This window comes from Panthera onca, chromosome B4 (assembly GCF_046562875.1).
Source record: "Panthera onca isolate mPanOnc1 chromosome B4, mPanOnc1 haplotype 2, whole genome shotgun sequence".
NCBI classification, from domain to species: domain Eukaryota; kingdom Metazoa; phylum Chordata; class Mammalia; order Carnivora; family Felidae; genus Panthera; species Panthera onca.
The window spans coordinates 74,064,532-74,186,427 of NC_138345.1; the positions used below are offsets into that span (position 1 = coordinate 74,064,532).

The 121,896-nt window shown below is 42.4% G+C and overlaps 2 protein-coding genes and 1 long non-coding RNA gene across 5 annotated transcripts; 1 reads left to right on the forward strand and 2 right to left on the reverse strand.

Moving 5' to 3' along the window:
- Positions 1-49,102: 49,102 nt before the first annotated feature.
- On the reverse strand, positions 49,103-89,393 carry RPAP3 (RNA polymerase II associated protein 3). The gene is made up of 17 exons (XM_060657848.3): positions 89,292-89,393; positions 86,225-86,408; positions 85,062-85,202; positions 81,414-81,536; positions 80,456-80,583; positions 73,318-73,439; positions 72,530-72,600; positions 71,266-71,391; positions 70,205-70,332; positions 66,251-66,372; positions 64,775-64,845; positions 64,556-64,657; positions 57,998-58,218; positions 56,553-56,739; positions 55,634-55,731; positions 54,828-54,928; positions 49,103-52,255 (listed from the first exon to the last, which is right to left on the reverse strand). Exons 2-17 carry the CDS (start codon positions 86,375-86,377, stop codon positions 52,170-52,172), a joined length of 1,980 nt encoding a protein of 659 aa, XP_060513831.3. The 5' UTR covers positions 86,378-86,408; positions 89,292-89,393; the 3' UTR covers positions 49,103-52,169.
- Positions 89,394-89,428: 35 nt separating this feature from the next.
- Positions 89,429-106,066, forward strand: LOC132694471 (uncharacterized). 3 transcript variants are annotated; one of them, XR_009617310.3, is made up of 5 exons: positions 89,433-89,681; positions 92,969-93,088; positions 93,838-93,921; positions 104,205-104,272; positions 104,701-106,066. It is a non-coding gene; the product is annotated as an uncharacterized LOC132694471 (long non-coding RNA). The 3 variants fall into 3 exon arrangements; XR_009617311.3 differs by having other exon boundaries at positions 104,850-106,066; XR_009617313.3 differs by lacking the exon at positions 93,838-93,921 and having other exon boundaries at positions 89,429-89,681.
- ENDOU (endonuclease, poly(U) specific) lies at positions 101,922-120,452 on the reverse strand. The gene is made up of 10 exons (XM_060657849.3): positions 117,395-120,452; positions 112,293-112,415; positions 109,924-109,992; positions 109,202-109,336; positions 108,556-108,727; positions 107,955-108,154; positions 104,861-104,974; positions 104,147-104,253; positions 103,267-103,409; positions 101,922-102,107 (listed from the first exon to the last, which is right to left on the reverse strand). Exons 1-10 carry the CDS (start codon positions 117,447-117,449, stop codon positions 101,987-101,989), a joined length of 1,239 nt encoding a protein of 412 aa, XP_060513832.1. The 5' UTR covers positions 117,450-120,452; the 3' UTR covers positions 101,922-101,986.
- Positions 120,453-121,896: the final 1,444 nt, after the last annotated feature.

Below are 121,896 nucleotides of genomic sequence, written 5' to 3' on the forward strand. Positions count from 1 at the left end.
GTCATTTTCCAGGTGACTCAAGCAAGCTTCTTTACATGGCAGTCTCAGAGCAATGATGCAAGAAAATGGGAGAAGTTGCAAGTATTCTTGAGGACTTGCTCGGAAATCACACTGTTTTTTCACCCACATTCTATTTGCCAAAGCTAGTTGCAAAGTACAGCCCAGCATAGCCCAGATTCAGGGAGTACCTTGAATCTCCATCTCCTGTGGGGAGGAATGGCATTTTAATCCTTACACCCATTAAAGTTCCTGTTTTCCTTCCTCCTGAGTCTGAGTTACATCTTCCCATAATCTTCCTCATTCATTCTTCTTTCCTTGAAATTCGAGGCACAGAATTTTCTTGGGTAGATAAGAACCAATAAAGATCACTTGTTCTGTGGTTTATAACCTTCTCCTCAAGGAAGAGAAAGAAACTAAATAAATTTCACTCTCAGAAGATAAGTAGACATGTCAGATCAAGGCAATGATAAAGTACAATTTACTGCTCCTATAAATGCAATGGAGAAGCATAATCTAGAAGATTGTAAACAGAATTCAGTTTTTTCTGTTTTCTGTTCAGAGCCTGGTATTTCTCTTAACTAATTACATTTACATGATTTGTTTGTTAATTGTTTCGAAGCAGCTGGTCCAAAATAAATAGAGACAATGATAGTAATTTGCATATGTTTTTTTATTATAATTAAAGTTCCAGACACAAGTTCAAGTCCTTTCAATGTAGAGCAGTTATGTAAGACTGTGTTTTGCAGAATGTGCCCGGGGAAAGTAAAGAATGTTGACACACTGGATTTATTCAATTGCCTAGAACCTTCAAGTTAACTGGAATTTTCAGCACTCCGTTGTGAAAATAGAGAAGGAAGTCATTAGAAAACATTGACAACTGACTTATTAAAAACAAAACAAAACTTCTTTCTGTAAGCAGTACACGTTCAGTTTCAATCTCTTGCAATTAAAGAGAGGCACTCAGGCCTGTAAATCAAAAGAAGGTTTAATTTTAATCAGCATAAGGGTGGATAAGGCATATTTAAAAGATTTGAACTTCAGAATGGAAACAAAGGACCCTCTGGCACGCAGTTAACCAGAGAGATCAAGTAATCTTGATAGCCTTGTCAGCCCAATAATGCAAGTGAGTTAGGATTTACTTTTGTTTATAGTAGAGCCAATTTTATTTTTATTGATAATAATAAGTACCACATATTGAACGTTATCACATGCTTTGGTATATTGTATAAATTATTTAATCCCCGTGACAACTCCGTGTATTAGTTTCCTAGGGCTGTTGTAACAAAGTATCACAGACTGGGGGGCACATAATAGAGATTTATTTTCCTACGGTTCTGGAAGCTGGAAGTCTGGAATCAAGGTGTGCACAGGGGTGGTTCCTTCTGAGGGCTGTGAGGGGAGGCGCTGCTCCAGGCCTCTCTCCTCGGCTGTAAATGGTCATTTTCTCTCCATTTCTTCACATCATCTTCCCTCTATATGTGTCTGGGTCCAAATTCCTTCTTCTTCCAGTCCTATTGAACTAGGGCCCACCCTAATGAGCTCATTTGAACTTAATCGTCGCTTTAAAGCCTGTCTCCAAATATGGTCACCTTCTGGAGACCCTGTCTCCAAATACAGTGCTGGAGGTTAGGACCTCAATATATGAATTTAGGAGGAGGACACGATTCAGCCAATAACAGATCTCTATTCCCCATTTTACAGCTGAGAAGATAGGCTCAGAAAGATTCCTATTTGTTCAAAGGCTCCAGCTAGTGGTAGTAGAATGGAGACAAACTCACATTTGTTGAATTCCAAAGCCTAGCTGTTAACCATGTCACTACACTACTGCCCTTAACAATGGTCATATGGGGGGCGCCTGGGTGGCTCAGTCGGTTAGGCGTCCGACTTCGGCTCGGGTCATGATCTCACAATTTGTGAGTTCAAGCCCCATGTCGAGGTCCGTGCTGACAGCTCGGAACCTGCAGCCTGCTTCGATCTCTGTGTTTCCCTCTCTCTCTGTCCCTTCCCCGCTCATACGCTGTCTCTGTCTCTCAAAAATAAATAAATATTAACAAAATTTAAAAAAAAATAGTAGTCAGATGGATCTTTTTCTCATCTGTGTCCCCCACCCAATTTCGGGCTCCCGTACCTCCAGGGGCTTCATTACCTTACACCAACTGCACCTCCCACACTAGCCTCCAGTTGTCCCCATTCTTACCTCCCCCAGGTCCTGTTGAGTGCTCTAGCCAGGACTTTCCCCCAAGACGGTCCCCGAGTGGCTCCCCTCCTTCCCAGCCTCCACCATCTCTGCTTCAATCCCTACTATTTCCACCTTCCAAGTACTATCAAGTGAGACACCCCCAGCTTTCTTTGAATCATATTTACACTTTATCTCATGAAGACTCCCTGGGCCTTCTAAGGCCCCATAAATTCAACCAAGATAATGAACTCAGGAGAGCGTTTAAGAGGTGCTTACTGCACACACGTGCCCGTCTCCTAACTTGTCTGTGTCACGAGCCTTTCCTGACTCTCACCCCCTTCCCCGGCAGAAGGGCTTACCCATCCCTTATGCCCCATGGGGCCAGAAAACGTTTTATCAGACACCAGCCATACCTTATTGTGACTATTTTCATATCTGCCTTTCCACCAGACTATGAGATAGAAAGTGTGTCTATTTATCTCTGAATCCTCAGGGCTTAGCATTTTGCCTGGTGTTTGGTGACTAAATGAATGAATGAAGTCTCTACCTTATATACATCAATGTACTTCTTCACCCAGCCAAATGATGCATAAAATTATAATACTAGATACGGTGAGATTTTCTTCTTTGGGTTTAAGCATTTGTATCTTGTTCAAGGAGGAAGACTTTTCGGTGGTCCAAGCCTCGGTGTGAGTGATTTCCTTATGGGAAGGTGTATGGGGTTATTGGGAGAAATGATGGCTTGAGGCGCCTAATAAGAGGCTGAAGAAAGGAGAAGCTACGGAAGGATAATCAGAAGACTAGAGAAGTTTTCCTCTTTAACAGCTTTTCTGAGGAGCAGCTCTGGTTGCCGTAGCAACAGCAGCACTTTGTGGTACTTCCTCCCGGCTTCCTACCTGCCAGTGAGGAGGAACTGAAAGCCACAACCTGTTAACCCAGCAGGACATTCTCTTGGCATCTCTCGAGAGGGGAGCTGGGGGGAAGGGGAGAGAGCAGCCTGCGCTAAACCAGCAAGGGTGGTGAAGGAAAGCAGCTAAGGGGAGCAGGACCACAGTGCTGCCGGGAGGTGAAGGCTAATGCGTGGGCACCAGTGACACGGGGGTAGGACGTAAGCTGCCACGGTCGCCAAATAATCGCAGCTGGGGCAACAGTTCTCAGGGCTGATTACCCAGGGATCCTCTGACTTAATTGATTTTATACGACCTCCTGACTGCAAAATTGGGAGCTTCAAACAATAAAGGCAATTTTCAAAGGACAGCTGCTTGCTCAAATGGACACCCCACCCAGAATTGTTTACTGGAGCTTCTAATGACTTATTCTTCTCAACGCGGCCAGAAAATGTTTCTCTAAACACCAAATGGGGAAAATGCTAGATCTATGAATAGAAGATTGTGCATGAGGGTGTTGCTACCGTGTGTAATTAGTAGTCTTCCTAGGGGCGCCTGGGTGGCGCAGTCGGTTAAGCGTCCGACTTCAGCCAGGTCACGATCTCGCGGTCCGCGAGTTCGAGCCCCGCGTCAGGCTCTGGGCTGATGGCTCGGAGCCTGGAGCCTGTTTCCAATTCTGTATCTCCCTCTCTCTCTGCCCCTCCCCCGTTCATGCTCTGTCTCTCTCTGTCCCAAAAATAAAAAAAAAAAAAAAAATTAAAAAAAAAAAAAATTAGTAGTCTTCCTAATCAAATCAGCAGCTTTATTGTAAGATTCGCCTATTTCTCCAGCAGAAATATGATTTGAAAATGCTAACAAAATGTCTTTCTAGGTTCATCTTTTTGCTCATTCTAAGTTTCGAGCATAACTCAAATCAACAGTAGTTTTTGCTTTGTTTTGTTTTGTTTTGCAAGGTATAAGGAAAGGGGAGAATTAGAGGTAATCATAAATTACATTTGATATATTTATTAATCAGTTTAATTCATTTATTGCTGTGTAACCAACAACCGAAAATGAACCCAAATGAATTCAGAAAAAAAAAAATTTGAAGCTCATCAAAGTTTTCCTTTAGAGAGAATTTTCTTTTCTCTCAACACCGAAGGGAAAACTTATCGAAACAATTCCTAGAGTGGATCACGGTTCATTGAGGAACAAAACGGCAGAAACATATAATTTCATGGCAACTCCCACCAAATGCAGCCTCTCATTACCAGCAACAAGCCAAATAATTTACTTAGCAACCCTTCTGCTGGCATTTAGCCTTTGTCTTTCTTACATCTGGTGCTCCAAGTATGATGCACTTAATAAACATGTTGATAAGCCGATAATTTATTTCTGGCACTCGGTTTGCTTCTTTTTACACCAAACTTCATTCACGGGGTGGAAACATCTTGATTGTCTCATTGTTCAGTGACCTTTCTTACTACGTTGATATGAGATTGTACAAAGCAGGCGGATGAGCCCAGTCTTAGAAATCATCAGCCTTGCATCAGCCGTAGGTTGACATTTTGTCCCACAGCCCGAGGTAAAGTGGCAAGCCAAGGCGCAGTGCGGGGGAAGCTCCACCTCAGAGCATTCCCAGAAGGCATCTCAGAGTCATAACAACATCAGGAATTGATGCATTCCGTGACCTCTAGATGACAATGCACAGTTTTGTTTTACGGCTACATGTTAAGTAGGAAAATCAAATAGAGCTAATGTGATTTGGTTTATGCAATTTTTATGTAAAAAACAGGCAGATGGAGATACCAGACAGTTACAGAACAACCAAAGACTGATATGTCTTCTAAGAGATTCATTCTACAAAATCTAAATGGCTCTTCTTTGCATGAGGATGTCACCTATGCATCCATGTGGCCGCCATTGACTCTGGGAGGAGATAGAATGAAGCAGCGGTTACCCTTCAGAGGACAGGAGCTCAGATCCTCAAGGGGAAGGCAGGTAGATAGATTCGGAAGTATCCTATGACAGAGAAACACCTAGACCAGGAATAAAAAGCAGCCTGAATCGACTCCTGGGTCTGCCACCAACAATCACGTAACCTAAATCTCTGAGCCTCTGTATCAATTAGCTATTGCCACATAGCAAACCACCCCAGAACGTAATGGCTAAAACCAGCAACCACTTATGATTTCTCACAGGTCTATGACTAGGTGGTTCTGCTGATCTGGGAGAGGCTCAAGGGAGCTCAACTGGGGTCCATGGACAGATGGAGGGGGCTGGCAGTTCTAGGATGGCTTCAGCTGTGACAAACTGGTTCTGCTTCATGAAGTTTATCTCAATTTCCATCAGGCTAGCCCAGGACTGTTCTTACAGTGGTAGAGGGATGAGGGAGAAAGAAACAGGGGAAGAGAGGAGAGAAGAAGGGGAGAGGAGAGGAGAGAAGGGAAGGGAAAAGATAGAGAGGAAGAGAGGGAAAGAGAGTGCATAAGAGAGAGACGGAGAGAGAAAAAGAGACAAAAAGACAGAGAGAGAACATGGTCTCTTGAAACGTAGGCTTGGAACTGGCTCTCCCCACCCTGTGGTTCTCTGGGTATCTTGGGGGAAAAGTGAAAGTTCCCTAAGCAAAGAGTTGACACATTTTGTTTTTGTTGTTCACTTTCACCAAATGGCCACACGTTGGAGTTCAGATGTGTCTCAGGGGATGTATGGCACGTAGGATCTGATTTCAACTAAACTACCTTTCACAAAATGGAGAGAATTAAAGATAAATCCCCCAAAAAATAAGAAGACGCAAAAAAAAGAGAGAAAGAAAGAAAGAAAAGAAAAGAAAATGGCATTGCATGCATTGCTGTGAATCTTAGAACATGCCAGCTTTTTTATCAGCCACATTATGAGGTAAAGCAAGGTTCTGATCTATCTGACCAAAAGTCAACCCCCAAATTTAAACTCAATAGAAAGCCTACTTAAAATATAGATTTACCTCCCGTCTCACTTGTTATGAACCTTGCCTTGAGTTTGTGTTGTGCCTGTTATTATTAGCTAATGGGAGCATGAAGTCATCAGGATCGGCAAGGCATTTTTAAAAGGAAGCAGCTAGAGCATTCATCATCATAATTGAGTGATACTGTTCTAGTAATGAATAAAATAAGAAAAAAGTCACTTATTGTTATCTTTATTGTTACCTTTTCAATTGCTCTTTTATGCATACCTTGTAATATAGGTAACATATGGATATAGTGGCATGGGTATATAATTTATAAATAAATCCATACGGATTGGAGAGCATGCTGATACACTTTTTGGTTAATGAGGAAGGTCATTAAAACAGTCGGGATATTGCTGCTTTAATTTAAAAATTAACTGGTTGAATGGAATTATTAAAGTTAGAATCACTACATTTGGAGCACATTCACATAATAATTATTGTCATTGTAAAATAGTTGATGGAAGACTAGCCAGACTGGCCTGGCATCGACCCAGTGTGGGTGATGGCCACTGCTTTCCTTGTGTCCACGTTGGCCACTCAGCTACTCCCGGCCAGGGAGGCTGCTATAAACATTGGGGTGCATGTGCCCCTTCAAATCAGTATTTTTGTATCTTTGGGGTAAATACCTAGTCATGCAATCCTTATCAAAATACCAGCAGCATTTTTCACAGAGCTAAAACAAACAACCCTAAAATTTGTATGGAAGCACAAAAGACCCCAAATAGCCAAAAGAATCTTGAAAAGCAAAGCAAAGCTGAGGCATCACAATTCCAGACCTCAAGGTATATTACAAAGCTGTAGTCATTAAGACAGGATGGCACTGGCACAAAAACAGACACACAAATCAATGGAACAGAATAGAAAACCCAAAAGTGGACCTACAGCTCTATGGTCAACTAATCTTCAACAGAGCAGGAAAAAATATCCCATGGAAAAAAGATAGTCTCTTAATTAAATGGTTCTGGGAAAACTAGACAGCAATATGAAGAAGAATGAAACTGGACCACTTTCTTACATGGTATACAAAAATTCAAAATCCATGGAAGAACTAAATGTGAGAAAGGAAACCACCAAAAGCCTGGAGGAGAACACAGACAGCACCGTCTTTGACCTTGGCAACATCAACTTCTTACTAGACATGTCACTGAAGGCAAGGGAAACAAAAGCAAAAATGAACTATTGGGACTTCATCAAGATAAAAAGTTCTGCACAGTGAAGGAAACAATCAGCAAAACTAAAAGGCAGACTACAGAATGGGAGAAGATATTTGCAAATGGCATATCTGATAAAGGATTAGTATCCAAAACCTGTAAGAAACTCATCAAACTCAACACCCAAAAAACAAATAATCTAGGTAAGAAATGGGAAGAAGACATGAATAGACACGTTTCCAAAGAAGACATCCAGACGGCTCACAGACACACGAGAAGATGCTCAACAAAACCACAATGAGATACCACCTCACACCTGTCAGAATGACTACAATTAACAACACAAGAAACAACCAATGTTGGCAAGGGTGTGGAGAAAAGGAAACCCTCTTGCACTGTTGGTGGGAATACAAACTGGTGCAGCCACTGTGGAAAACAGTATGGAGGTTCCTCAAAAAGTTAACAATAGAACTACTCTATGACCCAGCAATTGCACTACTAGGTATTTACCCAAAGGATGTAAGAAAGAAGAACTCTTAAAAACAATGAGTAGAATAGTGGTTACCAGGAACTGGAGGTAAGGGAATAGGAGAGATGCTGTTTAATGGCACAAACTTGCAACTAATAGATAAATAACCCCTGGAGATTTAATACACAGTGTGGTAATTATAGACAACAGTACCGCGTTATGAACATCAAACTTGCTAAGAGACCAGATCTTAATTTTTCCCACCACAAAAAAAGAAATGATAATTATGTGATATGATAGAAGTGCGAACAGTCACTACAATGGTAAACATGACTTAAATGAGTATCAATAACTTTGAATCCATATGGAACACATTCACCCTGAGCCAAAGATAGCTATTGTCATATAGTCGCATATTGAGGAAAGGTTAGTAAAATCTTGAAGGAGGCACAATGGCCATGAATGGACAAGCCAAGGCGAAGCTCATTTGCTCCTCATACAAAATGTTGGCCTGGAAACCCAGAACTACGGGATAGAGAGAAGATAGCTGTAACAATGAGGTGAAATGCTTCCAGTCCATTAAATGGTTGTTTAAAAAATGGGGTCCCATGTTCTTTGACTCTAACCAGATAGGACTGTGTCTATTGCTATGAATGTTTGTGCCCCTAAAACTCATATGTTGAATCCTTACCCACAAAGGGGGTAAGCGTTAGGAGATGGGGTCTTCGGGGTGATTAAGTCATTAACCAACCAGGAGCCCCTCTTTCTTCCCTTTTTTAAAAATTAGCAAAGCAGCCAATATCTACCAAAGAACACAATGTCTTTTTAAGCGTCAGAGTCTGGAGCACCTCGGGGTGGAAGCCATGTGTGATGTGCGTTGAAGCCTCGGTCTAATACAGAATCTGCCATAGAGTACACACTCCATAAATGGCTGTTGAATTATGAATGACATAAGGGCTAATATGTAGAATTTTTTAAGTTTGTTAATTTCAGACACTAACTTCCTTTACTCTTGTATTTAAAACAGGAAAGTAAACAAAGAATTAGCAGCAGCATTTTTCAGATGTGTAGTTCCTGATGACTGACTCTGACATTTTTCAGTCTGAGCTTCTAATAACCAGCCCTGCCTGGCTTCTACAGAATAATGGCTGTTCTATTCTTAATAATGAGCCTACAGCTCTGCAAAACTCTGAATCACTACAAGAACACAAATTATCTCCAGTAGAATCTTAGAGCCGCACGTTGCATTGTACCCAGCATATACTGGCAGTGAGTTTAACGCCTCACTGGAAATATCGAACCAAAGACTGAATGATGATTATAGGTGGGTAGAAGGGACTCTTAAAATTATAAGGGGAAGGGAAAGGCAGGCTGTATGGTGTTGTGATCTGCAAACAGCATATGCCATGGTCATGATGTATAATTTTTAAAAATTGGCAATAGAATACAGCAAGGTTTATATCAATAGGACACTGGGTAAATATATTCTGTTCTACCTACTGGAAAACCGCACAAGGAAGAAGATAGGGTTGTATATACTGACATGGAAAGAAGCCCATGATCTATTTTTTTGAAATATATTATGAAATCGATCATGATAACTTTTTTTTTTTAATTTTTTTTCAACGTTTTTTATTTATTTTTGGGACAGAGAGAGACAGAGCATGAACGGGGGAGGGGCAGAGAGAGAGGGAGACACAGAATCGGAAACAGGCTCCAGGCTCCGAGCCATCAGCCCAGAGCCTGACGCGGGGCTCGAACTCACTGACCGCGAGATCGTGACCTGGCTGAAGTCCGACGCTTAACCGACTGCGCCACCCAGGCGCCCCTGATCATAACTTTTAAAAAAATTTGTTATGAAAAAGCAAATAACAGGGGTGCCTGGGTGGCTCAGTCAGTTAAGCGTCCGACTCTTGATTTTGGCTCGGGGTTTGTGAGATCGAGCCCCTGTGCTGACAGTGCAGAGCTTACTTGGGATCCTCTGTCTCTCCCTACCTCTCTCTCTCTGCCCCTCCTCCACTTGCACGCTCTCTCAAAATAAATAAACAAACATTAAAAAAAGAAAAAAACAACAGAAGATTAGGTATATATAAACAATTTAATTTTCATTTAAAAGGTAAATTTTGTGTGTTTTGGGGAACAGAGAAGAGTTTTAAATGTGCATAGAAAAATCTGGATGGCTATAGACCAAGCTATTGGTGATGAGTTCTGGGAAGTGAGACCAGAAGGGACCAGGAAGAGGTGGGCTTTCATTCTTAGATACTTAATACGTATTCAGATTGTTTGAAATTTTTACAACTATGTACCATTATAAAAATATATATAACCAGTCACCCACGTGTGGGTAACCCACCACTCATGCGTGGCAACTTTCCATTAATCAGTATGTGAAGATCCTGTTTCTTACACAGGCGAGCTCACCACATTTGGAACAGAAACAATAGCCCTGTCAGAGTCAGGAGACCATATCTATTCTGCCTCTGCCCCAACCAGCTGTGTGTCCTTAGACAAGTCACTTCACCTTTTCGACCTCTATCAAGAGGATGGAAACATATTTCTTCACTTCTCCCTAAGCTCAAAATTCTTAAAGAGGAAAGAAACTTAACATAAGGGCCCACTTAAAAACTCGATTCAGCGGCAACTACCTAAATATAGTTTCTTTGCAAATCAAATAGTTCAAAACTTTGAAGAAAAAGGATGTGGTGGCAAATTAAAAAAAAAAAAAAAATCTGTTGGACTTTTACCCCGAGTGCTGATTCTCCAATAAATAACCATACTCATTTGCCCACAAGACAACTCTTCCCCATTCTCTGATACTGTGCATGGTCGCCCCAAAGTTACCAAGAGCTGCAAATTGCTTTTTCCCACAGCCTCCTGCTCCATGCATATTTATAACTTCTATCTTCTTTTGGAGAAAAAAATATACAGAGTTATAAAAGAGTTTGTTATGGGGATATCTAACCAAGCCATTAAGCCAAACAAACTTTATGCCGAAGAGTTACAAAGAAAGACAAAATGATTTATTTTGAGCCTAACTAAACATTCGCATATTAGAGTGGATAATATATCAATACCATGAGATTTCATGTAAACCCAAGAAACCAGGAAATTGGTTATATTTCAGCAATGTTTTAATAATAAATACATTTTGGTACAAGCCAGTCTAACAGATTGTGTTTATCAGTCAGACAGAGCGTAACTAATAAATAGGCCTAAATAAATGTCTTTTTAAATGATTTGACAACTGCATGAAGAAATATGGCCTGGAGCGTAAATACATTAAATTGTCAGCAGTAACGTTAACACAGCATTGCCATGAGTATCCATAAAGACGGTGGGTACAGTTCATCACAGAACGTTTGTGGATATTGGGACAGCTGGGCTGGGCTTGCACACAGCCGTGCCCAGCCAAGACCACCTTGCTTGAGGGAAGCCCAGATTTGATGGCCCCACTAGAAAAGTCTAGTCAAGAGTTGTGTTCCACAATCCCTGGCAGTTCTGAGCTTCGAAGTAAGAGAAGATGGGTTTAACTTTTTTTTTTTTTTAATGTTTATTTATTTTTGAGAGAGAGAGAGAGAAATAGAGCATGAACAGGGGAGGAGCAGAGAGAGGAAGACAGAATCCGAAGGAGGCTCCAGTCTCCTAGCTGTCAGCACAGAGCCCGATGTGGGGCTTGAACTCACACACCACGAGATCATGGCCCAAGCCAAAGTCAGACGCTTAACCAACTGAGCCAACCAGGCGCCCCGAGAAGACTGGCTTAAATTCACCTCCACCTCTTAGCCACGTAACCTTCCTGAGAGCAGGGATAATTCATACATAAAAACAAAGGAAGGTGGTCACCCACCATGAAAGAATACAGGTAAAATGGCTGATCACTGGTGCCCTGGTGGCTCAATAAATACTACTTTCCTTCCATCCAAGCAAAGATCCTCTTTCTAGAACCACTAGACCCCAGAGTGAACTCAGGACCTACTTTATACTCTTGGTCTGATGATTTTGCTGAGCCCAAATTGACCACTATGTGTCAAGTGAGCTGCGTAAGCCTCCCATCTATTTTCTCATCTGTAAGATTGGAGCAACGTCTCTTGGCCAGCCTGCTGCGTAGGGATGCCATGAAACCATGAGACCGTTCTATTTCTATAAGCAATGAAGCGTTCGTGCAAGTGTAAGCGGTAACATCATCATCACCATCCCTTTAGATGAAATTGCAGGTACCGCTTAAAACTCTCAGGTGAGAAAGAACGTTATAGAATGTGTAACCTCTCCCCTGGATTTTGCCATTGGAACAGAACACCTCCGGGTAGCCCCTCAACAGCGGGACTTCTGGGGATAATGGCCAGTGACAGAACTTTAGGCCAGCAGGCAAAGAAGATATTCAGGAGAGATGAGGGTCCCCAGAGCACACATCCCGCATTCAAAGGAGCACCGGGAAGAGATATAAAATGTAGGCAATAAACAACTTGAGAATATAGCCCAATGGCAAGGGCCTGGTACAGCAGGCCCTTTAAGACTTTCATCCTCCTTCTGTGAGAAGCCGCACTTCCCAGGGCCTCCGGGGGGCGGGCCTCAGGGACCAGGAAGCTCACTCTTTGACACCTCAGAGCCTATTGCTGGCATTTTGTTCCAATCTGGCTGTTTTTATTTAATGTCCAGCCCAAGACTGACAACATGATACACTTTTGGTTTTTTTTCCAGAAAGCAAACAAATATAAGGCTTTGCACAAGGGGGGAAAAAAAGGAGCCTAATGTGGCTATTATTCCTCATTAAAACTTAAAGTGTCAAGCTCTAAACCCCAAGGAAGTTGCTGAGAGGCACTAGCTGGGAGACATTTATTGACTAGAGAGAGGCAGTGATAGATAGAAAGAGAAAGGTAATAGGATTGTGTCTTCCCCATCTCTCTCCGATGTGTTCCAGGTCTTGCTGTGGGAAGCCTGGCCCCGAGCAGCAGTTCATGTCGCATACCGCAAGCCGCATTCGTCACCCTGTAGCCCCAGCTGCCGCTTCCACGACCAGGGTTTAGGCTTCATATCAAGAGGGGTGACATGGGGGTCCTCTCCCCACACAGGCAGCTGGGCCCCGGACTCAAGGCTTTGTGAAATGTTCCTGACTCACCACTCATAAAAACAAAAACCCATTCTCTCATCTAATCCTCACTGCAGCCCAGTGGAGAGGTACCCTTCTTATCTTCATTTTATACGTGAGGAAATTAAGGTTTCGAGAGAGTAAGTAATTCGAAAGAGATTAAAACTCTCTTAAATGAGGACTCAGGGTGCAATTGAGATGCCTCCTCTCCGAGAGGGTAGCAGTTGATATGGCAAATGCCACCTTTTAAAAATACATAGCTTCCTACGTTTTCTAGTGGCTCATGAGTAACACAGGGAGGGTAGAAACATGGAGAAAAATACAGGAGGCAGCAGGTGTGAGGGGGCACAGTGGGCCACAGTAAGCACTAAGTCATGGTAGGTGTCCCCATTAAAACTCACAGCATCCCAAACTGGTGCAGCCACTCTGGAAAACAGTATGAAGGGTCCTGAAACAAATTAAAAATAGAACTACCCTACAACCCAGCAATTGCACTACTAGGTATTTATCCAAGGGATACAAGTGTGCTGTTTCGGAGGGACGCATGCACCCCCATGTTTATAGCACATTATCAACTATAGCCAAAGTATGGAAAGAGCCCAACTGTCCATCGATGGATGAATGGATAAAGAAGATGTGGCATATATATATATATATATATATATATATATATATATACAATGAAGTATTACTCAGCGATCAAAAAGAATGAAATCTTGCCATTTGCAACTACGTGGATGGAACCGGAGGGTATTATGCTAAGTGAAATTGGTCAGTCAGAGAAAGCCAAATATCCTATGAATTCACTCATCTAAAAGACTTTAAGACACAGAACAGATGAACACAAGGGAAGGGAAGCAAAAAATAATATAAAAACAGGAAGGGGGACAAAACAGAAGAGACTCTTAAATACGGAGAACAGTATTACCGGAGGGGTTGTGGGAGGGGGATGGGCTAAATGGGTCAATCATTGTTGCACTATATGCCAACTCGGATGTAAATTTTAAAAAATAATAAAATAAAATAAAATAATTAAAAACATAAAAAAAAAACCCTCAGCATCCTTGTGAGAAATCTGCCCCCACTTACCCATGATGAGACTGAGGCTTCACCATGGATAGATGGGCCCACAGCCATGCGGGTAGGAAATGGAGTTGCTGGAAGGGGAACCCAGCTCCCACGCAGTCTGGAACCCTTCCCCTCCACCTCAGCTGCCCCCCAAGTTCTTCCTGGACTCCTGGGGGTACCCCGAGCTGCACCACGTGCTTATTTTATCCAGTGCACACAACAGCCTGGTGATGATGGTACATTATTGTGCATTTAAAATTACCTAGTATGGGGCACCTGGGTGGCTCAGTGGGTTAAGCATCTGATTCTTGATTTTGGTTCAGGTGAGTTCGAACTCCTCGTCCCCCACCCCACACCCCACACTGTCAGCACAGAGCCTGCTTGGGATTCTCTCCCTTGCTCTTTGCCCCTCCCTCACCAAAATAAATAAATAAGCTTTTAAAAAAAATGAAAAAATAAAATCCCCTAGTATGAGAGCTTTGAAACTTCCAAATGAAAGGCATGTATCTTTCCTTTTCAATCCTCGTGTTGTTACCGAGATTTGGGCATTCCGAGAACAGTCGGGCAGGGAACACATCACCCATCTTTATGATATTTCAGGTCTGAAACTGAAAGACTTAAATTAGGAAAGGAAAAAAAACTCAAATAAAATGTGGAGAAGATTAAAGTTCTCTGATTTTTTTTTTTTTTTAAAGAGAAAACCTTATTTCTCATTTGATTCAGCCAGCCCAGGTAACGAGCAATGCCTCAGGTCACCTTCTAACATCACTACAACATAATAACACTGCAGACAGTCTCTTGAGACCATAACTTCATTCATTTGAAGCTGGCGCTGAGGTTATTTGAAATAACATTTTAATTTCTTCATCCCACCGTGATAGAATTATGCTTTGCATCTGAAGATCCCTCATGACATTATGTTCTCAGAATTAGCTGTGACTCAGGAGTGAGTCTGCCCCAGAGCTGCTCCATTTACTTGATAAGATAAAGTGAAAATCACCTGTCTAATAATGCATGTCTGAATTTTACTGTTTGCTAAAACTTTGAGATTAACATCTTTTGAACCAAAGGAAAAAATGCAAAACCTCACTTTGGAGGAGTAGAGGATATTCAGAAGAATTCTAAGGGCAAGGTTCTGAACTTGGCCTTTAATCCTTATAATCTAACTTGCCTTTAATCCTTATAATCGCCTTCTAAAACCCACCCTTCTAAGAAGGAAGAGGGTTGTGACTTGGGGGTTGGGGGCGTGAAAGAGTCTGCGTGACTGGCAGGGTCCTGCATCCGGCAGGGGTGGTACTCTCCAACAAGTCATTAAGCTGCCCGTCTGTTTTCTGTGTTTGTGTTGTATTTAACAACTTTTAAAAGTTTGTTTGTTTTAAAGAGTTCCACTATGGAGAAGGCAAGACACTAAGCTCCATGGGTTTAACATCCCTTGTTTCTGTTTTGCTCACTGCGGAATCTTTAGGACCTATAAAAGTACGTGGCCTTCAGTAGGGACCTGATCAGTATTTGTTGAAGATTACACAAGTGAAAAGGACATTTGTTCATCCATTCCCTCACTGAGATAGCATATTTGATCAAATAAGATGCCAACTAGGGTTTAGCCTCATTCAGTAGGTCTGGATTGGAAACTAGGAATCAGAATTATTTTTAACTTTTTATTATGGATATTTTCAAGCATATAGAAAAATAGAGTATAATCACTCCCATATAGCTATTATTTAGACTGAGAGTTGTTCACATTGTTATATTTGACTCATCAATTTTTACTAAAGGATTTTAAATAAATGATAACATTTTTCTTGTCAAAGTCAACACCATTATATAGCTTTTAAAAATCATGATAATTCTTTGTTATTATCATCTAATATCTAATCCTTATTCAAATTTTATTAATTGCTCCAAAAATGTATGTTACACCCAGCTTAGAACTACAAAGATCCAATCTATGCTATGTTCGGTTTTTATATCCCTTAAGTCATTCGTAACTGAAAACAATGCTCCCCTTCCCCCTTTCTTCAGCATGACATTAACTTGGTAAAGAGACCAGGCCAGATGTCCCTCAGAATGGCCCACTTTCTGGATCTGTAGTGTCATGTAACTTATTCCTCTCATGCATGCATTCCCTGTAAACTAGAGTTTGGATCTGGAGCCTGGATTACATTCAGGTTAAACATTTTAGGCGAGATATCATTATTTATGCTGTTTGATATTGCAACACATCGTGAGGTATATCATATCTAATTGAACCATTATTGGTAAGCCAGAGATAGCTTCATCCCTCCATTGTGAAGTTCCATTTTCTTTTTAAACCATCAGATCATCTGTAGAGTAATACTTCAGCTGCACTAAAGTATCCAATTCTCCATCAATATATCGCCTAATGGCTTGATCACTCACTGATGATTCTTACCCTAATCAATTCCTTCATTAGGGGTTGAAAAAATGTGATTTTTTTTCTGTTTCTATCATTCATTCTATATTTATTAGCTGGCTATCTTTATGAGAGAGAGAGAGAGAGAGAGAGAGAGAGAGAGAGAGAAGAGAAAGAGATTTATTTCATCACGTGCTCCTCCTGGAAACACAAGGTAAATAATTATTTATCTTGAATTATCACTTTTCAGAGTAAGGAGTAGGTAACAAATGGTGTTTTGTTTGTTTCATTCTGTCTTTGATTTTCTCTTTTCTGAGTATCATTTTATAGACTTACAGATTCATATAGTCAGCATGTTTCATTCCATTGCAGTCACTCTTTTTGAAGCTCAAATTTTTCCATTTTTGTCCTGTAAGCCCCCTCTTCAAATTGGCTCCTTTTCTAGCAAGCAAGGTATTCCAGGCTCCCTTGCTCACCCAGGCCCAGAATCAACCATTTCTCTAAAGAGTCCTGGTTCCTTTCAGTGGGAATGGATAATTAGAAACCAAAATCTGGGTGCTAGGGGTACCCACTGCCATTGGATCATCAATGCTTTCAGGCCCTTCTATTGATAAAGGCAGGGGGAAATATACATATGTATATTTTTAAATCATATGTTCATATGGAAATTTCCAATTCAAAGTTAACAATACAGAGCTTTTACTTTAAGCAGATAGGAGATGGAAGATTGGTCACGTACAGGTGGATTGGGCAAATAAATGACTCTATTAAGGAAAATGGCAACCAAAGTTTCTCAGTGTCAGAGAAGGGAGTAACAAACAATAGGAAGGGAGAAAAGTAGAATGAATCCTGTGATATTAACTAGAAACTGGAGCTATCAAGCTGACCTCAGTTTTCAAAATATATTCATAGACATAGAAATAAATATAGATATAAATTTATACATACAAACATATATATGTATATATATGTGTGTATATATATATATATATATGTATATATATATATATATATATATGTATATATATATATATATATTCATTTGTCCACTGATTTGTCCTGAGAACAAACACTCCAATAATAACAAGTACAGCTAGCACATAAATCTTAGTTTGTAAATCTCCATCATTCTCCAGTAAAATGAACCAGGTATCCCTGGAGAAGTGGCTGATTCCAGGGCTGGGCAGGAAAAATCCAACATCAGAATACCATGTGCCAAAAAGCAAAGAAGTACTCCAAGAATAATGAAACCATCTCAAAAGGACCCAGAAGCCATCTTAAAGAGGCTCCTACTCATCAAATTTGGCACAGTTTGAGCCTCAAAATAATGATAGTAACAAATAATAATCCATGAATAAAATAGGAAACCATGATACAAATTAATTAATCAAAAGTTTGTTGAGGAACAGGATATTTACACACTTTCAAAGTCCCTGCCTACCCACTACACATTAATCACAAAGGGAAAAAGAGTAACTATAGTGGACCCCCTCAATCAAATGATCAAAGTTGACATCATCAGTCATGAGACAGCTCAAATTTATGTAACAAGAACACACATCATTTTTGTGATGAATGCACACCCTTGAACCTAATCATGAGGAAACATCAGACAACCCAAATCAAGGGATATTCTTCAACATAATGAGTATGCAATATTCAAAATCTTCAGAGGGTCTTGAAGTAAAGACTGAGGAACTGTTCCAGACTTTAAGAGACTAACGAACCTGACACTAAACATAGCATGTGATTCTCAGCAGGGATTCTTTGTTCTAAAGGACATTCAGAGACTGAATGGGGTCTAGGGATCCACACGTACATGTTTCTGTTTTAATGTCCTGATTTAATGATTGTACTATATTTCAGGGAAATGCACACTAAATTTTGGAGGGTGAAGGAAGCACTATTTCAGCAATGCACTCTAAATGATTATGAAAAAAACTTATTTGCCCCAGACTTGCAACTTTACTTTAACTTTGAGATTATTTTTGAAATAAAGAAGACTTTTCAAAAGTTTTAGATAGGTTACCATTTTTATTAGTTTCTGATTTAAACTTCCAATGGCTTGTGGAAAGAAAAATTAAGAAAAAAAATACGTAGGGGCGCCTGGGTGGCTCAGTCGGTTAAGCATACGACTTTGGCTCAAGTCATGATCTCGCGGTTTGTGGGTTCGAGCCCCGCGTCGGGCTCTGTGCTGACAGCTAGGAGCCTGGAGCCTGCTTCCGATTCTGTGTCTCCCTCTCTCTCTGCCCCTACCCCGCTCATGCTCTGTCTCTCTCTGTCTCAAAAATAAATAAAACATTTTAAAAAAAGAAAAAAATACATAAATTCTTATATCCTCCCTTCTTGAGCAAAAGTAGCATGGCACACAACAGGTCCTCATTCTGCTTTTTGTTTTTGACACTTAAAGTATTCTGGGTGGCACTTCACATCAGTAACATGGAGATCTTCCTCATTCCTTTCATGGCTGCATAGTGCTCCACTGAGTAGCCATATTATGACCTATCCTCCAGCCCTCTATTGATGCTCATTTGAGTTATCTCCAATACTTTTAAATTATAGGAAAGAAAGAAAGAAAGAAAGAAAGAAAGAAAGAAAGAAAGAAAGAAGAAAGAGAAAGAAAGAAAGAAAGAAAGAAAGAAAGAAAGAAAGAAAAAATCATGATGAATACCTTTTGCACATGTGTTATTTTGTACTTATGCAGGCATATGTTTAGGATACATTTTTAGGAGTGAAATTTCTGGAACAAAGAATAAATTCTTCCTTAATTTATTATTCTATAATGTATTGTCATCTTCCTCTGCTAAGTACCAGATTGCATTCCCACCACCAACACATGAAAGGATCTGTTTCCCCCATAAGCCTCACAAGCAAAATGGGTCTTATAGATTTTTACCAATCTGACAAATAATTTGCATTTATTTTATGGTGAGGGTGGTTGAAAGTCTTTTCATATGTTTAAACATCACAGAAATTTGGTTAAACTCCACAGGTGAATCTGATGGGTGTCAGGTTTGGAAACCACTTTCTTGTCCTTTTGTGATTTGGGTAGCTAAGAAGAAGCACTGAATTAGTAAATCTGTTCATGTTTATTGACTTTCACTGGAGTTTAGACAGACACGGGAAGATAAGTTTTATCTACTTAAATATCGTAGCCTCTACGAAAACTTCCCCAACTTCACTGAGCTGGTCTTAGCACTGTTTCCCCTGGCATTTTATATATACCTCTATTAGCACTTATCTTACCAAATTAAACCTATATGTTTAAATGACTTCCCGCTGGGTTTTTGAGCCTCGGAAGGTAAAACACTATACCTTATTCATCTTTAGATCCTTAGGATCAAATCTACTTTCTGGCACCTGGTAGACACTCAATAAGTGTGGTTTTGAATAAATAAATAAGCAACCAATAACACTGGTGTTAAATTCATAATCATATCTAGCACATAGTTTCTCAGTAAAAACACACAACAGAAAGGAAATGAGTTTTCTTTCTTGGACACCTTGAACTTTGAAGGACTGTTTATTTCAAGCTTCTGATCTCTGCCTAGCTTTGGTAGGCTTCACTAAGAAAACATGTCAGTCTCCAAAGTTCCTGCTTCCTTTCCTTTGCCAACATGCAGGTGTAGGAGCCCAACTCCTTTCACAGTGACATCTTCTGGTGCTTCCCAGAGGGAATGCTCCACAACCTGAACCCCTGCCTTAGCAATATCTGTCACATTTCCAGAACATTTGGCATGAGTACAGTTGTCATGGGATGCCCTTCTGATGCCTTTGCTCCCTCTCTCCATGCTCCAAGAAGTTGCACTTCTGGCAACTCATTTCATCTGTGAAATTTCACTACACTAAGGTTAGAGCCCAATCATTTGAATCCAGAAGATGACAAGCATAATGTTCTGCCTTGACTACTGTGGTTCCATTTTTCTACCTAAGGGGGGGAAAGTCTTAAACATAAAACAACTGCTACTAATGATATGCCTTAGGAGATGGAACTCTCTTTCTAACAGTCTTATTCCTAGTTAATGCTCATATTTTTTCTGAGAAATATTTTAAATCTCTTTTAGAAGACAGCCATGTTCCTATTGCAAAGCATTACTGTAACATTGCATACTAAAAATGCCAGGACCCATGGCTGCACACAACGTTGTAATCAGAGAATAGGCACATTTAATCACATCATTTGTAAGTTAATTTAAAAACATACGAAGATTGAAGCTCTGGTCTTTAGGAAAGCTGTTCTGTGTAGTCATAATTGCATTTGTTACTTCAATAGTCTTTTTCTTTCCTAGCCCCCAAATATATCTGTACACTTCTATTAGAATGGCAAATCAGTTCTAAACCACCCATTGCTATTTATTTATTTTCTTAATTTTAGTTCAAAATCAAAGATGTTAGCTGGGATTCCGTCTTGGCCATGAAGAATGTTGGACCATATCATTTGAAGGATGAAAGAAAGTGAAACGTGAAGAGGTGAAGAGAAAGGAACGCCCCAGGAGGGTGTTTCTGGCTCCAGCCTGGCTCAGAGATGGTGGGCAAGAAGGCTTTCCCTCTGCTGTTCTGTGCTAGTTCCCTGGTCAGGCAACTTTAAAGGCCACCTCCATCCAGGACAGGTGGAAGAAATGGAAATAGTTAAGCCAACTAACTGAAATGTATAAATCAAATAACATTAAGTTAATAATTTGTACCCACAACTATCTAATAAAAGAAAACAGGCAGGGTAGAAATTTTATTTTATTTTTTTTGGCTTTTTTTTCTGTGATGTTGTATAAATACATTTAAAAAAAATAAAAGTGTGCACAAACTAGAATGACTGGACCGAACTCTTTTCTGCCTGAGACCTGGGAGGGAGGGGAGAGGAGTTGAGGGGTCGTCCTGGAACCCTCCCTCTCCTTAGTCCCCATGATGTGACTGCCTGGTCCTATCCCTGTACCTCTGGCACAGCTCTCATTTCCATCCTCCCCACCTCGGCCTCATCACCTCACACTTACATCATGCCAGCAGCCTCACGATCAGCCTCCCTGCAGCCACACCTGAAGTCCATCCGCAGGCAGGTGGACTCTCCACAATTCAAAGCTGAGCCCAGCCCCTCTTCCTGATGCCCTTTCGTGCATGAAAGGCCCTTCTCTGGCTGGCCTTTCCTATCTCCTCTGGTCTCATCATTTCTCACGTCCTGCACCACCACCTTCAACATGCACCCTTAGCTCTAGTCCTACTTAAGAACATGCAGTTCTCCCCCATGTAACATGCTACTTGAGTTTTTGAGTTGTGGACTTTTTGCTGGTTTGCTGATGGCTTGTCTCCCTTCACTAGAGTACAGGGTAACAAGGGGGAAAAACTTGTCTATCTTATGTATGCATTCCCAGCATTTGGAAGGATTCCAGGCACCTTAAAGGCACTTTTATAAAGATTTGTTGGCTAGATGAATGAATACCCCAGTGCCTTTGCACATGCTGCATCTACTATTTAAACTGTCCCTTCCCCCTGCCCTTCTGACTTAAATCTTATTTCTCTCTAAAACTCAGCTTAAATATCAATTCTTCTGGGAAGCCATCCATTGCTATAATTTCCTTTCCCTCTCTGACCACACACATGGACAGACACACATACACACACACACACAGTTGGCTTTATTTCTCTTCTGAGCTCTCATTACACACTCATCCTCAGTGTGTAAGTCCCAAAAACAGTTGACTGTTTGCCAAAGACAAATACTCCCCTTCCCCTTCCATCATGTAGAATTGTTTCCAGTAAGTGGCTGTCCAGCCATGGCATTATGTGGAGGCAATGTGACTAAGCTCTGACAAATGGCCTGTGGTCACCACTTTCAAGCCTAGCCCAAAAATATCTTCCTGTGCAACACTCCAGTTTTCTCTTCCTTCCATCTGTTGACTGGATGCTGAGGACCCAGAAGAGAAACTCCAAGGCCATGGAGACTGTTGGAGCCATATGATGACTGCTTTTCAACCACTTGCATGACTCCATAATACAAGAGGGAAATAAACACCTACCGAGCTGAGTCATGGGCTGGGGGTTGTTTGTTACAGCAGCTAGCCCATCATAACCTTCCCAGCATGCCAGTACCATAGTGCAGAGTCCTGCCATTGCCCATGTGTCTGTCTCCTTCTCTGTAGTCTGTACACTTTGTGCCACATTGCCATGTTACCAGGGTCTAGTTCAGGTTCTGGCACCTGCATGAGGTTAATACTTCCGGCAGCTAGTTCACGACTCTAGAAAAAACAAACTGCGCCAACCCTTGGTTTTCTCCCTAACAAACTTCCCATGAATCCCTCTGCCATTTCCACTATAGAGAATTTCTCATATATATGTTTTGCCTTAAGCAGTACTTGGCCCCTCCTCTCTGCTAAGACACCTCACCCATCTAGAAGACCTCTGACCTCTGGGCTTTGTTACCAAAGTGTTCAGCTCTTGCCTCTACCCAAAGAGTTCAGCGAGGAGAATTTCTTTTGAAAAAGCGATCTATGCCTGTGATTCATTCCACCCTTCTGGGAATGTTCATTTGTTTTGTTTTTGTTTTAAATAGAACTTTTTTTCCTTTTAAAAAAATGAAATAAAATGTGCCTAATTTCTCTTCTCCTTTCCAATCCAAGCTGATCATTACCGCTTCTGACTTTGGTGAACTCATTCTTGTGAATCTTACATTTAATTGAGGTCCTAAAACACCACGGTGGGAGTTAATTCCATTTCTAACACGAAACATAAAATCTAAATGGATTCCAGAGTGTGAAACAGACTTTTCTGTTCCAAGCTCATGTATGGACTTACCACATCAAGTAAATCACTTACAGTAGGCGGGAGCATCATTTCAAATCATCGTTAATAACGACAAAAGGTACCATCTCGAGGCTCTATGCACCAGACACCATAGTAGACGCTTAAAATGTCATCCTTACCACAACAGGAAGTAAGAATTACTCCCTTTTGTAGGGTCACCATAGAATCTACTCAGGACGCTTGACATGTTGAATGGAGACGCTATGCATAAGTGTGCCAGGACACAAAGCATAAACCAAGATTGGCCCTGGCAAAGCGGGGCATATGGTACCCTCCTCGTGTTTCAGCTAAAGAAACCCTGACCCAGAGTACCAAGTAAGTGCCTTACCAGGTCCCACAGCTTACGAAGTGACAGGACGCAAAGGCAGGTCTGTGTGACTCCAAAATCCATGCTCTTTCTAGTGCCTTTGTCTTAAGTACTGGGCACAGTGGGAGGAGGTGGGAGGGCAGAGGGTAGAAGCAGAGGGCGTGAGGGTGTAACTGATCTGGTTACATCCACCTGCTTAACCAGGTCAGCCTCACTTCCACAGGCTGCCACCGTCACTGCTTATTCTGCAACTCCCCAAACTCCAGACCACACAGAGCCCATGATGGGACACAGTCAACCTGTGCTCTCTAATGATGGACTTTTCATGTAAGCTTTCTGGGGGGAAAGAAAGAGAAAATAAGAAAAGAGCAAACTGAAAGACGCTTGGGGATAACAAGGGAATCTAAAGAGAGTCACCAGAGAAACCAGACTAATGAACGCAGGAGGCTTCCCAGAGGACCCTGGGTTTTGCTGTCCAGGAACCACAAGTAAGAAAGGGGGCAATACATACTTTTAGCAGAAAGCATGATGATTTTTCAACCTGTGAGACGATTTCATAACCCAACCAACGGTTTCAAGGAATTATTCACCACTGCATATGCAGATGAATTTACATAATAAGGCTTCTCCATAGGCAAGTATTTACCATAAGATACGAAAATACATCTGACTTCCACAGGCTATGTTGTCTGAAAGCAGTTGTTTTTTAAAGAAATGTTTGCCTCATGCATTTTCACTAACATGCCTTGATTGCATCTAAAGAAATATGAAATGAAATGACAAGTACTTCAACTGGAAAAAAAAAAAAAAAAAAAACAAGCAAAAAAGCAGTCACTCCCAAGGGGCATCTTACATGTCAGCTCAGACTATGCAGCTTGTGATTGATGTAAATGTGTTCTTCACCCCATAAACAGATATTCACTTCACTCGACTCCATGGCCCAGCACCTCCATTCCGTGAGAGACATGATTATTTCAGCAATGAAACCTACCAAATGTTAAAAATGACTCACAAGGCAGCGAGCGGCATGGAGATTGGATTGTGAGAGCTTCAGGACGGAAAACGTCGGTAAAGAAAACAGTAGAAAGATTGGGAGAAAGGAGAGCGGCTGCAGAAACCTGCAGGTGGAGTCCGGGTGGGCTCAGGGCTTCGGAAAAGGGACTGGGGAGGAAGTGGTTTTCTGTTTGTCTGCCGGCTGCAGGTTCTGACGGTTAGGCACCTGCTTATCTGTCCCCTTCTCCAGTAAGTCTCTGAGGTCCCTGAAAAGCCAACACTGAGAGTGGAGAGGCAGCTACACAAATACTCCCAGTTTTTAAACAAGCTCAAAACTATTTAAAACCTGATGCTTCTGTTGCCACTACTCCCTAGCTTTCATTTCTGCCTTTTCGTGTGGTTACATCTTCATGTTTTCTTCTTTTGAAAGGTATCCGAGCCTCTCTCGAAACTGCTCTGATGAGCTCTGTTTGATGCATTTCTTTTCTCCCTCTGTGCTCAGGGAGGTAGAGCACCAGGCCAGGCTGGCTCACCATTCGCTAATGCTGTGACCCAGATTGCGTCTGTTTGGTTTAATAAACAGGCAGAGTTTTAGCCTCGGGGTGGTGATACATCTAAGGCTGCATCGAACCCCCAGTTTGTTTATGAGGGATGTTTTTGCCTGCGGTAAAATGTAGGCATCAGCTTTGGATTTCTTTGGAGTCCATTCAAGGTTCAGCAAAATTTTTTAGACTCTTCAAAAATATTCACAAAGGTGTTATCTCTGTCTCTTAACATACTTAGGAAGAGGTGTAAGTTGCTTCCTCTTTTAAACTTGCCAATTTCTGTCCCCTTCTGATTACTAACTGGAAGGAAAAGATAGTGCCCAGCAGCACTTAGTGCAGAGAGAGCACTCAGCAAGCCTTCCTGATTTAGCCTGATAATGTTGCAGCATATTTATGCACGTGCAGTAGTAACTAAGTATTATTTATTGAGCACTTACAACGTACCGTACCGTGCTCAGAGCTGAGCACTTCACATTCGTTAACTCATTTAAACTTCATAAGTACACTATGAGATAGATATCACTATTATCGCATATGATGGATATCCAAGAACACACATCTATTAAGTAGAATGAAAACTTGCATCTGCCCTACTCCACACAGACCAGAGTTATTCTAGGAGTGCATAAGACTATAGATTCTAGATCACTTTAACTATTGGAATGATGGGGTTCCAGACATGCTACCCTAAAATGTGGCACCTTGGCATATCCAACATTTTAAGCTGAAGGAGTTTGAGCAGGAAGGCCACCATGATCTTCCTTCCATCCTTCTGGAAACAGGTCATAAAATCCTCTTGTGGGAGGTGCCCTCCCCTGTCACTGGAGGCAAGGAGCACACTTATCTCTGAAGAAGGGACCTGGAGAGAAATCCTAACAAGCAAGCCTCCCTAGGTTTTCCCAGCTTCCTACACTTACCTCCTACACCTCACTCTAACATAGTCCTCCATAGCTGTTCACTCTTCATCACATCTAATGTAAAAATACTCAGATCTAGCCGATTCTTTGGGCCTTCCTCTCCTTACGAAGTCTCCCATGTCACGTGAGAGTTATCTTCAATAAATTTGTATGATTTTCCCCTTGTCAGTTCAAGTTTTGGACCCAGCCAGGGACCCTAAGAAGGCAGAGAAAAACTTCCCCCTGCTGCAGGGATCAGCACAGCACCATAAAGCAAAGCATTCTCTATCTTTCAGACAAAGAAACTGAAGCTCCAAGAGTTTAAATGACTTGCCCTAAGTAAGGGGGCCAGACATAAGGGGAGAAAAACACAGGATACCTAGTTCAATTTATTCCAGGTAATAACAAATAATGTTTTAGTATAAGTATGTCCCCAACATTATTCATTATCTGAAATTCACATTTTTTAAATATTGTTTTAATGTGTATTTATTTTTGAGAGAGAGACAGAGACAGAGACAGAATGTGAGCAGGGGAAGAGGAGAGAGAGAGGGAGACACAGAATCCAAAGCAGCTCCAGGCTCTGAGCTGGCAGCAGAGCCCGACATGGGGCTCGAGCCCACAAGCCATGAGATCATGACCTGAGCCGAAGTCAGACGCTTAACTGACTGAGCCACTCAGGTGCCCCTGAAATTCACATTTAATGGAATGTCCTGTATTTTTGTGGCAAACTTAGCCTACAGATGTGGTACTGATGTGAGGCAGTGTTGGACCGTAAGAGCCCCTAAGCCCAGGGCTCTTTCCATCACCCTGAGGAAAAGGGCCTCAAATCCTTACCAGATTTGCAAATCATCCTAGAAAACTGCCTCTATCAGCTACTCAAACAGCCATGTAAACTACTGTCTGTCATGATAGCTAAACTGACCTTGTATTAGGTATGAACCTCAGCCTATATACCCTGGTGTCAAAAATTATAACTTTATTTTTTATAACTCAACTTAGTTTCTATTCTATTTATTTTTTATTTTGTTTAATGTTTATTTATTTTTGGGAGAGAGAGACAGAGCGTGCGCAGGGGAGGGGCAGAAAGAGTGAGACACAGACTCTGAAGCAGGCCCCAGGCTCTGAGCCGTCAGCACAGAGCCCGACCGGGGCTCGAACCCACGAACCATGAGATCCTGACCTGAGCTGAATTCGGACGCTCAACCAGCTAAGCCACCCAGGCGCCCCACTTGGTTTCTGTTTTAAATTCTCCTTCTCCTGGGAAAGTGGAAGCACTGCTTTTTGATGCTTTCCCTGGGGTGTGCCGCTGTGAGATAATAGAAAATAGAAAATATTGGCCTCTGCCCCTGTTCTTGGCACAGAGCTCCTAAAACCCTCGTGGATACCTGAGTGATAAAAGCACTTTTGTTCTAATCGTTGGTCTTTGACCCCAGTTCCTAACACAGATGTCCTAAATTCCATGAAATTTTCTGAGCAATAGTGTCTTTTGTTCTAAACAGGTGACTTTTGGTGGACTCCCCGATGGCTCCTGGATGGGTCCAGTCCCCAGAAAGACCAAGCCATGATGAGAAGCTCGGAATTTTCAGCCCTCTCCCACCACCACCGCCCCCCCCCCCCATTTTCCAGAAAGGGGAGAGGGGCTGGATATGCAGTTAATAATTGATCGTGCTTACGCCCCAAGGTATGGAGTTAGGAGAGCTTCTAGGTGGGTGAACACATCCATGTCACTTACTAGGAGGGTGACACAGCCCAATCCACAGGAACAGAAGTTTCTGCGCTCAGGATTCTCCCAGACCTCACCCTAGGTGCCTCTTCATCTGGCTGTTCATCTGTGTGCTTTAGCACATCCATTATTATATAGTAAACAGGTAAACATAAGTAAGTGTTTTCTGGAGTGCTGTGAGCTGTTCTAGGAAACAATCAAATCCAAGGCGGAGGACGTCATGGGAACCTCTGATGTGTAGCCAAGTCAGACAGAAGGTGTGGGTCACCCGGAGACCTACTACGTGCAGTGCCGTCTGAAGTAGGGGCAGTCTCAGGCAACTGAGCCCTCAGCCCGTGAGATAGGGTGCTACCTGGAGGTAGATGGTGTCGGAGAATTGCTTGGTGCAGAAACCTGGCCGCACCTGGTGTCAGAAGTACTGTGAGTGTGACAGTCGCGTGAGAGAGGAGGAGACACGCGGGAGGACAAGTGCAGGCTTCCTGCTCAGCCACAGCTCTGGAATCTCACAGTGCCAGGCTGCCGTAGGACAGGGTTTCCTCTGGTGACCGAGTTGTCCGCTCGCAACAGGGTGCTGCCTACAAGACCCTTCGAGTCCCGTGGTCCTGGTGCTGCACTGACATGGGGCGCAGGCCTTTGGGACCAACTAATTGCCTAAATGTGAAAGAGTCAAAAGTGAATTCCAGGAGAAAAAACACACATATATCCATTAGCATCTTACGATATTCTCCTGCCTTACATTACAACATAAGGTCCGAGCTATGCTTTTGCAAATAAACTATTTACACGTTATGAATTCCTCATTCGATACACTGCTGTCTACAACTCTGTCATTAAAATTAATATAATCGGCTTAACACATTGCAGCCAGACTGCTTTCCTGAAGGCGGATTCATCAGATTAGTTCAGAGCTCAGATCCCTCCAAAGGTTCCCCTTTGTCTCTGGAACGTAGTCCGGGCTCCTGGGTTTGGCGCCGGAGAACGTTCACAACCTATTCCCTTCTGTTTTCATCTCTGGCTTCCACAATCTGACATGGCCGGTCACAAGCCCATCAGAGCACCACCCCCTGAAGTGTTGCCCTGCCCCCCTGCTGCCTCTCCACACCTGTCAAGCATAACTCTTGGGTTCATACCCTGAAAGGGCGGACCTACACCAGCCGACTCCATCTTGTTCTGTGTCCTCCACCTTGAGTGACTATGTCCCCAACATGCCCTCTTTCCAGGAAAATGGCAGAAACCTCAGACCATGCCTCCTCCCCTTGAGTAACCTCCCACTCACCCGTTCAAACTTCCCAATCAAAACACGCCCCACAACCTGCCTAACAGGACTCGGACCCTTCCCCAGCCAATCGGCTGAGGCCACGACCCTTCCCCAGCCAATCGGCTGAGGCCACAGCCATTACCTCACCAACTGCCCCTAGACCCCAATAAAACCTTTGTGCTTTTGAAACTCGCTCTCTCTCCCCGGCATCTCACTGCTGCGTCGGTGCAGGTAGGGGATTGAGCTCGAGCTAGCTCGAATAAAGGCTCTTTTGCTTTTGCATCGGACTTGGCTCCCTGGTGGTCTTTGGGGATCACGAATTCTGGGCATAACAACCCCACTACCCAAAATGACGCCAGCCTGTGCCGACCCATTGTGGCCCACATCAACCAGCTCTCCCTTCAGCCACCTCACTTGGTGTCCCCTTTAAAACCTCTGAGAAGGTCACCTTGGCGGAGGGGGGCCAGGGATCACATGTGTGGGCACACAGAGTTGTCAACTAACACATCCAAGTTTCCTTGCTTTGTACTGGAATTGCACCACCTCAAGATAGTAAGGTGATGTCATAAACGTGAATGGCTGACCAAGTCCTGGATCAAGAAAAAGTGAGACCATATGTTTTCACTCATATGTGGATCCTGAGAAACTTAACAGAAGACCAGGGGGGAGGGAAAGGGGTGGGGGGAAGTTACAGAGAGGGAAGGAGGCAAACCATAAGAGACTCTTAAATACTGAGAACAAACTGAGGGTTGATGGGGGATGGGAGGGAGGGGAAAGTGGGTGATGGGCATGGAGGAGGGCACCTGTTGGGATGAGCACTGGGTGTTGTATGGAAACCAATTTGACAATAAATTGTATAAAAAATAATAAAAATTAAAAAGACTATCTTTTCTTCATTGCAAAAAACAAAAAAAGAAAAGAAAAAGAAAAAGTGAGAAAGCAAGGTTTGGTAGAAAAGGCTAGGAAAAGAAGAGATTCACTCAGATATAAGAGGCACTGGGAAGACCATCCCACCCGTCCAGCACACCCTTCATCTCACAGTTGAGGAAATACCTTCTGCCAGCCCCTGCCCCCCAGAGACAAGGTTCTTCCTGCCCCATGAAAGGTGGAAAACCCACCTGCTGAGAAGCTTATCAAAACTCGTGGGCATAATTGGTGACAATCCAGAAACGTACCAAATGTGTGAATGGAGGACCCCAAAACAGACACTGTGGGAAAGGCATTGAGGAAGAGAGAGAGTCTGCCCAACTCTGGAAGGAAGTTTGTCCTTCCAGGCCTTCACTCTTCAGATCTCCCAGCGGAGCACCGTTTATCAGTGACTTCCTCCACAAAGCTGTAAGTGGAGGAACACTTTTAGTTATTATTTCCTCCCTTGGACATGTTAAGAACAAAACTGCTTTTTCTAAGCAGAGGTTTCACCTGAAATGCACCATCTTCCCAGGTGGCTGGAGAAAGACCCATCTTTGGACCAGAACCCAAAACTCAGTGGGAAGTCCCTACTGGACAGACAACATTAGCATTTTCCCTTGGCCTTGAACTTGAAGAACTGAAAGTGGTGAGGAGGCTAGGTGCTTACATCTGGGAAAGCAGATTGTGGCATCAGAGAAGAAGGCAGGTGCCCTCTGCATGGAGGCAGTCTGGCTGCTGGGACTAGGGGACTCCAGAAGGGACAGCAGAGTGCTGCAGGCTACCCAGATGTCACGACCCCCGGACTGTGCAAGCTGAACTTTGTCTGCCTCCAATATCTGCTTCATTTGTGTTCTATGTTTGCTCTTAGAATTTGGTAAAGTCAGGGGCGCCTGGGTGCCTCAGTCGGTTAAGTGGCCGACTTCGGCTCAGGTCATGATCTCGCAGTCCGTGAGTTCAAGCCCCGCGTCGGGTTCTGTGCTGACAGCTCGGAGCCTGGAGCCTGTTTCAGATTTTGTGTCTCCCTCTCTCTGACCCTCCCCCACTCATGCTCTGTCTCTCTCTGTCTCAAAAATAAATAAACGTTAGGGGCGCCTGGGTGGCTCAGTCGGTTGAGCGTCTGACTTCAGCTCAGGTCACGATCTCACGGACCGTGAGTTCAAGCCCCGCGTCGGGCTCTGGGCTGATGGCTCAGAGCCTGGAGCCTGCTTCCAGTTCTGTGTCTCCCTCTCTCTCTGCCCCTCCGCCGTTCATGCTCTGTCTCTCTCTGTCTCAAAAATAAATAAACGTTAAAAAAAAAAAAAATTTTTTTTTAAATAAATAAATAAATAAACGTTAAAAAAAAAAAAAAAGAATTTGGTAAAGCCCTCTTGAAAATGTCAGTATGCCCGAGATCTGCTGAGGGGAACCAAAGAAAGAAGTTTCTATCTGTTTGTGGACCTGAATTTTCAAGCTTAATCGCCCAACCCTGGGAGCCAGGCCCAGGGGTGGCCGTGGCCATCCTGGACAAGTACTCCAAGGGAAAGCCAAGTCACAGGCCCTTGGTCCTGCCACACACCCCCATCTGGCAGGTCCCTTCAGCCCTGGGAGGGAGACCTCCGCACACCTGGCCTACAGGAGCATCGCCCAGCCCCTAGCTCTACCCACAGGGGTTACTGAAAATAGCAACAGAGCTCAGCACTGTTAACAGCTGGCCTTCAGCAAGATTCTCAATCCAGTATGTAAATCTTTCAACACCCATTTCTTCCCCCTTACCCCTACAGATCTCTCGCTTGCTATTTATTACATGTCACTCTTTGTTGAGAGTCTATCTACTCATGCAAAAAAAAAAAAAAAAAAAAAAAAAAAGAGCCAGACGAGCATGAAAGGCAGAACTTCAGAGCTGTCCTTGGGACTCTGGCTTCAGAGCCTGTTGGGGACAGGGCCTGGAATTACTGGTGGACCAGGGCTTAGTTTCAAGACACCACTGGTGTCACCAGCTAAACAATAAATATCCCCGTGGCAAGAAAACGAGAAACACTAACCCTCAGACATGCAGAGCCTGGGGGAGCCCAGACCACAGCAGGAGCCCGAGAGCCTCCTTTTCTGGAGGAGTCTTCACTACTATTCCAAAAATAGGAGCCAGAAGCCAGAGGGCTCCCTAGCGGAGTGGAGATTTAATTTAGATAGCGCATGCAGAAGGAAGCATGAAATCGGAATTGACGGTAGATAAAGGGCTAGTATGTTTCTTCCTATACGTGACCCAGACTCTAAATGAGAGAAGGTGATCTCAGCCACATCAGATTTTTAAAGCCACTCACTGGCATCGCTAACCACCGTGAGCTTGCTGCTAGAGGGCTGTTGCCTCCCCTCTAAGAAGGAACAGGATTCCCGAGCTGCAGGGAAGTTAGACAAGAGGCTACTGGGGGCAAGGTGAACCCGAGTAAGGTCCTTCTGTTACCATGATGCCCGTGAGGACCGTCATCATGGATGCCTCTCCCTCCAATTGGTCTGTTGATTTGGGTCAGGGGCATAATCGCCGGATAGAGCTCCCCTGTCTGAAACGGGTCCCACACTAGACGTCATTGAGGCAGCCTGCCCTCCACCTCCGCCTCAGCCTGCACATTTTATTACCTTCTCATTAGATTCACTCCCGGTAATAATAAAATACAACACTTGTCGTCACTAAGTTGCAAACCCAATGCCAAGCCCTTCAGATGAATTACCTTCTTTAATCCTCCCATCCACTCTGTGAAGTACATGCTACTATTATCTTCTTGTTACAGATGAAGAATCTGAACTTCAGGGACTTTGGGTCATCAACCCCCTAGCTAGGATTCACACTCCCAGCTTCCTGACTCTCGAACTTAACTTCTGATGCTCCACTGCCTCTCTAGCCTATAAAGCACAGATGCAGGAACGGTATCGATCACTGATTCACGCACAAACACTTATGGAACAACTACCACAGACCGTCCTGGGATATTCTAAATACCAAGAGTACAGGAAACAGACAAGGTCCTTGTTTTCAAGAAGTTAACACACAGACAAGAAACAAAGAACTTATAGACAAGATCAGCCAGGCAGTGATGAATGCTAAGCTTGCAATAAAAGAAGCAAGCGGATATGCTGGTTAGAGAATGGCTAGAGCAGGTGTATGGCAGGGAGGAAGAGAAAACCCGAGGCTGAATGATGAGGGAAGACCTCTCTTAGGAGGCAACCCTTGAGCTGAGGCCCAGCAAGATGAGGCGGGAAGAGAGTTCCAGGCAAGGGCCTCAGGCATGTCTGAGCAACAGAAAGGGGGCTCAAGTGGCTGGAGTGAAACGAACAAGGAGATCCTACCCGATGCTGAAAGTGAGAGTTTATCGTCAGTGTAAGAAGGAGCCAACAACAACATCTCCTTGGCCACGCAGTCTACAGCACTGATGTGTTCAAGGTACATGTCACTGGAACTGAATAAAATGCTCGCTCCTTGAAGTAGTGAAAAGGGGGACGGGACCTAGCTTCCGGTTCTTAGGAAGACTTCACAACACGGTGTATCCAGAAGTGGACTGATGGCTGACATTGACCCAAGGTGCAGAGTCCTCTACCTCCCAGCCCCGCTGCATGCTGGGAGAGCCCAGCTGGGTGGGGCGGGCTAGACTCCCCAGAGGCAGTGCAGCATCACAGCTCACTCGTGTGTATACAATACAAGAAGGGGGAGATGGGCATGCACCCTGGAGGTGTGTGTGTGCGGGCACATGTGTGTGCACGCATGTGCGTGTGGCGCCCCTACCCACAAGCTGCACAATGGCTTCTTTGTGTGGCGGCGCGGCACAATCTCCTCTAATCTCCGGACGATGAACGTGCGTAACACCCCCAGGAGGCCATTTCCCTGTGGACTACAGTCCTCGCCTCCGGGTGACAGGTCCTGAAGAGTCCTGCTTCATGCTTTCAAGGGATGAGCAAGTTCAAGGGAACTTGGCAGAGAATCACACCGGCCTTCCCAAGGACGAGGGACAACGGGTTTAAGCCCGCCTGTACCTAACACTGTTTGCCTGATTCACACGTTGCCTTCTTTCACACTGTTCTTCTCATCTGTGATATGACATCTGATGGAAAAGGTTTTCTGATTATCTCCAAGCCGCAGATTCACTGTAGGGAGCAAGCACGCGGGCCGCTTTCAAGAGTTATCTGGTACAGTTTTATTTTGCCAAGAATTTTATTGGCTTATCCAGATAATGGCTCTGTGCCTCCAACTTCTCTAGACAGGTGGCACATCAGTGAGGTCAAAGAGACAACTCCTGGACTGGAGAAACAGTGCTATCCTTCCTCAGGGTCAGCCCAAAGTGTGACTGTGAACAGAGTGACCTGTGGCTTCCTGCTCTATGTCTTGGCCATTTTTTTTCCCACCATGCTCACTGTCACCACCACCACCCCCCCCCCACCCCCCCCACCCCCCCCCCCCCCCCCCGTGTGACCACACGCTACCTACTATAGAAGGCAGGTGCCGAGAGGCAATCCAGCTTTGGAAACAGACCTGGTTTTGAATTCCAGTTTTGTTACTGTTAGAAGTATGACCTCAGTCGAGCTACTCAACTTCCACGTGCCCCAGTGACCCAATCCGTAAAATTAGAACAGCGTTGAGGAACTTAAAATGCCAAAAGCACCAGAGCACCCAGCTCTGTGTATTTCTGGCATATATTTGGCATATTCTCCTTCTTGTCTTCCCTCTACAACCAAGTGCCCATTCCCTCGGTTCCCGAAGGACACTGGCTAGCACGGAAGGAAGAGGCTCACGGTTCACTCTCAGGATGATGTTAATGTTCATAACGGTTTTCTGTATTTCTCTTCCCAGTGATATTTGCGTCCCGCCCAGCAAGACTGAATCCACAGCCAAGAGTTCCTAGTTCGGGGATTTCATGCTATGTGGTCATACCAGCAGAGGGTAAGAAAGCCTTCCCTAACTACGGTCCACCACACCATGCCAAGCCTGTGGAAAAAGCAAGCGAGGGCGTTTGCGAATTTACCATGATCCTATCCCCACTTTCACGTGGTGCAACGACAGTTCATTCAAACAGAAGAGGCTGATTGAGGGAAAACCACAAACAACTTCGGAAGTAAAATCTTAGACAAAGCAAACGTTCGTTGACTCTTGGAGATAGATCAAATATTTATTAACTCAGAAAAGAATTAAAGTCTATTCATGCAGTTCTTGGGCCAGATTCACTTAATGCTGACTTTAATAAGTGTTGTGAAAGTCCAGCCTGCTCTCAAACAGCTCACTGGCCCCTCTGCTTTCACATCTCCTCTCCTCTTCTGTCTGGAAAAGCTCTTATCACCCCTTCTGCACCTGGCAAAATCCTATTCATCTTTGAAGGCCTAGCTCAAATGGCGTGTTCTCTGTAAAGCGTTTCAAAATCTTCATCCAACCGTCCAGCAGAATTAGTCACACAATTTCTTTATCTCTTAGTGTTTTGTTCCTACCTTGAGAATAAGGTTTACCACAGTTTATTCACACATCGCATTGTAGTATTGTTAGTGCTTTCTGCTCTGTCTCCCACACCAGACTGTGAGAAATTAGAGGGTAAGAGCCCTGCTTTGTTCATGTTTGTGTTCCTGGAGCCACGTATGTGTCTGGCATATAGTGGGCCCTCGGTAAATGACGGTAGAACTGAATTCACTAATGTTGGGAAAAGTGCTGAGTCTCCTCAAGCCTCAGTTTCCAGCTTTATAAAAGATGACCAAGATATCTAGAACAAAAGGCCAGTGGTCAGATTCTATATGTCCAATATGAAAAATTATCTTATACCCAACATAGACCTCTGTACATAACTAGCTCGCTAGGAGTTGATTGAATTCATCCAATTAGTAAAAATTATTTAGATACTGTGTCTCCAGTGCATCTCAGAAAATAAGATAGGCAATAACCCTGATCTCATGGAGTTTATATCTCATAGGGAGAAGAGAACTGATGACTAGTAAACAGATATACCAGAAAACATTAGGGATAGATGTTTTGAAGGAAATTAAATAGGGCATTGATATAGAAAGTTACTTAGGTAAGAGAGGGGGTAAGGAAAGCTTCTCCCAGAAGATGATGTTTTAGACAGAATCCACATACGCAAAAGAACCCTGTGAAGATCTGGGAAAAGAGCATTCTGGGCTCTGTAATAGCCCTGAGGCAAAGGCCCTGAGGCAGGTCCTAGAGAGAAGTACCGGGCAGGAAAAATGAGGTAAGTAAGATGGGATCATTTTGACTTAAAGGAGGGGTAGAAGAGATACAGATAGAGAGGTAGGCAAGGGGTAGATCATTTGGAGACTTAACAAAGTAGGATAAGGAGTTCGCATGCTATTCAAAATGCAATAAAAAAACCATTTAAAGGTACTGAATCAGGGTAGTGACATGAAGTGGTTTATATTTTTTAAAGTTTACTGTAATAATTGTAAGAGAATAGGTTGTAGGGGCAAGAATGGAAGCAGGGAAACCAGACTACTACTATCCGTAGTGGTCTAGGAAGGAGATCCTGACTTGACCTTGGCTAATGGAAGTGAACATGGAGAGAAGAGGATCTGAATATGTTTCAGAGATATAGCCAAGAGGACTTACCAATGGAAAATGAGGGAAAGTGAGGAACCAAACATGATGCAGAGATTCTGACTTAAGCTTCTGGAGGAGATTAAGTCTAAAAGTACAAAAAATATTTTAAAACTATTAGTAATAGGTGTACCTTTCCCTAGTTCTCCTGCTAAATACAAATAAAATCCCTAGACATTACTTATAAATCAAATATAAGAAGATTGAAAAGTAGAATGAGACAGATCAACTAGGGACTTTGGGACCCAAAGAAAACAGTAGTGAATACCTTGAGTTTTCTTTTTGCCTCACACATCCCAAACATGTTGCTGAAAAGATCAGCAATCCAGAAACACCAACGGGCACAGATCAAAATAAGGCCCCCAAAGTTTGCCAAGGACCAGGAAAGGAGCAGCCAAACAAAGCACCGACTTTTAGAGAACAGAGCTCTGCTCCAGACAAACACCACAGAAAAATCTGTGGCTCCACTCTCATCCATACCAGAAAAAGCCAAGTAGGGAGCCTAGGCTCACACCCTCACCAGACTCTAATGAGGAGCTCCAACACCCGAGAGGGCTAGTAGGAGAGGAGGACAAGTAGGGGGCCAGGAATTTTATCCCCACTGGCCAGTAACAAGCATGCCAACCCCTCGTGGTATCAAATGGAGACCACTGGGCAACTGGACTTCAACCCCCACCCAGCAATAAGGAGGTGCCCACTCCCCTTCCCAGATGGGATGGTGTCAGAGGAGGCCTAATGGAGTATCAGGACTTTGACTACCACTCAGCAATCAGGAGACTGCCCCATCACAGTGTCAGTGGAGACCACATGAGGAAATGACACTGCCATATCCACCCATCAGTATGAAGAATCCCCATCCTCATACAGAGGCTGAGTGGGGAACCCAGAATTCTACTTCCACCTGATAGTAACAGGGTGGTGGTGCCCCCACCCACATCTCTGCCAGAGAAGTGTCAAATGAAATCAGTTTAAAAAAGAAGGTTTAAGTAAGATCCAGATTCTCATACATGATATGAATATGCCCAGGTTTCAATTAAAAATCACTGGTTATACAAAGAAATAGGAAGTGCTCAAACTGAAAAGGACAACAAACTTCAACAAACAATTACAAACATGCTTAAAACAAATAAAAAATGGGAAACAGAGGATGTAAAGAGCGAAGTGGAAATTTGAGAACTGAAAAATACAATGACTGGAATAAAAATCTCAGTGGATGGGCTCAACAGCAGGAGGAAACATAGGAGAGAAACAATGAACTGAAAGATAGAACATTAGAAATTACAGAATAAATGAATTAATAGATTAGAAATATTGAAAGCAGCCAGAGAATAATGACAACTTAACTATAGGAAAATTACAATGACATTGGATTTCTCATCATAAACCACAGAGACCAAAAAGAACAGGCACAGTACTTTTCAGTGCTGAAAGAAGAGAACTATCAACCAAGAATCTAATAGGTTCACCAGATTCCAGTGAAGACATCTTTCAAGAATGATGTGGATATCAAAAAATTCTCACATGAAGGAAAACTAAGGTCTTATCAGGAGACCTGTCCAAAAAGATTGATTACAGAAAATTCTCTAAACAGAAAGAAAACAATAAAAGAAGAAACCCTGGAATATTAAAAACTAAATAAATACAATAGGCTTTCCTACATTATTTTCTTACATTTTTCCTATATAACATTATTTCCTACAGTAGGCTTTCTGAATTATATTTGAGGGTTGAAGCAGGAATTATAACATTGTCTGCTATGGTTCTAAATATATGTAGAAAAAATATACAAGACTGTTATGCTATAAATAGGGGAGTATGAAGAGACATAAAGAGAGGTAAGATTTCTATACTTCACTCAAATTGGTAACATGACAATACAAGTAGACTACAATAAGTTATGTGTATATATAATGCAGTACCTAAAGCAACCAATAAAATGCTTTATTAAAACATAAACTTTAAAAACGTACAGAAATAATCAAAATGGAATTTTAGAATATGTTCCAATAACACACAAGAAGGCAAGAAAAAGAGAACAGAAATGAAAAACAATAAGAATAAATGGAAAACAAAAAATAAAATGCCAAACTTATATCCTAATGTATCAATAATTACATTAAATATAAATGACCTAAACAGACAAATTTAAAGATAGGGATCAACAGATTGGATTACAAAACATGACCTAACCAAATTCTGATCACAAGAAACTCACTTCATAATGATATAAGAAATTTGAAAGTAAAAGGACAGAAGAAGGTATATCATGTAAACATTAATCAAAGGAAAGCAATCAAAGGAGTGCCTATATTAAGTAAAGAAGACTTCAGAACAAAGAAAACCACTAAAACAAGGAATGAGATTACTTAATGACAAAAGGATCAATCCACAAAGAAGACATAGCAATCTGAAATGTGTATGTACCAAACAGGACAGCTGCAAAGTATGTGAAGCAAGAACTAATAGAATTGAAATAAGAAATAGACAAATCCACCATTATGGTTGGAGATTTCAACACTCCTCTCTCTACAGTTTTTGAGGACTAGACAAAAAATCAGCAAGATATGGAAGAACTCAACACCGTCTACCAACAGGTTGGGAATTTATAAAATACTCCACCCAACAACAGCAGGATCCATAGCTTTCTCAAGTGCCCACAAATCATATACTATATCCTGGGCCATAAAACAAACCTTAAGAAATTTAACATAATTGAAATTACTTCAAGGATAATAAGAGAATACTATAAACAACTCTACACATACAAATCTGACAACTGACAAGAAATGAATCAAAACACAAACCACCGTTATCATTCAATATGAAATACTTTAGACTTATAGTATTAAGGAAATTTAATTTGTCATTTAAAAATCCCCCCAAAACAAATCTCCAGGCCCAGATAGTTTCACTGGAGAATCTGATCTAATGTTTGAGGAAGAATTAGCACCAATTCTACATAATCCCTTCCTAAAAATATAAGAGGAGAAAACATTTCTCTATTTGTTTTATAAAACTACTATTACCTTAGTTCCAAAACCAGACAAAGACAGTACAAAGAAAGAAACCAATAAGCCTCATGAATATGGATGTAAAAAAAAAAAATCCTTAACACAATACTAGCAAATGGAATTCAACATGATACAAAAAGAATTCTATACCATGAATGGGCTTTATTCCAGGGATGCAAGACCAGTTCAATATTCAAAAAATAATCAATGCAATCCACTATATAAAAAGGCTAATGTAAAAAAAAACTGAATGATCTTATCAATCAATAGAGAAAAAGCATTCAAAAAAATTTAACACCCCTTGTTGATTTTTTAAAAAACTTACAGAAATACAAATAGAGGATAGAGGGGACTTTCCTCAGCTTAATAGAGTATTTACATTTAAAAAAAAAAAAAAACCTGCATCTAGCATTATACTTAATGATGAAAGGCTGAATGCTTCCCCTCTAAAATCAGGATCAAGGCAGAATGTTCCCTCTTACCAGTCTTATACAGCATAATGCTGGAAGATCTGGTCTGTGCAATTAGCCAGTGAAATTTTCACAAAAACTTACCCGAGATGGATCATAGACCTAAATGTACAACACAAAACTTCTAAAACTGAAATGCAAAGAGAAAAAAGAGTGAAAAAGACAAAATAGAATATTTAAGAAACATGGGACAATTACAAAAGGTGTAAAATACACATAACAGGAATACCAGAAAGACAAGAAAGAAGCAGAAGAAATATTTGAAGCAATGGTGACTAAGAATTTCCCAAATTTAATGAAAGACACCTACCCTACCCTTTCCCTGTTTCAGAGTCTCTCAAGCATTCTGGAATGTATTCCGATTAGTTTGCTAGGGCTGCCATAACAAAGTACCACAGATAACGTGGCTCAAACAGCAGAAATTCATTTTCTCACAATTCCGGAGGCTAGAGGTCCAAGGTCAAGGTGTCAGTAGGGTTGGTTTCTTCCGAAGGACTCTCTCCTTGGCTTGTAGGGAGCTGTTTCTTCCATGTGTCTCCACGTGGTTGTCCTTCTTCCCTCTGTGTGCCCTAATCTTTTCTTTATAAGGACAACAATCACACTGGATTAAAATGACCACATTTTAACTTAGTTACCTCTTTAAAGACCCTGTCTCCAAAGACAGTCACATTGGGAGGTACCGGGGGCTAGGACTTCATCATATTCAGCCACAACACCTTCCATATGCTCCTTCATGCAAATTCTTTCTCTAACACCCTCCGCCTTCATCTTTCCAAAATTTGTTGATATCTCATTTCCTAACCCCCAATTGCTTTTCTTTTTGCTGTTTATGATTTATTCATTTGTAATTATTTACTACTATTTTTGTAAGATCTGAGGAGAGAGAGGAAGAAAACTAAATGTGCTTGAGACACCATCTTTATCCAAAAGTCCCTACCTATCCCTTTAATTACCACCTCTGAAAAGTCTTGCTGATGTCAGGCCACAGCAATCTCTCCTTCCTCTTAACTCCTAATTCATTTAATACATAACTATCTTCTGTTTTATTATTATTAGCCTTGTGACTCCACATCTAAGTTTTAAGCCTCTTAGTGCAATGATAGCTTTTTATATTTCTACTCTACCTGCTGAAAATCCGGCACAGGATTAAGCATGGACTATTTTCTTGATAAAAAAACAAAACAAAACAAAACAAAACAAACAAACAAACAAAAAACCCCCAAAACCCACCACATTAATTTTATGAATTTAAAATATAATCCCAGTCCTATAACTCAGACTCAATGTTGTATTATTGTTTTAATGTAGTGAACCAATGAACACATTACATCGTGGATTTCACAATGCCCCGCCCTATTATCCATTTCAGTTCATGGGAAAAAAGGAGGTAGAAGATTTCACATCCAAGTCGCAACACAAAAAGCACACTGCCATCTCCTGGATCAAAGTTAATAATGCAGTCCTTTAAAAAATGATAATCATACAGCTCCAGCTAAGAAAAGCAGATCTACAAAAAGTAATTATACATGCAAATGAGACTCTGCTTTCCTTCTAACAAATGTTAAGGACAATGTCATTAACATCAATATTGATCACAATAGTAATGAAAATCTTAATCCTGAATTCAGGTCATTTACAAGCCAGTCAATTTGGTCTATTAACATGAGCTTCCAAGTTCATCTAAGGACCCTCATTCCCCTAGATGCTTTATTCTTTTTCTGAATCTCTACCAGGTCTGGATTCACAGTTCTCTGGCGGTTAATGATGTTGTGCGTTCAGTTAGTGACAGCTTTGTTCTGCTTTGCTCTACCGAAAGCAATGACAAAATCAAGTGTGGCGCTGCAGCCTGACTTAGAAATATTTCAGACGGCAAAGGCTAAAGTTTGACAGATTATACACTCAGTTTGAACATTCTGACTTACTCTGATGACCCAAATCAGGCTTTCTTGGGTAGAAAAGAAGATGAAAAGGATGAGTAAAAAGGGCTAAGTCAAATCCCAAGTACCCAATGTAAGACACAAGGCTAAAATAAATAAATGAATGAATGAATTAATTAATTAAAGCCAACATTTGGGGAATCACAAGCATTCTCTGCACATTCTGTATTAACTGGACTTTGTTTTTCTCTTGGGAAGTTTTTCCTATTGCTCTGAGAAAGACAAGTTGCGTTTTGGTCAAGCAGATCTAAGGCTAAGTGCCTACCCACTCATCTTTCTGGGAAGTCCTGAAGATGGGAGTAATCCAGGGCCAGGAGCAGAGGCTACAGAATGAGAGGCCGAGCCTTCAAATGTAAAAGCTACCTTCACAAAATAATCCTCTGCACAGATTGTTAGAGGAGGGCACCTGGTTTTTGCTTTATCTGGCTTGGGCCAGCTGGAAGAGAATTCTGGACTTGAGGAGGGGCACCATGCAAGGAAGCAGTGGACTCCAGGAACGGGGATGCCTGGTTTCAGATTCTCTTTCTGGCCTGTAATGTTCTGATGGCATCCTCAAATGTTGGATGAAGTCTTGTTAAGCTTCGCCTTCTAGTATCCCCTGTGTTTGGGAGGCTAACAGAGAGGTCTGTGCCCACACTTTGGGTTGAGCAGGCTTTGGAAGGTGCAGAAGCCAGAAGAAGTCGTCACAGGGTGGCCACAGCCAGAAAGCCTGCATCAGCTGTCCATAGAAGCTGCTGACAAGGAGCAGTCAGGATGGATTTGTGCACGTGTAAACACTCCAGGGTGGGTGTTTCTGGGACCCAACGGAAGATGATGTCTTCCAGGGACACAAGTAGGAGGCTCAGGCTATGTCTGGGGAAAATCAAAGAAATGGATGACCCACTAGAGCTGGAGCCCTTGAGGTTCTCCTGGTGAGTTACAGAAATCTATTTGAATCTGGATTCTGCCGTGTGAGGGCTTCAGATGGCCTTGCTATTTGGTTTGCAATAGGGCTGAAGGTAGATGGGAGCCACTTACAGCATCCTACTGAAACTTCCCTCCCACCACCTTGCTCTAGTGTTTGCTGGGGTAACAATAACCAGAGTACCTAACACTGAACTGACCCAGGAGAACACTCACCCTGGAGACCCATGGATACTTACATCAAGGCTGTGAGCCTAGGACCTCAGTGTCTCCAGGCCCCACTCAGGCAAAACTTTGAGTCTGTGGGAGGTAGACAGGGTCCATTTGCCTTCCTGTTCTCCTTCTCCAGTTGCCCTAGTTAGGTCACTCCCTACACTTCTGGATTACTTGGAATCTCACCCTGGCTTTGGCCTCCCAAGTCTGCCTTTGGATCCTTTTAGCATCATCCTCTCCAAGGCCTGAGGGTGGTATGGATTTTATGAGATAAAATCATCTCTGTTAATGGGCCAATTAGCTCTTTCAAATTATAATGACCGGGCCAAGGTAAAATTGTTTGTCTCCAAGAGGTCTAGAATAGGTTTTTCAGGCACTGCAGCAAGCCAGTGGGGAGATGTACTTGGCAAGGGGCCCTCTGGCACTTCTCGGTGGCCGCCTAATCCAGGCCCAGGGCTGAGGACACGATTGAGTCTATAACCGAGCAGAGTTTCTACCACTGTTAGACTCTAGAGATAATACTGCCCTGGGCCTCAAATTACAGGCTTTTAGGGCTAAAATCAGGTCAGTAGCAACTTCAGCTGGAGAAACAGCCTGGCACATCACTTTATTGCTAGGCAATAAATGGATGAGTCCTTCCCTTTGGTCCTTTTGCCATCCTAATAAGCTAATTTCTGCCCAATGAGCAGTGACCAATCACAGAGAATTCAAGGATGTTTAGCACTCACAAAAGGCTTGGTCCAAAGAGTAGAAAAGAGGATTGAACATGGCATAATCTTCAGGATATCGAACCAATGACCACAAAACTATGACAACATCTTGTTCCCAACTTGGCTTTTTGCCATGACAAATGCACCAGTTTACCATAATCCTGGATCTGCCTTGACTTCATAGTTATCATAGTTTTTGCTCTGATGTTATGGAACATGCACATTGAAATTATCCCAGTGAGAAATACCCAAATCACCATATTTTATTACTTAAATGGACTCCGTAAAGCAAAAATCAAAACAATTTCTTGATGATGGAAAATAGGAAGCAAAGAAAGGAGAAGAGAAACAGATGGCCAGTAGCTAAAACAGACCTGAATATCATATACAGACCCTTAGCCATTTCCCACCGCACATACACACGCACACACACGCTCCTCTCTCCTCTGTCCCAAAGAAGGACAGACCATTTCTACACACTCATTTCTAACTGCATTTTGTGACCTCTTCAAAGTCCAGTCTATTTTTATTTTAGATCCCGGTCCCAGGTACTAAAGTACTGAAGGGAGGAAGAATACCCCCACGCACACCCTCCTCGTCCCTAGAAAGATCTTGTGACGCTGTAGAAAAAGGGATTCTGCTTGGCGTGGAAAGATGGAGCCTCTGATGTAGCCACAGCTGGGCACTGACTTTGATGTGGACATTTGCCCAGTGACCTCACAGCCTCCCAGTGTGAACACATCCAGGGATGTCAGATGACTTTGGCAAGACAGAGTGAATCCAATGGCTCATAACGGGGCTCAAACAAACACTAACAATACCCTTTCCTGTGTGCCAGCTCCCGAAGCCAACCACCCTGATGCCCGGCACAGAGGAGGTCTGCAGGACCTGTTAGTCAACAAGATGAACTGAAGAACTCACGCAGGACCAGACTTAAACTCTTGGCCACACTCTGTCCCTTCCCCATATCCTCCTCCCAGGTTTCAATACGAAACAACACCATCAAAGGTTAGACCTTCACGTTTGCTAAAAGTGCTAGGAGATTTCTACAGACGCTGAAGAGCCAACATCTTGCTGAGAAATTAAAATTCACTCTCATTTGGATTCCTATCAGCATGCTGTCTGTCATGCATGCGCTATTTTCTGAAGATGCAGTGGGTGGCAGTGATACCAAAGAAATGCCAGCTGCCAGCCTGTGTCTCCAGTCACCCTACTTCTGTGTTATTGGGGAGAGAGCTTGGCAGTGACTAAAGTGTGGAAGGAAGAGTATGAGTGTCTTAAGTCAGACTAACCTCTGTTCAACTCCCAGCTTCCCAGAACAACTTCTTTCTGAGCCTGTTCCTAGGACGGAGATAGTATGTGCAAAGCCCTGGGTACAGTGCCTACCGCACACACAACAGAATGCATATAAATGGCAGCTAACATTATCACTAAGCCTTTTGAATTGTTATGACCAATAAGAGAGGTCCACATGAGAAACAAAATTCCTATTCCCTCTCTGCATTCATTTAAAATTCAAAGAACATTGGGGGAGGGGTGAAGTTCTCTGAACACAATCCTGCAAAACAGAATTAAAATAAGCCTCATTGATGATGAAAGGTCTTTAATGTTCAGGCAAGTGCTTTGAGCCAATTAAAAGGCTATTCGCCTGGAGGCTTCATCTTATTCCATAGCGCTTAATTCATTCATTCAGTTATTCAGCAATATTAACTTCATTTTATGTGCCAAGTAATGTGCTTTGGAAACCATCCCTTGAAAGAAATCACATTACATGTCTATAATCCCACTGATATGCAGACTAACTCTAGTTCCCACTGAGCCACCACTCAATGGTTTGTGGTGCTACGAATTGAGTCGTAAGATCATTACTGGATTCCATGAGTGGGGACCTAATTGAAGTTTCTAGAACCACCACAGAGTTTTGAGTTATGTCGCAATTCACACGACTTTGGGCAAGTAATTTAACCTAACAGCTGCCCTATATATCTCACTGGATAGTTTCAAGGGTCACAAAGGAGCAACTGAATGCCATGCAGCACCAGAGCACATATGATACAAACTCTACCTTCAGGGCGCCTGGGTGGCTCAGTTAAGTGTCCGACTTCAGCTCATCATGATCTCACAGGGCATGAGTTCGAGCCCCACTATGTTGACAGCGCAGAGCCTGGAGCCGGCTTTGGATTTTGTGTCTCCCTCTCTCTGCCCCTCTCCTGCTCGCACTCTCTCTAACATACATTAAAAAAAACAAATAAATAAAATAAATAAATAACCCACTTTTTACTATGGCCCTGATTCTTTGAGACAGAGTTCCAGATGTATTCTGAATGGTACTGCAAATTCCATTCTGGTACCTGATCAATAGAATGAGTCATCTACCCTTGTGTGTTTCCACTACTCTGGCTATAGAATGGCTGCTTTTAGAATTCTCCTTTTGTAAGATCAAATTAATTTACAATCGCTTCCGCCTGGTGTTGGTGGACAGGACTCAGTGACAACTGTCTTGAGCTTTACTCATCTTTCAATCAGTGAAGTGTTAATCGAGTGCCTACTCTGCTCTGCTCTATGCAAGTCAGTCTCCATGCTGAGGGAGGAAGCAAGCTTGTGTGGTGAGAGACTCATTACTAAAAGAGAGGCAGACCAGGTCAGAAAAGCATTTGATAGATTTCAGTAACTTACTAGCAGCTGAGAATCTTCTATTATTGATGACATCTTTACATATTTTTCAATATTTCTTCCTGTCTCTACCCAATCTCTATTAATCTCATTTTATCCTGTTCTTCAGTCCCACATCTCCCAAAGGATGCCCTAGTTTTATGAAACTACTGTTCTCCCAACTCTCAGCCTCAGTGTCATCTTCAATGTGTTCATTGGCTTTGGTGATTTTAAATGTCAGTCGGCAAGGCAAGCAGTAAAGTAGATTGAAACAGAACTCAGACAGGACTTCCTCATTTATGCTATTCCCTGAAGAGATGATAAACCAAAAGAAGGATCCTAATGAGGCCTAAATTTGTAGTTCCATCCGCGCGGATTGCATGACTGTCTGTTTCCTTTGATTTTTTTTTTTCTCTGACTCCTCCGGCTGGTATTTGAAAAGTGTGAAGTTTAAATGCTACAATGTCATCATGTAAAAATACAAGAGCCTCCAGGAGACGCAACAGAGGACAACTCTACTACTCACGGAGGGAACAGGACTGGGCTTTGCTGCCCCATTCAGAAACTGTCACAGCGGTTTCCATGCTGCCACTTTGTTGTCCATCCGTAACCCCTGGCAGCTAGGGTCACCTCTCTCCTAGCGAACCAGATCCTCTATGCCCTTCCAGGCCGCTCGGACCTCCTCACACAGCCTTCCCTGCCTATCCCCGTTATCTCCAGCTCCAGAATCACCAGTCAAGTCCCTCCACTGCTGGGTCTTTCATGACACACAGTCCTGCTTGCTTTGCCGCCATCAACACAGCACCAGTCGCTGTAAAGGCACAGTACTGATTCCATAAATCGACGGTGTCCTACCTCCCACGTTGGACTGGCTGGTTGCAGTCAGAGAGATCAACAAAAACTCAGAGTATCTTCTTAGATCTGCTACCCATAGCCCCGTGTCCCGGGACAGGGAGGGCCCAGAGGCACACAGACCAAGCCCACCCCAGCCCCCCACACCACCACCACCCCGCACTGCTACCCGTGGTCCCCTCCAGAGTGGAAGTTCAGTGTGGCACCAGGGAAGGGCTGTGTACACACACAAGCTGTGTTTCTGCTGATGGCAGGGTGTGTGTGTATGTCTTGCCTTTCTGTTATTAGATATGGATATTCTAAGAGAAATATAGATGAACATTTATTGGATAAAATTACCCAGAGGTCTTTTTTACTTAATTTCAAATGCTATTGTAAGCATCAGCCAATGAAGGATTATTTCCAGATACTCGAGGTGCTCCAACTTTAGGAGCAGCTGTTTTCAGAAGAAAGATGTAGAATTCGGCTCCTCATGAACAGGTTAGAATCAGCAGTGCACATGGCCTGCTATATAAAACAAATGATCCATCTCGTTAGAAAGGCTGCTCTTAGGGCTAATGTAGACGGAGGCTTTCCATCCTCACTTGAGAGGGAAATAATTGAATTTTCAAACCTATATATAATTCAAAACAATCATGTTAAAAAGAATTGCTAATCAAGTCCTATTGTTGCCCCAAATTATTTGACAAAACATAATCAAAGTGATTTTGAAATAACCTGTACCATGTACAGCTTCACTCTTCTCCCTTTCAAGTAACTATTCTGGAAAAAGTTGTGAATAGTGTGATTCTCCAGTGAATTAGAAATTTTGCTTTATTTTTTAATTTTCTTTTTAACATTTATTTTGGAGAGACAGAGTGTGAGCAAGGGAGGGGCAGAGAGAGGGAGATACGGAATCCAAAGCAGGCTCCAGGCTCTGAGCTGTCAGCACAGAGCCCAATGCGGGTCTCTAACTCACGAACCATGAGATCATGACCTGAGCCGAAGTCAGATGCTTCACCAACAGCCACCCGGGTGCCCCAAAATTTTGCTTTATTTTTTAATGTGACCTGCTTCATAACTCACTTCAGAAAAAACTGAATCTCTCACACCTTTTTCAAAAGCAGACGCTCCTGAAAGTCTACTTTCCATGCCATTTCGGATTTTTAAAAGCATGAAAACAAGATTTAACTACCTCTGTAAAAACGAGCCGTCACAAAATACCTGCCATCCACGCCACATCAAGTCGCAGCCCCAGAAGAAAGGAGACGTAGCACCGTACTGTTAACGGCCAGTTTTTTGGACTCCCTAGCTACACTGAGAGTCACCTGAGGGTAGAAGCTGTGTCTGGTTTTCCCCAGTGCTTAGTCCCCTACATTCCTGTGTCACCCTCTGTGGTCTCCATTTCTGCGAATGAAACCACCACTCTCTGGGGGGAAAACTGGGCATGGTCCTCAATGCTTCCTTCTGCTTCTCAACCTCTCACCCCAATACTCGTTCCACAACAGGATCAGAAAGCTGCACAGATAGGAAGCATTCACAGTACGTCCAGGGGTGCCATTCCCTAGGCAGTCGGTGCGAACGGGCACTCGCTGGAGTGACGCGCTGAATGTGGAGGCCTGGATCCAGAGCCAGGTCTCATCTATTCTACTTCCTAAATATTTCTCCATTCTTACCACTTCTCTCTCCTTATGGCTAGTACTCACCATAATCTCTTACCTTAATCACCCAAAAAGTCTGCCAACAAGTTGCCCTGACTCCAGAGTTCCCATGCAACTGTGCTTCCCACAGCAGCCAAAGGAAACTTTGTAAGATACAAACCTGACGGCCTCTCCTCTACATGAATCCTCCCTAGTTTCCCAGTTCGCTCACGGGGAAGTCCACGTCTCTTATGATCTTGGCCCGGCTTTCTTCTCCCGCTTCATTTCTTACCGCTGTCTAGCTCCCACTCCATGCTCCAAATTAAAGTTTGTCAAACAGGGCTTGTATTTTGCATCTGTTCCTGTTTCCCATGACCCCCTCGTATTACCTGTCATAACAGCTGTCATACTGTTTATTTTATCCCCCACACCCTTTTAAGCTTTGTGAAGGCAAAATCCATTTTTAGTTTGTTCATTTTGTATTTCCAGTGCCTACTAGCACCTGGCATTAGATGTGTACTCAAAAAATACTTGTTGAATGAATGAATGAATGAATGAATGAATCAAACAATAGTTTAATTAACATTAAATGTTTTAATGTTAAACAGAATTCTGACAAATATCAAACATTAAGAAATTATAAAAAGGTAAACTGAGCTTTGGTACTGTGTTCAGAAATGCTTTCCCTTGACACAAATAATAGATTTGTAGGTTGGGAGTAAAATCTTTCTCAAACGCATTAACATAAACTACTGAAATGGTAGGGACTTGGGTACATTGTACCCATTTGTTGAAATTAATGCAAATAAAAAGACTGGGAGAAAGTCAATAAATGGCAGGCATGGTTTTCTGTCAATAATGCAAGATTATGATTTAAATGTTGCTATCGAGTAAGGAGATATTATTAACAGTGAAGAACTAGATTTTTAGAAAGAAATCACTTGGGAAGTTCTGCTTTTGTGTTTTTATGTCAATTAGTGATATTACTATTATTAACAAAAATAACTAAGCACTATATGACAGGCACTGTATTAAATGCTTGTATGTATCAGCACATTTATCTTTCCAAGAATCTTTGAAGGAGGCACTTACTATTTTTCTAATTTTATGTAAGGAGAAACTGAGGCTTAGGAAGGTTGAGCAATGTGTCTGAAGTCACAAGCAATTTAAGTGCAAATGGGATGTACACTCGGAATACAAAATGACTCTCTTTACCACTGTGCTATTTTGCAGTAAGGCAACAATAAGACATTCCCTAAAGACTATATTCCAACAACTTTCAGAAAATGAGGGTAACTATAATAATAACAACAACAGTAACTTAAAGTGTTTGCTATATATCTGGACTCTGTTCCAAACACAAATGTGTCCATTCCTTTAATCCTCACGGTCGCCCAATGAGGTAGAAACTACTAGTATGTCCATTCCACAGCTCAGGAAACCAAAGCAAAGCAAAGTGATTGGTCCAAGGCCCTAAAGCCAGAAGAATGAAGCCAGAATACAAATATGAGAAGTCTGACTCCAAACCTTTGTCTTAACCACTACATGAAATCTTCTCTGGGGGAAAACAGGCTATCATTAAAACTAATACAAATTCTAAAGTAAATTTTGGGATCCATACTTCAGTCAGTCCACAGTCTGTACGGAAGTAATGCAAAATAAATATTCCAGGTTGGACTAGTTCAAATAGCTGTAGGTTACGAATAGAAGACACTATATTCTGAACCTATTCTGCTATTTTTTAGCTCTGAAATCATGGAACCATTTACCCTGTAAATCTCCGTTTGTGTTAAAAATGGCAATTGCCTATCGATAGATGAATGGATAGAGAAGATGTGGTGTATATATAAAATAGAGTATTATTCAGCCATAAAAAAAGAATGAAATCTTGCCATTTGCAACAAAATGGATGGAGCTAGGGAGTATAATGCTAAGTGAAGTCGGTCAGAGAAAGGTAAGTACCATATAATCTTACTCATATGTGGAACTTAAACTAAATGAGCAAAGGAAAATGAGAGAGACAAACCAAGAAACAGACTCTTAACTATAGATAACAAATTGATGATTACCAGAGGAAAAGTGGATGGAGGGATGGGTGAAATAGGGAATGGGGATTAAGGATGACACTTGTGATGAGCACAGGGTGATGTATGGAAGTGGTGAATCACTGTTATATACCTGAAACTAATAGAACACTATACTATGTTATACAGTATGTTAAACAGTATGTTAACTACACTGGGATTAAAATTAAAAACCTAAAAAAAAAGGCAATCACACTACCTGCCCTAACTAGTTTGTAAGCCTTCCAAGGATCACTCAAGAAAATAAAGAACATTTTTGCCTTTGGAATGCACTTCTGTACATCAAAATCATTAAAGTCATTCAAAATTCAATACTTGTAGCTTATGTATAAGCTATACATAAAAGGCTCGATTTCATTGCCTTTCCATAGGCCAAAATAGAATACACTTAGCAATGCATAACACTAACGAGCTCTATCCTAAGTGTATTGTAAAATACAGAAGCTACACAAATTATGATCATTTTAATAATGCATACCATGAACTGGGAAATTATCTTTGTAAACACAGTATGATTATTACTCAAGCAATTTTAAGCATATGTACGATGTAACAAAATAACCAACAGTATAAAATAAAAGTCCTAAATTTGTCTTACTGATGCTGATAACAGCTACAGAATGGTGACCTAATATTTTAACAACCTGATGGCCTCTAAAATTAACTTAGTTTTAACATTTACAGTATGCCCAAAATTTGCTAGGGTGCTATTTTAAACATTTACTAAAGTTGATTCCTATGGTAAAAATGAATTAAATTGTGTAAATACCAATTGAGTGCTTTATTATGTGCAAAGGACTGTGCCAGGTAGTATGTAAAACAAGGATGAGTAGAACACCAGCCTTGCTTTCAGAAGCTTTACAGACACCACCACACTTACACACAAACACACACGCAGGCTACATGCTAATTACAACTTTAAACATTCTTAGTTTTTAAAATTCTTACTTACTTTAGATAATTGTCTGCCTTTAGAAGACATAAATGTGGATATCAGGAGGAAAAAAAACTGCAGCATGAAAACTGAAGGATGCTGTGACTCTTTGATTAACCTGTTCAAAGAGTCTAGTTAACAGTGTCCTTTCAACATAAATACTAAAATTATATACCCTGCAATTAAATAATTTATATTACTTAACTAGCATAATGATATTAAAACTATAGAAACTGTTTATCTACTTAACCTCTATACCAATATAACTTTATTCATATGCTAACGAAGCAACCTTGTCACATGGCTACAAAAACATGAAAATATAAAAATACTGTTATAATTATGGGGTACTGAAGAATGTAGATTTAAAATTTTAAATGACATAAAATATTGATCTTCATAAGTATACATTATATTTTTATTTCTGGAAAATGACTTATAAATAGTTCACTTGAGGACATTTCTCATTACTTAAGTCACAGTTCACTGTACAATTAACTTACGTCTACAGATACTCCTTTCCTGTATGATTTCATTTTCTTAAAAAGCAAAATACTTTATTTTCAGTAAAAAAAAATTTACATATGAAAGTCAAAGACAATAATTTCAGTAAACAATGGAAATCAGCCACCATATCTTTTCTTAAGTTCTTCAACAGACTTATCCTTCAATCCTGATTTGTCTATGTGATTGAACAACACACGTGCAACTGAAAAAAAGAGAAAAGAATCATTTTAATCTCCATTTTTTAAAAACTAAGTGAAACAAAAACTAAAGGCAATAACCTGATTTGCCAAGTAAAACTCTTCATATTTTAAAGCAATAATCATTAGGATTATTTATAAATTCTAATTCAGATATTTAAAAAGGTTATCTGAGAAAAAAACACAGGAAACTAATGACATTTCTTACCAGAATATTCTGTAAAAAAATTCCCCTACTTTCTCAATAACATTAAACTTGCAGATTAAACTTAACTGATTCTGTACTACCTTAAACACTTTTGCCTGTGTAACAAGTATACTTTTAGTTACTTAATATTTCAATTAACTGTTTTTTAAACTGAAACCATTTTATTTTAAAAGAAAATTCTGTATCACTACTGTAAATTAAAACTTCCTAATAACATCACAAAATCATGTTAGTGATACATTTTTATAATATCTAATAAAATATGTAACCCTTAAAAGTTAAAACAGGGCGATTGGGTGGCTCAGTCTGTTAAGCGTCTAACTCTTGATCTCAGCTCAGGCCATGATCTCATGGTTTGTGGGTTCTAGCCCCAAGTCAGGCTCTGTGCTGACACTATGGAGACTGCTTGGGATTCTCTTTCCCTCTCTCTCTCTCTCTCTGCCCCTCCCCTGCTTGTGTGCTCTCTCGCTCTCAAAATAAAAAAATAAACTTAAAAAAGTAAAACAGAATTTGCCTATAAATCATATAAAATCACCTTTCATACCACTGAATGGCCCACATTCAACACTTTGGAAAACTCCGTTATAGTTCATACATTTCTCAACATTAAAACCAGCTACTGGTTGTTAATGATACAACAGATAACAACAGCTAAATATTAATTAAATGCTTAGTTACATGCCAGGAGCCCTTCTAGGTGCTCCCCAGGTGCTCCCCTTGGCTGGCAATGGTGACCCAACCAAGACAGTACTGTTGGTAGGCCAGTCTAAGGAACCAACTCCCATTCTTTGAATACACTTGAACTTCCCACATGACAGTAGCAAGAAGCTCCTTTATTCAATGCATTTATACTGACAGGCTGTTATGCACTAAGCACGGTTCTACGCCCTGAGGCCTAGAGAACAAGGTACACAAAGATCCTGTTCTCAGGGAGCTTTCATTCTAACAGGGAGAGAAAAATAATAAACAAATACAGGAAATATTTTCAGCTAGTTACATACTATGAAGAAAAGTGAAGCAGGGTAAGAAGCCAGAGGTGATGAGGGAGGGCAGAGGAGCAGTTATTCTGAGTAGGTCTACTGAGAAAAGGTGCCTCTGAGGTGGCAACTCTCAGGTGAAAACTGAATGAAGTGAAGAAGTAGGCAAGGGGAAGACATTCTAGGCTGAGGCAACGGCCAAACGCAGAGCGCCAAAGGCCAAAATAAGTTTACTAACTTGATATATCTAAAGATATAAAGTCAGTATAGTGGAGCAGGAAAAAAAGTAGTACAAAAGATTAGAATAGTAATTAAGAGAAGCCAATATTTTTTAGGGAATTTCAGGGGCTATTTTTGACTTAAAACAGAAACGTCTTTTACTTTTTAAACTCTACCCAAAAAGTTCATGTAAAATTACATGTCCACTTCTCTAAGTACAATGTAAAATGTATTTTTCTTAGTGATTCAGACTCAATGTTGCTGCGAGAAACATAAACAAGAAAAGGAGCCCAAAGTACGTTTAGTCCAGGAGGTATATGAAAATGGTACACAGTTTTTGCTATTTTTAAAACTAAACAACCGGTACTCTTGTATTCTAATACCTTTCTCTTTTTCCTAAAACTTAAGTAAAGTCCCAAACTCTAAGTAATTGAAGTTCCCGCACAGTTCGATTTTAGTCAGGTTTCCCTAAGCTGACACCTCATGGTAAAGACCAAGATGTAGAAATAAATAAGGAATACAATTCTGCAGGCTCATCACCTGCCAATTTCCCCCCCATAATCCAGCTGCACTGTACTTAGTTTCTGAATTCAGTCTGCTCTCCCCTGCCTCAGAACTTCTGCATACGTCACTCCCTGGGTCAAAACTCTTCCCCACCCTCTTCATTAATCAACTCCTGTGCTTCTCTGAGGATTCAGCTGAAATCAAACACAAGAAAATTACTCTCATAGTATGAGTCCCACCTCCTTGCACTCATGCCCAGTTACCTGCTCCTGTGGCAGGTACCCTTTACGTGGTCCACGACAGCAGGCTCTCCACCGTTATGCTCTGATGCATTTTCAAGAAGAGTCCAGACTATAAAGCCAGACTGCCTAAGGTTGAATCCTGGGTCTGACTTCCTACCTAGGTGACCTTGGTCAAGTTCCTTACCTCTCTATGCCTCAGTTTCCACCTTTGTAAAAGGGAACTGATAATCACACCTACAACTCATAACGCTGTTGTCAGGATTAAAAGATTTTATTTCACTTAATTCAATTTAACTTGTGATTAAATTTAAATGTATGTGCCTTATACATAGTAAATATTCAATACATGTTCCCTACTGTTTGTTGAAAACATAAAGGAACATGTCAGAATAAAGAGATCTGGAAAAGCTTTCTTCACAGAACTTACTTTTTTTCTCAGGTTCTGACATAAACATCACTGCCATATCAAACCTTTTTAGTTCAGAAAGTCTCTGTAAGATTTCAAAGATGAGTGATGGCTCTTCTTTCCTGAAATAATCCAAATATAAAACAAATGATTAAAAGTAGCTCATTTAATTCTGTTTTTTTTCTAACACAGTATTTCTAATTATATAGAAATAAGACCTCCATTTATCTTTCTCCCTGGATATAGTCTATATTTTAAGTGCCCAAATGAAGAGATTTATCGTCAACTGAAGAAATTACAATATTCCTAAATGTGAAGCTTAGCACAGACTTTATTAACTTGCTATCACATCTGTCACTTCTACACCTTCCTTTCTTTAAAAAAAGTTTTTTTAAGGGGCGCCTGGGTGGCTCAGGCAGTTAAGCGTCCGACTTCGACTCAGGTCATGATCTCACGGTTTGTGAGTTCGAGCCCCACATCAGGCTCTGTGCTGACAGCTCAGAGCCTGGAGCATGCTTCAGATTCTGTCTCCTCTCTCTGCCCCTCCCGTGCTCATGCTCTGTCTCTGTCTCTCAATAATAAATAAACGTTAAAAAAAATTTTTTTTTAAATTTTTAAGTCCTTTTTCCTCCTACCTAGTCATTTCTCTTCTTATTGCTTGCACTTGTCATCTTTTTACAACTTCTGTAATGCTGAAATTTACTAGAAAGCTGATTTATTTATACAGAAGGTAGTAATAATGAAATCCAAGAGAATGACTTTCCCAAATCACTAGAAACAGCGTAACATTACAATACACAGGTATAAGGGAAAAAAATTCAACTTACTCAATGTAAAAATCATGCAGAATTTTAATGATTTGGTTGAATACATCTGGATCTAGATTCTTCTGAAACAACTTAGGATACATGGATGGTTCAATTTTCTTGGAAGAGATATAAAGAGTTAGAAAACTACATTATGGCAACATTCACATATCACAAATTATGTATATAACAATTGCTTAGGTGAATATGGTAAAGAATAACTATTATGCATTAGTCCTTACTGAGTAATAATGAGGTCACAGTGAAATGTAACTGTGATAGAACAAAAGAGGAACTGTAAGATAATCACTCTGCTCAAGGCAGAGAAAAATCTCATGAACAGAGAGATGGAGATGTACACCCCCTTAGGAGAGACAGGAAACTTGAGAGTGCTCTCAAGGAGCAATAAAAATAACCGGACAGTTTAAAAAATAGAATTACATGAGACAATGTATTTAGAAGTAATTGCGTTCTGGAAAATTGCAAGGGATTATTACTGTAATCACACTTGAGAAAGACAATGCTAAAATCCATTATTTGGTCAATTTCATAAGATTTGTTCTTTTTCTGGGAGCAAATAAGAGCTCATTTTCAGGAGAATGATTGCCTAAATATTGCAAGCAGTTGCTTGGGGCACATGGAAGGCACTCAATGTATTTTAACTTCTTAAAGAAGTTAAAGAAGAATGAAGAATTAAGTTTAGGTTATGGTTTTTCAAATTAGATTAAGTTATTTTAGACCACAGAATTTAACACAGAACCTATTTCCAAAGGCTTCCTGGTTGCAAGTATTTAAAATAGTCTGGCCAGGGTAATATACGCATTCAGCAAGTGCTCTACAACCCTCTTATACAAGAGCAAATACAGTACTCTTATTATATAGTGACAAAAGCAGCTCTGACCTTTCACTTAACTAGAACTGCTAGCTTCCTCTTTCTTACCTTCACATACCGATACAACATATCTGGGGAATTTTTAAGTTGTCTGAAATCAGATTCAAGCTGAAACGAGTTTGCAGGAACAGGAGGAAGAACAGTAGTGATAAACTGAGCAGGTGCTCTGTCTATCTGTATAGAAGTCTTCTCACTGAAAGACTGACATACATCCTGTTTCAGGTTGACTTGGGGTCTGAAATATTTCAGAGGCATCAAACAATTAGAAAAGAACCACAAATCGTCAAAGCTTATATAAGGAGACATCAACAGAGATTTTTTAATTTCTGACTTTACTAATATATTATTGTAACTATTTATATTCTGCACATAGCAAATTCTTTTAGCTGTCAATATCTGTATTTTTGGTAAGACAGATTATACTTTTGCAAATTTTCACATACTGGCTATATAACAACTATTCTCATCTATAGGGCTAATATAACCTGGTCACCTTTTAAAGCGCACCATTTCTATATACAACATTACTACATCACATACACTCACAACTCAGCCTTTCCGAAATCTGAATTAGCACGTGTCAAGAAAGATACTCCAAGACACTAAGTGCCTCCTCCTTTAAAAACAATATCTGCCTACTTAGTGTTTTCCTCAAATCACTTATCACTATCACTTTAAATAAAACCACTGAAATTCAACATTAAAAAAAAACTTTTAATAGGATTGCTGAGTGGCAATACAAGAATGGATGAATAAAGCTTCAACATCCCAAAATAAACCGAATTAATCTATATCTTTTATGTTCTTACCATTAAGCATACATATGACTATTTTAAAATTCCAAGCATAATTTAAGGAGCCCACAAATAATCTTATGTATTAATGACTAGAATAACGATGACTAAATTCTACACTTTTTATGAAGCTTCCTTTTAAAAAATTAAAGATTTTTAGGAGTGCCCGGGTGGCTGAGTCAGTTAAGTGTCCGACTTCAGCTCAGGTCATGATCTCACAGTTCGTGAATTCGAGCCTCACATCGGGCTCTGTGCTGACAGCTCAGAGCCTGGAACCTGCTTCATACTCTGTGTCTCCCTCTCTCTCTGCCCCTCCCGCACTTGTGCGCACTCTCAGTCTCTCTCTCTCAAAAATAAACATTAACAATTTTCATAAAAAAGAAACTAAAGATTTTTCTAAATTAAAAAGTGAAATACATACACTGAAGTTCTAGAACAAAAATGCACATAATCAATTTGCTCAAGATACTTTCTTATTTCTAACTCTCCCACTATGGTATAGGAATAGTGATCACACCTTAAACGAACCCTCTCTTACAGTTAAGTACATATGAAAAAGAAAAACTAGAATGTGAAGTTGGGCAGTTCAAAGAATTTTGGTGATGAGCACAAACCAGAAGTCTCATCAGTAATATCAACTTTCTAGTGAATTACAACCATTCCAGATGAGTATAAAATAAGAGTATTTCTTCTACTCACGGCCGGACTGAAGTATCACTAATTTCTTCTATTTTCAGTACTTTTGCTTTTGGAATATCACTTGTGGGCAAAAGGTCATCTTGGCTTGAATTTTTCTTACTTGTAGCGCCTGCACTTGCTATCCCATTTGCCAGAGTAATGTTATTAGCAGCAGTATCTGGCACATCAATAGTCTGTATCAAATTACCAGTTTCTTCAATAATAACCTTCTTGAGTGGTTTCTAAAACAATTAAAATCAATTCTTTAAATCAACGTATTAGGGTTTTCTATTTTAGGATCACAAATTAAAAGGTTGCAGTGTTCTTACAGCTGATATCGGCTATGTATTTTGAGAATGTACTTGGATTTTAATTTCCCAGACTAACAGTTGTAAGTAAATTCAATTTGATGGTTAGACACACAGGAGTCATACTCTGAGAATATAAAGACTAAAAAGATGCACAGTCCCTACCATATGGAAGTCTAAATGGGAGAAAGAAGAGATGCTCCTATACATAAGTACAAGACAATGGGATGCATGCTATAAAAGGTGAAGTACAAAATGCTAAGAGAACAAGGGAGGCTTCACAGAAAAAGGACACATGAACGGCAGTGTGGAAGGGCACTGCATGGTCAGTGGAAATATGAGAAGTCCAATGGGGCTGGTGCAAGGGGAGGAGTGGTGGTATGGACAAAGCCTGAAAGGCTCCTTATAGGCAGTTATAAAGGAATTATGCGCCATGTCAAGGAGTTTGGACTTCATCCTACAGGCAACAAAGCCAAGAAAAATGATAGCCAAACCTACAGTGGGCTAACTGAAGACACGCAGAAAAAGGTCAGACAGTTAATTAGTATTCTGTATGAAACAGACTAACATTAAAATCGAAGTAGATTTTCTAATATGTAGCAGCTGGATAAAACCAGCGAAGGATTAAAGATCTGCCAAAGATATTCACGAAGTTGGTAAGACTTGACCGTATGGTTTTTAATTTAATAAAATAAATAGGGTTCACTCTTTCAGTCACTGTGTCAAACATGTTCAATTTCTTCTTAAGTTTACATATAATACTCTGTTAGTAATAAAAAATTTTTCTTCAATATAATCTAAGTGTTCATTCCAACTGTATGGTTGAACTTTAAATCAAAACGTTGTAGATATAAAAACTTTTTGGGGGCGCCTGGGTGGCTCAGTCGGTTGGTTGAGCATCCAACTTTGGCTCAGGTCATGATCTCATGGTTTGTGAGTTCAAGCCCTGCGTCAGGCTCTGGGCTGACAGCTCAGAGCCTGGAGCCTGCTTTGGATTCGGTGTCTCCCTCTCTCTCTGCCCCTCCCCCGCTCATGCTCTGTCTCTCTGTCAAAAATAAACAAACATTAAAAAAAAAAACTTTTTTGACATATATACTGAACTCAATGACATACAAACTCAATGTTAAATGCAGACATTCTATTAACACAGCTAAGACTAACAGTTAACAACCAAATGTTACTGGATGAACATAACTTTTAAAAGCCATTAGCAAATTTGTTAACAGAATCACAGTAGCAGTTCTATTTAAAGTGCAATTACGTTAAGCTAAGGCCTTCGCTTTGCTGAGAAAAATCAACAGCAACAGTTTTCTATGAAGATATTAACCAAGAATGGGCATGTGTTAGTGCTGCAAAATAAACTGTCATTTCTGACAGGCAATAATCATTGAACTAAATCAATATAGTCCCATTTAAAGCCAAATCCTTTCACTGACAACAGATGTGTCAACATGATCCCAATTTTAAAATTTCCTAATCGGTGGTCTCTATTAAGTGTAGGCAGCTCCCACTGGGAGCTGCTGAGGGCTACTGATGGTTAGGGGGGCAGGGGGAATGACAGTATGCTGGTTAACAGGAGTCAAACACAAAAGATATCACTACAGAAAGATGTAAGAATATATGAAAGCTTCAATTAACCATTTTTTTAAAAGTAAATTTAGATGCATGACATTTTACTTAGCTCTATATGAATATGGCCATTTCAAGAAAAGGAAGAGAAAAATAATAAACAGAAAGGGAGAAAGAGATGGGAAGTACCAGGTAGAAAGGTGAAGTTTTGCTACAGGAAAACAGAGAAATGAAAATAAAGTATTTCAGCAGAGGCTATGAGATCAGGAAACGCTTCATTTACTACCACCCATTAGGGAGTCCCAGGTCCCAGATAATCTACATCACTGCTCTTCTACATTCTCTCCAGAGATTTGCCAGAAGTGCTCTCAGGCTGTCAGCCCTTGAAACAGAGACTTCCCTGGCCTAGGCTCTCACTTGACTAAAATCATCCTAGGACTCTCTCCACGTCCTGGGCTTTCCTCTCTTTCCTGACCACTTTTCCCGTGATCAGGTTCCTGAAAAGGAAATTAATATTCATTTCACCTAAAACTGCCTTAGCGTTAATCGGTATTATTTCCTTTGATCTAAACTAACCTGTGAGTTATTCTCAAGGAGAAAAAGTAAGGATCACACAGGGATTTGGTAACTGGCCCAAGACTTCAAAGTTTATGAAGGGGGACTAAAATCAACTCTTAAAAACATTACATCAAACTGCATCTTTGATTTTTTAAATAACACCCACTTTTTTACTATAGAGACCTATTATAAAAATAAACAGCAATTTTCCCTTCCCCGCTAGGATACTGATTTTGTTTGGGATCATTTACAGAATGGTTTACCTCAGATGTTACATTTCATAGAGGTGTTTTGTTTTGTTTTGAGGTCTTCCCACAAAAGATTTAAATACATGTTGCGTTTTCAAACTATTAACATAAACTGATTTTTAAAGTGAGGGAGAAGAGAACCTAACAAATATATAAAAGCTCCTCAGGGCACACTGGTCATGGTACATCACATACACAGATATTTGGTTTACTACATGTCAATGTTTTTATAATTATGGACAACGAAGTCTGACAAAAGCTTTTTAAACCTTGTGAATTAATTTTTGTGAAAACATCTTACAAAGATGTAAAAGTTTAAACCACTTTTAATTAAACATCTGATCACCTTTACTGAAAAGAACAGAATAGCAGCACATTAACATAATGTATGAAAATGCATACAATGTATAAAAGCTACTAGGTTTATGCCTGGCATATGAACAAGTACAGTCTCAGAATAAAGTCACAGTAAGAACACTAGGGGGCGCCTGGCTGTCTCAGTCAGTAGAGCATGCAACTCTTGATCTCAGGGTCCTGAGTTCAAGTCCCACATTGGGTGTGGAATTAAAAACAACACTGGAAAAGCATTAAACTAAGAAATTCTGTTACTAACCTGAAATATGAACTTGACAAACTTTCTTTGCCTTTCTTCCTTTGTAAAAAGAAGACAAAGTATCTGTTTTGACTTCCTTACAAAATTATTTCTCTCAAAATATCTGCCATGCATAACAGTTACTTCCAGGAGGCAGGGAGAGAATCACGAGCAGTGAGGGGCACACGGGGAGATTTTGGGGGCTGACACCTTTCAAGTTTTGACCTAGCTGATTTCATGGGTGTTCACTTTATAATTATTTTTTAAATCTTAATTTGTCTTGTGTACTCTTCTGTATATGTGAATGTTAGAAATTACCATAGAGTCATATCATATATAGATATATTTATACATATATATATTTGCCCTAAATGAATAACTTTAAAGATCCAGCACAGAACAAATTGCTAAATTCACACCAGCTATTCCTTCTAATATTGAAGGGGTAAAAACTGGCTTTGTTGGGCTTAATGAAAAATACTACAGTATACCAAAAACAATGTGCAATGGTATATTTTTAAGGACGATTTGCATATACTACAGTTTTGCCGTAGGTGATTTTTTTTTTTTTTTTAAGGTGTAGATATAGTACTGAGGGCTTTGCAATGTTAGGGTAATAAACCTGACTGAGGACATTTTAACGATCCTCAGGTTTCTCCGGACATACATGCGATGGGCTGTGTCATTTCCCCACACAGAGCTGGGAGCAGGTGTCTCTCAGAGAGAATGAGGCTGTTTACAGCAAGGTGGACATACCACTTGTGCAAATGTGCATTGTACAAAGACCATGTGCTGGATTCTTCGAGCCACGAGGCACACCTCTAACTTTATTTCCAACTGACTGAGCCCCAGGCTGTCCACAGTTGTTTGATGAGTTATGAAAACACCCGAACCAGGGCCCTGTGGTGTCTTCACTAAGTAAAAGGGACAGGTCTCCCCCTTATCCTTGGGGGTCACCTGAACATGTGAAAAACTCTCTGCTTCTGAGCAGGGACCTGAGAGTAGAGAGTTTAAGATGGTGAAGGAATAAATGGGGGTTTCTTTTAATTCTGCACAATCTATGCAAATCACAACAGGCCTCCAGTCCTCCTAGGGCCTTTATCAGATCCAGAAGCTGGTGCTGCTCCCGTGAGGAACAGCAGCTCTGTCTCTACCAAGGGTACAGAGGACAAGGGAGACGCTGCGGTCATTTTCAGTTGTGACTCTTCCGGGAAACCTTCATCTTTCTGGACAGCACCCTCTCCTGGCCTTACCTCTGTTTTGTGTGTTGTGTGGTGTGTCTGCTGCGTTACTTATTTTCAAAGTCCAAACTCTTAGCTCAGGAGCCTCCAGGCTTCTCGATTTTCAGCTTGTTGTCTTGGTTGTGCCTCCAGAAGCCAAAAGCACTTAAAGGCCGAGGACCTTAGGGCTTTTACCGTGCATTTCTGGGAATAACACGAGGAGGATGGCACCACACTCCATACTGAAGTCTCACGGCCTGGCTGACTCCCAAGAACTCCTCTATGTGGGATGGTTGTTGTTTCCTCCTCTCCTGTCTCCAGTGAGACAATTAACCTGTTCAGAATGTCTGCGGTAATCCTCACAACTGGAAAATGTGAAACCTCATCCCTCCAACTTTACACTGTGTGCTTTGTGCCATTTTGAATGGTCTTAGGTAAATTTCCTAACTCATCACTGCTCCTTCTCTGGTGGCAGATGCGCTACACGGAATCCCTCCAGTTGTACCCTGGGTAAAAATATGCTTAATTATCAGAAGTCACGTATTTGTGCTAGAAAACGTACACTGGAAATGGAAGTTATGAAGAAAGAAATCAGTTAAAACTGCAGGGCCAGTTCCCCACAAAGTCCTTCAGTTGCGTTCACATGAGCACATTCTGTTGTGTCCTGAGTCACTGTTAGAATGGATACCACCCCTCATGATACATCATGGGAGTTTTATACTAGAAGCTGAAACACATCTGTGTTGATCCTATCATTTAGAATTTTTCTTTTTCCATAGAATATAATCACTGTGTCTCACAGTGTACTTAAAAATCAGAATTAACAAAGTAACATAAACATAGCTGAGCTTAGTTGACATTTATAAGTAACATGCTCCTCTCAGAAAACATGTTCTCAGTTCCCCTGCAAGACTCCAGACATCCCTATCCAACCAGAGGTCTGAGGCCATTGACAGAACTCCCAGAGAAGACTTCTTTGTCTGGGAGGGACACAGAGGGAGGTCAGGGCTGACAGGCAGAACTTTTCCATGGGAGTGGCTATGATTCCACGTGCAGAGTATGGGCTTTTTATTCCCATTCGTTCTCTTCTCAATATACAAATAACAACCTTCTGTGGCCACGGAGAGGGAGGGATGCGAATGCCTGTCCGAAATGCTACTTTATTAGTCTGTAATTACTTGTGTTCGTCCTCTAGGATGCGACCCCTTGCTGTTCTACATTCGCAAACATGGGCAGTGACGGGTGGTGACAGTCGTTTAACCTCCTGGCATCTATTCCCCCAAGCTGTAGGTGACACCCAGTGGGAAGGGTAGCGTTTTCTGGCACTGATGCTGCTCTCTTGCAACCCGGTGGTAGGAAAGGTGGCAGGTGCTGACACCTGCTTTTTTGGGTTTCAGCTGCTGCTGGTATTGGTTCTTCTGTCATATCAACATAGCTTTCACTTCTGTTCTGCAGGTCAATATGGATGCAAGAGAACTTCCTCCCTTACCAGGACCATCCTGCACGTCCTACTCCATGCCCCCCCCCCTCATCACCATTCATGCGCTACAAGCCACCTCTACCTCCCACATCTTGGTGGCCCCGGGGAGTGCACCTACCACCTCCACCTGCAGAGGATGTGAACAGTAGGAGTTGACATGCAAAGCACATTCACCTTATTTCTGTTGTGGTTGAACTCAGGTGCTGATTTTAGATCAAACCCCACACAAGATGCAAAGCTCTTATAATAAAATCATAATCTCGAACAAGAATGGTACTAGCAATTAAAAATATTTAATTATTATAAAATGTAAAACGACTTCAAATATCTTTAATATCAGAAAACATATGGAAATATTTAAATTTATACCGCTAAATTAAGTCACTGAAAAAGTTATACCAGAATTCTAAATAGCTGAATTTTCTCCAGTTTTATTACGTCAATAATCCTAAGAAGTGTTTTTTAAAGATTCTAAAAATGGTCCTAAGAACTTTCAACATTTCTTTTCAGAGTTTATTAATTCAACAGTTTGTTTCCAACTCTTATTAATACAACACTGATACTTAAAATGGAAAAAACCGAAAGAAAAGTGCTTTTCACTTACAGTTGACCCAAGATGAGATGGATTATCAACAGGTTTTATCACATTTTGCCTTTGTGCAGAATCGAGAAAAACATCATCCCAGTGTCCTTTCTCAATTAAGTCCTTGAAAATAAATTTGTAAGCATGACTATCAAAATATCCTCAAGTTATTTATGTTAACAGATAATGTGTTTCTGTTTCAGAAAATAAGACCGTATTTTGGTGAAAAGAACACATTACCTTTTTAATTTTGGAAAGTTCAGTTACTGCTTGCTTATTCCCAGGTTCCAGAAGTAAAACAGTTTCAAAATCTAAAGTGAATTTTTAAGAACTACAATAAATTAGTGAAAATACTTTATGGAGTTCAAGACATGATACATTTAGTTAATAACCCATGTTTATCTCAAGAAGTTTTGCTCAGGATGCTAGAAACAGGGAGCAACAGTAAGAGCTAAGCATTTACTAAGTTCTATTCTAGTTACTTTATGTGAATTCTCTTGTAACCCTCATCACAACGCCACTTTACAGATGATACAAATAAGACCTAGAGGTCATCTAACTCACCAAAGCTCTCACACACACTACTAAAGAATGACAGGGTCACTCAGCAAATGTAAGATAGAATCTAAGAGACCATGTAATGGGATATTGTTCAGCCTTAAACCTTGAAGACATTATGCTAAGTGAAATAAGCCAGACACACTCCCTCTCTCTCTGACCCTCCCCCGTTCATGCTCTGTCTCTGTCTCAAAAATAAATAAACGTTAAAAAAATAAAAGAAATAAGCCAGACACAAAATGACAAATATTGCATGATTCGACTTATATAACGTATGTAGAATAGTCAAATTCATAGATAGAAAGTAGAATGGTGGTTACCAAGGGCTGGAAGTGGGGGGGGGGGGGGGGGGGGACAAGAAGTTCTTATTTAATGGGGAGATTTTCAGGATTAGATGATGAAAAAGTTCTAAAGATGTTTGGTAGTGATGCTTGCACAACAGTGTGAACGTACTTAATGCTACTGAACTGTACACTTAAAAAGGGTTAAGATGGTAAATTTTGTTCACGTTATGTATATTTTACTACCATTTTTTAAATGCATGAGCTACAGCTAAAGCCAGGCTTAGAAAGAAACTGTCATATTTAAATGCACATATGAGAAAAGGCGGCTGAAAATCCAAGTACTGATGTCAAAGTATTAGAAAACATGCAAATTAAACCTAAACAAAGCTGAAGAAAGAGCAGAAATAAAATGAAACAGAAAACACACACAATAAAACCAAGTTGGTTCTTTAAAGAAACTAACAGAATGAATACTTAAAATCTGACAGATCCTGGAAAAATAAAATAATTAGTACCAAGAATAAAAAGGCGCATCACTCCAGATTCCACATTATCCTCTAACCCTGAACAGCTGATCCCCTTCCCTTTTCTTTCTGCCTTTTCCTTTTCACTGATAATTCAAATTACTCATTAATTTCCACTGGCAGTTAGCCAGATTAGACTATATGCTATTAAAGTAAAAGATAATCCGGTCCACTACGGAAGCCATATTCCTCCAAATATGCCAACTATGAATGATCTAAACTGTGAAAGAAAATTTACTTCTCTAAGTTCTGTATTCTTGAACCCTGGAAAAGCTACATGAATCTCTGCTTCTGTAACTTGGCAGTCTCATCAGGACAAGTGAGTGACAGTTGTCATAAAACAGTCGTACCTTGTTTGGCATCATTTAACTTTCCCAAAAATGTTCTTGCCGTTCCTCTCCTGGCAAAAGCTTTAGAGTATGAGCCATCTAATAAAATAGCTTGTGTGCAGTCTTTTTCAGCTTCTTCATATCTGTTAAACACGACAAAATTACCAACTGGAAAATGCAGCTTATAGAAAAACTTCACATAAACTTGAGTTTCTAATGTAAAAAGCAGGCATATTATTTCAACTAAAAACTCCCAAATCTGTCTTTGAAGGAAGACCATTTCTTTTTTATTCTTCATTCTCACCAAAACTTGGGATCATCTGGTAAGGAGGGAAAAGGTACCAGATTAAAAGAAAGCCAGAAAAAAGTGTGCTGGAAGGATGCAATCGAATGATGGTACAGCACAAGCAGAGCAGACAAAAGAATCCCACTGCTGGCAGCCTACCTCCCCTCTAACTTTACGTGTAGTACACATAAGTACTACACTAACAGTTAGAACTGACACTAATTTTCAAATACACTTCATTAATATTTACCCACAATAGACACCACCTAAGGAAAACAAGACCATGGGACTTAGGACTCCTTATATGTGTGATGGCATAAATTCTACTCAACCATGCAACCAGCTATCAATTCAGTCAGACTGGGTAGTGCTCTATAAAAACAAAAAGCTAAGGAGACCTTAAAAAAAAACCAAAAACTTAAGACCCTCCTATATTTCAAAATGACATTAATGAATTACTGTAAATTTATTTGGCATGATAATGGTATTGTGGTTATGTACAAAAAATCCTTTAGGGATTAGATGTCATAATACCTATGATTTGCTTTACAATAATTCAGAGGGAAAAAAGCTAAATGTAACAAAAAAAGTACGGCTTGTTAAAACTAGATGATTTGGTACATGAAGTTTATTATATTACTTTCATGAAAGCTGCAAACATTTCATAATAAAAATATTCTAAAACAGGAGAATCTCCTGTGATTACATTCTCCCCAAGGCCTGCATGACTGCTATCCTACCCTTGAAACAAGACCTCCTAAGAACAAAATAAAATTTCTAATGAACTTAAACATCCCTTAATCCTTTAATTCACTTTTCAATGAAAGAAAGAGTATGTCTGTATATGTGCAAATATAGAGGCCCTATGCCTCTACCAATATATTTTCTACTTTGCTGATTAGGTCATTCTCCCATTCAAGACATGAGCACGGCCCCCACACTTTTCAGGGTACAGTACTTTAAAGAGCACAAAGCCAAGGGCTTGTCTGGCTCTCCAGCCTTATCTCTATCACTGGACCCTGCATAACAGTCATAATACGAACCACTTGCCCTTTCAGAAGTTACATGAACTTTTCCACTCTGAACTGGGACACTCAACCTATTTTTCACCTCTCAACCTATTATTCACTCTCACTGATCAAAATAATGTATCTCTAATTGTGTCTATTTTTTTTAATTTTTAGTATCTATTCAGTCTTGAGAGAGAGAGAGAGAGAGAGAGAGCGCGAGGGGAAGAGAGAGAGGGAGACACAGAATCCGAAGCAGGCTCCAGGCTCCGAGCTGTCAGCACAGAGCCCAACACAGGACTCGAACCCACAAACCACGAGATCATGACCTGAACCAAAGTCAGATGCTTAATCGACTGAGCCACCTAGGCACCCCATGTTTGTCTGTTAGTTTAAATGAGGATATATATAAACAAAATTTACTTATATGACAGGAGTTCCTAACCTGAGGTCCTTTGAGAGATGTGAAAAGCTGAATGGAAAAAATACTACATGCTTATTTTCAGTTACTTACTTTAAATGGGATTTAGCTTTTCTTTCCATTATAACTGCAGACAATAAACCACGGTAGCAAAAGCAGTAGGTGATTTTACACTAACAAGTATCACTGATATTTTCATATCACATTACAACTGTTACAAACATCTCAAAATACTATTTATGCTCACCACTATTTCAGATTTACAGTAGTAATTTAACCTGCTGTTTGTTTGTATGTGATCACAGAATCCCTGTTTATAAATGCTCCTATGACCTAACTGGCCAACTATCGGGCAACTCTGTCCCTAGCAGTCATTCAGATGCCAAAGAGCAAGGTCACGTGTTATCACACTGGGAACACAATCATCTGTGCACCTTTTTGGGTATTTCCTATCCACACTTATCAGTTCATCAGTATGTGGAAGAAGATGTCACAGATCACCCCAAACCTAAAGTTTCACATTACGTCTTTCAAAAACATTTTTAGCTTTAAATTTACCTGTATTTTTTTTTTAATTTTTTTTTTTTGACGTTTATTTATTTTTGAGACAGAGAGAGAGAGACAGAGCATGAACGGGGGAGGAGCAGAGAGAGAGACACAGAATCGGAAGCAGGCTCCAGGCTCTGAGCCATCAGCCCAGAGCCCGACGCGGGGCTCGAACTCACGGACCGTGAGATCGCGAGATCGTGACCTGAGCTGAAGTCGGACGCTTAACCGACTGAGCCACCCAGGCGCCCCAAATTTACCTGTATTTTTTTTAAAGTAGGCTCCATGCCCAGCATAGAACCTGAACTCACAGACCTGAGATCAAGACCTGAGCTGAGATCAAGAAGTCAGACGCTTCACCAACTGAGCCACCCCAGCACCCCGAATTCGCCTATGTTTTAAATGTAGTTTCTCATTTTGTTGTGGTATGTATATCACTGTATCACAAATTTTTAAAAACTGTTTCAATAAAATTGATTTCCTTTGTACTCTCAAATGTATAATTATACATGGAAAAATACTATTCTGAAGAAGGTTCCCCATGCAGCCAAAGGGGTCCATGGCACCAAGGTAACTACGAATCCCTATTTTAAGTATTTACATGGTTTTTTCTTAAATTCTGTCACTAGTGTATAAAATATTATCACAACAGATATAAAGAACCATGAGACACAGTTTCTGCCGTCAGATATTATCCTGATTGTCCAACTTGGAACCCCTGAGTACATCCCGAACAGTTGTTTAGTACCATAGGACCAAGTTTTAGCTGTATATATATAATCAATCAGCTTATCTCAATGGCAACAATTCTCTTTTGTGATGTATGGATATGCATATATAAAACACTTCCAGATAAAAATGTGCCCAAAAGGTTCTGAGGTTAAAATAATTTTTAGGGACACCTGGGTGGCTCAGTCAGTTAAGCGTCCGACTTCGGCTCAGGTCACGATCTCACAGCTTATGAGTTTGAGCCCTACATCGGGCTCTGTTACTGACAGCTCAGAACCTGAAGCCTGTGTCTCCCTCTCTCCCTGTCCCTCCCCACTCAAGCTGTCTCTCTCTCAATAAACATTAAAAAGATTTTTTTTAATAATTTTTAAATCATTAATTCAGAATAACACTCATGAAACAATTAATGTTAAATTGTGTAATGGCAGACTATTAAAAGTGGGACAATAGGGGCGCCTGGGTGGCTCAGTTGGTTGAGCATCCGACTTTGGCTCAGGTCATGATCTCACAGCTCATGAGTTCGAGCCCCGCGTCGGGCTCTGTGCTGAGAGCTCAGAGCCTGAAGCCTGCTTGGGATTCTGTGTCTCCCTCTCTCTCTGCCCCTAACCCACTTGCATTCTGTCTCTGTTTCTCTCAAAAATAAACAAACATTAAAAAAAACAAAAATAGTGGGAAAATAATAACAAGAGCTAATATTTACTGAATACATACTGATACTCAGTCTCTCTCTCTCTCTCATTTAAATTTAATGCTCAGCTGCTTCTGATTCTGTGTCTCCCTCTCTCTCTGCCCCTCCCCCACTCATGCACGCACGCGCGCTCTCTCTGTGAAAAATAAACATTAAAAAAAAATTTTTTTTTAATAAAAAATAAATTTAATGCTCAGGAGTAAATAAATTATATTTTATTTAATTGTCTATCTAATAAGCCAATTTATGGTAAATTTCATTTTCACCCTGAAAAGCATTAAGTACATCCAACACTTACTTCTGAATCTTCAGATAGGCCATTGCTCTGTTAGCCGGAAGAAGGGCATTACTGCCATCTGCTGCTATCCCCCGAGTGTAGCATTCAATTGCCCTTTCGTATTTCCCCTCTTTGAAAAATCCATTCCCCTATCATTTTGGAGAGAAATATAAAGAAGAACGAAAAAAAATGCCAAAAAGTTAGTTGAATTCAAATCTTAAGTAAACACTATGAGAATACTCAACAATATTATACCAGTAATTAAAGTATATTTTAATGTTAAAAATCTAGTCCATGATATATGCTTTAGAATGTTAGTTTAGGTGGTTTTTTGTAATGGCATTCTTCTCTTTTCAGAACTAAAAAGAAACATACACTACTATCCTACTTTGCAGCATTAACCATTATTCTACTAATTAAATGTTAAAGCTTAATTTAAAAACACATTGTAATATAGGCTTAAATATTATACTCTAGTTATACCAAAGGTTGCACAATAGAATTTCATAACCCAAGTAATTTTTGTGAAAGGACAGAGTACCAAAATTGTACAGTTCATTCTTTGGTAACATTAACATGTCTAAACACAGGATAAATTAAACCATATTAGAATGTGCATACCAGATTACCCTGTAACATTGATTTATAGGCTTATCACAATCAATAATCATTCCATAAGTATTTATTAAAAATCTTCTGTGGGTCCATGAAAAACTACAGATATATTAAATTAAATGTCAACGATTTCTAAACGAATTTATTAGAAACAGTCTAGTGTGAATTAGCGGAAAAAAAATTATATATAAGAATGAACTGTAACTTATTTCTACGCTAAATTTACATCTATATGTAAGTATGTTAAAATAATCAGAGTAATTTGCTCCCTAAACTATGTTTTTTTTTTTTAATTATGTACCAAGTCATCAATTACTCAAGTTTTGAATTATAAGCTCCAGAGGTTTTTAGTGTAATTTGCAACTCCTACTGAAGAATCTAAATATTAGAGAAGACAGAAACAAATGAACAAGAAACAAAGAGCAAATTCAACAAAACATATGTATGTTGAAATCCCTCTGGATTACCAGATCTTTCTGTGAAATGGCCTGCTGCTTATTCTGTTGCTGTTCAATTTGCTTTTTCTCTTCTTCAGTTGTCTTAATCATCGTATCAGCTCCCTTTGGGCATGAATTTTCTTTGGATGCTAAAGCCTAGGAGACACAGTAGTCCACTAAAATAAAACAAGTAATACAAGATGCATACATATTTCACTGTGAAATACTAAATTACTCAAATATATTAGAATTTCTACCATACTTCAAATTAATACTGAAATAATATCTTTCACTCTAATTCAAAATCTAATTCAAATTACAAAACAAAACAGATACATAATAAATTTAATACACATCTTATTCCAATTAAAATCACTAATGGTAGTTGTTCATTTATTTATCCAACAAATATTTACTGAAATTCTACACAGGCCAGGCACCATCCTAGAAACTATTTTCAAAAATAAACGGATAATCAAGACATCACCAAATTTCTCAAACTTCATATTCATAGTCATTACTTGACCTCAGACAAAATACAAAAATATATAACACAGTTCACAATTATAAGACAGTTGATATATTTATCAACAGATTTTATGTGCTATAAGTAATGGCAATATTTAAAAGCAGATTTTCCCCAATCATTGTCACTTTTTTCTCAAAGTTTCAATGCATGGCACAATAATTATGACTCTGATTCAACAGCAAAGTGAAAGGAATATGTAACTGTACAGTATAATTTGACAAAAAACTTTTTAAGTATTTTCTTACTGTTAAAAAATTAGTATTGTTTTTGCTAAGATATAAACTATAAAGACAGAACAACTTAAAACTAACAAAATCAAAGAAATATGCAAAAACTTAGTACAGAAATAAAAGCACAAGCCAAAAAGAAAAATTATGGGGATAAAGAAAAATAATTGTCATCTGGGAAAAAATAAAGCAGCAGGAGTTGAAAAACCTCCAGTGATTTTTTTTGAAGATTTTAAGTAATCTCTACACCAACAGTGAGGCTCAAACTCACAACCCCAAAATCAAGAGTCTTATACTCTATACCAAGTGGGCCAGTCAGGTGTCTCTCAGATGACTTTTTTTAAATGATGATTCCTAGGGATCCTGAAATACTATTCTACTTCCTCTAGCTTGCAAATTTGTTTAGTAAAACTGTACAGTACAAAGAATTAAAATTAGAAAAAGTCTATATTAAGTAATCTATGGTACAAAGACTATGCAAAAACCTTTACTTCATCAAATAAACGTTAAGTAATGCACTTAAATAACTATGTTTTACCTGATTAATTTTCCTGAGTTCATTCGTTGCTTCAAAGTTATTTGGTTCTAGTTCTAATACTTTTTCATAATCTAAGTAAATTTGAAGATAAAGAATATGTGAAAGACAAGATATTAAAAAATTCCATAGAACAATCATTTGCTACATGTGACAAACAGGCATGCATCCTACAGCAAAATTACGAGGAACCAAGAAATACTAACCAACAGGACGGTTACTGGACTATCTTCATTCTCCACCAAGACAAACAAAATCCTAACAGAATCCCTTGACAAATCACCCTCTTCCACCAGCCCCAGGGAGGACACTTACTATCATTAAGTTGTACATCTTAAAACCAGAAACACAGAATCCTATTAGATTATCAACTTTATTCAGATTTTATGATTTATAGTACACAAACTTATTTTATGGAGTAACAAAAGGCTTAGACTTTACAAATGAAGAAAAACATGTCACGGACTCTATGTGCCGTGCCTCTCTGCCTCACGATATCCAACAAGATGCTTTAATCCCTATTTTATGGTGGGAAAACTGAAAATCATAGGGGACCCACAACCTTCCCCTTGGTCACATAGCTAATACACAGTGGAGTAAGAATTTGAACCAAAGTCTGATTGGTGGCAAATAATGCATTCCTTCCCAAAGTAGCAAAAATGAGATTTCTTCAAATATAGAAATCTCTCTGAGGGTAGTAACTGTGATTACCTAGTATTCTTTGTATAGCATCTGTTAAATTAAACTATTAAAGAGTGTTTTAGATAATAATAAGATGAAAATATTAATACCTTTTTTGGCATCCTCTAACTTTTGCAAAGCAAATCGAGCAGCACCTCGTCTTGTATAAGCCTTGGTGTAACTTCTATTCAAGGCAATCGCTAAATTACAATCAGACTCAGCAACAGCAAATCTGCAATTTAAAAAAGTTGAAGTTAATAATATTCATTTGTCAAACCAAAACTTCAAAATTTGTTTCTGAAATCCCATCTTCTTTTATTTACTTAAGGCTACTGAAAAGCATTAATTCATGATGGTGAGATGTAAGTAACATTCCCTCTAAACGAAAAAGAATGCCCACTACCACTGCTTTCTGTCAGTATTATATTAGAGGTCCTGGCTAATGCAGTTTCACAAGAAAGAAATATACAGCTAAAAGACTGGAGAGGAACAAAACTCAGATGATGTGATGGTCTACCTAAAAAACTCAAAACAATCTGGAGACACTGTTAGTAATAATGAAAGTTTGCAAGGTGACTGCTTTACTAAAGATAAGCAACAACAACAAAAAAACAGAAATAAATCTAACAAAAGATATGTAAGACCCATATGCAGAACATTTGAAGACTGTCTTCAAAAACATTAAAGACTTAAGTGGAGATATATCATATTCATGATTTATACTAAGTCACAAAACCATAGCAATATAATTCTCTCCAAACTGATCTATAAATCCAAAGCAATTAGAATCAAAATACCTACAGAATTTTTCAAGGAGTTTGACAAGATGATTCCGGTATTTACACTGATAAGCAAAAGTCCAAGAATACCCAAGACATTCCCAAAAAATAATAAGGTAAGAATACATGTCCTATGCCAAATATGGAGACTTATTATAATGCTATAGCAATTAAAGGTAGTATGGAATGAGTTATACGGATAGGCAACAGATCAACTGGAGAACAGAATGATGAAAAAGAGAACCATGTGGAACACCTAGGTGGCTCAGTGGGTTGAGCTCAGTGGATTTCAGTTCATGGTCTCATGGTTTATGAGACTGAACTCCACATCAAGCTCTGTGCTGACAGTGCGGAGTCTGCTTGGCATTCTCTCTCTCCCTGCCCCTCCCTTGCCCTCTCTCGCTATCAAAATAAGTACATAAACATAAAAAAAAAAAAAAAGAAAGAAAAAGAGATCCATGCAAACTAAGCATACGACAAGGTGGCATTGCAGATCCATGGGGAAAGTGTGGATGTTCAATAAATAAGACTGACATGACTGAAATAGTCATATGAAAAGATACGAAATTAGACTTCTACCTTCAGCATACATAAAGACTTAAACATGAAAATTAAAACTTAAAAACTTTTAGAAGAAAATATAGAAGACTATTATGAGCTTAGCATGGGAAACTACTGTTGTAACAAATTATATTTTTTAAAGTGCTAACCTCTAAAAAAAAAACAATAAATTGAAATATATTAAAATTAAGAATTTCTGCTCATTGAGACTTCACAGAGAAAGAAAAAAAGCAAAGCTGCAGATTGGGGGGAAATAATTATTATAAACACTGAAGGATTAGTATCCCGAAAGAATTCTTAAAAATCAATAGAAAAACAGACTTACAGAAAAATGCCCAAAAGACAAAACAGGCATTTCACAGGGAAACAAAGGAATACAGGTGACAAATAAATATGTAAGATGTTCAACCTCATTAGCAGTTGTGGAAATGCAAATTAAGACCAAGGTGAATTACCATTTTGCACCCACTTGACTGAAAACAATTAAGAAGCCCGATTCTACCAGTGTTGGTAAAGACACGGAGCAAGCATCCACACACACTCCTAATGAGAACATAAACTTCTACAACTACCTTTGCATTACTTGTACAACTGGTCATCACCATGTAAGTAGAACGTATATATACATCCTGTGACCCAACCCCAAGAAACCTACAAAACTGTCAACATTATCACTGCTTTAAGGAAGGGAGAAAAGGGTGGTAGGGAGGGAGAGAGGGGGGGAAAGAGGGAGAAGAAAAGGAAAGAGTGAAAGAAAGGAGGCAACCAACAATCCAGCACCAGGAAAATGGATACAGGGAGGAAGCCCTGGTGGTGAAGAAAGATAAGAGAGAGGAGAGCACACCGGGAAATGCAAGGGGAGAACACTTCCCCAAAGCCACTGGTTTGGAAAACAAGGGACTAATTTTCTAGTTTCTGCAACCAGCAGGGCTCAAAGACAGGAGTTTTAGAGGTCATAGGGCAGGGCTAGGATAGAGCCCTGAAGGGCACCGCCCTACTCCTGGAGGGCAGGCAGGCAAACAACCCTGGGGCAGACAGTACAGTGATCTGAGGATCCCCTAAAATTGTTCCCTTTTCTTGGAGCACATCTATGAGAGGTGGCTTTCAAAAAAGGGCCTCTCCGGGGATGAAAGAACCATTTCCATCACCCCACACCTCTCAGCGTAGGCACAGAGACACTGACTGAGCGCAGCTAACCCAGACACTGGCTATTTAACCTGCTTTGCTCCAAATCCCATGACCCTGAGCTATAGCGATTGCCCTTCTTGGTCAAAACTGCATCCATCCCAGCACAGTGAGACCCTCCTCCAGAAGACCAGCGAGGGTCCCCACCAGACCAGGTCCCTAAAGTCTGGAGTTTTAAAAGTCAGCAGCCTTGGCTACAACAGAGCCCAAAGTGCACTGCACTGTTCCAGGCAGGCAACATGGAAAGAGCATGAAACCAGCAATCTGAAAACCACCTGGGATGCACAAGGGAAAATTATTTGCTCTTCTGGAATGCTTCCCTGAGAGCACAGAGACCCCTCTCCGAGGACAAAGGAGCTGGCTGACACCAGTTCCCTCCCCTACCACCCAGCATAAACCAACTTCAGTAAACAACACGGTGCCAACACTGGCTGCCCTACCTGCTCACACCAAGTCACACCCACCTGTGCTCCACTGGCACTGCTTTTCTCAGGCAAGAGTGCCTAAGTCGCAGAGCAGCAGGCCCCTTCCTCAGAAAGCCAGCAGAAACCTCTTCATGCACCACAGCTACTGGCCATAGAGTTCTGCAAAGCTCTGGTTCTAGTGGAAGTAGACTTAGGTCTCATTTAATAAGTGGACCAAAGCACACCTAGTTAAAACTCCCCATACTCTGGCTAATCCAAACACTGCCCACTGCAGGCAAGGAGAGTCTCTGCAGATGAATGACCTGAAAGACAGAGCAGCCAAAACCCAGCAGCAGAGTGCATGCAGCACACACCAGAGACACTTCCTGAAGCTCCACGCCTTGGACACTTATATGACCTCTTCTTCACAAAGCCATGACTCTCAGGAGCAGGAAACATAACAGGCTTTTCTAACACAGAGAAGAAGACAGAGACTCAGACAAAGTGCCAACATGGAGGAATTCATCCCAAAAGAAAGAACAAGAAAAGATCCTGAACAGAGATCTAATGGAAAAAAAGCATAAGTAATATGCCTGATGGAAAATTTAAAGCAACACTTAAAAGGATACTTGGTGGTCTTGAGAAAAGCATGAAAGACATCAGGGACAGCCGTACCACAGAGAAAAAAGAGCTAAAAAACAGTCAGAAATGAGAAATGCAATAACTGAGATTTGAAACAGACTGCATGTAATGACCACAACGATGGAAGAAGCAGAGGAACAAATAAGTGATACAGAAGATAGAATAATGGAAAATAATAAAGCTGAACAAAAGAGAAGAATTATGGATCACGAGAATACTAGGGAACTCAGTGATTCCATCAAATGTAGTAATATTTGTATCATAGGAGTCCCAGAAAGAAAGACAGAAAAGGGTGCAGAAGGTTTATTTGAGGAAATAATAATTGAAAACTTCCCTAATCTGGGAAAGGAAATAAACATCCAAATCCAGGAGGCACAGAGAACTCCAATCAAAATCAACAGAAGCAGACCAACATCAGACATATTGTAATTAAACTTGCAAAATACTGTGATAAAAAAAAAAAAAAATCCTAAAAGCAGCAAGACAAAAGAAGTCCCTAACTTACAAAGGAAGACCCATAAGGCCAAGCTGCAGATCTCTCCACAAAAACTTGGCAAGCCAGAAGGGAGTAGCATGATACATTCAACACTCTAAATAGGAAAAATATGCAGCCAAGAATACTCTATCCAGCAAGGCTGTCATTCAGAATAGGAGAGATAAAGAGTTTCCCAGACAAACAAAAACTAAAGGAGTTCGTGACCACTAAACCAGCCCCGCAAGAAATATTAAGGGGGACTCTTTGAGTGGGAAAAGACCAAAAACAACAAAGACTAGAAACGGATAGAGAAAATCTCCAGAAACAACAATAAAATAACACTAAACTCATATCTATCAAGAATTACTCTAAATGTAAATGGACCAAATGCTCCAATCAAAAGACGTGTCAGAATGGATAAAAAAAATAAGACCCATGTATATGCTATCTATAAGAGACTCAGCTGCAGACTGAAAATGAGGGGATGGAAAACCATCTATCATGCAAATGGAAGCCAAAAGAAAGCCAGAGTAGCAATATCAGACAAACTAGATTTTGCTTATTTTTTTTAAGTTTATTTATTCGAAAGAGAAAGTGCACGCGTGTGTGCAACCGGGCAAGGGACAGAGACAGAGAGGATTCCCAGGATCCCAAGCAGGCTTTGTGTAGCCAGAACTCACAAACCATGAGATCATAACCTGAGCCCAAATCAAGAATTGGGACACTTAACTGACTGAGCCACACAGGCACCCCCAGACAAACTAGATTTTAAACCAAAGACAAGAGAGGAAGAAGGGCACCATATCATAATAAGGGGACTATCCAACAAGATGATCTTAATTATAAATATTTATGCCCCCATATGAGAGCACCAGATATGTAAAACAATTAATATCAAACCTAAAGAAACTCATTGATAATAATACAGTAACAGTAGGAAAGAATATCCAATGGAAAAAAGACAGCCTCTTCTGGGCACCTGGGTGGCTCAGTTGGTTAAGCATCTGACTTCGGCTCAAGTCATGATCTCATGTATCGTGGGTTCGAGCCCCAACTGTGCTCCATGCTGACAGCTCAGAGCCTGGAGTCTGCTTCGGATTCTGTGTCCCCTCTCTCTCCCATGCTCATCCTCCCAAGCTCATCCTCTGTCTCTCTCCCACGTCTCAAAAATAAATAAACATTAAAAAAAAAAAAAATTTTTTTTTAAGCCTCTTTAACAAATCGTGTTGGGAAAACTGGATAGCAACATGCGGAATGAAACTGGACTACTTTCTTACACTATACACAAAAATAAACAAATTCAAAATGGATGAAAGACCTAAATGTGAGACAGGAAACCATTAAAATTCTAGAAGAGAACACAGGTAGCAACCTCTCTGACCTAAACCATAGCAACTTCTTACTACGCATGTCTCCTGAGGCAAGAGAAGCAAAAGCAAAAATGAACTACTGGGACTTCATCAAGATAAAAAGTTTCTGGGGGCCCCTAGGTAGCTCAGTTAGCTAAGCATCTGGCTATTGATTTTGGCTCAGGTCGTGATCTGGTGGTCATGGGATTGAGCCCTGTGATGAGCTCTGCACTGATAGGGCAGAGTCTGCTTGGGATTCTCTCTCTCCTTCTCTCTCTGCCCCTCCTCCACTTGTGCTCTCTCTCAAAATAAATATATAAACATTTAAAAAAATAGCTTCTTCACAGCAAAGGAAATAATCAATAAAACTAAAAGGCAATCTTCAGAATGGGAGAAGATATCTGTAAATGGCATATCTGATAAAGGTTTAGTTACCAAAATCTATACAGAACTGATCAAAAACACCCAAAACAACAAATAATCCAGCGAAGAAGTGGGCACAAGACATGCATAGTGATTTCTCCAAAGACGTACAGACGGCTAACAGACGCATGAAAAGATGCTCAACATCACTCATCATCAGGTAAATACAAATCAAAACTGCAATGAGGTATCACCTCACACCTGTCAGAATGGCTACAATTAACAACGCAGGAAACAACAGATGTTGGTAAGGATGTGGAGAACAGGGAACCCTTTTACCCTGTTGATGGGAAGGCACACTGGTACAGCCACTGTGGAAAACAGTATGGAGGGTCTTCAAAAAGTTAAAAAGAGGACTACCCTAAATTCCAGCAATTACACTACTAGAAATTTACCCAAAGCATTAAAAAATACTAAATACATGCACCCTGATGTTTATATCAACATTATCAATAGCCAAATTATGGAAAGAGCCCAAATGTCCATCAACTGATAAATGGATAAAGAAGATACGGTATCTATACACAACGGAATATTACTTAGCCATCAAAAAGAATGAAAGCTTGCCATTTGTGTCAACACAGAGGCAGCCAGAGAATATTATGCTAAATGAAGTCAGTCAGAGAAAGACAAATACCATATAATTTCACTCATATGTGGAATTTAGAAAACAAATCAAATGAACTGGGGTGGGAGGGAGAGAGACAAAGCAAGAAACAGACTCTTAACTTTCGTGAACAAACTGAGGGTTGCTGGACGGGAGGTGGGTTACGCTGGGGTGGGGGGATAGGTTAAGCAGATGATGGATATTAAGGAGTGCACTTGTAATGAGCATCAGGTGTTGTATTAAGTGACGAATCACTACATTCTATACCTGAAACTAACATTACACTGTATGTTAACTGGAATTTCAATGAAAACTTGGAAGAAAAAAAAAAATGAAGACCTCACCCCCATTTTCAAGGGAAGATGACAGTTATCTTTTTATGATGTATGGTTCCCAAATGCTACTCTGCATGCAAATGCCAAAATTTGGGACAAGTTTTTACCACTTTATGTTGAAAATCTGGAAAAGAAAGGCCATGTGGGAAATTTTTATAAAGCCAAATTGATTTCATTTAAAAGACTGCTCTAAGATTATGTCCTTAATACTGCCAAATGCTCTTTTGTTCAAGAAATTATAATGAAAGCAAATGATTGTAGGTTTGTTTTACTATGCTTAGTAATGAGAATAAAAAGTCAGTAACACTATTAAAAAAAAGAAGAAGAAATATGTGTCTGGAGTTTCTCTACGACTTTTCAAGGCTTAGTAACTCATGCCTTTTTATTTCTGAATATTATGTCATTGCCTGGGTGTATGAAAGATTCTTTTCTTCAATCAGTGTTGATACACACATAAAATATTCACACACATTATGGAAATCCCTTACTTTTTCAACCTAAAGTACGCTGACGCTCTGTTTGTTGGCAACACAGGATTATACGGATCAGCATCCATGCCTTTGGTGTAGCATTCAATTGCTTCATCATATTTTCCTTGTTTGAAGTATTTATTGCCCTGAAAAAGCATATGAGTCAGATACATACTGGCACAGAATTCCAGAGACATTTGCTTTCAATATTATGCATAGCTTTCTAACTCATTAGCTCTGTAATCAAGGTTAACAGTAAAGAAAACAGAATTAAGCAAAACGGTCTTTCAACAAATGCTGATAATTCACTATATAGTCATTGTATGGGCACAATCCAAAAGCCCTGGTAGAAAAATGAGTAACACACCTAGCATTATATACCTTTTACTGACAATAACCCACAGAAATGTAACAAAAGAAAGGCATCAAGATGAAGTTTAATCTGAAAAGAGTTCCATCTTTTTGAAAAGCAAAAGGCTTTTTGAAAAGCCTAGTTTTATAACAAGGCTTTTCCAAAGAGGGATGTTTAACATTCCAAAAAGTAACCAAAGATGGCCTGTGATATGGAGGAGTGGAATTTAATACTCATGTCATGCTGATTTTAAGTTACTTTTGTCTACTACAAAAAATCTTAAAACGACTCTCTGTACAGTCCATGCACTTTACATATAGTAATTCCCTTAATATTCATAATAACCCATTGAAATTTACTAATAATATTAATCTGATATTTACAGTTAAGAAAACTGAGGTACAAGCAATTTAAAGAACTTGTCACAGGATCTGAACCCATGTAATCTGGTTTCAGAGCATACGTTCCTAATCAACAAGCTCTACTCTCTCTTGATATGGGTACAGCCAATAAAAACTTAAAATTTGAATACCCCCCAAACTATGTTGAAGAAATAATGGGAGCCATGTGATTTTCTACATATCCTGCTTACATGAAGGAAACTAATGCTAACCTAAAGAATACCTTTTCTTTTAGAGTAAGAGCCTTTTGTGAATCTACATGAATCCCATCTTCTTCTGACTCTGATTCTTGAGACACAGAATCATGGGTACTCTCTTCTTTATCAAGCTCATCAAGGATGCTGTCCTGAAATTGTAAGTAGGAAAACTTAGTGTTCATAACTACATGACCATTAAAATAAAGAAGACATAAAAAAGAAAAAAAAAAAAAAAAAAAGGACACTCAATAGAACTTAGGTTGTTATCACCTAAAGATGTAAAGGTCTAAGGTTGCTTTCAACCCAAATAACCCCTCATGGTTAGGATTATATCCAGAGAAAAATGTACCCTTAGAAAACCAAGATCCAAACCACTTAAAGAATCTACCTTTGAACACATAAAGTAAGCTAAGTCAATAGGGTCCACAAAACACCCCTAAGTCACAAACTATTAGTAGTGAGGTATTAGCTTGACATAACCAAAGTTTGCAAATAACCCCAAATTAATATAATAAACAACCAATAGCCAAGAGAGTGTTTTTTACTAAAACGCTTTTTCCTTCCTTAATCTTAAAACATTAAAAACTGCTTGTAGAACACAATAACTCCTAATCTTCAAAAAACCTATGAGGTAAGTGTAGTTACCCATTTTTCACTGCAAGGAACCGAAACACAGAAGTTTGTTAACTCAACATCACTCAGCTAATAAGTGGTCAAGTCAGGATTTGAACCCAGGCAAATCTGACTCCTCTGTCCGCGGCTGTTGTATTGTTTCTCAGCGAATTCCAAAAATATAGCAGACTATCAAAGAAAATATGTATTATGCTAGTCCCGCAATTCCCAATCTCTTTGGGATCACACTTTCCTTTCATGGTAATAAATCATCTCATGAACCCCATCAATATATTTTAAATATATATGATAAAAGAATGGTTTTTACAAAGAGATTTTAAACTAGTAAGCATTAAAGAGTTCACTAAAGCTCATTTAAATATTTTTTAATGTTTTTATTTATTTTGGGGAGAGAGAGGCAGAGTGTGAGTGGGGGAGGGCAGAGAGAGAGAGAGGGAGAATCCAAAGCAGCCTCCAGCCTCTGAGCTGTCAGCGCAGAGCCCGACGCAGGGCTCCAACTCATGAATGGTGAGATCATGACCTGAGCCGAAGTCAGATGCTTAACCAACTAAGCCACCCAAGAACCCCCACTAAAGCTCATTTAAACAAAAACTTCAATTATGTAAACAAAATCGTTTTTGCATTTAACAAACAGCATACTATTTTATGTAAAAAAAAAAAAAAAAAAAAAGTATTGACAAATTAAAAAATAAAATCTATGCTTAGTTACACTGAATGAACATTAAGAGATAGACTGAAGCTTAGCTGTGTGTTAGCATGAAGATTCCAGAAATACCACCACCCTACCAACATTAACGAGACAAGATTATCCATTCCTGCTATGTTTATATGTGTATAATACCACCAGCAGCAGGACACTAAAGCAGGATGCTCAGATCTGAACTAGAGCGGATGGTAAGTAAACACCTATTATCTTGCATAGATACACTAAAATGACATCAAGCAATGCAGTACATCATGACAGCATTGACCACACAAAGCAGTTCAATCAGTATCTGCTGAATGAACAAACGTTTGTGTAGAAAGCACCTCTCTAGGTAATGATCTGAGATGATGCCTTTCAAGAAAAAGCATTGTAAGATACCACCTTATGAAAAGGAAAAGGCTACATAATGAGGGGTAAGGTCACGAAAAATGCAAAGTGGACTATATAATACTCAGCAGAGTAAAAGTCATGTTCAGAAAGTATCATTTCCCACAGTAATAAATTCAAGAGCTAAAACCATACTTCTCTTACATCAGGACAATACTGAAACAGATAGCAAACTATTTAATTAATAGTGCCAGCTCCATCTTGAGTCAATTAGCCTTGGTTTCATTAAGAAAAATACAACTAATTTGGAAAACCACTAAGCAGTATCTTCTAAAACTAAATGTGTATATAAAGTATGACCTGGCAAATTCCCCCCGGGTGCTTATATCCATCAAAAGACACATACAAGAATGTTCATAACAGGTTTGTTTATAATAGCAACCCAAATGTATGTCAACAGAAGAGTGGATACACAAATTGTGATATACTCTCACAATGGAATTCTGATCAGCAATGAAAAAAACAAATTACTGCTATTGACAATACGGATCAATGTCAGATAATGCTAGTACCGAAGCTAAAAAAAAAAGAGTGTATACTATATGATACATTTATATGAAATTCCATTAACTGGCAAAACTCATCTAAAATATTAGAGATCACAACAGCAGCTACCTTTGGGGGGCAATCAACTGAAAAGGGAGGTTTCTGAGATGCTGGAAATGTCTTCTATCTTGATGTGGATGGTGGTTTCTCAAGTATACATATGAGCAAAAATTCAGATTTTTGCACTTTACTGTATGTATAACCTCAAATAAAAATGTTAAACAGTAAAGTGCAAATAAAATAACAAACACAAAAATCACAAGAGTGGTTATCTATGGAAGTAGAGGGGGAGAAAAGAAGATGGGGTAGGAAAGGAGCACACTGGTAGCTTCAACAGGACTGAAAAATTCTCTGTAAGTTACATGGTGGGCTCACATATTCATTTTATTATTATGCTTTAGACCATATATCTTCACTTACTCTTTTGTATAAATCGACTATCACATTAACACTTTCAGAAAGACTAAAAAGGAATATATATTTCAGATCAATCAAACCAAATCAACCCTTAAGGTAGGTGAGAGTCTAGAATAAGGCTGACCAACAGATTGCCTTTCACAGGCTGACCTAATGATGGCTGCTTGAAGCACTACGTAGAGGGTTCGGAGGCAGAGTACTGGTGGTAATTTTCCAGTTATACCATGTGTTACGTGTGGGAGATGGGAGGCAAACAGATTTACCCTCATCTAGAAGGGTGAAGCCCATTCTCTGGGGATCAAGAGAGGCCTACTTTTATTGTCCCATAGCCACAGCCCCAAGACTAGACACTAAGGCATTCCCTTTCAGCCAGTATTAGGTCCCTCAGTCTATAAAAACATATAGCAGAGTCCTTCTTTTCTGGGAGTTATTACTATCTTAGAATTCTGGCTGTCTAGGGATTAGAGACGGTGGGGAGGAGGGATGTGGGTGCAAGTATTAATGGACAGCAAGAGAGATCTTTGTGGTGATGCAATAGTTTTGAGTTCTAAATGCCATGGTGGTTACCCAAGTGTTCGTGGGATAAAATGGCACAGAACTATACATACGTTGTACCGTATCGATTTCCTGGTTTTGATACTGCACTGTAGTTAAGGATGATATAACCACTGGGGTAAACTGGAAGAAGAGTACACTGGACCTCTACATATTATTTTTGCAAAAAGAGAAAAAAGGAAGGAAAAAAATAGGAAAAAAAGAAAAGAACACTGGCTGTTTTAGCCACTATACACTGAAAGAGGGCTGCAGGAGAAAAAAATAATGTAGCAAATTGAAGAGCACTATGAATGAATTTGTATCCACATAAAACAATCCAAATGGCAAAAACAGGCATAAGAACTTTATTTTTCATTTAACCCATGACTCTTAGCTAACTCTGAGATAATTTTATTCAAATACTAAGAAGCACAGGAGTAGATTAACTTACCACATCAAGTTTTGCCCATGCTTCATAATCATAAGATTTTATCCTGTTTTTTGTGTTTTCATCTTTGGTTTTTTTAGAAGACTCTTTAGGTTTGCCTTTCTTCTTTTTCCTAAAATTCCCATTTCGAATAGGAGGTAAATTCTAGGGACAGGGGAAAAAAACACACACAATGTTTTAAGCCCTGCTCTATTAATTACATTTTTGTGTAACTAGCAATGTTTAAAATTCTCACTAAATTATACCTTCAAGTAGGAAGTACTTTTTATTTTTTAAGTATGTAAAAATATCAATTTACCATCTTCACTTACGATAATTCATGCCTGAAATGTTAAATTCATTCTCTGACAAATGTTGAGCATTGTTTAGTCACAAGAAAAGTTAGTATCTAGAAAGTTTCATTATACATTTAATTTGCAATCCTAAATGCACACTTCCAAACCTGCCTGCTCTTCGGCCTTACTATAATGAATTAGCAGTAGTACAACAGCAAACTGAACTGCCTCCACATCATTAGTATGAAAAAGCTATCCATATTTAAATGCACACTCTTAAGAAAAACGTTTGGTTGTACCATCTACATTATATGCTAATACTGTATGTTAATATATCATGAAATATATAATTATATATGATCTGTATAATATATATACACACTAAATATTATATGATGTTACTCATTTACCTTAAGAATTTTCACATGGCCTTCTTTTCAGGAACTATTCGCTAAGTCTTAAAATGTCTTCATGTAGTTAATATAAATAATTACAAAGACTTTAAAAAGCAGAATTTTTCAGAATGCCGACAGGCAGCAAATCACTTCAAATTCAGTATTTTCACAAAACATTTTAAAAGGTTGTGCTTTGGGGCACCTAGGTGGCTCAGTCAGTTCAGTGTTAGACTTCGTCTCAGGTCATGATCTCATGCTTCATGGGTTCAAGCCTCGTGTCAGGCTCTGTGCTGACAGCTCAGAGCCTGGAGCCTGGTTTGGATTCTGTGTCTCCCGCTCTATCTGTCCCTCCTCTGCTTGTGCTCTGTCTCTCTCTCTCTCTCTCTCTCTCTCTCTCTCTCTCAAGAATAAACAAACATTAAAAAAAATTTTTTAATGGTTCTGCTTCACTTTAGTTATGCTGGATGCTAAAGTAGAATTTAATTAAGAAATTTACCTCTTCAGGAACACCATTCTGTCTTCTTAGTTCCATATCCTTCTGCTTAATATCCTTTTCCCAGTTTTCTAAATCTCTCATAAAGTCTTGTAATTCTTCTGCATTTTGTTTCACTTGTAGTTGTAATTCAATTGCTTTATTTGTCGAAGTCATTATGGCCTGCAGAGTTTTGACCAACCAATCTCTGACAAGAATTAAACGAAAATATTTGGTTTATTTTTTTGAAGCTTAGCTAATTACTTTTTACCACTTCATAAATGGTCAAAAAACATAGATAGAGGAGAGCCTAAAGTGATGCTGAAGAAAGAAAACATCAGTGTATCATTTTTTAGATGAATCAATGTTTGCTGAATGAACAAATGAAAAACAGACAAGTCTGGGAGTCGCTGCAATCAATGTAAATGAAAGGCAATGAGGAAATCACTGAAATGAGCAAGTAGCCCATGGTAGCAGACTGTGTGCCCATCTCTAGCTTATAAATTAATCCTAGGGGCACCTGGGTGGCTCAGTTGGTTAAGCGGCTGACTTCGGCTCAGGTCACGATCTCGCGGTCTGTGAGTTCGAGCCCCGCATCGGGCTCTGTGCTGACAGCTCAGAGCCTGGAGCCTGTTTCAGATTCTGTGTCTCCCTCTCTCTGATCCTCCCCTGTTCATGGTCTGTCTCTCCCTGTCTCAAAAATAAATAAAACGTTAAAAAAATTTAAAAAAATAAAAAAATAAATTAATCCTAATTATCTCCTTTACTCCTTTTCAAAATTTATTGAACTTCTGCTATGTGACAGGCCCTGTAAACACAAGACAAGGTCTTACGTCTAGTGGAGAAGGAAGCAAAATAATCAAGTACTGAGCAACAAATTATTAGGCTAGGCAGGGTTTCTTAACCTTAGGGCTATCAATATTTCGGGACAGATTATTCTTTGTGGTAGGAGATCTGTCCTACGCATTGTAAGATGGTTGGCAACATCTCTGGCCTCTTCCAACTAGGTAGCGGTATTCCCCCTCCCCTCCAGACTGTGACAAAGTGCTCCAGACATTGTTAAATGTCACCTGGGAGGCATAATTAACTCCTGGTTGAGAGCAACTGTGCTAAATAGAGGTACACAGAGATGCTGTGGGACTGACAACAAAGGACAGGCATAAATCAGATGGTGGGTAGGGTGGTGGGTTCAAGGAAAGAGTCCCCAAAGTTGCTGTAACTAGCCAAGCTTCAAACAGGCCAGCCAAGTGATTAACCATGGGGAAGTGGGCAGGCAGACTGAAGGACTAAGAAAGAGAATGATGAGAGAGAAGGCCGAGGTGGCTATGGGACAGATCTTGAAATGCCATGCCATGAGGTCTGAAAGCTATGTGAAAAGTATTATAGTGGGAAAATAAAAGATACATGATGACTGATTCACATAAGGAGTGGGGGAGCAGAGGACTTAACCAGTGTCTTAGATTTCTGGCTTGGGAGCCTGGTTAAATTAGTAGTGCCATTTTGAGTCTGGATCACAATTTTAAAAGGAAAAAAAGGGGGCACCTGGCTGGCTCAGTTGGTGGAGCATGTGACTCTTGATTTTGGGGTTATGAGTTCAAGCCCCACATTGGGTGTAGAGATTACTTAAAAAATTTTTCTTTAGACCTTTAAAAAAAAAAAAGAAAGAAAGAAAAGGAAAAAGTTTCAGGATTGGAGGACAAGAGGAAAGGCAAATATCTCAGTTTGAGATATGCTGAACTGGGTGCTTATGGAAGATCAGGATATAACCAGTAGGTAGTTATAGGTAGTCACACAGGGCTAGAGATACAAATTTGAGTGTCGCTAGCATAAAGGTGGAAATTGCAATCATGGATTTGGACATGCTTAATCAATGTGACTACAGGTTTGGGTGGGGAGGGACTGGAACCTGGAAAACACTATCATTTGGGGAACAAGCAGAGGAAGAGATGCCAACACACACAGGAAAAACTAGGCAGCAACAACTAGAGAGTTGGTAGGAAAACTTGGGCGAGTAATTTCACCGAATAGAATTCTTAAGAGTTCCAGGTGAGAGAGGTTAGCAGTGCCAAATGACACAAAGATCATCTAAGAGTAATGAAAGTGCATTATATTTGGTCATGTAAAGATTTATTAAGAATTTTATTGAGATTTAAAGAAAAAGTGGAAATAAAATGAGATGCTGAGTAAATGAGATTATATTGGGATTATCGTGATTCTGTAATAATCTAAGATTGCTCAGGAGTATAGTCTGGCGAAGAGAAACAAGATAAGATCTAGGAAAAAGGGTGAGTGATGGGACAAAGTTCCCAAAAAGGTGGGAGGGGACTCAAAGCTTAAGAGGAGTGGGGGAGTAGAAAGGGAGAGAGAGAAATTAGAAAAATTAGTTTTCTAACGGTTGCAAATGCAGATAGGTCTTCTGACCCCTAGCCTGGCCCTAGAACCTAAACTAAGTTTAAGATTCTTTTCAGGCAGTGCCCATGTTTGATCACATATGTAGATCTCATTTAAAAAAATAAAGCGAAACCAGTATAGTGCTTTGCTGGGGGCTCAAAAATAGGAATAAAGCCGCAGCAAGCCACTGTGATGCTGCAAAGCGTCGAAACCCTTTTCCATTTCATTCATCACCTCTGCTGCTCCCTCAGGCGCAATGGCTCCCAACGGTACCTGCGACGAGGCTCGAGTCGGAGCAAGCACCCAGAAACTTCCAGCGCGGGGCGTATCACTTTTACACTCAATATCCGAGCGAACACTGCACACCGACGCCGACAGGGGGCGTGCCCCACCGCAGTTCTCTCGGGAGAGTGGGTCTGCGGTCCGACCACCGCAAACCCGCCCAGTACCCCGGGCAGCCGGGGTGGAGGGACGGTCAGCAGGGCAGGTCGTCCAGACCCGGGCGCGCCGAGCAAGCCCCTTCCGGAACGCTCACCCGGGACGCCGCTACCCTGGACACCGCCGCGCCCTCGCCGCCCACCCTCACGCCCTCACGCCCTCCGCCTCACCCGGGACCACGGCCGCGCGCCTCCTTCGAGCCACGCGACCCCAAAAGCCCCGTCGGCTGCCAAAGCCGGCGATAACGACAAGGCCAGCTCACCTCACCAGGCCGTTACTGCCCGCAAGGCCGGCATCCCAGGCTCGCAGCAACTCACGCCGAGCCCCGCCTTCCTGAGCTTTCCCACAAGACCTCGCGTGCCGTCGCCCCGCCCCCTGGCGTCCGGGCGGAGCATGCGCAGAAGGTCAGATACAGTGCCCGGTTCTTCTCAGGGTACAATTAGAGAATTGACAGGTGCGTTAAAGCCGAATCGGACGCCTTGCCTGCTTCCAATATAACTAAACTTCACGGGAGATAACCCCCAAACTGCAGAGTCACCCTGACTTGTTCCGATTGCCAAAATAATAACTCCTTGACTATTTCCTTGGACTCCCCTCAAGATGATTTCATCCTGAATATTTGCCCTGCGGGTGTCTATAGGTCACGACCTTTGTAAGTACGATAATCATCTGAGAAAGTTACTGTTTCTCTATCTGAACAGACTGTGAAATCTTGTAACTCTGACAAATGTGCAAGGTTGTTTTGTTTTGCTTCCTGTAAGTACTTGTATTTGACAAACCAATTCTTCAGTCTGCCTCTCTTCACCTTTGCGAGTAAACTCTGCTTTTCTAAGTGTATCTGACTCTGAGTCTTTCTTGGTCGTGTGTCAGTACTAAGGTTTCTCTTTAGAGTGCCCTGGCTTACAAAGAAGAAAGAATGTGAACCTTTTAACATTTCTTGCGTCTGCTTCCTGTGTGAGTGAGCTTTCTTTCATTTTCAGGACAGCTCTAAAATTGTAAAACAAAAATAATTTCAAAAGTCCATGAAAACAAACGGAAGCAAAGAAACCTGTCAGTTCGAAACAACTCAGTGATCTCAGACATTAGCCTCAAAATCCAGTTCAGTGGCTCTCAGGCTTGACTGAACTTTGAAATCATCTATGGAGCGTTTAAAAAAAAAAAATCTTATTTCTAGATTTTGTCCCCACAGATTCCGATTTGATTAGTGCAGCCAGAGAATCCTGATTTTTTAAAGCACAGGATACAATTGTTCATTTAAGACTGGGAGCCACTAATCCAGATAATCATCAATGAAAACCCACCCTGGGGTCCTCTCTTACAAGGGCAGATCATTAGCTCATCTTTCCCACTGTATATTTATATAGTATCTTTGTATTTTCACATCATAATAGTCAAATCATCGAGTGTATCATCAACATATTTACTAATGAAATGATCCTTTTGGTTTTGTGTTTTTAATTATAATAAATCATTTAAAAACAGATATTGATTTATGGATGTTCTTAACAAAAGCAATCTATTTTTTTAAATGAATTCTACCAGAGTCAATTGAGATGAGAGGGATGGGGGCTGCTGGCTCCTTTAGTAAAACCTCATAGACCCTTGGGTGAATCCTCCCTCCTATTTTTCTTCCTCTCAAGTCACATAATAGACAATTTCTTAGTGAGTACAGAAGAAAAGTGAAAGGAGTTAAATCAAATGGTCTTGAGGGCTTTTGCTACCTAATTCTGAGGCTCACATTGTTCTACCAAAAACAGCTATACCTGTAATGACCGCCTTCTCTCTTGTGAGCCCAGATATGGGCCATTGTAAGTTCTTTTCTGGAGTGCAGACTTCCCCACTTCTGTTGACATGTCTTCAAATAGTTTTGAACAAGGTTGGTAAATTATGCTTTTATGCCTCATTAATTAATTTCTTTTTAGGGAAAACAAACCCCAGTCATCTCAGTTGCACTTATTGTTAATATCTGAATAGTCACTTTCAAAAAGGTGTCTCTATGTGTTCTATATGTTGAATTTCTAATAGTGGAAGTATATATAAATGTTTATTATTGCAAGAGTAAAATGCTGCAATTAATGATTGTGAATGGTGTTAATTTTGTCAATGGTGTTAATGTCTGAAAAAATTATTGACATCTTCAAAATAGCTAAATAAGGAAACACTCTGAAAGGTAATACGAATCTTAAGAAAAGGAATACTAGAGGCTCCTGGGTGGCTCAGTTGGTTAAGCGTCCAACTCTTGATTTCAGCTCAGGTCATGATCTCACAGTTCATGAAGTAGAACCCCACATCGGGCTCTGCGCTGACAGTGTGGAGCCTGCTTGAGATTCTCTCCCTTGCTCTGTCCCTTGTGTGCTCTCTCTCTCTCTTAAAAATAAATAAAACAATTTATGTATGGGGTTTAATTGCATGTGAGATAAAACCCAGTATAAGAGTAGCTTAAACATGAGAGAATATTTCTCTCTCAAATAAAATAAGACTGAATATGAGCAATCCAGGGTTGGTATTTGTCACAGACTTTGAGTCTGGAGTTCTCTCTTGTCCAGCAAGAGAGTGGATGCAGAATTGAATATGAAAGAGGCTAATGTCTGGGAGGAGACAAGAGCCCCCCACAGAGGTTTCATCTCCATATTTATTGAGCTCTCAAGATCTTACATACATGGTGAATGTGAAGCAAACTATCAGATAGTAATCATTAACTCATATAAGAAGCAAAGGGCCTGGGGGCAAGTGGAGTTTGTGATCAGGTACACTGGTGTCAGATGGAAAGGAATTTTACTCATGATCCCATTACAGTATCTCGCTACCTAGCCTCGGGTGCTTTTGCCCCATGGTGGTGGCTTTCTGCCCTAAGCTTTTTCCTAACCCATTTATGTAAGTAGAACCTATTTCTCCATAGATATGATAATTTCAGTGTCAGACCCAGGCACCTGCGACCTTATGGCTCCATCATCTTCAGCATATGGCTTCCCTGGTGGCTCAAGATGGATGCTTAAGCTCCAGCCATCATATCTGCAATCCAGACAGCAGGAAGGGGCAGAGTGGGAATAGTGGCCTTTAAGAACACTCCTTTTTCCATGCCACTGGCCAGGAATTAGACACATGTTCACTCCTGGCTGCAAGAGAAGTTTTTACTCTTGGAAGTCATGTTGCTCATCTAAAAACAATTCAGGAAAAACAAGAGGAGAGCAGATATTGAAGGGAAATTAGTAACCTCTATCATAGGCCTTCATAAGTATTCTTTGAAAGAATGACAAACACATAAATGAGTCAATACTGCTAGAAATCCAAGCTCACTCTAGCCAGAGGAAAAGGGTTAAATTTTGTAACCCTGTTCTGCTACCTACTAAGAATGTGGCTTAACCTAAGCCTTAGTTGCCCAGGTAAAATTAAAATGGTAAAGATAGAAATAACTAATAGACTGAGCAAAATGTATGTAAAAACCCAACCTAGCACAGTCTGGGACAGCTTGAGATCTTAAATATTAATTCCTGCCCCTCCCTCCTTAGCAAAGCTAAGATCCAGACCCTGGGATGTGATCACTCCTACATTTCTGACTCTGTCTCCTACTTGACTGCCTGGAATACCTCTGAAGAGGTCTGTAAGGAGGATGAGTACTAGGCACCAGTAGATGAACGTTAAGGTTAATCACAGGGAACATGAGCTACCTCTCTTCATGAAAAATGAAATCTGTGTAATAAGCGAGACAGGTAAGCATTATCGTAAGTAATAAGCATATTATACTTTTTACCTCACAACGTGATGGTAATATTATCCCCATCATACCAGTGAGGAAACTGATCTGAATAATTAAGAAATTTGCCTAGACAGCAAGCAAATGACAGGGTTTGGTGAGGTACCTGGCCATTCTGACTTCAGAGCCAGCACCTATGACCACCGTGTTCTACTGACTCACTGTCTTGTTCATTTGACTGTTAGCTCCCCTGAGGAAGGACAAGATGAGGCCCTGTTTCATCCATCTGAATTTTAACTTGCCTGAGGTATTCCTTCATACCTGGCATTTTCCTAGCATCTGTGACCTACATCATCTGTTTACAGGTAAGAACTCTCTTTTTATCTCTCTTTATCTCCCCCTCCTCCCTCACTTTGGTCAACTCCCACAACCACAGAAGCTACACCCAGAAGCGTCCTTACGTTCCTTGTGGATGTGGTCAAGGGGGCTGGTTACAAGAGCTAGGGATCACCAGTCTCCATTTACCGGACCCCATAATCTATGTGCAATGCTCCTTCCAATCTTTGGTTTTAGACTTTATTTTTTTAATAGAAGCTTTAGGGTTCCAATAAGCTGAGAGGAAGGTACCGAAATTTCCCATATACCTCCTGCCCACACATACCTAGCCTCTCTCATTATCAATATCAGTCATCAGAATAGTGCAATTTTTTACCAAAGATGAACTTAACATTGACACATCACAGGCACCCAGAGTCTTAACTTAGTTTAACTAAGACCCAGAGTCTAACTTTAGTTTAACTAAAGGTTCACTCTTAGTACTGCACAGTGGGTTTGGAAAAATTTATAACAACAATACATCTATCATTGTATCATACAGAATATTTTCACTGTCCTAAAAATCCTCTGTTATATGTCTATTCATCCCTCCCCACTACCTGCAACTCTGGGAACGACTGGTCTTTTTTATTGTCTCCATAGTTTTCCTTTTTCCAGAATGTCATATACTTGGAATCATACAGATGTAGCCTGCTCATATTGGCTTGTTTTCACTCAGTATAAAGAATTTTAGGTTCCTCCATGTTTTTTTGTGGCTTGATAACTCATTTCTTTCTAGCGCTGAATAATATTCTATTGCCTGGATGGACCACAGTTTATCCATTCACCTACTGAAGAGCATCCTGTTTGCTTCCAAGTTTTGGTAATTATGAATGCAGCTGCTATAAACATTCACATGCATGTTATTGTGTGGACATAAGTTTTCAGATCCTTTGGGTAGATACCAAGAAGAATAATTGCTGGATCATATGGTAAGAGTATGTTTCGTTTTGCGAGAAATTGCCAGACTGTCTTCCAATGTAACTGTCCATTTTGTGTTCCCACCAGTAATGAGTGAGAGTTCCTGTTGCTTCACATCAGTACCAGCGTTTGGTGTTGTCAGTGTTCCAGATTTTGGCCATCGAATAGGTCTATAGTGGTGTCATGTTGTTTTAATCTGCGTTTCCCTGATGACATTTGATGTGGAGCATCTTTTCATATGCTTATTTGCCATCTGTATATCTTCTTTGGGGCGGTGTTTGTTATGGTCCCATTTTTTAATTGAGTTGTTTTCTTATTGTTGAGTTTTAAGAGTTCTTTGTATATTTTTTTTTAGTTGGTTTTTTTTTTTAACGTTTATTTATTTTTGAGACAGAGAGAGACAGAGCACGAATGGGGGAGGGTCAGAATGGGGGAGGGTCAGAGAGAGGGAGACACAGAATCTGAAACAGGCTCCAGGTTCCGAGCTGTCAGCATAGAGCCCGACGCAGGGCTCGAACTCACGGACCGCGAGATCGTGACCTGAGCCGAAGTTGGCCGCTTAACCGACTGAGCCACCCAGGCGCCCCTCTTTGTATATTTTAGATAACAGTCTATTATCAGATGTGTATCTTGCAAATATTTTTTCCTAGTCTGTAACTTCTCCACCAATGCTCTTGCTACTGTTTTTCACAGAGCAGACGTTTTTAATTTTAATGAAGTATAGCTTATCAACTTGTCTTTCATAAATCATGTCTTTGGTATTGTATCTAAAAAGGCATCACCATACCCAAAGCCATCTAGGTTTTCTCGTATGTTATCTTCTAGGAGTTTTATGGTTTTGTGTTTTACATTTAGATCTATGATCCATTTAGAGTTAACTTTGGTGAAGGGTATGAGACCTTTGTTTACACTGATGTTTTTTACATGTAGATGTCTGGTTGTTCCAGAATCCTGTTGAAAATATCTTAACTCCATTCTATTACCTTGGCTCCTTTGTAAAAATCATTGGCAATATTTATGCAAGGCTATTTCTGGGCTCCCTATTCTGTTCCATCTAACTACTTGTCTTTTCTTTCACCAAACACCACACTGTCTTGATTACTGTAGCTGTATAGTAAGGCTTGAAGTCGGGTAGCATAGTCCTTCAACTTTGTTCTTCGCTTCCAATATTGTGTTGGCTCTTCTGTGTCTTTTGCCCCTCCATATAAAGTTTAGAATTGATTTGTCAATACCTATAAAATAATTTGCTGGGATTTTGATTGGGATTCCATTGAATCTGTAGATCAAGTTGGGAAGAATTGACATCTTGACAATATTGAATCTTCCTATCTGAACATGGAATATCTATCCCTTTACTTATTTTTACATCTTATTCATCAAAATGTTTTAAGTTTCTTCATAAAGATCTTATATTTTGTCAGGTTTATACTTATTTCATTTTGGGGGGTGCTAATGTAAATGGTATTTTGTTTTTCATTTCAAATTCTACTTATTCATTGCTGGTATATAGGAAACCAACTTACTTTTATATATTAACCTTGTATCCTTTAACCTTGCTATAAGCACTTATTAATTCCAAGAGGTTTTTTGTTGAGTCTTTCAGATTTTCTACATAGATGATCATGTCATCTGTGAATAAAGATAGTTTTATGTCTTCTTTTCCCAATAAGCATACCTTTTACTTCCTTTTCTTGCCATATTGCATTAAAAAGAGTATTGTGTTGAAAAAGGGTAGTGAGAGGGGACATTTTTGCCTTGTACCTGATTTTAGTGGGAAACTTTCAAGTTTCTCAGTATTAAGTGTGATGTTAGCTGTAAGTTTTTTGTATATTTTTTAAATCAAGTTGAGAAAGTTTCCTCTTTTTCCTAGTTTACTGTGAGCTTTTATTATGAGTGGGCATTGGATTTTGTCAAATGCTTTTTTTGCACCTATTAATATGATCATGTGATTTCTCTTTTTTAGTCTGTCGATGTGCTAGATTATATTAATTGATTTTTGAATGTTGAACCAGCCTTGGATACCTGGAATAAATTCTACTTGGTCACAAGTATAAATCACAAGATTTATATAATTCTTTTTATACTTTTTTTTTGGATTCTATTTACTAATTTTTTTTTGAGGATTTTTACATCTATGTTCATGAGATATATTGGTCTGTAGTTTTCTTTTCTTGTAATGTCTTTGTCTGGTTTTAGTATCAGCATAATGCTGACCTCATAGAATTACTTAGGAAGCATTCCCTCTTTTTCTATCCTCTGAAAGAGATTGTAGAAAATTGGTTAAATTTCTTCCTTACCTATTTAAAAAAATTCACCAGGAAACCCATCTGGACTTGGTCCTTTCTCTTGTGGAAGGTTATTAATATTATTACTTCTTTAATAGATATAGGCCTATTCACATCATCTATTATTTCTTATGTCTTTCAAGGAAGTCATTCATTTCATCTAGGTTATCGAATTTATGAGCATAGAGTTGTTCATAGTATTCCTTTATTATCCTTTTAATTTCCATAGAATCTGTGGTGTTGTTCTTCTTTCATTTTGATATTAATAATTTGTGTCCTTTCCTTTTTTCTTGGTTAGCCCAGCTAGAGGCGTATCAACTTTTTTGATCTTTTCAAAGAACTTTTAGTTTCATTGATTTTCTCTATTGGTTTCCTATTTTCAATTTAATTGATTTCTGCTCTAATTCTTATTACTTATTTTCTTCTACTTATGTTTTACTTAATTTTCTCTTCTTTTTCTAGTTTCCTAAGGTGGAAACTTAGATAATTTATTTTAGATCTCTCTCCTTTTCTAATATATGCATTAAATGCTATAATTTTTCCTCTAAGCACTGCATCTCACAAATTCTGGTAAGTTGTATTGTCATTTTCATTTAGTTCAAAATATTTTAAATTTTGTCTTGAGATTTTTTTTCCTTGACTCGTGTTATTTAGAAGTGTGTTATTTAATGTCCATGTATTTTAGGGTTTTCCAGTTATCTTTTGTTATCTTTTGAGAGCAGACATTGTAGGATTCTATTCTTCTGAATTTGTTAAAGAGTATTTTGTGGGCCAGAATGTGGTCTATCTTGGTGAATGACCCATATGAATATGAATATTGGATGAAATAGTTTATGGATGTCAATGATATTCAATGTTGATTGATGGACAGTTTAACTGTTCTTAGTGATTTTCTGCCTACCAGATCTGTCTGCTTCTGAGAACAAGATATTCACATCTCCAACTATGATACTGGACTCATCTGTTTCTTCTATTTTATCAGATTTTGCCTCTTGGAATTTCATGCTCTGTTGTTATATGCATACACATTAAGAATTGTTACATCTTCCAGGTGCCTAGGTGGCTCAGTAGGTTAAGTGCCTTGACTCTTGATTTCAGTTCAGGTCATGATCTCATGGTTTGTGGGTTTGAGCCCCACTGCCCAGGATTCTCTCTCTCTCCCTCTCTCTCTGCCCCTCCCCCACTCGTGCATGCTCTTTCTCTCTCTCTCTCTCTCTCAAAATAAATAAACATTTTAACAAATACAAAGAATTGTTATATCTCCTTGGAGAGTTGACTCCTTTATCGTTATGTAATGCTCTTTTTTTTCCCCTGATAACTTTCCTTACTTGAAGTCTAGTCTGTCTGAAATTAACATAGTGATGCCTGCTTTCTTTTGATTAGTGCTAGCATCGTATTTTTTTCTCTATCCATTTACTTTCTATCTATGTGTGTCTTTATATTTGAAGTTGGTTTCTTGTAGACAACATATAATTGATTCTTGTGGGGTTTTTTTAATGTTTTATTTATTTTTGAGGGTGGGAGGGGCAGAGAGAAAGGGACAGAGGATCCAAAGAGGGCTCCATGCTGCCAGTGCAGAACCAGATGCAAGGATCAAACTCACTAAGCATGAGATCATGACCTGAGCTGAAGTCAGAAGCTTAACCGACTGAGCCACCCCGCTTTGATCCACTATGACAATCTCTTTTATTTGTTGCACTTAGACCACTGACATTCAAAGTGACTATTTTTTTTTTTTTTTGGGACAGAGAGAGACAGAGCATGAACGGGGGAGGGGCAGAGAGAGAGGGAGACACAGAATCGGAAACAGGCTCCAGGCTCCGAGCCATCAGCCCAGAGCCTGACGCAGGGCTCGAACTCACGGACCGTGAGATCGTGACCTGGCTGAAGTCGGACGCTTAACCGACTGCGCCACCCAGGCGCCCCTCAAAGTGACTATTGATATAGTTGAATTAATATGTACCATATTCATTACTGTTTTCTATTTGTTGTCCTAGGTCTTTGTTCCTATTTTTGTTTCCCATTCTTTTTCTGGCTTTTATGCTCTTTTTAAAAAAAAATTTTTTTTTACATTTATTTATTTTTGAGAGACAGAGTGCCAGCAGGGGAGAGGCAGAGAGAGAAGGAGACATAGAACCTGAAGCAGGCTCCAGGCTCTGAGCCTGGCTTTTATATTCTTAATTGAGCTTTTCATGTGATTCCATTTTTTTCTCCTTTCTTAGTAGATCCATTATATTTCTTTTTTTTTTTTTTTACTTTTTTAAATCATTATCCTAGATTTTGCAATATACATTTACAATATTAATCCATATCCACTTTCAAATAACACTATGCCACATCATGGGTAATTGGAGTACCTTATACTAACAAAATAATTCTAATCCCTTCCTCTCATCCCTTGTACCTGTTATTAATTTCATTTATATGTAAGGATAAATATATACATATATATCCATAATACATATATGTATACAAGTATACATAAGTATGTGTGTGTGTGTATATATATATATGCATAATATATGTGATAGAACACATTATTGCTGTTGTTATTTTGTATATGTGCAGCCAAAGTGAGCACTTGCTACTGTTATTCTGAACAAACTGTTGTCTTTTAGAGAAATTAATAATAAGAGAAATAAAAGTTTTTACTTATCTTCACGTTTCACTTCTTCTTTTCCTTCTCTCCAAAGAACTTCTTTTAAAATTTTTTGTTTAATTAAGAAAGTCTTTGGGGCACCTGTCTGGCTCAGTCAGAAGAGCATGTGACTCTGATCTCAGGGTTGTAAGTTTGAGCCCTACATTGGGTACAGATGTTACTTAAAAATAAAGTCTTCAAAAAAAAAAAAAAGACAGTCTTTATCTCTCCTTCCATTTTGAAGAATAATTTTTCAGGGTCCAGAATTCTAGGCTGGTGGGTTTTTTCCTGTCAACATTTTAAATATTTCACATTATTCTCTTCTGGATTGCATGGTTTCTGAGGGGAAATCAGATGTAATTCTTATCTTTGTTCCTCTGTAGGTAAGATTCCCCCCACCCCCGGCTTCTTTCACAATTTTTCTTTAAGTTTGATTTTCTATAATTTGAATATGATATGTCAAAGTAGAGTTGGGTTTTTTTGACATTTATTCTGCTTGGTGTTTTCTGAAATTTCTGGATCTCTGGTGTCTGTCATAATTGGGGGAAATTCTCAGTCATTATTGTTTCAAATATTTCTTTTGTTCCTTTCTCCCTTTCTTCTCCTTCTGGTATTCTCATTATGTGTATGTTACACCTTTTGTAGTTGTCCTACAGGCCTTGGATATTTGTCTTGGATGTTTTTCAGCCTTTGTTCTCTTGCATTTTGGTTTGGGGGATTCTTTTGAGCTATCCTCAAGCTCAGAGATTCTCTCCTCAAATGTGTTCAGTCTGCTAATAAGCCCATCAAAGGTATTCTTCATTTCCGTTACAGTGTTTTCATCTCTAGAATTTCTTTTCGGTTCTTTCTTAGGCTTTTCATTTCTCTGCTTACATTTTGCCCATCAGTTCTTGCATGCTGTCTACTTTATTTATTATAGCCCTTAACATATTAATCAGTTGCTTTAAATTCCTTATCTGATGATTCCAACATCCCTGCCATGTCTGTTTCTGATGTTTGCCCTATAGCTTCAAATTATGTTACTTTGCCTTTTGGTATGCTTTGCTGATTGCCAGGCTTGGTAAATAGGCCTTTAGTAACGTGGTGGTGAGGTGTGGGGAGAGGGGAAACGTCCTACAATGATTGTGGCTGAGTCTTTTAGTGAGCCTGTGCCTCTGGATTGAGAATTTCACAAGTGTTTCTCAGAAGTTTTTTTTCTCCCCCTTTGTGTGTGAGAGGATGGCTAAAGTGGGTTGATTTGGGTATTTCCCTTCCGCAGATCAGTTAGGCTCTAATAATATTTCAGCAGGTTAGCCTCTGGCTAACAAGTTTCCCCCAAAGGCAGGCTTTGTTAAGGACAGAGTGCTCTAGTTATTTCAAAATGATTCCACCTCTCCTCCCTATGCCAGAAGCCCAAGGGGGTTTCTCTCTGATACACTCTATGGGACCTGGCGGAACTCCAAGAGGTAAATCTCACAATACTGTGGCATCCCCCTGTGACTGGGTTCCTGGAGTTTTTAACTCTCAGAGTAGTCTGTACTGCCTCTCCATCAGGCAATTCATCAGTTGCAGTTCAGATTTTCCTGTCTTGTCACTGCCTTCTGCAATGGTTTCTGCCTGAGAGTCTCCGCCCCAGTAAGCTGTCTTTCCAAACTTATTCCAATCTTTATTTGCCTGACTTTCCAATCTTAAGGACATCTGTTTGCCTGTGTCCTCTCCTCTCTTCCAGATCCAAGAAGGGTTGTTGCTATTTCAGTCTGTTCAGCTTTGTATTTGTTGGTAGGCTGGGGTAGTAACTTCCAGGCTCCTTATATGTGGAACCAGAAGCCATAAGTACACTCCTTCCACTCTTCCCGTTACAAATCCACCAGGAAGAACTCCCTTCCCCTGTTGGCTAGAGAGACTTGGTGAGTCCTCAAGGACTTAGAGATACCGCATTCCCACACCATCCTGAAGAGACACTGAAGCCAGCAGCATCGCTCCCAGCTCTGCTCCAGGGAAAAGGCAGGGAGGGAGACAGACACTTGGGTGGGGTCACGTACAAAGAAGGGACAGATTTCAGGTTTTCTTAATGACTTTAATTGGAGACTCGAATGCTGTAAACCATCATTCAAACCTAGTTCTGTGAGACAGTATCTGGTTCTCCCTGAGGTCAGGGAGAAATGCGAAACTGAGGTTGGAAGAGGGAGTCCCACTCTCCCTGGTCTTTAATTCCAGAGTAAAATGATGGCTGCTGGATAAGCCCTTAAAATAACTGTTAATGCCACCAAGCTGTAAATTCTTTGTTCTGATGCAAAATCTTCTTCCTATTTGGGGGACCCTTTCACAAAATATGTGGGGTCAAAATATACCTCTGCACCCGCACTAAACAAGTAGAATGCTTCTTGATGCAGGCACTGAGCTGGCTGCTAAAACACCCAGGCCCGGAGAAGTTCACTCCCTCCCAGGTTCACTCACAGTGCCAACCCATTATCCTCTCCATCAGGCATCAGCGTTCTCCCAGGCCCTGTTCTGAGAGGATATAGCCCTAGAAAAGACCAAACGGCCACTGCTTAATTTCCATGACCAGAGTCCTTTGAGGCCCCGACATAGGGCTGAACTTCAGTTTGCAAAGCTGTGTACGATAACAGCCGTTACAGTGACCTTAAATTTTTATCTGCTGTTCTTCTTAAGAACAATTGAAAACACCTTCACGGTGACGACACCGTCAGGTTTGCCCTCTCACCAACCCCCCCAAAAAGGAAAGGGGGAAAACTCCTTCCCTTTACATTCAAAGGAAACATGAGGCCTAGAGACATCAAGGACTTGTCTCCACCAGGGCAAAGGGCTATGGAGGGCTCCCATCTTCTCTGTCTGGACTCTATTTCCAAAATGCTACAGCACAAAGATTTGACAGTTTCTCTGCATTTTTCTTACTTGTTTCTTTTCCCTCTTTCCCGTAAGGGCATTTTTAGACTTGGGAATCCCCCCTCCAGTCTTCCCCATCCTCCTCCAGCCCAGAGCAGATAGAACCTGAGTCTTGCAAGAGCTCCCACTGTCCTCATGCCCCTGTCTGGCTCCAAGCTCTATTGGGTGGAAGATACCACATAGGCTGTGGCGATGTATTTCTTGCCATTTCCATAGGTGGACTTGTCCCACGTATAGGTCTGGATGGCCAAGGGGTATCCACCCAGGCTTAACTGGCACCTGTGGGGAAAGACGGCCAAGTCAGAGGGGCCCATCACATCTCTCCGCACCCACCCCCTGCCTAGGAAGATCAAGCCCGACCCATGCAGAAGGGCTCCACCCGGACTTGAACAGCCTTTAAGAGACCTGCCACAGCTTTATTTCAGCCACTACCTCCAGCACAAGCAGCCCTTCAAAATCTGTGCCTTATTTTCTATCTTCTTAAAGAACACTGCTCCTCATCTCCTCCAGAACAGTATTATTCTAAAATCTCAGACTCTAGGGCTGAGCCCCCCAGAAATGAAATGTCTTGTTAGGGTTTTAGAAGTAGTAGGACCCCAAATCCTCAAATGTTGGAATGCATGGGGCCCCGTGGTTTCTAGCTATACTCTCTGGGATGTCAGGTTCCCACTAGGAGCCTTGGGTGCCAAAGAGAGAGGCTCAGGGTGCCAGGGCAGCTCCATTTTCTCACTGTTTTATTTTTTTTAATGTTTATTTTTAAGAGAGAGAGAGAGAGAGAGAGAGAACAGGGGAGGGGCAGAGAGAGAGGGAGACAACGAATCCAAAGCAGGCTACAGGCTCCGAGCTGTCACCACAGAGCCCGACACGGGGCCCTAATCCACAAGCCTTGAGATCCTGACCTGAGCCAAAGTCAGACACTTAACCGACTGAGCCACCCAGGCGCCCCTCACTGTTTTATATAGGAAGGTTCTGCATAAGATTTCACGTGGTGGTTCTGCTGCTAAGGTAAAGTTTGGCAACCACCAGTCTTTTTTTTTTTTTTTAATGTTGATTTATTTATTTTGAGAGAGAGCACGCATGTGCATTAGCAGGTAGGGGCAAAGAGAGAGAGAGAGAGAGAGAGAGAGAGAGAGAGAGAGAGAGAATCCTAAGCAGGCTGCTCGCTGTCAGTGCAGAGCCTAATGTGGGGCTCAATCCCACGAATCGTGAGATCATGACCTGAGCTGAAATCAGACGCTTAACCGACTGAGCCACTCAGGTGTCCCTGGCAACCACCAGTCTTATCTAACAACTCCATTTCACAAGTGAGAAAACCGAGGTCCAGAAGGGTGATTTGTCGGAGCCACAGAGTCACAGAACCCAGCTCTCCCGACGGTCCTGGCTGAGGATGATGTGTGGCCCCAGCCTGCTCCCCGGGCCTGGCCGGCCCAGTACTTACACTTTGCCAGGCCTGGCAATGAAGCACAGGGAGTAGAGCGCAAACTCAAACTCAGGGCTGCTGCCAATGAAGGCTGAGCCCACTTCCTTGTAGTAGCCGTCCCAGTTGAACTGCATGGCTAACACGTCGGGGTAAGAATCCCACTGTGGAGAGTAGCAGAGAGGGCCTGGTGAATACCGCAGAGTGGGGTCTGACAGAGACGTGGCAAACGATAGCAGCCGGCCAAGATTTGGCGATGGCCCGTCTGAGTTTTCTGGGGAGGCTGGCTTCTTCACGTCGACCAAGGAGACAGCCTGGCCCGCTAAGGTGTCGGCACCCTCCGTCTGGAGCTGCCAGTGTGCATCTCCCAGGGAGGCCAGAGCCAACATTCCTGTGACTGACAGCCGGAGCTCTGTTTCTTGTGGCCATTACGTGTGGAGGAGGACAATGTATTGCCCCCAAATTATTTCCTGGCACAGGGCAGCAAAGATTTCTTTTTTATAAAATGTAAGGGGTTGAACTCAGACTAGCCAGGCTGAAACTTCCAGCCAAGGCCACCTTCTAAGGAAATTCAGGCAGGGGGTAATGGCACATCTTTGAGAGCGGTCTTCCCCGCCCTGAGAATCCTCCCCTCCCCTCAGCCTCGCATCCAGAGATGGTGCTGTCTGCCTCCTGCCCTCTGCAGTCTGGAGCCTTCAGTGTTTAGAAGGGAATCTCGGGGTCCCAGCTGCCTAAACGTGCTCTCCAGCAGATAAGGAAGTCATATTCACAATCCCCACTAGGTGGCCAATGAGAGTCACGGTGAGAGGCAAGTCTGGCTATTTGGAGTGCAGAGTGAGGGCAGGAAGTCTGACTGCTCATAAGGCTTCTTCAGCTCTTGGGGTCATCACTCAGTACTCACAGGGCCGTCATAGATGTGACTGTAATAGTCAACCAGGCCCTCCTTCTCTTGCATGTAGAAGCGGATCCAGTTATGGAAGCCAGTGACTTTGCCTTTTTTGACTTCACCTATAATAAAGAGTTCAAGGTGGGTGATCTGGGCCTCCCCTCCAACCCCTACGGCCCCTCCCATGCCGAGGCTGTCCCCCTTCTTCAGGCTTTGGCTTGTAGCATGCACACCTGCTCAGTCCCTTGCCCTGACTTCCCAGCATCCCACACATCCCTAACTCTCACCTAGGAAAGCCTCCCCCCCAACCCTTTCAGCTCAAGCTCTTGGGAGGATTCCTCCTCCTGGCTGGCCCTGGTGATCAATCTGGATACTCCTCTCAGCCATTTCCCCAGGAGCAAGCCAAACCTGGTGGGAGCTTCATGGGGTGGGACAGTGGGGAGAAAGCCCATGGCCCTCTTGGAAAGCAGAGGACCATCCAGAGGTAGACGGTCATACCCCCCAAACACATCTCCCTTCCTATGTGTGCCCTTGGGGAGCCCCAGTATCTGGTCTCCTTTCCTCTCCAGATACTCCAGAAGAGACCGTTCTTCAAAAACGGCTCCTCAGACGTGTCCCTCCCCGTTAGCTGGCTTGGCTGCCGATTCATCAGTGCCCAATGCCGCCCTACTCCTGAGGGAAGCTCTCTTCCTTCCTCCAACTCTTTCTTTCCAAGCAGAATAATCTCACCTGAGAAGACATGTTCAAAGCCACTTGAGTCTTCCTCTCCATTGCCTCTTGAATAGAGCCCAAACCACATGTTCTTCAAGTCACTGACAAACTCTTGTTCTGAGCTGTAGCGGTCTGCGGAGAGGAACACGGAGGACTCAGGAGAGGAGAAGGTGGGACCAGGTCCTGGGAAGCAGGGAAGGGTCGCCTGCTCCAGCACATCAAGAGACACACAGGTTCAACCATCAAATATGTATTCAGTTGTGTATTCAATAACTATCCACAGTGCCTCTGTTCTGTGCCAAGCCAGATAAAGGCTGAGGATCCAGCAGGGAAAGGCAAGGACAAGATCCTTGCCTTCATGGTTTCCGTTCCAGTGAAGAGACAAATATTAAACAATATGATAGAAAATAAGTGCCATAAAGAAAATAAAGCAGAGCATCCCATGATGACTGGAGGTGGGGTGGGGGTAGGGGGCTCTTCTAGAAAAGAAGGTCAGAAAGGCTTCTCAGAGAAGGTAGCACTAATCAGAGACCTGAAGGAGTCAGCCATGTGAAACCAGGGGGAGAGATTCTTCCACGTAGAGGGAGCAGCAGGTACAAGGCTCTAAGATGACTTGGGCTTCGTGTTCAGAGCGAAGAAAAAGTCAGTGTGGCCGGAGCATAGTGGGCTGCAGGGGAAAGTGGTAGGAGAGGCAGTCTGAGAGGTAGGCAGCAGCCCCTACACAAGCCATGGCAAGAAAGCTGGGTGTCAGCCAAAAAGTAATTGTACAAAAATATTTTAGACGTACCGAGTACGTTCTATGTGCCTGAAATGTTTTAAGTGCTTTCAGTCCGCACACTGACGGTTCACATAAGGTTGATACTAATTATCCCCAATTTAGAAATGAGGAAATCGAGGCAGATCTAGGCTATGTAACTCACACAAGATCACGCAGTTAATGACCGGTAAATATGGCCCGTGAGCTCACGCGATCGTTACCTACGGCAACTGGTCTCTCGACTCTTTCATAGCTTCTGAGAGGACAAAGAGCCACCAAAAGTTTTTAAGCAGGGAAATTATGCGATAGCTTTGTTTTCAAAGGCTCACTCTGGGGGCGCCTGGGTGGCTCAGTCGGTTGAGCGGCCGACTTCGGCTCAGGTCATGATCTCGCAGTCCTTGGGTTCGAGCCCCGTGTTGGGCTCTGTGCTGACAGCTCGGAGCCTGGAGCCTGTTTCGGATTCTGTGTCTCCCTCTGTCTCTGACCCTCCCCTGTTCATGCTCTGTCTCTCTCTCTGTCTCAAAAATAGATAAATGTTAAAAAAAAAAAAAAAAAAAGGGCTCACTCTGGCGGTATATGTAAAAAGCCAGCAGGGACACCAGTTTTGAGGCTAACGCCTTGTCCAGGTCTGAAACCGCGGTGACAGCCATGGAGGAGGGGTGAGAAGCAGGGAGGTAGATCTTGAAGGAGGATGTGCTGGACATTACTGATGGGGCAGTTGGAGGTGAGGAGCTGTGAAGCAAAGAGAAGAATTGAATATAATTCCCGGGGTTTGGGCCTGAGCATTGGGATAAGCTGTGGTGTCACTGATGGGATGGCGCAGCCCGAGGAAGGAGGTCTGGAAGAAGAGGTGGGAAGCGTGAGTTCTCTCCCCACTAAGTTCTGAGTAGATGCCATGAGAGCCACGTGAGACGTCAGAGAGGCAGCGGGGAAAAGTTGGGGCTGGAGCTCTAATTTAGGGAGCCATCAGATATCGACTGCCTGCCACCCAGAATTGTGTGCTGGAGGCTACCAAAGAGGTACCAGACATCTTCCCTCCTTTCAAGGACTTAAAGCACAGCCAGAAAACAAGAAACAATACACATGAAATAAGACAATGGTTTCACCATCTGAAGGGCTACCACTTACCCGGTGCTCGGCTTTCCCCTCGGTGCTTTACATGCATTAATCTGCCGAGACCCCATTTCACAGATAAGGCTCAAACAGGGAAGATCATTTGCCCGACAAGTGGCACGGTCTCTCCGGCCCAAGGCGATTTGGGGCTACCCCACCACCCCCCCACCGCAAACCCTTGACCTCTGAGGAGATGCTGAAAGCCAGCAGTGAGCTGGGGCAGGTGCAGCTTCAGCAGTGTGGGATGTGAGCTAGACCTGGAAGGACGGTCTGGATTTGGACAGGGAGAGAGGTGAGGACAGGATAAGTAGTGGAACAGCCTGGCCCCAGTATCGAATCCCTGGGTCCCAGAGAACTCGCAACTTCCCTCATGGTCTCAGACAGGTCACCTAGCCCGTGTGAGCCTCCGCTTCTCTCCTCTGACAAGCTGGAGGGCTGCCTTGACCTCCAAGACTCTCTCCTGTGTTTACTGCAGAGGAGCACCAGGGGGCGGTGCCGGCTAGCGCCCTCTTCACAGGGATTACTTGTGTGTCACCGGCTTTACCTAAAAATGCGTGTCACTCACTCTTAAGGGAAGGTGGGCAGGTGGAATGCAGAGGCTCTGAGGCAGGGGAAAGACCTGGACAGAGCTGCCCACGAGGCAGAGCCCGGCTGCCTGGAGTTCACAAGAGGCATCTGCACGACCCTAACAAACACAACCCCATGCCAAAAAGTCCTGCGGCTCAAACCTTTTTTTGGTCTGATTCAAATGTGTCCCTGTCTGGAGCCGCTCCAAACAGAACCCCTCCCGGGAGAACGTCCCTCTCTGAACTTTTGGTGATTTTCTGTTGCTGTTTCTGTTGTGAAAAAGGAGGGAGGAGTATCAGGGACCCTATGTGCCCCAGAAAGTGGCGCTGCCCCTGGGAGCGGCTGCGGTGGGGTGGAGTGGGGTGACTCCCCATCCTGCAGAGACCCTGAGACTGAAGCAGTGAGTGGCGGGGATAAATGAGGCAGCTAAGGGTAGATCAAAAAGAGAGGCGACCTCCAGGCCAGACAGAGGCCTTCTTCAGCCCCCCAGGGCCACGGTCTGTCCTGGGCTCCTCGCTGGCCCCTTCCCTGCCCCTCGCAGGCATCCACTGGCCACTACACGGTCCCCACCTGCTCTCTTCGCCTCCCCACCATGGAGCCCCAGGGCTGGCAGGCTCTCCTGCAGACACCCTCGTCCTCAGCACCGCCTCCTGGGGCCCGGGGAGGCTCACTCACTCTGGTGATGGAGGAAGGCATAGAGTTCCTTCATGACTGCCGTCTTCATGACCTCTCTGAGGAAGGCATCCTGCTCGGCCAGCTGCTGGGCACTGAAGTGCTCCCCACGGCCCGTGGCCCGCTGGTAGTTGTTGAGGAGGTTGATGAAGGCGGCATAGGTCGGCTTGGAAAACAGCTTCTCGTTGACATATGTGAAGAGCCTGGGGAAGGCAGAGGGAGGCTCAGTGAGAGGCCGAACATGGAGCAAAAAACCCCCCACGGGAACTGCCAGACAGGCCAGGGCAGGCAGGGGAGGGTTGGGTTGGGGAGCAGAGCGGGGACTCGAGACGCTCTCCAAGGGTGTACGTGAGGTCACTCTTTTCGTCCCCTTCAGCTCTTGGAAGGTCAGTTCTATTATCGGCCCAATCACAGCAACCCTCCCAACGGGACACCCACAGTCCCTCAAGACGACTTTATTTGTCTCTGGAGACCTTTTTTTTTTTTCCTCAACCTTTGATCCTTCCTGCCTTGAGGAGAGAAGAACAGGGGCAGGGAAGGAAGCAAAGCCGGGGTGGGAGCAGGTAGGGGGGACTTTGCTGGAAGAGGAGTGACGAGAACTCACGGCTCTGGGCAGCAGTCCACTTGGTCTCTGGTCTCCGAGGGCGAGATGCGGTTTTGGCTGTTAATAATGACATCTTCCTTCTGGGCTTTGTTGGTGTCTGCCCTGTAGATCTTCTCAGAGATGCTCTGCAGCTCCTCCTTGGTTATGGCGTCACTGCTGTAGGAGAAGCCCTCTAGAAGGAATTCGGGAGGGGTATCTCAGCCCAAGGCAGGCCCGGGGGCGGGGGCAGCGATCTGCGTGCCCCCTCTCTTGGGCAACTTCCAGAAGCCGGCGACCAGGGAGACAGGCCGCATGGGTCACCCTCGTGGTTGGAGGGCAAGGGCCTGGGGCCCAAAGGATACTTAAAATCAGCTCGTGGCCTTGCCCACAGAATGTCCACACAGTGTCCACACCGCCCCCTCCTCTAGGGAGGTTCTCAAACTTGGGCATGCACCAGAATCCCCTGGAAGGCTTGCTAAAACAGGTCAGGGGGCCCCACCCCCAGAGTTTCTGACAGTGGGTCTGGGGGAAGCGCCAGAGTTTGCATTTCTAATAAATCCTCAGGTGTTCCTGCTGCTGCAGGGTCCAGGGACCACCCCCTGGACAACTACTGCTCTGGAGAGTTCCTCCGTCTCTGGGGCTGTGCTAAAGGGAGCAGGAGACTGACCGTGGCCACACAGGCTCTCGAAATCCTTGCAGCAGTTCCCAAACTCTGGGCAGCGGGCATCACAGTGGCATGGTTGGTGCCTGTCGAAGGCCTCCTGGCAGCGGTCCCGGCAGGAGCTGGGTGCCGAGTACAAGTCTGAGAAAACAGGGGAGGGCGGGTGTGTGTGTGTGTGTGTGTGTGTGTGTGTGTGTGTGTGTGTGTCTGTGTGTCTGTGTGTGTGCGTGCGTGCGTGTGTGTGTGTGTGTGTGTGTGTGTGTGTGTGTGTGTGTGTACGCGGCAGACCACTAGAGGGCGCCCCTCCATCCGATGGCCAGTTCACCCTCTCCAACCCCCCAGCCTCGCCCTCGCCCTCGTGCACTCCTATTCCAGATCTCCAGGGAAGGAAAACAAACAAGCTAAGTTGGTGCACACCCTTCGCAGTCCGGAAGCCCTTTCAGAGGGGCCGAACTCTACTTTCTGGCCTGTTGTTTTTATAATCTTCCCACTCTAAAAATAAAATCTCTTCCCCCTTCCCTCTGTAGGCCTCAGACTCCCTTCCTGCCTACAGCCCAGGCTGCGGAGGCCAGCCCTCTCACCACCTCCAGGTGCTGGGTTGGGGTGGGGGGTGTCCATCTGGCTTAGGCCTGGGCCTGCGGCCACCGGGATGGCTGACCCCTCCTTATCACCCTTTCATGTCCCCACTCCTCTGGCCTGAGGGCCCTGCTTTAGGAAGGCCAACTTACGGCTCGATGGGGCCTCTGTCTCTTCCTCCAGCTCCAGGAATGGCTCTGGCTCATTGGGGTCCTCTTCCACTATAGGTCAGAGAAAGAAAGTCACCAACCACCCCCGTGGGGTCCCTTCCCTTTATCTCGGTTCTCAGATCCCCCAACCTCAGGGACAAGCAGTGCAGCGGCAGAGAATACAAAACAGGGGCTGAGGCGCAGGGGGTAAGGCCCACATGAAGAAGGAGACAGACTGAAAATGGCTGCAGACTGTATAAAAAGCGAAAGGAATCTCCGCAGGGGACAACTCTTGCTTGCCACGTTAGCATTCAGGTATTCGGCGGGATCGGCTGAAACGGGAGATCTATTTGTATTTGTTCATCTGTGTAAAGGGGAGGGGTGGCAGAGGTGGTGCCTTCTGGACTGAAAACTCTGATTTTCTTATGACTTTTCTTTAGTCTAAGTTGGTAGATGGACAGGCTTGACATTCTCCAAATGACAAGGCCCTCACTCACTTAGAACATCCCTTACCTATAACAACTCCCCGTCAGAGTCAAGGGTGAACTCCACCCAGGCCCTCCAGGACGGAGAACTGTTTGCTGAGATACCAACTTCCCTTCTTTCTTTACAACACTTGGCAGTGGCCACAGAGACTGTCTGGGGGGAGGGCGTGTACAGAAAAGCACGTTCTTAATGCTGCCCTATTCCCTGGCCTGCAGGCTGTGTGACTGCAGCCCCGCTCTGGGCAGAGCAGGGTGGGCGGAGTGGGGGGTGGGGAGGAGGAGGAAGGCTACTCCTGGGGACTCTGAGCTCCTCTCCCAGGCGCTAATTTGCCCAGAAGAAGCAACACTATTACAAAGCACTTCAGAATCTGTTAGTGAGCTTTCTGGAGAGTGTTGTGTTATTACCATCAGAACTGCGGGTCGGCTGATTCATTCAGCCAACCGATATCTTCTGATCACTTACTTTGCGCCAGGCTGCATGTTCTAAGTGCTGACAATCCGCAGGGTTCTCGACGCAGCCAATGTTATGCTAAATGGACTTTCAAGGGCTGATTTAGAGTCTGGAGCATGAGCATCGTCTATATTTTTTTTTTCTGTGGGGAAAGGATTCTGCGTTGCAAATCAGAGACTTGGAGATGGACTGGCTCCAAAGCTAAGTATTGTCTCTGCTGTGAAATGCCAGCCCGATGGTCCAAGGTGAACGGGCTCTCCTGTGTCTCCTGAATAGGGCACAAGGCAGGGGAAAGGGGCAGGCTCTGATTCTGGCAGTGAGCTCCGGACCTGGGTTTCCCTACCTGGGCCTGATCAGCAGAACTTCTGCTGGTGGTGTTTTTGTGTAAATTGAACGAGGGTTCCTTCAGGGTGGAAGCAGCTCGGTGAACACATGGCCAGGTCAGCAGATACCAGAATTTACTTCGGGAAAATTAGGAAAAGGTACTCCTTCCTCTCAGCAGACCGAGCTCTTCATCAGGGCACATGGCTCAGCAAGAAGGGTATCGATTCAATTTTGGTCCAGCTTGCCTTCTCAGCCAGGTGGCCTTGTGCAGTGCACAACCTGCACAACCGTATGCGGTGGTCTTGCTGGCCATTACCTACCATTGGCTTCAGTGATCACGTTTACCAAACTGAGAAGCAGGGCACATGGTTTGGCAGTGAACTTAGCAAGGCTTTGTGTCACAAAGCAGAAGACCATTTATCTGGTGCTCTACAACATTGGAGGCACCCAAGCGGGGGAATTATTCAAAATTCTTTTGTCAAACGATTCCTTTAAAACTATGTTGTTAGCATAGCAGAGAAACAATTGGCTTTTGAGGGTGGTGCGTGTCCCATTCAATCGCTAGGCAGGGAATGACAGATTGGAGATGTTGCAGCCACTGGGTCCACTCATTATAGGACAAGTAGAGTGAGTCACAACAGTACTGTGACGCGCGCAGTCTTCCCGGTGGCTTGAACATCGGGAGGTTCGATGCCATTATTACACTTCTGCGATTTAACGTGTTGAATAACAACTGGTAACGTAATTCACACTATATTAACGTTTGCTCTCATTTTGTTGTTGGGGGAATTACTTAAACTTCTGAGATAGGACTGTTAATCCTGACAGTTCAGACATATACTCCAGGTAAATGCCATCTATTTTCCTTTACGTTGGGGTTTTACAATGGGGACGTCCTAAAATACCTGGGACGAATAGTGGCCAAATCCCTGACCCTTGCTCTGTGCCTCAGTGTCCCCATTCGGGCCCTTTGAGCCCTGTCATCAGTCTTGGACCCCGCGATGAACCGCTGGATGCCCAAGCCAGCGTCCCTTCAGGCAGGCTGGGCATGCGCCTGGACTTGGCCTGGCGTGCTGTGCCTCCCAGAGCCCTCACTCCTCAAGGAGCCTCACCGGTACACAGCTGGTCATAGTCTTCACAGCAATCCCCGTGCCGGGGACACCGGCGGTCACACTGGCAAGCAGCATCCCGGTTAAATTTCTCATTACAGCGAGACGCACATGACTCCATTTTTCCTGTGGACAGTGAAGGTCACAAACTCAGTGCTGTGAGGCTCCTATTCTCCTCATCCAGGTGCCCCCTGCAGTAGGGTTTGCAGACGGGGAAGCAGGGAAGATCATTGCTATCTGCAAGGGAGAGATACACGCATAGCCTCCCGAGCATGACATAAGCCTCGTCCTCACCGCCTTCCACCCACTGTGTATTGCAGGGCTCGTAACACAGATGAGGCTGACAAACTCAAGTGCCTATTGAGACCAGACCGCTAGTAGAAGCAGGTAAAGAAGCAGGGGTGGGGCGGGCGGTAGGAAGAGGTGGGGACCATGACAAACTTGGCAGGGATGCTCTGCCTGAAATCGGCAGCCACTCTCAGCTCCAGTCACTTGCTGCCATGTTGGGACGTAGGCTCGGTGTTGCCCGAGCCTCTAGTTTTTCAAGAGAAGCCTTCATTTTTAGGTGAAATTTCCCGATTTAAAAAAAAAAAAGAAAAAAGGCAGACCAAAGAAAGAGGTCCGTGGGCTGGTGGTGACTCACAGGCCACCCTTCACCGGTCATGCGGACAAAGGCGAGTCACTGCTGCCCCAGGGATCCCACCTGCTCTCTCCCCTCTGCCACCCCCTTCCTCTCATCCCGCCCCTTTTATGTCTTCTGCTGCTATGTTCTTTGCTCCCCTTCCTCCGGTCTTCCCCACACCCTGTTTCCCCCTGGGTCCCAGCTTTCTGTTTCTGCTAGCCTTTGGAATGCGTTTGAATTAGTTCATGCTGGGGGTGGGGGGGGTACCAGGAGGGTACGGGTGAGATCTGGGTTCTGGAATAGGCTCTGTGATGGAACCGCAGGGCACATCGCTAGCTCCGGCCAGATGACTTTTGCAGAAGCAAATTTTCAGTCACGAAGGGCGTGAGACAAAAAAGTCTTGAAAGCAATGGCACAAACCCACTACCACTCCTAAAGACGCAAGCCCCACCAGGGTTACAGCTGGCCTTGGGGGCCCCTTCCTTCCACTTTGAGCTTTAAGGGTAATTACAGAGTCTCTGTTTCCACTTGAGGTTCCTGAGGTTTGGATTTAGCGAAGGCTGGGCTTGGGGGCCAGGCTGTGGGCTACGGAGGAGGTCAAGATCAGAGTCAGAGTGACTATTAGCATCGGAATTTGAATGAACTCGGAAACGGAAACCTCACTTGGGCCAGAGCTGGGATTAGGCTAGGTTGTGACGAAGAGCTACCACCGGGATTTGGGCTGGAGTTACATTTGTTGATAAAAGTAACAATTTTGTCTCCACGTTTGGGTGAGGAATGTGGGGGATGGGTTTAAGACGCTTCAGGGTCCACGAATGTGTCAGGATCAGGAGAAGGGAAACTATCCCAGTTTTGCCTCAGATTAGATGTGGGGTTTGGTTCCGGTTGTGACTGCACACAGGTACGGTGTCTCAAGCCTGGAGTGGGTGGGAGGTGGGAGGTGAATATTAGGGATATGGATTCAGTTACCGGTTTGGGGTCCGGGAGGCAGGTTTATCCTGTGCTTATGAGGGGGGAATAGCAGGGAGGTTGAGAAACCGGACCCGGTGCCCAAACGACAGGGAGCTGGAATTCTGGTTCTTTGGCTTTCCAGCTACAAGATCTCGGGCAAGTTATTTGACCATCTGTGCCTCAGTTTCCCTATCTGTGAAGGGGTCATAACGATGGAGACCATCTCATAGAATATTTATAAGAATGAAATGGGTGGATACCGGTAAAGCACTGGACAGCACATGACACGTAGTGGCCGCGTGTGTTCGATAAATGCACAGTGACAATATTCCATGCCCACCTTCAACGTGGCAAGTGTTCAGACAGGCTGAAGCAGTCTTCCCTGTCGACATACGTAATCTAGCTGACTCCCTCCCCGGGTTTCAGCTGGGCCATCCCTTGGACTGGGGTGTCGGTGCATTTATGTTGCTGATGGTGACGTCATTGCTGTGAGCCTGTGTTCTTTACCTCAAAGAGGTGTCAGGTCAAGGTTAACCAGATCCTGAGGCAGCCTCAAGTTGCGCACAGGGCCTCCAATGTGGCCAGGAAGGCAGGCCTTTAATCCGATGGACTGTCCTTAAAAACAACCAGGCCCGGGGCACCTGGGTGGCTCAGTCGGTTGAGCGGCCAACTTCGGCTCAGGTCGTGATCTCGCGGTCCGTGAGTTCGAGCCCCGCGTCGGGCTCTGTGCTGATGGCTCGGAGCCTGGAGCCTGTTTCAGATTCTGTGTCTCCCTCTCTCTGACCCTCCCCCGTTCATGCTCTGTCTCTCTCTGTCTCAAAAATAAATAAACGTTAAAAAAAAAAATTTAAAAAAAACAACCAGGCCCAAGGCCACTGGTCCCTTGGGGCTCAGGGGAAGTCCTCTTGAATCTAAATGATGCTCCCTTGGAGCCCCAATGCAGAGATCTTAAGGAGAAATTTTTAGGCCAGGAGGAAGGCTTGGTCAGCTGCCCGCTCGGTCAGCCTGGCAGTACACCCAGAATCCAAAGGGAGAAAATCCAGACAAATCAGGGCAACATTTACAATGGGCCAGATCAGCAGAGTCCAAGGAGAGAATTCACTTCTTTCCAGCAGCTGGCACCAGTTGAGAAGGCCCCAAGTGAATGGTCTGTTCTGGGGAGCTCAGAACACCCCCCACTGGCCCTGGCTGTGGGGACTTTTTCATCTCTGTTCAAGAACTTTGTCCCCAGTAAGAACCCCCTTCCAGGGGTTCCCTGTAAACTCGGTCTTCTTCCAGATGACCTGGGGATTTGAGGGGGGAGAGGGGGAGGTAGGAGGGACTTTTCCTCGTAGGCGCCTTGCTGTGCTGTCCTGGGGACACTCAGTGGACTAGTCACCCTGACTCCTCACTCCAGCATCCCCGCCCTGTGCCTCCGGGCCACACAAGGCTCTTTGTGTGCCTCACCCACTGGTCAGGTGCAGTCACTGCTTCAGCAACCATCTGTCCCTTGCCCTTCTGCCTCATCTCTCCGAGCCTCTGCCTTTCTTCGTTTTGGCCTTTTCTATCTCAGGTTTTCCCTCCATCCCCCTCTCCTCCTCTCCCATGAAATGTTAAATTTCTGTGCACTCTTCAAGACTTCAATATGCCAGAATGCCCCCTCCCTATCCATGCTGCCCACCAAGAGAGTCTGGTCCCAAGCCTGAATGTCCCTATTATATTAGGCCCTCTGATGATTGGGGCATCCTACATCCATGCCTGTCCAGGAGCGCCAGATGCTGTTTCCCTGGAGACCTAGTCAACCAAGAAGATTCATTTCTAGGACCAGCTTCCTGCCTCAGTTCACTTGAAACAACCAAGGTCCTGAGGCCGGCAGTGACTCCTTCATCCGATTCACATTCTTGAATCTCAGTTCTGAGATGTTGGAACCAGGAGAGACAAGAGCAGAGCCTCTTCCCTCCCACCTTAGGAAAGAAGGCATCGTCCACTGGCCCCTCCTCACCTCCCCATCCACCCCACGGCCAGATCAGATCACCATCCCAGACTCAGGGGTCCACCTGCACTTCAGAAGCCACTGTTGCCTCTGCCCTCAGGGGTGTCCGTCCGGGGACCAAATGTCTCAAGCCGCTCTCCTCTCCTGAGACTGGGATGTGCCAACCCAGCGGCCACTCCTTCACGCTAAGCTAAAAGGTCTCATGCCCTCCCTTATTGGCTGTCCACCACCCAGGGCCCAGACAGAGCTGACTCCCAGCTGTTCTGCTGTGGGTGCCAGAGTAGAGGCGGTCCGTCCCGGTGCAGGGAGCCTGGGAATAGCTTTCTCCTCCAAACCTTTTCCGTTTGGGCATCCCGCTAGGGGTCTCCTTAGACATAACCTGACTGGAAAGGACTCCAAGAGGGAGTTTTTCCCAGGAATATTTATAAGCATAATCACAACCAAAACCCCAGTTCATTGGAGGCACCTGGGTGGCTCAGCCAGTTCAGCCACCGACTTCGGCTCAGGTCATGATCTCACGGTTCGTGAATTCCAGCCCCAGCATCGGGCTCTGTGCTGACAGCTCAGAGACTGGAGCCTGCTTTGGATTCTGTGTCTCCCTCCCTCTCTCTCTGCCCCTCCCCTGCTCTCTCTTTCTCTCTCTCTAAAATAAATAAACATTAAAATTTTCTTTAAAACCCAGTTCATTGAGATCTCACTCCGCGTAAGGTACTTCTTATACGTTATCTTAATCCTTACAACAACCCTATATAGGAACAACCTGGGTTGGGTGGGATGGATATCAAGCTCTGATTCTTTCTCCTCTGGCAGGGGAGAATTCCCCACACACCTCTCAGCTCGCCCCCCCCCCCCTTGGCACTCGTTTCTACTCACCCATTAACCATCAGTTAACACATCGGCATCAGCATTTTGCACAGCTACCAGGCAGGAAGCCGCCGGTCCCACCTCCGGCACCGCTTAGTAACTGCAGGTGGGACCCTTCTCTGTGCTCTGGTCCCTCTGACACTGGGTCAGAGAGCCATTCCTCTGACCGCTTGTACAGCTGGGAGAGCACATGGCCCACCTCCTGGTCAGGGGCTTTTCCAGTAGCCGTCCTCCCCCCCCCCCCCCCCCCCCCCCCCCCCCCCCGCTCCCAGACAACCTCACCCAACCCCAGGCAGTGGAGCCAGTGACCAAAGGCAACGAGGCCACTCAAACCCAGCAGGCCCCAGCCCCAGCCCCAGCCCCAGCCCCAGCCTTATACCACATAGTGAGCCCGCAGAAAAAACCTTGGTGGGATCACAAGTCAGGTTGGACTAAGAGATGTTTGGAGCTGGTCTTCCAAAGAGTCAAGAAGGAGCATCCATGACATTAGTCCATCAGCCCTGCAGCCCCCTTTACACAGTCCCCTTCACCCCAGAGATCACTCCTATACTCCAACACGGACAGGTCTAAGATGCTCCATGGCTGTAGAACAGAGCTGACCCTCTCTTGTCCCACTACCCTCACTTTCTACCAAGTTCTCTACCTCTCTGCTTCTCTAGGCAGGACGCTTTTCACCCCCACCAGATAACGACTTACCAGCCCAGGCCAGGCTGCAGAGCATGGCCACTATCAAGGGCACGCAGGCCCTCATGGTGCCCGGTTGGAGGCCAAAAGGGGACTGGCTGTTGGACTTTCACTAGAGTCAAGGTGAACGTCACAGCTCTCAAATGAGCCTTATTTCCCAGGCTGATCCTTTTAAAGGCATCGGAACTTGTGGATCTGGTACCTCCAGATCCTTCCAGGAAGAAAAAAGGGAGGGAGGGACCCTAGATGGACAGGAGGTGGAGAGGGGGTGGGGCCCTGCAGCTGTTTGAAGCCAGAGGGAAGGTGACTAAGCAGGCGGGTAATTCCAGATGTTTAGAACAGGTAATGCTAGCTGTTTGTAGCCAGAAAAATAGGTCATGCAAACAGGCACAGCAAGATGGATCTAGTTGGGGGGGGGGGGGGGTTCCTCTGTCCAAATTGGGAGCACTGATAGGCTTATCTTTGGGTGATGCCCTCCAAACACCGACCCACCTGCAAGCCACAGGCCTGACTTTCCAAGGAGCTACAGCCTCGCTTCATCTTTAAGTTCCTGGGGTTTAATATGAGGAACATAGAAAGGTGGTCATTACAGGTCTGAAAAACAGTAAGTGCTCAGGCAAGCGTGGAGGGCAGCAGAAGGAGAGATATAGGAGGTGTGGGTCGGGAAGAGGGGCTGCCCTTGTTAACATCAAGCCACACAGAGCTCAGTCACCCCAGCAATAGTGTGCAAATGGTCTCTAACTCTTGCTGAGTCAGCAGCTCAGGTTTTACATGTTCCAGGTTCTCACAGCTTCCCGATTTACGGTCATCCAGGCCAGGGATGGGCAAGAGGCCTTAGAGGGAGCCAGAGGGCCCACCCTTCCTCTCCTGGGGGCCCAGCAGCCTGCTCCCTGCATCCCTTACTTACACTCGTCTTCCCAAGGACCCTCCCCAGAGAGATGAGGCTTCTCAGCATCCTTGCTCCCCAAGTCCAAGAGCAGAAGTGCAGGAACTTGGGGCTGCCACATTTTCCCTCCTATTGAAGGTAAAATCTGCTAAAACGCCCTGTTCCAGAAAGAACGCCGCATGGAGATTCTGCCCTCTCAATAGAAGAAAACTCTCGAATGAAAAGGCACAATTGATGAACGATTGAGACTACTCTATAGTGACTTTTTGCCAGGGGTGAAGTAGGAGGGCGTGTCCCCCTCAGCCAGTGTGCTTGAAATGTGAGACACTTCCCCTCTCTGACCTCAGTCTCCCCATCTCTGAAATGACAGGGTTGGACCTGACAATCCCTTCCAACTTCATTTCGGGGCTTCCCGCCCCGGCCCCTGGTTAGGGACGGTCTTCCACCTGCGCCGTGTGGAGAAGAGGCCACAGGTGGGGTCTCCGGGGTGCAGGGGACAGCCTGCGGCAAGCCACCTCGCGAGGGACTCACAGCAGAAGCACAGCTGACGAGTCCGCCTGGCCCTTTCCTGGAGGGGGGAGGCCAGTGGAAGGAGTAGGAGCAGAAAGGCTGCTCGGCCTGCCTGAGTTTCGTCTGCACAAGCCGAGAGCAGGCAGCGACCCCCGCCAGCCAGAACCCGTGGCCTCTGGGGGTGGGCAGCACAGGCCCAGATCTCAGACTCTAGTTAGTTTAGGGAATAAAGGAGACTATCACTGGCTGGGCCAGGAGAATGACGCCTCGGAATTCGGGGTGGACGGTGCCTTCAAGGGCCCGGCCGGGTGAACCCTGGCTAAGGCCAGGCTGTCGAGCCCTGCCAGTGTGGCCCTACTGTCCAGCTGACCTGCCTGTGGGACAGAGCTTCTGGGGCAGGAGCGCCTCCCTCCAACAGGGGAAGTGTAGGCCAGGAGCAAGGCTGGGAGCCAGGGACGGTTGAGACTGACCCCATAGAGCCAGAGGGTGCATCAGAGGACCCGGCTCTTTCAGACCCAGGTCCCCCAGCAAGAACTACAACACCAACGTTGAGGACAACTGTTAACACCAATGAAGCATGTGTCACATGTCACACACGACGCCCTCTGTGCACCCTCTCCTTTACTCTCCCTGCAACCCTTAACGGTACCGTTGTTATCCTCACTCACCGATGAGGAAACTGAGGCCCAGAATGGTTGGGAGACACAGTCGGGAGCACATCGGTGAGCTATGCAGTGGGGCTTCCCACCAGAGGCCATCCTAAGGGGCACTGACGTCCCGTTGTCTCACAAAACCCATCAACAACCACTTAATCGCGTCTGGGTTGCTATGCAAGGGGGTCTGCACTCAGACTCAGTGGCAACTAAAGTATGGTGTTGCAAGCCCTTACGCAATCCTGAGAAGCTATCCCGCCTCCACCTGAATGCCTCTGTGCCTCTCGGGGCTGCTCATCCCCACTCCCCGGGTCGGATCCCCAAACCCCAGGACTCTACAACCCAAGACGCGCTGACATGGCCACAAGTATAGGACAGGAGGAAAAAAGTCCACCCGCCAAGGTATGAACACACATCTGTACGTTCACACGAAGACACCTCCTAGATAAACTTAGATGCACGTACGTACGTACGTAGAGACGAACGCATTAAATGGTATTGCAGACAGCAGCTGGTCTAGACAGAAACCTCTGCTGTTCCTCTTTCTGAGTTCTCTCACCGGCTGGGTCTTCACGTGGGCTTTCCACCCTTGATCGAAAGCTCTTGCCGTGGGGCCAGCCAGCAAGGTGGGAGGCCCAGGAGGCTGCATTCTGGTGACAGAGGGCAGGGAGGGGGTGGGGAGAGGTGCACGGGAGATGGTGCGCCCGTGATGAGAGCACCAACGTGGGGGGCCTCCTCTCCATCAGGAAGTGAGGATTGCGTGCCACTGTGGAAGGTTTAGAGGGCGAAGCCACCTGGGCAAGGATCAGGAGGCAGGCGGGCTGTCAGCAGTGTGAGCAATGAGCATTCCATCAGCAAGTATTTACTGAGCGCTCACCGTGTGCCTGGTGCTATGCCGTTTACTGGATGGGCAGGATTCAGGCTGGGCTGGAAAGCTGTTCTTAGAACCTTGGTTTCTAAGTGGGACAGAGGACAGAGATGGCCCAGCGTTAGACTGCTGATTGAAGTAGACCCCACGCATCTCTGGGCCACCAAGGTGGTTGGGGGGGGTGGGTCTCAGAACCAACAGGCTATGGGAGGGACTGACCCAGGCCAGCCTACCCACCATCCTTGTCCTCTGTGAAACCGAGGCTGGGTCACTTCAGCACAAGACCAGAACGGGAAGGGCCCTGCAGCTGGCCCAGCGCAGGTGAGACCTAGTCACCTCCCAAGGGGACCTCCGGCACCTAAAGGTACTAGATCTCCAGCCTCCATGTCACTGTGGCCTGGAAGTACCCAGGGTCGAGACCCAAGACAGTCACCCACATCCGGTCGCTTGTGAACCACCCTAGTCTGTAGTTACGCCTTACTGAATGTGTTTTAGAACCGCTCCATGTGTGTTTTTCTTTCGCATGGGTTCGTATGTTGTGTGCCACCGTTGGATTTCCAGGCATTTCGTTTTAGGTTCGTGGGCAGCCCTGATATTCAGCATCACACTCACCACCTGCCCCGGATGCATTAGTCAGACACGCCACCCGGGCCATTTGTCAGAGTCCCAGGCTGTGCGTCTGGTTCTGCTGGCCAAACCCCAAGCCTGTAGTGCCCTCCCCGCTACTGTCCATGGCCTACTCACCTCCTGTCCCGGGACAAACCCACCCTTCCACACAGCCTGACTTCAGCCCTCCTGCCAGGGTAACCCCTCCTGCCTGTGAACTCAGCTCCTGATATTTGTCCTGGGCGCGTCTGGCATATCACGACGCCTCTGGTGTTATTGCCGATGTGGTGTCGGTTAGCCCCTGCCCTGCCATTTAACTTTTCATCCATACAGGTTGTTTCTTCAGCTCACCTCTGAAATTCTTTGTGACAGGGAGTCTGCCTTCTGGATCCCCTCTACCACTTTGTATTGTCATTGAATGTATCTTCAGTAACCATGTTAACATGTGCAAGGGACCAAGAAGGAAGGAAGGAAGGAAGGAAGGAAGGAAGGAAGGAACCGAGCCTTCCAGCCCCACTTGTTATAAAGGCTTGATGGAAGATAATGAGCAACACAGAGAGCAGACGGATCCCTGTCTGAGGCTTGGAGGCTCCTGAGTATGCACAGGGTGGGCAGCTTATGGGCAGTGGGTAGAAATGGGGTGTAGGCATTCCCTGGGTAGTTACATTTTCGTAGCAAACACACCATTTTTGGCATTATTGCACATTTGTTTGGAACTAATGGAAACTTAGGGGCATCTAACCCCCCAAGCCACCCCTTAGCACCACCACTGCAGGGATCAGACAGGACCCGGGATTCCAGCAGCTTCCGAACCCACGACGTAACAGATAACTCAACTTAAACTGCTTTTTAGGATCCCAAAGTAACCATCTGCCTACATCTTATGCCAGCTGTGCTGATGTTGGTTTTACACTGCCCAATAGTGTTCATGAAATAAAATTTCTATTTCGTGTCCTCAAACCTCAGTAGTCTGGGGGAGGGTCTGGAGGCA

Bases quoted from the DNA above. Each gene is read 5' to 3' on its own strand.
- ENDOU (XM_060657849.3), bottom strand. From the start codon at position 117,449: ATGAGGGCCTGCGTGCCCTTGATAGTGGCCATGCTCTGCAGCCTGGCC. The intron at 104,975-107,954 runs GTGAGTGAGCCT...TCCTCTCCGCAG, and splicing joins TGCCTTCCTCCATCACCAGA to ACCGCTACAGCTCAGAACAA. The intron at 104,254-104,860 runs GTGAGATTATTC...TCTTTATTATAG, and splicing joins CTTTGAACATGTCTTCTCAG to GTGAAGTCAAAAAAGGCAAA.
- RPAP3 (XM_060657848.3), bottom strand. From the start codon at position 86,377: ATGACTTCGACAAATAAAGCAATTGAATTACAACTACAAGTGAAACAA. The intron at 81,537-85,061 runs GTAAGTTAATCT...TTACAATTTCAG, and splicing joins CATGGGCAAAACTTGATGTG to GACAGCATCCTTGATGAGCT. The intron at 80,584-81,413 runs GTATTCTTTAGG...ATGCTTTTTCAG, and splicing joins CTCTTACTCTAAAAGAAAAG to GGCAATAAATACTTCAAACA.